Genomic DNA, 144,179 nt, shown 5'->3' with positions numbered 1-144,179 from the left:
AGGGACCCAGATCCATTGGGGTCTGGGTCAATGATCGGATCTGACCCGGTTGGATCGAAGCCGGACCCATTTGGTTTTGGGTCTGGTTTGATTCAGTTGAACTGGATCAAGATCTAAAATATTTTTGACCGGTTTGTGATCCAGACACATCAGGTATTCAGGTCTGGGTCTTATTAGGAAGCCCGTATTCAGTTTTCAATCGGGTTATTATCCAGACCCATTTAGTTCTGAGTCTAGTCCAATCCAATTGAACCGGGTTTTGAGATACAGATCTATTCAAATTGGATTATGATCCGGACCCATCAAGCTGAATTCGGTTAGTACCGGGTTAGACCCAGATCCAGTTCATACCGGGTCTGACTCAGATCCAGTTAAAGCTGAGTCTGACCTGGATCCAGTTTGAATTGGTTCTGACCTAGATCCAGCAGGGTCCAGGCACTATTTGGCATGAACCAGATCTGGGACTAATTCGGCCCCTTTCAAAACCGGTTCTAAGCTATTTTTGACCGGTTCTTTCTAATTTCTCTTCGGTTCCGAGATGCTAAGACTCTGTTTTCATAAATATAAGAAAATACAAGGATTTTGGCATACGATTATAGGGTTTTATGATTTTTTATTCATAATTGGTACCGGTTCATAAGGTTCAGAACTTGTTCAGACCCTTGGATGACCAGTTCGGGGATGTTTTAGACCGGCTCAGAGTGTTTTCAGACCGGTTCGGGGTAGTATAAGATCAGTTTCTGCTTAAGGACTTTGGGTTTTACCCATATGGATTTATTTTAGTTATTTTTCATGCTTTATAAAGTGTTTATTGTATAGAAAGCATGACTTATGCATATTAATTTGTGTTCCATGTTGGTTAAGTCATGCATGATGGTTTTAAGCATTAAGCATAAATTATGACTAAATTCATGACATTTTATCATCAAAATTAGTTTATGCATATAAGTAAAAGCATAAACTTATATTTTTTGACAATATAAAGTATATCTTGTCATGAATATACAAACATTAATATGTGTGCATGGGCATGATCCATAATATGAATATATTTTTCGGTAAAAGATCTTGATTGAACGATTTATGTTATCACCAAAGTGATCTAAGTCGTGTTGATTAAGGATTCTTTGGGCCGTATTAAGATTCGTTATTATGATTGTGTGTGAGTTTATGAAACATCGATTCTACCCAAAGGTAGGTCGTTGTGTTCCAAATTCACACAGGGTGTTATAGTAGATGTGTATTTTAACCCATGAAGCATGTTCGTACCTAAAGGTACAGTATTGAATTACCTCTGGTTACATGATCTGCTAGTTTCACTAACTGAAATCAATTCCTTAAGAATTGAAGAGACAAAGCAACTATCAGTATTGTCATTTTCACCAAAGTAAAATGATAATGACTCAACTATGCTTCTTTCAGAAAAGGTGAATAATCAGGGGTCTCATATTTACCTTTTCAATATAAATCTCGTATAGAGCGATTTATCTCTTACTCATACGAAGAATAGAACAACCATTTTGAAAGTTGTCTATGAGAAGTGGGAGCACTCAAAATAATGTCCATGAGAAGTGGGAGTATTCGAATAATCTTAGCTTGTTGCGTTTGCAATCTTGAGTGGCTCAGAATATTTGAAGTGTTATCTCTCACTGCAGGACACTGAAGGAATTTCTGAAATTCATTGGAACAAAAATTATTGATTTATACAAGATTTTATCTCAGGCCATTTGGATAAGAAGCTTCATTATGGATCTTGGGATTGTGGACTCTATTTAGAGACCACTAAAGATCTTTTTGTGATAATGAAGTAGTCATGTCCTTTTCAAATAACAAGAGCTCAATCTCGTGTTGACACATAGAGTTAAAATACTTTGTTGTTAATGAAAGGATCGATAATCATCTGGTATATATTGATACAATTGAGTCAAAGAAAATGACTCTGGATTCTCTTACTAAAGGGCTAGCACTGAGATTGTATTCCCAACATGTAAAGGGGATAAGTCCTTTTGATTCCTTCTTATGTATGACAATACATTATGTGATCACATTTGATTCTCTATGACTTTATAAATTGTTGATTTTGCATAAAGAATCTCTCATATGGGTTAAAGAGAATAGCAAAATAACAATATTAAAGGACCAATAAAGGAATAGGTAAGAGACCAACCTATTCATAAAGGTAATTTCAACATACTTAAGCATTGAAGATGAATTATAGTATAATACATGAGAATATGATATTTTATAAAGAAGTGTTCATCTCTATGACTCATATGATTCATCCTTGTGATAAAGAGTAGCATGTGAACCCCTATGAAGAATTAAATCGAGATAATGGTAAAAACCTTGATTTGGTACACTTTTGGTGTCAATGGGTCAAGTGACAGAATGTTGAACATAATGGATTTGTGTCCAACCCATTTGGTTGACCGAGTTTGACACCATTAGTGGGCCACATTAGTGGACCACATAATGGGGAGATAGTGGGTGGGAGTTACGTACGTAACTGCCTCTTTTCCCATTATATAAGAGTGTTGGCTGCTACGAAGATTATGAGAGATTCGTGGCAATGGCCTACCCAAATTCCACATTCGGGTTTACGTGGTATAGGGTCCTGCTCACGGTCGACCTAAGGCCTGGGCTCATCGTGGGCGTCGACCGGATGAGAAGAACGCTAGATACCCGCATGCACATTCTGTGGCATCAGCGGATACGTATTCAAGTATGTTTTTTGTGTATGTTGATGCAAGCAAACTCCAACAAAGGTCTCCACCCCCCCGCCCCTTCTCAAAATCCATCCCCCAATCCCTGCAGGGGTTTTGATTTTAACCTCCATCCCCGTTTTATGTCCTCCATCCCCGGTCCAAACGGGGTGAGGCGGGGTAGGGCCCCGTTTTCCCTCGGTCTATTGCCATCCTTAAAGAAGGATGGGGGGGGGGGGGGGGGGGCAAGGCAGGGATCGGGACTAGGATGGGGCGCGGTGAGAGAAAGCGTAAGCCCATCCCCGCCCCCATCTTCGCACTGGTTTTGATTTTGTCCTCCATCCCCATTTTATGTCCTCCATCACCGATCCAAACTGGCCGAGGCTGAGCATGGCCCCATTTTCCTCCGGTCCACTGCCATCCCTTAGCTGACAGCATGGCGGTTAAGTGCACTGGAGAGGCACCGGACTTTATTTACAAAGTCCAGCATTAAGGTGTCCGTCGCGGCATCATCCAATCTGACCCCCAAAGCCATCTGGACCTCCTCCACAGCCCCTACAAGGGCCATGGGCAGACCCAGTCCAGCGTACCCATCGTTATCAATAGGGCCCAGCTGAGTACCGTTACCGTTCCGGACCCACTGAACAGGCCCCAGGTCGACCCATAGTGCTGTTGCGTGACCCAGAATCAACATCAACCAGACACACACCCCTCCACATCAGCTGGATACACAGCCCCCCTCCTCCTCAACGTCAACCCAGGAGTTATCTACGTCCCCCAACGAACTATATTGGATAAAAAACAAACTCTTTGGTCATCGTAATTATGCGCTACGACCTAATTAATTGCACCTCACGCCACCTTGTTAGGACTCTAAATACCTTCTCCGGTCAACCCGAAAATTTCTTTTCTTGGAATTGCCAACCTACAAGTTTCTCAAAAACCAAGAGTTCCAACTACCTACACTTCCCTCCTTTTGCTTCTTAGTTTCGCCTTTCTTTGCTCGTCTAAAATGCTAACTTTATGCGTTCAACAGCAACGTTTTCATATGCGCCTTGCTCACATGAACACATCATCTCTACCGTCAACCTCAAGAACCAACGGTCCCCATCTTGGAGACTTGGACGTTATTTCACACGCAACCACATATTTTTCATCATGCATCTAATAGTAATCGACTGCCTAAAGTGCATGATTGGTGTTCTTATAGGTCATAATTAATTTGAAATTAATATGGTCGTTTACTTTATTCACAGTATTAATGACAACGTTTTTGTTTTTTTGTCCTTTTTTTTGGATAATTAAGCTGGAGGGAACGTTTTTTTTATATGATAAATTCTCTAATATACTTTTGAAACCATTTGTATGTGATACATATTTATCTTGGCTAATATTGTTTTTTTTTTCTTTATTTATGCTCATCCTTTCATGGTATAAATAAAATAAGACACTGCATCCGACCACGCATAAATGGTGTTTTGTACCAAGCAACCCAGTTCCTCACGAGTAGAATTATGCATAGTTCTAACCCCAGCTTGCCAATCAAAGGAAAAAAAAAACCGTGTCACTCAAAACACTATAGTCAGCTCAGCCGAACTTGATCATCTCCAACTGAAAGACAAAAAGTAGGATCATTTTCATGTCACCTTGAACACAATTTGTTTGTTACCAGTCAAACATGGGCACCATATTCTTGTTTTGAATTTTACCATTTTCTAACAGTTAGGTAAGAATCCATAATCCCATGGCTCTATAAAACCCCTCAAGAGCATCAAAGGATTTGTCTTTCTTCGAAGCTCTTCAGCTTAACTTTTTGTTCCTTTTCAAGCATAGAAACACTTGCCAGTCCTCAGTAGATAATCTTCCAACTTCTCTTGTCAGTGAAAATGAAGCATTTCACTCTGTTGTTCATCACAATAGTGTTCATTGACATATGTCATATGACATTTGGAAATGGCCTTCTTCCTAGTGATGATAATCTTTCAGCAAGAACTCCAATTGATCCATTGTCTCCTAGAAGTGATAACACAAGTAGTTTCCTTGCTCAAGCTTCGACCAAAAGCACCAGTTGCAAGACTTACCCATGCATTTGCCATCTGCGTGGCAGCGCCGGACCCGATTGTTGCAAGAACTCTTGTGTCAATGTCTTCAGTGATCCAAGCAATTGTGGTCGATGTGGGAAGAAAATGCAGACAGTGAGAGACATGCTGCGGGGGGCAGTGCGTCAATCTCTCCTTTAACAGTAGTCATTGTGGTCGCTGCTATAACAAATGCAAGAATGGAGATTCTTGTTCATATGGGATATGTGGTTATGCATGAAGCATGCTAGATTCAAGAGGCCTATTATAAGTTTATAATGTTAGATCAAAGTTCAGATCACATCGTTTCACAATCAACATCATGACATAAATCAAGTATGAATCAACACGGTAATCAAGATAAACAGTTGATTGAAATATGAATAGGGAGCAAACATGTTGATTTCCACATAATACCAGAATCCAGACAAAAGAAAATGACCAAACAAATGCATAAAACATAATAGAAACAACATAAACATGTTAATATTATGTAATAGGCTAAGGCTTACAAAAGTACTTCCCATAGAGAAGATTTGCCCCCACATACGATGCAAATAGGGTCCGGCGTCCTTCCCGCATGATACAATAGTCTCGACGATCCGGATCGGTGCACTCTGACAGTAGATCGTCCTTTAAAGACAACCTCTCTGAACCACTGTTGCAGAAAACCCCTTTCTCAAAAAACTCAAGAGAACGAGAGAGAAAGATAGCAGCAAGGAGAGAGAAAAATGAACACTCAAGCGGCTTCCTCTGTCTTCGTAACCCCAGCCCTAACCACATTTTTATAACACACGAACGATTACAAAAACATGGAAGAGACCCGTTACGAAATACGAGGGGTCGTGACCCGATAACGGATCTATCTGTTATTCATTCTCTTAACCCATTATCTAATCCAAATAAAAACATAAAACTGGGGCAAAAAGATCATTGGACTCTAATTGGATATGGCCCTAAAGGGCCAATTACCCGACCCCGAACCTGGCCTGGCCTGGCCCAGCTCGATACGACACGGCACGGTGGGCGGGCGCGCTCGTGTGTGTGGTAGTCATCTCACTCCCTTGTTCTTTGAAACAAGTGTAAGAGCTTCCATGTAGGTTATAAAGCCCACAACATACTTGAAACTCTTCAATATGGGACTATTCAACATCATCAAGTCCAAACATACTCCAAAAAGGAGTGGTCCCCATTGTTTTCCATTATTTGAATTCCCTCTTCTCCTCTTCTTACACCCAATATTCCCCCACAAATTTAAAGAATGAAAACAGGAGGAAACCAAGATGCAAGATGGAATAATCTGCAGCATGACATATCATGATTTTAGTAATGGTACCTTCATGTTTGAACCACTACCTTAGTTGACTAACTTTACCCTCACAGGAACGAAGTGAACTGAAGTCTTGAACTTGAACATTTGGTGTAGGAGTGTCCATTAGCAACAACACGATAAAGGTTCTGGTTGTAATCTTTAGGAGCAGCACGATAAAGGCCATGTGCCCGAATCCTGTTTCATGAGTGACTTCAGGAATAACTCAATTCCTTAAACTGCGGCCACAAAGTCACACTCACATAGGTGGGCTTCTCCAGAGATGCACTGCTAACATCTTATCTAGAAGGCTTTAAACTCATTCAGAGTTTTAACTCTTTCTTTACTTGCAGCTACAGCACCTTTCCAGAGTAATCATGGGAAAAGACACAGATACATAGTATCACATTAAGAATGTGTTATCCAGTTCACCCTACAGCTTGTTATTACCATATTGAACCTACTTTGTGGGATCTCCACTTAGATAGGTTGGGTTGCTACTGTAGATGAACTACTGATGGGTTTCAGTCCCATCCCCTCTCTAGATTTCAAGACTAATGACTTATCTATTCTTTTCGTTAATGGATCAGTTGTGTTCTCTTTGGATCCAACATAGTCCACATGAACCACTAACTGAGACATCAGTTTCCTTACAGATTTTATTCTGACTTGGATGTGTCTTCTCTACTTTTGATTATATTTTGTGCTTTTTATTTTTGCAATTATGGTCATATTGTCACAATGCATAGATATTGCAAGAATTGGTTTGCTCATTAAAGGAAGTTCCTCAAGAAGTTTATTTAACCACTCACCATCCATTTCTGTGATATCTAAAGTACAGAACTCAGCCTCAAAAGTAGACTGTGACAAGATGGTCTGTTTTACTGATCTCCAAGCAATTGCGCCACCACCCAAGGTAAATACATAGCTTGTTACGCCATAACTCTCAGAGTTCATGGCTATCCAGCTTGCATCACTGTATCCCTCAAGTACGGCAGAGAATCTTTTGTAATGCAAACTCAAGAAAATAGTTCATTTCAGGTACCCAAGCGCCCCGTTTAATGCCTTCCAATGAGTGCAATTTGGACAACTTGTGTATCTACTTAATTTTTTCACTGAAAACGAAATATCCGGTCTCATGCAATTTGCAAGATACATCAAACTTTCAATAATCTGGGAATATCTTAATTGAGACACAGGAACACCAATTGTATTCTTATAAAGAGGAATAAAATGGTCATATGGAGTTGCTACAGATCTCCCTTTGTTATAACCAAATTTCTCAAGTACTTTTTCAACATAATGAGATTGAGAAATACCTATACCATCAGCTGAACGAGTCAGCTTTAAGTCTAAGATCACATTTGCAACACCCATATCCTTCATATCAAATTTACTACTAAGAAACGATTTTGTCTCATTTATAATTCTCATATTGGAACCAAACAATAGAATATCTACATACAGACATAAAATGATACATGCATCACTTTTAACTTTGCAATAAACACATTTATCAGATTCATTGACAACAAAGCCAAATGATAAAATAACATTATCAAACTTCTTATGTCATTGTTTAGGGGCTTGTTTTAGTCCATATAATGACTTAACAAGTCTACAAACTTTATTTTCATTACCAGGAGCCACATAACCCGCAGGTTGATCCATATAGATCTCTTCTTCAAGATCACCATGTAAAAATGCAGTCTTCATGTTCATTTGATGGACCGAGAGATCATAAATGAAAGTCAGTGCAAGAAGCACCCTAATTATGGTCATCCGGGTAACTGAAGAATAGGTGTCAAAATAATTTATTCCCTCCTTTTTTTTTAACCCCTTAGCAACCAGTCTCGCCTTGTATTTATCAATAGATTCATCTGGTTTCAACTTCTTTTTAAATATCTATTTACACCCAATAGTGAAACTACCACGAGGGAGGTCAATCGGTTCTCAAGTGTCATTAGAGACAATAGAGTTCATTTCACTCTTTATGGCTTTTTTCCAATGCCTTACTTCAGGTGAAGCCATTATATCTCAGAAAGTGGGAGGATCATCCTCGATAAGGTAAGTGATATAATCACTTCCCAAATCCTTGGTAATCCGTGGTCACTTGCGCTTTCTTGGTTCAACCACTTCCTCAGACTCAATTGGTCTAGAGTGGGAACAAGATGGCTCAACCCCTACATTTGTCATCCTTTTCACATGTTCGAGAATGAAACCAAAAGTTGAAGGTATATCTAAAGAAAAAATATTCTGAGGTACATCAACTTTCATGGAAAATACATTCTCAAAGAATGTAGCTTCTCGAAGCTCAATAATAGAGTTTACATGTATGCTAGATATCTCAGACTTAATTACTAGGAACTTATAGGCATAATTGTTCTCTACATAACCCAAAAAGATAGCATCTATGGTTTTAGGACCTAGCTTCTCCTGTTGTGCTCTAGGACAAGTACCTTTGCAAGGCACTCCCACACTTTAAGGTATTTCACGCTAGATTTTCTATTTTTTCAGAGTTTAAAAGGCCTATTTCCCTTACGCTTCTGATAAATTCTATTCAGAATATGGTAAGTCGTATTCAGAGCATCCCCTATATATAGGTAGGTAATCCAAAATTCCCTAGTAGAGCATTTATCATGTCAGTTAGGGTTCTATTCTTCCTTTCTGTAATCCCATTAGATTAAGGAGAATATGGAACAGTAAACTCATGAACTATGCCAACAGATTTGCAATATTCATCAAGTTTGTTAGAGGTATATTATTTCCCTCTATCAGACCTCAATCTTTTAAGTTTTTTACAAGTTTGTGTTTCTGCTTCATTTTTAAAAATAAAAAATTTATCAAAAGCTACATCTTTTGATTTTAGCAGATACACATATTAGTGTCATCATCTATAAAAGTGATAAAGTATTTTTTATGATTTCTAGTTAACACTCCATTAAACTCACAGATATCTGTGTGCACCAGATCCAATATTTCAGAATCTCTAACAATCGTATGGAATGACTTTCTATATTGTTTTGCTTGCACATAAATTTCACATTTTTTAGTTTTATCTATAGAGTGCTCAAGAATCATCTTCAAGTTCATCATGAGTTTTACAGAATTAAAATTCACATGACTCAATCTATTATGCCACAAATCAAATGATTCTATATTATAAGCAACATTAGACAATGAATCAGAAGAAATATCATTCTCTAATTTATTACTACAAACATTTTCAACACGAAGTTTAAATAAACCATCATCTAAATACCTCTTTCCAATAAAGGTTTCAGAATGTAAAACAACAACTTTATTATATTTAAAATTGAATTCATAACCCTCTCTAGCTAGACATGAACCACTTAAAATGTTCCTTCTAACTACAGGCACATGGTGCACTCTGTCTAGAGATAGAACTCGTCCTGAAGAAAACTTCAGATCCACGTGTCCAATCCCTAACACATTTGCAGCCGTTGAGTTGCCCATAGTCACGGATCTGCCTACAGCAGCCTGGTATGAGACAAATATAGACTTATCAGCACAAACGTGCATAATATCCCTAGTGTCAACCAGTCACTCAGTCGGCTCATAAACATGATAGATTTGCGGGTTAATAGAAACATACTCAGTACTGGTTCCAACGACCTCAGTCGCCATATTGACTTAAGGCGCTTCATCTGTGGTCCCATGAGCCTTGGCTTTCTTAAAAGGACATTCCTTAGCCCAGTGCCCAACCTGTCCACAGTTCCAGCACGGTTTGTTTCTTGCCTTCTTCTGGATTTTGGCCTTAGGTTTGAATTGGTTTTTCATTGCAGATTTCAATTTTTGTCCCTTGCCTTTAAAAGATCCGGCTATCATATTGATTGTAGGTTGTTCAGTTGGCATCACAACCTGTTTTTTACTCCTATGCTCTTCCTTAATGGCTATGGCTACCATAAGATCATCTAGGGAAATCTTTCCTCTACGGTGCTTGAGAGACATACTGAAGTCTACCCAAGACTTAAAAAAAAAATCCACGATGGTCATAACTTGAAACTTTCTAGGAAGTTTCATATCAGTCTCAGTCAAACTGTGAAGCAACATCAGAAACTCGTGTGCATGTTTAGTGACCGACTTGCCCTCTACCATCTAATATTAGAGAAACTTGGCAACCGAGTACTTTTCAAGACCTTGGTCTTCGGTATTGTACTTTTTGTCAAGTTGATCTCATAAGGCTTTAGCCGTGGTAGACGAGAAACAGTATACATCGAACAAAGCGTTGGACAAAGCCAATAGAATACAACCACGACATATATCGTCCTTCTGTTTCCACTCTACAACCACATTAACCACAGTAGGATCAGGGTCAATCTCAGAAACCAAAAGGCATTCGAGTTCTAGAACAGATAACAGACCTACAGTCGTGAACCAGATTTTCATGTGTTGTTGCCAACGCTTGAAATTTTGATCGGCAAATTTTTCAGGCATACCGAACATGTTCACTTTTGGTACAAAACTAGACGAAGTTGACATGTTTAGAATCTTCTCTAAGACTGTTGGATCAGAGTTCAGATCACATCGTTTCACAATCAACATCATGACATAAATTAGGATATGAATCAACACGGTAATCAAGATAAATAGTTGATTGAAACATGAACAGAGAGCAAACATGTCAATTTTCACATAATACTAGAATCCAGACAAAAGCAAATGACCAAACTGATGCATAGAACATAATAGAAACAACAGAAACATGTTAATATTATATAATAGGCTAAGGCGTATGAAACCAACCTATTCATAAAGGTAATTTCTATATGCCTAAGCACTGAAGGTGAATTATAGTGTAGTACATGAGAATATGATATTTCATAAAGGAGTGTTCATCTCCATGACTCATATGATTCATCCTTGTGATAAAGGGTGGCATGTGAACCCACATGAAGGATTAAATCAAGATAATGGTATACACCTTGATTTAGTACACTTTTGGTGTCAATGGGTCAAGTGGAAGAATGTTGGACATAATAAGTTTGGGTCCAACCCACAGGGTGACCTGGTTTGACAGCCATTAGTGGGCCACATAATGGGGTTAGTGGGTGGGAGTTACGTGAATGTAGAGAGACCACATTCATGTAACTGCCTATTTCTCCCATTATATAAGGGGGTAGGCTGCTAAAAAGATTATGTGAGATTTGTAGTTGTAAGCATAGTAACAAACGTTTTTATCGGCAATTTCTCGTTTTTAAAAAACTTGCAAGAAATAAAAAAAATTCATAAATTTTGCATTTTTTCGCAAAATCTCGGCAATAAAAAATTTAATTTAAAAATATAAAAAAATTTATAAGAAAATATTAATAAAATTTATTTAAAAATAAAAATAAATAGCCGTTTAAAACGTAAATATCGCGTTTAAATCACAACATTTATGTTTTTTCATAAATCTCGCGATATTTTGTAAATCTCGTGAGAAATTATCGTTTTAAACTTTCAGGCAATTTCTCGTGATGTTATCGCAAGATTTTCATAAATCTTGCGATATTTGTCACACTGGTTGTAAGCCTACCCAAATTTCACATCCAGTTTACGTGGTACAGGGTTCTGCTCACCATCGACTTAAGGCTTGGGCTCATCATGGGCGTCGAGCGGTTGAGGAGAACGCTGAATACCCTGCACGCGCTCTATGGTGAATACAGGTATGCTTTCTGTGTTTGTTTTACAGAAATCGCCAACATGTATGTCATACGACACTTGGAAATGATCTTCTTGCTAGTGACAGTGTTTTAGCAGGCACTCCAATTGATCCATTATACGACCCCGCAAGTCGTTTCCTTGCTCAAGCTTTGACCAAAAGCAACAGTTACAAGACTTACCCATACATTTGCCGTCTGCGCGGTAGCGCCGGTCCCGATTGTTGCAAAAACTCGTGTCAATGTCTTCACTGATCTAAGAAATTGTGGTCGATGTGGGAGGAAGTGCAGAGAGGGAGAGACATGCTATGTGGGGAAGTGTGTCAATCTCTCCTTTAACGGAAGTCATTGTGGTCGTTGCTATAACAAGTGCAAGAATGGAAATTCGTGTTCATATGGGCTATGTGGTTATGCATGATGCTTGATTCAATAAGGCACAGTATAATAGTTGCATTGCCATCGTTTGATGTCTATAAGCGCATGAAAATTGTGATCGCATCAATTGAAGATTAGACTCTTGCTTACATAGGCTTAGGCTAGCCTACATTCATAATTTATTGTTTGGCACTGAGACTACTTACGTTTATAATAGTTTGATCACTTTCAAGATAAATGGCCCACCCATAACCCATCAAAAAGATTGATCCCCACCTAGATGGCCCCCACAAGAATCTGGGATGCCATTCAGTTTGTAGATGGACAGTATCAGTGCCTGAGGAATGGATGGCAATGATTCATTTAGAACATGAAACTTTTGGTATTTGGTATCATCTATTTCAATGATCAACAACATCCAAGGCATCTTGGATAGTTTTCTGTCCAAGGTTCCTTTGGATCTGATCCTTTCTCACTATGGTCCTACTAAAGCCCTTGGCATAAGATATCAATCTCAAAATACTATTAAAGCCTATATCCTAGCTGAGCACAGATCACATCATATGATATATGATGGGATCCATCCTACGTCGATCCTAGCCATCCAATCAATGGATAGGACTAGTCTACATTCTCAACCAAAATATGGACTAATCCTAGCTGCCTAGATGCATCGGTTAGATAGTTAATATCAACGTACATAGGATAGGACCTTTTCTCACCCTAGCTTGCCTATCAAAAATATGAACAATAATAAATACGGCTAAGAAACAATATTGATTTCTTGAGGTTGTTGTGGGCCTGCGGCTTAGGAAAAATAGATCTTAACAAAAGCTGGTGCTACGTCCATTTTACCCAAAAAACATCCTTAGTTGGTATTGAAAATTATCATTATACTCTCATCAATTACAAAAAGGTTTCCAACCTGACATTACCATGCTCTCCCAAATCTTAGTCCTCTCTCACATGGAAGCAATTTCAACACTGAGCGACACTCCCTTGCAGTGAACTTCCTTGGCTTCGGTAAGAGCTGCACTCATTCTTCTCTTGGAGTTTCTTTTAAGGGATAATTCTTTGTTAGTGTTTTGATGGTAGTTCGTATTTGAGAGTTTTAGATTTGGGGTATTTTTCTTTCTAATTGTTCTGTGGATTATGTGAATGATTGTTGCAGAAGTGTTTGTTAGGTATATTTGGATTTGGGGTTCTTTGGCGTGCATGATTTTCCTTCAACACTTTTGTTGGGCAGTCAGATTTCAGATTTTTTCTGTTTGTTTCCACTTGTTTCTCTTTAGATCCTATTTTGTTGAGCATTCTATTGATTTTCTAAGTTCTGTAACTTCTGACTTCAAAGCTTTGTTTTCAATTTGTTTTGGGTTTCTCTGGGATCACTTTTGTGGGAGTTGCAGAAGAGAGGTTGTCTTTAAAGTGTTGTGCATTATTTTTCTTGTCTTTTCTTTTAGGAAGACCACTCGTTTATTGCCTATCGGAAAAGTGACCACTTGTTTATTTCTTGATTCTCATGAAAAGTGTAGTGTTGCTCCCTGGATTTTCTCATGCCTCGTGTTTCTATTCCCATAGCAGGTTGTGAAGAAAAAATAAAATGGATTGAATAAAAATAAAATAAAAAACTAAGAGAAAGGAAGAAAAATGTGGTTCCGCCAAATGCCTACATTCAAGAGAAAAAGCTCCTAATCTCTCTTATTCATTTCATTCAATCTCTCAAATCATACATTTATATAGATTCTTGATCTAGATAAATAAACTCTTATCTACTACAAATATATGACATAATCAAGATTGGATAAAAATTCCTTCTAATCCTTTAAATTTGCAGATCTTGCTTCATATTTGAGTAAAATCATTTTCATATTGTCATAGATTCTAACACAGGTCGATCATGTTCATTGCTATGGAAAAGAACCAAAAGGGGCGCCACTTGTCTCGTAGGAGCAGATAGTGCACATCACCTTGTGCTGGGATGTTGCAGGTTCAAAACTCAATGGTATAGTTTGCAAAACAACGATAAGGCAGGGACAAATTTGCAAAAAACCCATATTCTAATTACCTGATACCAAGGAGTCGCCTAAATAGTCCAAAGCACATGGATAGGGAGGTGTCCCACTTCTTGAAGTTCGGGTGCACCATTTTAGGGTTGAAAACAGTTTAGATTTGGGATTAGAAAATACACTGAGTCGATTGCGGGGTTTTTTCGACATAGAAAGTTGGGGTTAGGCAGACTCCTACCAGTTTATTATCAAAATATGAACAAAATTACAAATTTACAAAGAAGGAACCTAGTCCGGGTTCATATTGTACCAATGTTTATCATGCTCTGATACAACCATGGTTGTGAGGGTTTTCACTAACACATTGGATGCAGTTGGGACGTAATGGATCAAACTTCTTTCAAAACTCCATAGTCTATGAGTCAATGATATCAAAGAGCCATCAGGTTCAAAACCCTAGCTAAATTGGCTAAGAATGGGGATGACAAAATCATGGAAGGATCATTCCCTGGCTCACGTCCACTTGTAGAACAATCTGATTTTCTGTAAATCCGTATAGTGACTGAAATAATCTGCTAGGGGGCCTGCCAAACCCAGCTTGCATACTGAAAAAAAGAACAAGAATGAGTCAAAATATCCCCGAGGCAATGCCCAACAAACAAATTATTTGGTATTTAATGTCTCTCATTTGAATAATTCAATAACTCTTCGCAAGTTTGGTGCTATCATACCAGCACTAGTACTAACACACTAGATCCCATCGGAACAACTCTTCACAAGTTGGTGGCCAAGGTCTAATTCAATAACTCTTCACAAGTTGGGTGCTATCATACCAGCACCAACCCATCGGATCCCATTAGAACAACTCTTCACAAGTTGGTGGCAAAGATCCTTGGTTTTGTACTAAAGTATGCCTGAACAAGGCTATTGGGGTTCAACTCTCCCTCATGTGCTTGGACAATTTCACTTTAGTGAACCTAGTAAACTCTAGTTTACTCTTAGCCAGTGGAAAGGTTAGGCTGCAAGTATGGCTTAGATTCGGATACAGATGCAAAATACAGTTGAATCGAACATGACAAATATGGGTGATGATCCTTCTGACCTGTGATTATTGATGTGTTAAAAGGAGTATTACCAGCAAAGCATCAACTCATGCTACCAATTGGATGAAACAATAAGCATATCTGTAGTTATGACACAAATGTTGCCTATGAAGTGAAATTTATTATGACTTTGAGAGACTCAAAGAAAGGTTGAAGTGAGAACAGAATCCTGAAATTTTGAATTTAGGGCACTTCATATAAGGAGTCTAACATATGGCAAATTTACCTTTAGTTGTAACAGCTTTCAAGTATATTTAAGATGAAAGCTTACCAAGAAATTACTTAAATGACAGCTTCTGTTACTTTTTTTATATCACCTAACCCTAGCTAAGTCTCTAAATTGATATTTTTAACCTTTCCTTTTCTTCAAATTATTGAATGTCACTTTTGCAACTTTTCATTTTTGTAGCTACAATTAATAAATATATAGGACAAAAGTAGCAATATAGTTCATAGGACATTGGGGGTAGGTTAGAGGGACCTTAGGGTATGTTTGATGGCTTGTCTAGGGTTGGACGAAATGAACAAAAAGAATGGAACAGAACATTGGTTCTATTCATTTTGTAACAATTGTTCCAAGTCCAACATTTGTTTGGACCGTACTCAAATGCTATGTTCCAAATGTTTATTTTTTGATGACGATGTGCGGACTACTTGGATAGATCGAAGGTGGTCGGCAACCAAATTGGCGTCAGATCACTCTACATCTATACATTGTCGGCGCTTTAAACTTGTTTTCTTTTTCACATTCTTTGCTGATTTCCCTTTTTTCCTGATTTTCTATTTCACTATACCTCTAGAAAAATCCAAAGTTCTTTCGAACCTTATGTAAGTCGGTATTTACAACCCTAAATGACACACCAAAACACATTAATACTTGAAAACCATTCATGCAGCAGTACTGAAATATATCCAAATCAAAAGCAGCAAACGACTAGAAGGCTTTTATTCTAGGTCCGTGGTTACTATAAAATCTAAAGATATTGAGGGAAACAAGTTATGGTTAAAATCCTCTAATTTTTCTATGATAATTCCTTACTGCTACCAACACAAAACATAGTAGATATCTTTTTTAGAGTGTGAAATAAGAATTTGTCTTCCGCAAAGCAAAATAAGAAAAATTAAAGCAAATTAAAGAACAAAATAGAAACGATTACGCTACCATTCATTCGCAGAAAGCCAACCCATCACCCGAAATTCAATCCTATGCATGTATACTCAATTTTGCCAAGACCAACCATATCATTTCCTTGTCTCTCAAAAAATCCCATCCAACAAGATAAAACCAAAATCCAAGAATACTAACAATCCAAATCAACAATCAAACAAAGACCCATCACTCAAGATTCCCCATTATAATCCAATTACCAACAATGACAAAGCTCCATCCTCCAGAAGATGTAAGAAAGCGAAAGAAGACATACCGTTGTCTTCTTGAGATAAGGTGACAACTCCTTCGACCTTAGAGCTCCCATTGAGCACGGAGACCGTCTTCTTGGTGGTTGCGATGACGGTGAGAGGTCGAGCAGGAGCGAAGGCGGCGAGCTTCACCAAGCCAATGATGGGCATAAAAGTGAACCACTAAAAGAGGAAACGAGAGACGACAGAGGAGATGAAGGAAGATGCATCAGAGCAGAAACCGATGAAGTGACTGTGAAGGTGGAGGCAATGGTCGATCACTCTATCTCTTTCAGCAGAGACCCATCGGCCAACATAAATGATGCTTGAAGGAAACCGTTGCAGTTGTGCGAGGAGGTCGGCAACCAGATTGGAGTCGAATTCTGGCAAAATTTCAGAGAGGAGGATCAAAATTAGGGAAACGAAGAATAGGAGGATGATGGGTCAGACCATTTTCCAGAGAAAGAGACGCATCGACGGGCATGGCGCGCCCGTCAATGCATTTTTTTTTTTCGTTCCCTATGTTCTTGTTCATTTTGTAACAGGGGGAGGTGGATCAAAAATTATATATTATTATGGATGCAGCAGACGTGCAGAACGCCACGCCTCGCCCTGTTTGAACTAGGGATGGAGGACATGAAACAAAGAATGGACCGAGGATGGAGGTTAAAATCAAAACCTATGCAGAGCTGGAGGCAGAGATGAACTTACTCTTGCCCCTGCCCTGCCTCGCCCTGTCCCCTATTTCTATTAAAAAATTACTATTATACTTTTATACATATTATAAAATTATATATATTTCTAACCCTAACATAAAACCCTTTCTTGAATCTCATATCTCTTCTTCCTCTAATGAGTTGCGCAAACTTCTATTTTTCTCTAATTCCTCTCCTTGCTTTAACGATGGAAGACGACAAAGGTAGAAGGATTGAGAAAATGGGGTCTCATCTCGCCTCACCCCATTTAAACCGAAGAGGGAGGACATGAAACAGGGAATGGATCGGGAATGAAAGACAAAAATGGAGAATGGACCGAGGATGGAGGTTATAATCAAAACTCGTTCTGGGATGAAGGCAGGGATGGAGTGTGAAATGTTGAGACAGAGCGAGGGTAGATACCTTGTCCTCAGCACCAGTCACTGACTATGTCTTCCCTACAGAGGATAGGCCCAAAAGTAATAGGTAGCTACCCACTATGATATGTATACATATATAAATAACGGGCCTAGCCTCCAGTGAGGTAAACCTAGGGTGGAGTTTATTTATGATACAATAGTTGATATTAAACTTAGAAATTTGATGGGTTTTCATTATTAATGATTTTCAGAATAATAAGTGAGGGAGAAGGAGGCTTGGCTATTTCCAAAAAAGGAATCTCTCTGTGTCTCACACATAACCATAACCATAATGGATGATGAACATGGAGGTGTGACATGCATCCAAGTCCATCAACTCACCTTTTTTTCTAAAATTCAAAAAAATAAAATGTCCTTTCTTGTCTCTCCCCTACTTCCGCATTCATACATTATTGCATGGTTGGATGACAACATGGAAGCCTCTCTCTCGTACACATGCTGATGGTCATGTATCTATATGGCCATCATCCATAATACATAATACTATATATATAAGACAACTATAATCAATTTTTAACTTTAGAATTGGCCCAACTGCCATTCGTGCCTCCCTTATTTACTTTTTGGAAGAAATTAATGTCTCCAATGTTGGATCGAAGTGAAGAAGAGAACAGAGGATTTGAGGTTGGATATCGTAAACGGCCTACTTCAAAGGGGGTTTATACTCACACATCGCATACGCAGTGAGTAATACCTTCTCCAATAAAAAGAGAAGGGTTGCTGGGAAATTTACCTCCCTCTAGGTAGCCGTTTACCCCAGCAATTGCTTTCTGTTTCACCTAGAGCTTATCTAGAATGAGAGGATCATTCTAGATAAGGCTACAGTCTCAAACGTTAGAAAAAGAGTGGGCCCTCCTCTCTCTTTAATGGTTGAAACAACTCCATGAAACATGGTCACAGTTACTTACATCTCCCACTTGGCCATGTGAAACAAAACTAGATGCAGGTTTTGGCCTCCCACTATTGGAGTATTTTCCTTGCATCAATATCCTGGAATGAGTTATATATTTGAGTTTCTCATCCAGTCATATGTCTATATAAGACATATCTTAATCCGATATTGGATACATGTTTTGAAAACATTTCCTCTGATATACCCTTGGTTAAAGGATCAGCAATCATATCAGATGTAGGCAAGTAGCTGACTTTGATTTCATTCCTTTCAATCATATCATGAATATAATGGTATTTTACCATTATATGTTTACTTTTTGAATTATCAGCTTCACTCTTCATAAGAGAGATGTCAGCCTGATTATCACAATAAATCCGGACTGGCCCGTTGGTTATTTCCTGCTTCAAATCACTAATGAAGCGGCTTATCCAAATGGCAAATGTGGCAGCTGCATTACATGTAATATATTCTGCTTCCTGAGTATGCTGTGCTACACAGCCTTGTTTTTTACAAGACCAGGAAACTGCACCTCCTCCCAGGAGGAAAACATATCCAGAGGTGGATTTACTATCATCCCTGTTGCCTGCAAAGTCAGCATCAGAATATCCAGTTAATTCTAAAGTATCACCTTAAAAACATAATTTCAGGTTTATAGTCCCTTTCAAATATTGAAATATTCTCTTTATTGCTTGCCAGTGTGGCCAACCAGGATTACTCTGGTAGCAACTAATGAGGCCAACAGCAAAGCTGATATCTGGCCTAGTGCAAAGCATAGCATACATCAAGCTTCTGACAGCTTGAGCATAAGGAACATTTAGCCTTTCCTGTCCATTACCTAGACTATCATTTTTAATCAACTTAACATCTTTTACCACAGGTGTTCTTACTGGCTTACAATCACTCATTTTGAATTTCTTGAGTATATGATTTAAATATCTTTCTTGACTCAAGCTTAAAAGTTTGGAGCTTCTCTCTCGAGTGATTTTAATTTCAAGAACATAGGATGCTTCTCCCATGTCTTTCATTTCGAATTGTGAATTTAACCATGACTTAGTTTTAACAATCATATCATTGTCATTTCCAGTCAGAAGAATATCATCCACATATAATGAGAGAATAACAAATTTACTCTCACTTTTCCAGACATAAACACAGTGGTCAAACTTATTTGCCACAAATCCTAATAATGTAATAGCCTTATGAAACTTTAAGTACGACTGACGTGGTGATTGCTTGAGTCCGTATAGGGATTTTTTTAACCTATATACTTTATTTTCTTTTCCTTTTATTGTATAGCCTTCAGGTTGCTCCATAAAAATGGTTTCCTTAAGCTCACCATTAAAAAACATTTTTTTAACATCCATTTGATGTAGATCTATGTCGTAGTGAGCTACTATTGCAAGAATTATCCTTATTGAGGCGAACTTTGCAATCAGCGAGTATGTATCAACATAATCCAATCCTTCTTTCTAAGAGAAACCCTTAGCAACTAATCTTGCTTTAAATTTGTCAATGCTGCCATCAAATTTGAATTTCTTCTTTAATACCCATTTACAACCAATGACTTTTTTTTCCTTAGGTAAATCAACTAATTCCCAGACTTGATTTTTCTCAATGGACTCAATTTTCTCGTCCATAGCTTTTACCCAGTCTGTTGACTCACGTGAGTTTATTGCCTCACTATATGACAGGTTATCTTCCATGTCATCCATGTCTAAAACATAACACAGTTCCTCCGATAGATAGACATAATAGTCATCCAAGTAAGACGGAGGAGCTCTAGATCTTTTTTGTCCAACCTGAGACTATTGCGAAGAAGGAGTGATTTCAGCAGGTTCGCCATTACTTATAGGTTCTTGTATGTCATCTGAATCATATTGTAGATCAAGAGGATCATCGTTATTTATTTCTGAAATAACTTCTTCCATGTTTTGATCTTCCAAGAAGATAACATCTCTACTTTCAATTAATCCCTTATCTGGGTGATAGAATCTATATCCTTTGGATCCTTTAGGATATCCGATAAAAATACATCTTATAGATCTGGTATCCAGTTTATCCCTTGATCGTTCTATAACTTTTATATGAGCTACAGAACCCCATCTACGAAGGTGGCAGAGAGTAGGTTTTCTTCCTGTCCATGATTCATAAGGGGTTGTGACAATAGTTTTACATGGAAATCTATTTAATACATATGTTGTTGTATGTAAGGCTTCTCCCCAAAATACTTTAGGTAAATAAGCGTTAGATAGCATACATCTAACCATATCAAGAAGAGTTCTATTAAACCTTTCAGCCACACCATTTTGTTGAGGTGTGCCCGGAGTAGTAGTTTGTGGTCTGATCCCATTGGCTTTGCAATATTCAACAAATTCAATTAAGCTATATCCTCCCCCCTCCCCCCCTCCCCCCCGATCAGACTGTAAAACTCTAATCTTCCTACCAAGTTGTGTTTCAACTTCTTGACGATATTCTTTAAATTTATCTAATGCTTCAGATTTGTAGGTTATAAGATAATCATAATTGTACCGAGAGAAATTGTCAATAAAAGAGATAAAGTATTGCATTTCTTTATGTGTTGGAGTCCTGAAGGGACCACATATGTCTGTGTGTATGATTTCTAATAATTGAGATGCTCTAGTGACATTTTGGGGAAAAGGTTTTCTTGTCATTTTTCTGTAAATACAAGGTTCACATCTATGGAATGATGATTTATCAAAGTCTGGTATTAATTATAGTTCAGCAAGTTTTTTCATCTTTTTTAAGTTAATGTATCCAAGTCATTGATGCCATACATTTACATCCACATTAAGGACAATATCAATATAAGCAGAAGTCAAAGTAATTTTATTCATGTCTGAGTCACAAATTTTAAACAATCCTTGGTTCTGATCAAAGACCCCATCAAACAAGACTCGACCACGTTTTCCTATAGTGACTTTCTCGGGTAAAAAGCGAACTTCAAAGCCCTTGGCAACTAAAACTGGGACAGACACTAGATTACGTCTCATTGACGGTACAAATAGGACATTGGACAATAAAACATTGTTTTTGGTGGTTTCAATCCGATATGTCCCAACACCCATAACATCAGAGTAGGTGTTGTTGCTCATGTACACTCGATGTTCACCAGGTTTGTAATCGATCATGTCCACCATTCCCTCTTTTGTCATAGCAATATGTCGTGTTGCCCCAGAGTCCACCCACCAACCTGAAAGAGCTTGGTCCGCATAAGTGTAATACCCAAAATTTTTAATGATTTATAAATTCTGAAGAAAATTCAAGTTTTAATTTTTATTTATTCTGAATGTGAATTATAGTGTTAAAACCCTTATTTTTATGGTTAGTATTGTTCAAAGTAAAGATCTGAATATATATTTAAAATCCTGATAAAATTTTGTTGAGGCTTGTTCAAAAATCAGAATTCAGGGACATTCTAGTCATTAATCAAATTGTCAAAGGGTAGCTTAGTAATTCGCCAATTCAGTGGCATTTTTCGGTAAAATACCCAACTATATAAGGTCAAAATAGTAATCTTTCTTTTAGGATATTTTCAGGGAATTAATAAAATTGTCAGGGACGAAAATGGTAATTTACCATTTTCAATGGCAGGCTATGTAATTTATTGAACCACAGAAGGACACTCAAGTAATTCTAACTCTCCTATGGCATTTCTGAAAGATGGAATTGAGCCAAGGTTAACTTGGGTATTAAAAAGTAGCAAATTGAATAAAATATATTAATTTATAATATTTTAATCTCAGACCATGGTTTTAGAAAAACCACTGGCCCAAAACCATGGACAGGCCATGGTTTTCCAAAACCATGGGAGGACAAGTGTCACTCCTCAGTGAGGAGGTGACACTAAGCCTCTCTCTCTCTTTGACACTTGTCAGAAGAATGACAAGTGTCATTCAAAAATTAATTTTTTAATTACTTTGGTGACAAATGTCACCAAAGTGGGCCCCACAAGGGGGGGGCGACCTCCCTTCTCTCTCCTATAAATACCCCTCACCCCCTCTCTCTCTACTCAAGTTCAAAACCCTCCCTTCTCTCTCTAAGCTCTCTCTCTCCTACTTTCTCTCTCTACCTTTGATTTTCTCTCTCTAACTTTTAAACCAAAACCTCCGTAGAATCTCAGATTTTTTCTGAGAAACCTCTTCTAGCCCTTTTCCTCTTTCTTTTAGCAAAGTCCGTTCTTCTGCAAGAAGCTCCGTCAGATCAGAAACAGCCTCAGAAGCACTACCTGCAGGAGTTCTGCTAAACTTAGCAGAAAAGTCAGATTTGGATAGCGGAAGCGCTGCTCAAATCAACTAAACAAGGTTAGTATTCAAGAACCATCTTCTGAATTCAAATTCTCCTTCTAAACCCCAATTCTACTTTGTGTGGATTTAAATTTTGACAATTTTGTCAAAATTTAATCCAACCCAGCCTCTACGCAAGGGAAGTTCTGTTCAAATTTTTCTAAATATTTTTAAGTATTCCAAACTACTTTAGCAGTAGTTCTGGCAAAATTTTATAAAAGACTTTTGAAAAATTAAGTTTTTATAGCAGGAGTTCTGTCAAAATGATTTAAAGATTTTTGAAAAAAGTAGAATTAGTATAGCAGTAATTCTGACCAAATTTTTAAATAATTTCTAAAGATTAATTATTTTAATCAGAATTTTGGCAAAAGCTTTTCAGATAGTTTAGAAATTTTTAGTAGAAGATATATCAAAATTTTTATAATTATTTCAGAAAAAAATTGATTTTTATAAAAGAAATTTTGTTAAAATTTTTCAAAAATCCTTTTAAATATTTAAATCAAAATTTTTGAAAAACCTTTATAAAAATATTTGTGACGCAAAGTCATGTTCGAATTCTTACAACTCGAATTCAAGTTCAAACTTTTTTTCGAACATTTGAGTTATTACAGAGGAAACTCTGTGAAAATTCTTATAAAAGTTTTAAAGTCAATTACAAATAAATTTTTTTAGATTTTTAATAATTTCTTCAAAAGATACTTCTTTAAATCATAGGGCAAATACTACTCAAAATTTGATATAAAAATATTAACTAATATAATGAATTCTATCAGATTAAATCAAAGCACGAGCGCTTTATCCTATCGAAATCCAAGTAAGTTATTCTATCAAAATCTTATAATTTTATATTAGACATGCTTTTGATTCATGTTTTTAATTCATGCATGATTATCTAAATTTGATTCTTGATCAAATGCATATTTTAATATCCGCATGAATAAATATTTGTTTTGAATGACAAGATTTTCAATTTTATGATTTGAATAAGATTTTGATGGATACTATGATCAAAACTTTGATTTCGATAAAAGAATTTGTATAGCATGTTGATTTTCGAAAGATTTTATTGTTACAGGAGTCATGTCTATACAAACTTAATTCTCGCCTTCATAGGCGAATGCTCGTTGTGATAGAGCAAAATTCTGGATGGGCTGGATACATATGAACTGTGTTTATTTGAAAGGAATGATTTGGCTATTGAGCCTAGTTTTTGAAAAGATGAAAAGTCCTATAAAAGAATCCTTCAAGCCCATCTAGGTTTAGCCTACCCTGGAAGGGGTAGTGGTACAACCAGGAGTGACATTGTGAAGATGATGATTGTTGGGAGCGATAGATTCCCTGGACCTCCTGTCACTCGGGTTGAGGAGGTCGAGACATCGGGTCTCAAGGCTGCCGCATGCCAGTGGATGCATCCAACTCTCCTTGTTTGCTCGCCATTGCTGAGAATCTTCCTGGTCGTTGACCGCTCGCATGGGAGCCCGTTTCACTCAGGTATCCGGGTAATCCACAATAGAATAATATACCCCCGGAATACTTAGTTTGAGATCGGAGTACTCTCCACCGTACCAGGAGGGCGTTAATATCGAAACAATGACCTCTTTCTTTCACAGAATTTGATCTGAGATTATGCATTATTTTAAATTATTTTTAATTGCCTTATTTTGCATAATTGTTCTTGAATAAATGCATTTTGATTTGTAAATTATTGAAATCATGCTTAATATTTGAATTGTATGGTTTTGATTAATGACTTACTTGGCTATCATAAGTCTAACCCTGTTTTATGGGGATTTCAGGTTCAAATATGGAATAGGAAATCTTACAATGGATGTTGGACAAGTGTGGCATCGAAGAATCCAGATTCCCAAGATCCTGAGATTAATTTAGGATTTATTTTAAATTTAATCCTAAATGTTTTCATTTTTGAACCTTGTGAAAAGACTATGTATATAATGTTGATATAAATTATTGTTGTTTTTGTTGTTAATTGGAATGTGACGTGCCTGAGGTTTAGGAAACCGAAAATCAAAAATTATTTCCGCTGTTTAAAAAAAAAAAAAAAATCTGCATTTTTAAAGGTTTTAAAACCCCGGGGCGTTACAATAAGAGCATTCTGATATCACACAGATAATATCTCGTCTCGCTTTTTGTTGATTGCTTTCATTGTTTCTACAATTGTCAGGTCTTTGACCATAACTAGCATTTTGTTGACATGGTCAACAAAATTGTCATTCTCTTGCATACGGCATGAATTGTATTATTCTAAAAAAAGTTGAATGTGTGTTTCTGAGGTTGTGTCATATTTCTTGGAAATAGCATCAAACATAGATTTGGCTGTAGGGTAATCCTCAAAAACCCTAATGAGATCGTCATCCATATATGTTAACATGATGGTTCTGGACAACATGTTGTCCCTTTTGTATTTGGTGTATGAGGTTTTAACCTCGTCAGAAGCAATAGCACTAGGGTCACTCATTTCAGTAGTAAGGGCATTTTCGATGCCCTCCAGTGTCAGAACAAGCGAAATCCTCCTCTTCCAAATATGAAAATTTGTACCATTGAGTTTATCAGTTTTAGCTAATTCAGTAGCACAAACTCTACTTGTCATTTTTCTGTTGATTTTTGAAATATGGCATAACATGATAAGTTTAAGTCCAACAATCAACAAGTAGAATAATAAGACAATATCAGTCATGAATGCATAAAAGAACATGTTCATAATCAAAGAAAAATTCATGATCAATAGCTCGATTTCATGCAATAAAATAAAATGTATGATAATCATGTTCCTGATTGTAATTGTAATTGAAATTGAGCTAATTTGCACACTTTGACCACTTTTCCAGAAAAGTCAGAAAAAAATTTGTCAAGAATAATCCTAAAATAGGAACTAAAAAGAAACAGGGGTTTTCTGCAAAAAAAATAGAAAGCTAACCCTGTTTAGAAAATGTTCCGAAACTGAGTCCTTTTCTGAGATTACTAACAAAACAAGGACTTTTGCTGTAATTAAGAGATACATAAGTAATAAATTATAAAGATTATAAGTCTAATGTAATTTAATAGTAGAAGGATATACCCGATAATTAATCTAAAAGCAAGGGTATGTATGTAAATTACTTGTCAAAGGGATATGATCGACCTTTCTGAAAAAGATCGGGGACAGAAATGTAATGTACCCTAAAAATCAGTATATAGCTGATCCCCTTTGTTTGAAAATTGACAGAAGCTTCGCGATGAAGCTTTTGTTTTTTTTTTTGGGTTTTCTGCAGGGGAGAACTATGCCGGATCAATTCGTCGGAAAGAAAAAGGAAACCGACGATGGAGTCGGATCTGCCCAGAGGTCGCTGGAGAAGGCGTTGCCAGAGTCGCAGCGATGAGAAAGAAACAAAACAACGAAAAAAAATTGTAATCCCTGTTTACTGGTTTTGGGTTTTTCTTTTTCGTTTCTTAGAGGTGAGAAAACCCACAGGCAGATCTCCGAAACAGCGTTGCTGTTGTTGCAACAGTGAAGAAAAAAAGGATCATTATCGGTCTTTCACCGGAAATAGGCAGCTACGGCGGACAGAGGGAAAGCCTTCGATCATACGCCGAAAAAGGGCAGCAGTGGCGAACAAAAGGTAGATCGGTGTTTCTTTTTTTTTATGTTGTGACAGTCGATGATCGTCGTTGGCTAGTTCACCAGAAACAAAAAATGATGGAACTCGGGCGACGAAGCAGCCCAGAGATCACCAAAGAGTTATCGACGGTGTGGGAACGAAAGAAAAAAAAGGTAATCCCCTTTCATGTCGGATCTCCGAAAAAAAATGGTACGATCGCCGGATATCGGCGACCTTTTAAACGAAACCAAAGATCGTCGGTGAATGGCGACCCTGTGAAAAAAAATTGTTCCCCTTATGATTTTTTTTTACTTGTTTTGCTTTCTGAGGTCGCCCGATGCCGGCGACCTCTTAAGATTTTTTTTTTTGTTGGGGTCGCCTGCTGCAGGCGATCCTCTTGTATTAATTTTTTTTTTTTAAGAAACGACCCTGATCTCTTCTGTTTTGATACAGAGGTCAGGGAATCAAACTTTAAAAAAAATTTATTTAATTATTTGCTGCGGTCGTCGGATGCCGGTGTGTGAACACCCCAAATTTTTCAAAATCTTTTAAATATTCTCTTTCTGCCCCTAAATTCATTTTCTGAGCAAATGGGTCATTTCAAATCTAAATTCCAGTTCATTTTCTCAAGTCTTATTGAAATCAAATTCATTTCATATGTTTAAATTGATTTCGAATCTGGATCCATTGTCCAGATCCAAGTCTGAGTCTCCTTGTTCAAATTTTAAATTAAAATTTCAGAAAATACCAAAAATAGTCTTTAAATAGCTCAGACAGTCCATCCGACATCCGTTTGGATCCATCACGTTCTATTTCTTGATTCGAGTGTCAAAACTCGAACATTTTCTCAAAACCTGGGCCCAAACCCATTCTTCTGAAGAAATTTCCCCGAAATGGTCGGAAATTCTCAGAAAAATACTTTTGTAAATATTTCTTAGAAAAATACAAAAAAAAATTAGGGTTTAATCTTTGTTTTTTCGTAAAATTTTAGGATTTTTACAAAAAATTGGAAAATGCAAAATAGAGAAGAAACAAAAAATTAGTTTTTGAAGAAAACCTCTTTTGGAAAACCATTCTTTTGCAAAATAATCTTTTTGAAAACACCCTTTTTGAAAAATCGGGTTTTTGAGAAAACTTCTTTTTGCAAAAATTTATTAGGGAGCCCTCTCTTTGCAAAATTTTGAAAACAAAGGGGTTCTCCTTTGAATTCTTTTCTTTAGGGTTTCGGTAAAAAAAAAAATTTCTTTCGCAAGAGGAGGACCTTCTTCTTCTCGCGAGTTTGCTCTTTCAGCCGCTCTCGTCCAAACCCTCTCTGAGAACCCTCCATCGCACAACCCTTTTTTTTTTCCTCCATCGATCTCTAACCAACCCTTTCCCGAATCTTCTTTTCCCCATTAAAAGGGCACAAGAAGCCCCATGAGGGCACCCGTTTTCACCCCTCCACCTTCGGTGCATCAAATCTCCTCCCTTCCCCTTTTTTTCAAGAAGTTTTTCTCTCTTCCTCTCTAATGAAGCTCCTGCATTTTAGATTCTAAAGGAAAACCCACAGCAAAGCGTCATCCTTCTTCCTCCTATTTAAAGAACCCCTATAGCTACAGGGAGCTCGACAAGAGAGAATAGAGAAGAATTTCCTTTTTTCTCTTTGATCAAACGCAGCTTCCTCCTTCAGAATCTCTGCAACGACCAGGTGAGTAGCCGTCCTTCTCTCCTCTTTCAGATTCTTTACAAAATGTTATCTCCCTGCTTGTCATCTGAACCTTTTTTTTTCTGCTTTCAAATCTTCTTTTTATTTATTAAAGCACGAAGGATGGAATCGTCCCGCGTATAGCAGGGGGTCGGTCCATTCAGTGCAATATCAATAGGAATTTTCGGATTCCTACATTTTTTGTTTTTTTTTCTTTGTTTTTTTTTTTTTGTTTTTCTTCGAGCTCTCTCTGGCTTCTCGTTGCAATATGTGACTCTGCCTCGACGCATCAATGTTACAATCCCCTATGTTAACCATCATTTCTCCTCCATTGCTTAGTTCTTGGGACCATAACGAACTCTCCATTCGATGAATCTCTGTCTAAATCAGCTGAAAAGTAAGTAACCAGGAGGCATGAGCCTATGAAAAGCCCACGGCAGATTGAATCTTAGGAATCTGCAAAGATTTTAACAGCAACCAGTGGTGAAACTAATTTAAATTTCCGAAATTGTGGTTTCGTGGTCTGGATGGGAGTATTTCGAATTCATAACTGGAATTCATGTTCTGGTATTGTCATTAGCAATTTTGACAGTGAACTAAAAACTGACATTGAAAGAATTTCTCCGCATTAACGGAATGTGAACAGGGTTTATAATCCCTTGCAAAGACTGAACAATCGGCTTCTTAGATGGATCATGATAAAACTCAAGGTAATAAGAGGGATTCACGTCAAATTTGGTCTATTACTATGTTCATTCGTATCCTATGTATGTTTTATATCATTCTGAACTTGTTTGTGTTTTCTTGTTTCATATTGACATTCCCTTGTTGCAAGCCTGCTACACGTTCCAATTATATTTGTTCCCTGCAAAATTAAGATGGGGTTTCATTGTGGCTGTTCATGTCATCGTGACTTTGGTTCCCAAAGTATTTAGCAGTATTGATGGGTATTGATTTGAAGGGCCTGGGTTCACGCCATCAGAGGGATTGATGAATAGACTTATTGGTGCATAAGTCGAATGGTTTGTTGAAGACTGATAAGTATAAGTCAGATCGCTGATTCAACCTTGGTTGGAATGGAGTTGATCCCCACAATCACTGCTTCCCAGATAGATGGGCGAAGGGATGCAAGGAAACACAGTTTTTGAAGGCTCGGCAGCTATGTATACGTCACTCAATTCTTCTTTTTATTTTTGCCCACCAGCCATAGAAATGCAAGGTTATGCCAGGTATAGTCTCTTGTAATCTTGTTTATAGCCTATCGTGAATTAGATGCAATTGCATAAATGCGATCCCTAGTCCCTAGTTCTCCTGTTGTATTGACCATCTCATAGCATAGTTTTATTTAACTGTTATGGCCAAAGAAGACGTTGACATATCCCTGTTTTTTTTTTCCTTTTGCAGATAAACAGATACTTGTTTATTACATTGTTTTACTTGTTCCTCTTTTCCCTGTTTGTTTTACTTGTTCACTATGTTTTATTCATTTTAGCCAACAATACTCCTCTAACCCTTACAATCACCCCTTTCGTAACACAGCACCAGCTCTGCAGTAGTTTTTTTTTTCTTTTACATCCTATGAGAATATGTAGCATTCCCTTATCTCTCTGTGTGATATCTTCTGCTCATGCCAAAATTTTATTTTTTTTTAACCCATATAGTTAAATTGTATTTTTCTGATGAACAAAATCCTGAGCAGAGGCTCCAGTCCTATTATCAAATATGACAAGATTCGAGTCTTCAGAAGAAATCTAGTGCCCGCAAGGGAAACTTCCAAGCTGGCTGTAGATTTAGCATTACTCAAGCTCCTCTCTTATCTTTTTTTTTTCTTTCTTTTTTTGCTGCAAAATTGGGTCCCAACTTATCAGATTACGAAAGGGGCAGAATGGAAATGATTAAATGGGTTAAAGGTAAAGGAGATATTGCATTTATACATCATTATGACTCACCTATTGAATGATCTGACAGCCATTCTACAGAATGATCTATACAGAATGCCAGTTTCCAAAAGGTTAGTCGGTTTGCTCAATATTTGCTGGTGATTTTATCAAAAGGATGATGCAACAGTTCTGGTGTTTGGAAACTTAATGGCTCTATTAAGGCCATGGTACAAGATGGATCCCCCTTTGTAATGTCTAAATCAGAATGGGTAGTTAGATTTATAATCACGATACGTGGTCCATTCTGACCATGTTTCCACCCTTCATATGCCTATTACATTGTTACCCGAATTTACCTGTTGTCATCCCTCACCACTGGACCACTGTACACAGGAGTCTCGCCATGAGACCTTTTGATGTTTAATCTACAGGTGTGGTTTCAGCATCACATCAGAACCCAGACCCTCTTATTCAGTGCTATCTTCAGCAGTGACATTTCGCTGTTTGCCAAATTGGCATTTGTGCACCTTCTCTTCGTCACATCCATCATTCCTTTACTTTGCCTCCAGCCACTTGCTGCCTTCAACTCTTACAACAGCAGGTCCACCCTACTGTAAGTCATACCCTATATGCTGCTACAGCCATATATCACAATATTTTCATCCCCCTGCTGACAATGAGTGTATTCCCATGGCACATTCATAACACTCTTCAGCACACACCACCTCCAAATTTCTGCCATATCATTTGTAGCATCTTTATATCATGTTTTTCATTTATGTATTACATTACTGTTCGTTGTCCTGCTTTTATACCTATCATAATATGTTAGTTTCTGCTCAGCTAGCTTTCAATTCCATCATCTGTCGTGATGGCACATGCCTGTTAATTACTTGTATTTCTGCAACCCTGCCCTATCATTTATCTATGAACCATTGAACATCATCATGCATTCCCATGGCATCTTCATATACATTTAGATGGCTAGATTCATGTGTGCATCTTTCATATAACATAACCATGATATTTTAATTTCACTTGGTATTTTCTATCATTACCTATATTCAGGCAATTTGGCTTTGTGGCTAACTCCATCTTTTGCAGGGAGTGTGTAGAAAATATTATTTCTTTTCTTAAAATTAGAAGTTGTAACTCAGATTATGATGAAAAGGGTACATTTTCAGTCCTAAATTAAAATGTGTGAGCATGCAAACTGCATAAGTTGTCATCTCATTTCATCTTTAAATTCTCAAATTCTCACGATGGTGAAACACGAATGGCACGTGCACCATTTCGTAAGAGGTAATTGATATTAAGTTGATGATCCACATCAATGGCCATAGTCAGGGTGTGGACAAAACTTAGTATTTTTATCTTTTACGAAATAACACTGGATCCACATTGGATCTGTTTTCAAAATTCATCATATTTTCCTTAAATATCTTCTTCTTTTATCAGAATTTAACTTAAAATTAATTCAAAATATATACCAATGGTCATAGTCAGGGTATATTGAGAGTCAATTTCATTTTAAATTCTATAAAAGCACCAAATGTGTTTTATTCTTCTCCTGAATTTAAATATAGATTATTATATAATACATTTAATGACCATAGTCAGGGATGTATTATATCTTCAATCTTATTTTAATTCATTTCAAGAATAAGATAGTTTTTCAAAATTCAATTTCAAAATTCAAATTCATTCATCATTTAGGATAGAACTGCATCATATTTTCAAAATTCCTTTTTCAAAAACTCCAAGTAAATGTAAATATCTTCCTCAATCTATCTTCAACCCTTATAAAAAAACCAATTCATCCTTTTCATTTTCAAATTCAATTTCATTTTTTAAATCTCAAAGTTCAATCTAACTTTGAGATTTCAAAGTCATTTTTATTCAAATTCAAATGAGATTTCAAAGTTCAAATTGAATTTGAAATTCCAAATTCATTTTATATTCGAAACTCCAATCAAAATCAAAGTTCAATTTAACTTTGAGATTCTTGATTCATCTTCTGAATTTAACTCCAAATCCATTTTAGGATCCAGGATTCAACACCCACATTGGATCTCAGACTTCAGATCCAATTCCTCTTTAGGATCCAAACTCCAATTCCACTTTTGGATCTCAGACTTCAGATCCAATTTCCTTATAGGATCCAGAACCAATTTCACTTTGGATCTTAGACTTTAGATCCAATTTCCTTATAGGATCCAGAACCAATTTTACCTTGGATCTCAAACTTCAGATCCAATTTCCTTCTTAGGATCCGGAACCCAATTCTACTTCGGATCTTAGACTTCAGATCCAGTTCCATTTTAGGATCCAGAATTCAATCACATGTTGGATCTTAGACTTCTGATCCAAATCCATCTTAGGATTCAGAACCCAATTTTATCTCGGATCTCAGATCTCAGATCTTAAATCCATCTTTAGACCCAACTCCATTCCCAATTCTAGATTTCAAATCCAATTCCATTTTCAGATCTCATCTGAACTCCCTAAATCCATTTCTATTCTTAAATACCATTTGATTATCTCAGATCCATTCCAAACTTAAAAATCCAAATTCAATTACATCTCAAGTATTCATTTTCTTTTCTAAATTCAAATCCAAATTCAAAGTCGATTTTGACTTTGAAACTTCATTTCCTTTCATTTTTAAAAGCTTCAAGTCATTCTTTCTCATTTTATTCTTCCAAAATCCTAATTTACTTCAAGAACTTAGAATTTCTCTGATCTATCTCAAGCTCTAAGTTAAATTCAATCATTTCTTCATTCCTTTACCAAGTTCATCTCAGAATACTTGGAAATTTTCAAAACATCTTTCAAAAGGAGCATACATTCTTGCATTGCACAAGCATGATTCTTTGTGCATTTAGAGTTAGAATAAATTCTTAGATTATATTTAGGCAAAGCAAAAGGCATAGATTCGATCCTTGGTTCGATTACCCCTGGTAAAGGCGTCAGGAACGGTCGAACCTCGTACCGACGAGCGAATTCTGTCTCTCCATTTTCCCGCAATATTTTCAAAAACGGAGGCGAGTTAAATTTCTAAATGTTTTCAAATTAAGGTCAAGTGAGACCGCACAAAATAGTTCATCTTCTCTCTTTCTTTCTTTCTTTTCTCTTCTCTTTCTCTTTTCTTTCTTTTATTCTTCTCCCTTCAAAAATGAGGAAAATAGAGGTTAGAAAAGGAAAAGAGAAGGAAGAGAGAGAAACCACAAGAGAGGAAAAATTTTGCGATGATCACAGATTTGACGACCGTGATGGGACTCGTCTTCGTCCGGTTGGATTTATGCCTTTGCTTTGCTTTTATATAATCTAAGTCTTTATTCTAACATATGTCAGCTTCATTTTCATGCACACTTTAGGAAGCCTAGATTCTGTCCTAAGCTGACATTATTTTCATATAGGATCTAAGTATGGTTTGGTAAGACCATATTGAGGAGATTATTCCATGTTCACATTAGACTTAGGTCTTAAATACAACTCTCCTCAATTTTTAGGGATTGAATGCAAAACAATGTATGCAAGTGTATGCTTCTCTTTATTTTAAATCTATCTCTTTAGGACTTGCATTAGAGCCTTCTGATTTTATTGCATGTTGATCATATTTTGAAAACATCCCTACCTGTATTGTCCCAGTCTTCACGTTGCTGGGCTGTCTCACTGAACCATAGTTCGGGAGAGAGCCTCACAACTGAACCACTTATTTGGGTTCGCGCCCCCCTACCACGTACCTAAGGGCCATAGTCCGAGGTATATCGGTAGGTGCTCAAGGATGTTGGGAAGCCATTACCTTAGAACCGAAGAGATATCTTATATGCCACGTACTTCGAGCTTCGGCTTGAGTATATCGGCATACCTTGATTAGAATCAGATGATATAAATCTTAGAGTTAGGATTAAGATCCTATTTGCCATTTCAAATATTGCATATAGAGTCAGCTTTAGGGAGTACTGTTTGTACATCCTTGTTTGTATATCTGTGATTGTATGATATTTTATATCTTTCCTATATTCTTCAAAACCCTGGGTATATATTATTCAAAATTTTCTCCTTTTAAACCCAGGAGTACTTTCCCTTTATTCTTCTGATTTCTTCAAATTCTTTGATCCTGCCTGCAATTCTTCAAATTTTTCTTTAAATATCCTCTTTCAAATTCTTTTGTGATAAAATAAGTTTTTTTCAGGATATGTCTCTTTTCAAAATTAAGTATTTGTTTATCCTTTTTCAGAAAAACAATGTGGTTGTCACAAATTTTTGGGTGACAACCCAATCCCTCGTAATGGGATATTTTCATCATCAGACTTTGATTTCTTCCTTCATCATAATTTCCTTCAAAAAATTTCTAAATATCCCATTCTTACCTTCAGAGAGGACATTGATATTTCATCATGGTTCGGACGAGGACTGGAAAGGAAACAGTGCCCCAGCAAAGTGACAGCGAAGGAGAAAAAATGAGCTCCATCAGGTCATCCAAGCAACAAGGCCAAGAAGCGGACAGCAATGTTGACTCAGCTACATACAAGTTGTTTCAGAAAGTGATGGCCAAAATGATGTCTGAACAGGCTGAGGAAAACCCTGAGAAAATATCTTCTAAAAGCAAAGCCAAGGGAAAAGTCAGCAAGAAGCAAGTTCAGTATGACAGCACTTCAGAGTCAGCAGAGGAGGACTTAGAGGAAGAGTAGCCGACATATTTTCACAATCCCTTGTATCGGCCCAAGAAAGTCAATGAGGGGCACGAGTCAGCAAGCAAAGCCAAAGGTCAGATCCCAGCAGGAGATCCGATGCAGGAGAAAATGAGAGAAATGACTCGTGCGATCAAAGACTTACAAGCCCAGGACAAAGGCAAAAAGAGCTACACCGGTGCAGATTTTTATGATGGCCTAGAAGGGGATGACAACTGGGAAGATCTTCCTCGTAAATTCATAAAGTTTGATGGGACCGGCAACCCCAAGGCTCATCTGGCTACATTTTTCGCCGAATGCAACCTATTCAGAAAGAACAATAGGGCTTTATTCCTATGCTTTCCTCGCAGTCTGGAGGGAGTTGCAGCAAGATGGTATGCCGACCACATCAACCCGATGAACTGCGAGAATTCGACAAAGTCATCAACTTGTTCATTGAAAGGTTTCTCTTCAATACCAAGGCTCCGCCTACCCTCAACCATCTTTTCAACCTAAAGCAAAATGACAATGAGAGGGCAAAAGATTTCATTCATAGATGGAGATCCACCTGCAACCGGATGAAAGATCCGATATCAGAGGGGCATGCACTCTTAATAATTTTGAACAATTTTTCTCAACCTCTGAAGAATCTGATCTCTACTTCTCCATCTAAATCTTTCATCAAGTTAATAGAGCGAGTCGAATGGCTCGAAATGGGATTAGAGAATGGAACCTATCATGGCATCACCTTGACAGGAGGCAGTCAGGATGTGAAAAAGAAAACCAACTTTACCTTTTCCACCAGTTCCTCCAACAATAATGGCAAAAACAAAAGAGGTGGCAGAAAGAACCACACTGGCGGGTCAGGCAGAGATGACTGTTCCAGTCAAAAGAGTGGGATCAGCAGGCAGAATGGCAGCCCTCCCTCGAGCATCCAGTTAGAGTCTAAGCCTCAAGGGAAGTCGAAGCATGACGGTTGGGGATATGACCGCGAGTTTACCCCCTTAGAGCAAACACTTGAGGAAGTTCTTGAGTATATGACAACAAAAGAGATGGTTAAACTTCCCAAGGTAGCAGATCCACCTGTGACTATGGGAAGGTTCAAGGATCAGTTCTGCAAATTCCATCGGGCGATGGGGCATGACATCGAGCACTGCTTTGTTTTCAAAAACATCGTCCAAGACTGCATTGACAAAAAGCTGCTGGTAGAAGATTAAGAAGAAGAGTAGCTACCCGTCCTGGCCTAGCTTCCCGAACCATGTCAATATTTTTTCTGCTTTCTTTCTTTTTCAGTCACCTAATAGGGACAACTCAGTCCCAGTCTTTTGTGACCTTTGGTCAACAAACTTGTAAATATTCCACTCGTTGTTATCAAATATTTTCTATCAATGAAATTTCAATTTTCTTCATATCCGTTGATATCAAATACTTTATTTTGAAAATTTTGTATTTTTCCTATTCTTTTTAAATTAAGGGACAATCCAAAACATCATCATGAGAGAAATGATATTACCTATGAGGGATTTTCAAAATCATAAAAATCTTGAGAATTTGTTCAAAATCTTCGTCATGTTCATCAAAAATTCAATATTTTGATCTAATCTTCTTCAAAATAAACTATCACAATGATTTTTCTTAAAATGGGTTTTTAAACCATTATCTTCAAAATTAACCCTCTTGATGATCTCTCATGATGATTCCTTTTAAAAAAAGGATCAGATCTCACACTGATCATTCTCCTTACAGTGGACTTTCTTCTCAAAAATGATTTTCACCTATCTTTTAAATAAACATTTTTCTTTCCAGATCCCATATGCAGGCAGGATCAGAAAAACTCCTTTTCCTTTTAAATCTTATAAATTTTCAGATAATTTGGATATCTTTACCAGTTTCATTTATTTTATCCATATTTTTGTCAAAGATTACATCAATTTTATCATGTTTTATCAAGTTTATCAATATTTCTTCAAAATTCTATTAAAATTTTATCAAATTTTACCCTTTCAGGTTAAGGGATAAACCTGATGCCTCTTTCCCATGAGGTATTTCTTTTATTCTTTTCCCCTCAGGTTAAGGGATAAACCTGAACCTCGACATTTGAGGTATTCTTTCTCAGGATAAGGGATAATCCTGAGATCGCTCATAGGAGCAACAAATGCTACTTGTGAGAATTCTTTTACAAAGTAAATAAATTTCCTCAAAATTTTCTCCATTTTTTCATCAGATTTTATTTTCCTTCTATCTGCTTAAATTTTATTCTTTTTCCCGTTCAGGACAAGGGGTTAATCCTGAAAATTGGACCGCATACAGCCAAATGTGCCGGTCCATCTAAATCTTAAATCATAAATCATAAATCTTGTCATATCTCTTCTAAATTCAAGTCTCAAGTATATCCTCAAAAATCTCTCTCCTCCCTTTCAGGTTAAGGGATAAACCTGAATCATTGTCTATTATATCCTAAATTCTCATCAAATGTCTATCAATTCATCAAATGTCTTCCATTATCAAGCCCTCGGGTTACCATTTTATCAATGTCTATCATCTTCAAGCCTTCGGGTCACAATTTTATCTATATCTCTCAAAATTTCAAGCCTTCGGGTTACAAATTCATCCACGTATATCCTTCTCAAGCCTTCGGGTTACAATTTCATCAAATATCCATCATACTCAAACCTTCGGGTCACAACTCTATCAATGTCAATCATACTTCCATCCAAAAATCCTGCTTTCGAGCTGGTCGGGCAAACAAATCCTGCTTTCGAGCTGGTCGGTCAATAAAATCCTGCTTTCGAGCTGGTCGGGCAAACAAATCCTGCTTTCGAGTTGGTCGGTCAAACAAATCCTGCTTTCGAGCTGGTCGATCAATAAAATCCTGCTTTCGAGCTGGTCGGTCAATCAAAATCCTTCTTTCGAGCTGGTCGGGCAAACAAATCCTGCTTTCGAGCTGGTCGGTCAAACAAATCCTGCTTTCGATTTGGTCGGTCAATAAAATCCTGCTTTCGAGCTGGTCGGGCAAACAAATCCTGCTTTCGAGCTGGTCGGGCAATCAAATCCTGCTTTCGAGCTGGTCGGTCAATCAAAATCCTGCTTTCGAGCTGGTCGGGCAAACAAATCCTGCTTTCGAGCTGGTCGGTCAAACAAATCCTGCTTTCGAGCTGGTCGGTCAATCAAAATCCTTCTTTCGAGCTGGTCGGGCAAACAAATCCTGCTTTCGAGCTGGTCGGGCAAACAAATCCTGCTTTCGAGCTGGTCGGTCAAACAAATCCTGCTTCCGAGCTGGTCGGTCAATAAAATCCCGCTTTCGAGCTGGTCGGGCAAACAAATCCTGCTTTCGAGCTGGTCGGGCTATCAAATCCTGCTTTCGAGCTGGTCGGTCAATCAAAATCCTGCTTTCGAGCTGGTCGGGCAAACAAATTCTGCTTTCGAGCTGGTCGGTCAAACAAATTCTGCTTTCGAGCTGGTCGGTCAATAAAATCCTGCTTTCGAGCTGGTCGGTCAAATCAAATCCTACTTTCGAGCTGGTACTTCCAACAAATCCTGCTTTCGAGCTGGTCGGGCAATCAAATCCTGCTTTCAAGCTGGTGGGTCAAATCAAAACCTGCTTTCAAGCTGGTACTTCCAACAAATCCTGCTTTCGAGCTGGTCGGGCAATCAAATCCTGCTTTCGAGCTGGTCGGTCAAATCAAATCCTGCTTTTGAGCTGGTACTTCCAACAAATCCTGCTTTCGAGCTAGTCGGGCAATCAAATCCTGCTTTCGAGCTGGTCGGTCAAATCAAATCCTGCTTTCGAGCTGGTACTTCCAAAAATCCTGCTTTCGAGCTGGTACTTCCAAAAAATCCCGCTTTTGAGCTGGTCGGTCAAAACAAAATTCTAAATATTTCTTCCCAAGTTTCAACTTAAGGTCGCATCAAAATCTATATTGAGTGATTATTTCACAAAGGATGCTCGAAAACCTTGCCAATTTGATAAAAATACTTGTTGATTCCAATCTTCTTACTGCACAAAAGAATCACCTCTAATTACCTCAAGTATTTCTTTCCAACAGGGGAAAACCTTTTGTGGAAAAAAGGTAAAATTCAAATCTTTTTTCTGTTGATCAACCAAAAGGATGAGAGAAATATCCTCGATATGATTGGCAAAGGAAATATTCGATGACATTGAAAAGCCAGAAACGAATTGATATTGATCATAGCTTTGGCGCGTGTTAAAGATGATTTTCTAGCAATCAGACAGTGGAAATATCCTGAGCTATAAAAGAACCCACTTAATCCATATTTTCTCATTTTAAAGTTGCAATCAAATATCTGCAAAAGGGATCTCTCAATTGTCTTCAAGATGAAGACGAATAGGCGAGCAGACCCCCGGGGCCAAAGAAGATTTGGATCATCTACCGAGATGAAGGAGTTTGTGAAGAATCCTTCGAGGGAAAGTTCAGATCATCGTCAAGATGAAGGCGAGTATGATGAGCCTACCGACAAACCCTAAATGATATTTGATTTCTGCTATCACCTAAAGACCTTTTTGAGCCACCATCATATATAATCCTTGAGAAAATGAAGGATCGGAACATCTCCAAGATGAAGGAGTTTGTAACGTACCCTTTCCTGAAAAAGAGAGAAAAGTCAGGAACATCCAAAATGAAGGATGATATAAAAGCCCGAAAAAGCTCAATGACTCAAAAAGAGCGCAAGAAGATCATCATGGAAAAAAAACACTCAGATATCAAACTGCCTAAATTGCCAGAAGTCATCTTTTCTTATGCGAAATTCTTTTATCAATATCTTTTCACTACTTGCTTTTATGAAATTGAGAATATTTCTTCTCTTCTCATATCAGGGAAATGGATAACGTCCTTGAAGAAAATCATCAGCGCTAAAATTTTTGAATTTGACTTTTATGACCGAGAAGTTAACCTCGTTGGAGGAAATACTCTAGGTAAAAGAGGGAATATCTTTGCACACATGTGCACATTTTCAAGCATTGAAGTCAACTATAAATTTATCCTATTGGCAAAATTTTTTAGATATTCTAAGAATGAAATAAATATTCAATATCAATTTTGGTGCAACCTAGCGTTGTTTATATCTTCCAGAAGAGTTACCCCATTCAGTTGAAGTATCTCTCCTGTCCCATCACGGTTTCTTCATTCAAAGATTTTGTATGGTCGTCCCCTTCAGGTTAAGAGTTAAGCCTGAACCTCGTGCATCGAGGTACCTTTCTTTTTCAGGTTTCGGTTAAACCTGAATCTCGTTCCAACGAGTTTCCCTCGTTTTCGACGAGGTGTTTTCCTCCAAGTCCCATCATGGTTCTTCCCATCGAGGAATCTGTGCTTTGTATATTCATCCAGGATAGGACCCTACTTGAGCTTTATCTCACGAGGCATTTGCCAAAAATATCCCATCAAGGTCATCATATATTCTTTTCCCCATTCAGGTTATCTTGAGATATCTTCGTCCCATCCAAGTTAAGGGCAAACCTGAGTCATTCCAAAAGATTGATCTTGTCTCGCCCATGAGACTTGATCAAAATTCTTATCTTTCACCATTTTGGGATCTTCACCCAAAGTCCCATCACGATTTCCTCATTCTTTACTCAATCATATCATTTTTGAGGATTTTGTCTTCCCAAAACCATTCAGGATAAGGTTTTAAGCCTGAAAAACTATCTTTTCAAAATAATTCTTCCACACCAAGTTCAGATCTGCTGACTGTGGCATTTTTCAAAATTTGGAGTGTTTTCTTTGCCACTAAGCTCGGCTTTCAACTGGCTTAGTAGCAAAGAGGGGCATCTGTGAACACCCCAAATTTTTCAAAATCTTTTAAATATTCCCTTTCTGCCCCTAAATTCATTTTCTGAGCAAATGGGTCATTTCAAATCTAAAATCCAGTTCATTTTCTCAAGTCTTATTGAAATCAAATTCATTTCATATGTTTAAATTGATTTCGGATCTGGATCCATTGTCCAGATCCAAGTCTGAGTCTCCTTGTTCAAATTTTAAATTAAAATTTCAGAAAATACCAAAAATAGTCTTTAAATAGCTCGGACAGTCCATCCGACATCAGTTTGGATCCATCACGTTGTATTTCTTGATTCGAGTGTCAAAACTCGAACATTTTCTCAAAACCTGGGCCCAAACCCATTCTTCTGAAGAAATTTCCCCGAAATGGTCAGAAATTCTCAGAAAAATACTTTTGTAAATATTTCTCAGAAAAATACAAAAAAAATTTAGGGTTTAATCTTTGTTTTTTCGTAAAATTTTAGGATTTTTACAAAAAATTGGAAAATGCAAAATAGAGAAGAAACAAAAAATTAGTTTTTGAAGAAAACCTCTTTTGGAAAACCATTCTATTGCAAAATAATCTTTTTGAAAACACCCTTTTTGAAAAATCGGGTTTTTGAGAAAACTTCTTTTTGCAAAAATTTATTAGGGAGCCCCCTCTTTGCAAAATTTTGAAAACAAAGGGATTTCCCTTTGAATTCTTTTCTTTAGGGTTTCGGTAAAAAAAAAAAAAATCTTTCGCAAGAGGAGGACCTTCTCCTTCTCGCGAGTTTGCTCTTTCAGCCGCTCTCGTCCAAACCCTCTCTGAGAACCCTCCATCGCACAACCCTTTTTTTTTCCTCCATCGATCTCTAACCAACCCTTTCCCGGATCTTCTTTTCCCCATTAAAAGGGCACGCAAAAAGCCCCATGAGGGCACCCGTTTTCACCCCTCCACCTTCGGTGCATCAAATCTCCTCCCTTCTCCTTTTTTTCACGAAGTTTTTGTCTCTTCCTCTCTAATGAAGCTCCTGCATTTTAGATTCTGAAGGAAAACCCACAGCAAAGCGTCATCTTTCATCCTCCTATTTAAAGAACCCCTATAGCTACAGGGAGCTCGACAAGAGAGAATAGAGGAGAATTTCCTTTTTCCTCTTTGATCAAATGCAGCTTCCTCCTTCAGAATCTCTGCAACGACCAGGTGAGTAGCCGTCCTTCTCTCCCCTTTCAGATTCTTTACAAAATGTTATCTCCCTGCTTGTCATCTGAACCTTTTTTTTTTCTGCTTTCAAATCTTCTTTTTATTTATTAAAGCACGAAGGATGGAATCGTCCCGCGTATAGCAGGGGGTCGGTCCATTCAGTGCAATATCAATAAGAATTTTCGGATTCCTACATTTTTTTGTTTTTTTTTCTTTGTTTTTTTTTTGTTTGTTTTTCTTCGAGCTCTCTCTGGCTTCTTGTTGCAATATGTGACTCTGCCTCGACGCATCAATGTTACAATCCCCTATGTTAACCATCATTTCTCCTCCATTGCTTAGTTCTTGGGACCATAACGAACTCTCCATTCGATGAATCCCTGTCTAAATCAGCTGAAAAGTAAGTAACCAGGAGGCATGAGCCTATGAAAAGCCCACGGCAGATTGAATCTTAGGAATCTGCAAAGATTTTAACAACAACCAGTGGTGAAACTAATTTAAATTTCCGAAATTGTGGTTTCGTGGTCTGGATGGGAGTATTTCGAATTCATAACTGGAATTCATGTTCTGGTATTATCATTAGCAATTTTGACAGTGAACTAAAAACTGACATTGAAAGAACTTCTCCGCATTAACGGAATGTGAACAGGGTTTATAAGCCCTTGCAAAGACTGAACAATCGGCTTCTTAGATGGATCATGATAAAACTCAAGGTAATAAGAGGGATTCACGTCAAATTTGGTCTATTACTATGTTCATTCGTATCCCCTGTATGTTTTATATCATTCTGAACTTGTTTGTGTTTTCTTGTTTCATATTGACATTCCCTTGTTGCAAGCCTGCTACACGTTCCAATTATATTTGTTCCCTGCAAAATTAAGATGGGGTTTCATTGTGGCTGTTCATGTCATCGTGACTTTGGTTCCCAAAGTATTTAGCAGTATTGATGGGTATTGATTTGAAGGGCCTGGGTTCACGCCATCAGAGGGATTGATGAATAGACTTATTGGTGCATAAGTCGAATGGTTTGTTGAAGACTGATAAGTATAAGTCAGATCGCTGATTCAACCTTGGTTGGAATGGAGTTGATCCCCACAATCACTGCTTCCCAGGTAGATGGGTGAAGGGATGCAAGGAAACCCAGTTTTTGAAGGCTCGACAGCTATGTATACGTCACTCAATTCTTCTTTTTATTTTTGCCCACCAGCCATAGAAATGCAAGGTTATGCCAGGTATAGTCTCTTGTAATCTTGTTTATAGCCTATCGTGAATTAGATGCAATTGCATAAATGCGATCCCTAGTCCCTAGTTCTCCTGTTGTATTGACCATCTCATAGCATAGTTTTATTTAACTGTTATGGCCAAAGAAGACGTTGACATATTCCTGTTTTTTTTTTTCCTTTTGCAGATAAACAGATACTTGTTTATTACGTTGTTTTACTTGTTCCTCTTTTCCCTGTTTGTTTTACTTGTTCACTATGTTTTATTCATTTTAGCCAACAATACTCCTCTGACCCTTACAATCACCCCTTTCGTAACATAGCACCAGCTCTGCAGTAGTTTTTTTTTTTCTTTTACATCCTATGAGAATATGTAGCATTCCCTTATCTCTCTGTGTGATATCTTCTGCTCATGCCAAAAATTTTTTTTTTTTAACCCATATAGTTAAATTGTATTTTTCTGATGAACAAAATCCTAAGCAGACGCTCCAGTCCTATTATCAAATATGACAAGATTCGAGTGTTCAGAAGAAATCTAGTGCCCTCAAGCTGGCTGTAGATTTAGCATTACTCAAGCTCCTCTCTTATCTTTTTTTTTTTCTTTCTTTTTTTGCTGCAGGATTGGGTCCCAACTTATCAGACTACGAAAGGGGCAGAATGGAAATGATTAAATGGGTTAAAGGTAAAGGAGATACTGCATTTATACATCATTATGACTCACCTATTGAATGATCTGACAGCCATTCTACAGAATGATCTATACAGAATGCCAGTTTCCAAAAGGTTAGTCGGTTTGCTCAATATTTGCTGGTGATTTTATCAAAAGGATGATGCAGCAGTTCTGGTGTTTGGAAACTTAATGGCTCTATTAAGGCCATGGTACAAGATGGATCCCCCTTTGTAATGTCTAAATCAGAATGGGTAGTTAGATTTATAATCACGATACGTGGTTCATTCTGACCATGTTTCCACCCTTCATATGCCTATTACATTGTTACCCGAATTTACCTGTTGTCATCCCTCACCACTGGACCACTGTACACAGGAGTCTCACCATGAGACCTTTTGATGTTTAATCTACAGGTGTGGTTTCAGCATCACATCAGAACCCAGACCCTCTTATTCAGTGCTATCTTCAGCAGTGACATTTCGTTGTTTGCCAAATTGGCATTTGTGCACCTTCTCTTCGTCACATCCATCATTCCTTTACTTTGCCTCCAGCCACTTGCTGCCTTCAACTCTTACAACAGCAGGTCCACCCTACTGTAAGTCATACCCTATATGCTGCTACAGCCATATATCACAATATTTTCATCCCCCTGCTGACAATGAGTGTATTCCCATGGCACATTCATAACACTCTTCAGCACACACCACCTCCAAATTTCTGCCATATCATTTGTAGCATCTTTATATCATGTTTTTCATTTATGTATTACATTACTGTTCGCTGTCCTGCTTTTATACCTATCATAATATGTTAGTTTCTGCTCAGCTAGCTTTCAATTCCATCATCTGTCGTGATGGCACATGCTTGTTAATTACTTGTATTTCTGCAACCCTGCCCTATCATTTATCTATGAACCATTGAACATCATCATGCATTCCCATGGCATCTTCATATACATTTAGATGGCTAGATTCATGTGTGCATCTTTCATATAACATAACCATGATATTTTAATTTCACTTGGTATTTTCTATCATTACCTATATTCAGGCAATTTGGCTTTGTGGCTAACTCCATCTTTTGCAGGGAGTGTGTAGAAAATATTATTTCTTTTCTTAAAATTAGAAGTTGTAACTCAGATTATGATGAAAAGGGTACATTTTCAGTCCTAAATTAAAATGTGTGAGCATGCAAACTGCATAAGTTGTCATCTCATTTCATCTTTAAATTCTCAAATTCTCACGATGGTGAAACACAAATGGCACGTGCACCATTTCGTAAGAGGTAATTGATATTAAGTTGATGATCCACATCAATGGCCATAGTCAGGGTGTGGACAAAACTTAGTATTTTTATCTTTTACGAAATAACACTGGATCCACATTGGATCTGTTTTCAAAATTCATCATATTTTCCTTAAATATCTTCTTCTTTTATCAGAATTTAACTTAAAATTAATTCAAAATATATACCAATGGCCATAGTCAGGGTATATTGAGAGTCAATTTCATTTTAAATTCTATAAAAGCACCAAATGTGTTTTATTCTTCTCCTGAATTTAAATATAGATTATTATATAATACATTCAATGACCATAGTCAGGGATGTATTATATCTTCAATCTTATTTTAATTCATTTCAAGAATAAGATAGTTTTTCAAAATTCAATTTCAAAATTCAAATTCATTCATCATTTAGGATAGAACTGCATCATATTTTCAAAATTCCTTTTTCAAAAACTCCAAGTAAATGTAAATATCTTCCTCAATCTATCTTCAACCCTTATAAAAAAAACCAAATCATCCTTTTCATTTTCAAATTCAATTTCATTTTTTAAATCTCAAAGTTCAATCTAACTTTGAGATTTCAAAGTCATTTTTATTCAAATTCAAATGAGATTTCAAAGTTCAAATTGACTTTGAAATTCCAAATTCATTTTATATTCGAAACTCCAATCAAAATCAAAGTTCAATTTAACTTTGAGATTCTTGATTCATCTTCTGAATTTAACTCCAAATCCATTTTAGGATCCAGGATTCAACACCCACATTGGATCTCAGACTTCAGATCCAATTCCTCTTTAGGATCCAAACTCCAATTCCACTTTTGGATCTCAGACTTCAGATCCAATTTTCTTATAGGATCCAGAACCAATTTCACTTTGGATCTTAGACTTTAGATCCAATTTCCTTATAGGATCCAGAACCAATTTTACCTTGGATCTCAGACTTCAGATCCAATTTCCTTCTTAGGATCCGGAACACAATTCTACTTCGGATCTTAGACTTCAGATCCAGTTCTATTTTAGGATCCAGAATTCAATCACATGTTGGATCTTAGACTTCTGATCCAAATCCATCTTAGGATCCAGAACCCAATTTTATCTCGGATCTCAGATCTCAGATCTTAAATCCATCTTTAGACCCAACTCCATTCCCAATTCTAGATTTCAAATCCAATTCCATTTTCAGATCTCATCTGAACTCCCTAAATCCATTTCTATTCTTAAATACCATTTGATTATCTCAGATCCATTCCAAACTTAAAAATCCAAATTCAATTCCATCTCAAGTATTCATTTCCTTTTCTAAATTCAAATCCAAATTCAAAGTCGATTTTGACTTTGAAACTTCATTTCCTTTTATTTTTAAAAGCTTCAAGTCATTCTTTCTCATTTATTCTTCCAAAATCCTAATTTACTTCAAAAACTTAGAATTTCTCTGATCTATCTCAAGCTCTAAGTTAAATTCAATCATTTCTTCATTCCTTTACCAAGTTCATCTCAGAATACTTGGAAATTTTCAAAACATCTTTCAAAAGGAGCATACATTCTTACATTGCACAAGCATGATTCTTTGTGCATTTAGAGTTAGAATAAATTCTTAGATTATATTTAGGCAAAGCAAAAGGCATAAATTCGATCCTTGGTTCGATTACCCCTAGTAAAGGCGTCAGGAACGGTCGAACCTCGTACCGACGAGCGAATCCCGTCTCTCCATTTTCCCGCAATATTTTCAAAAACGGAGGCGAGTTAAATTTCTAAATGTTTTCAAATTAAGGTCAAGTGAGACCGCGCAAAATAGTTCCTCTTCTCTCTTTCTTTTTTTCTTTTCTCTTCTCTTTCTCTTTTCTTTCTTTTATTCTTCTCCCTTCAAAAAGGAGGAAAATAGAGGTTAGAAAAGAAAAAGAGAAGGAAGAGAGAGAAACCACAAGAGAGGAAAAATTTTGCGATGATCACACGGTGACTTTTTTTTTTTGAATTGGAGACTCTCTTCTCCCTGAAACCTGATGCAAATCCCTGATGGAATCTGTGGGTTTTTTTTTTTTGCAAAAGAAAAAAAATGCAGATCTCTCCTCAGAGATTTGCCTGATATCGAACCAAAACAAAACTGACCCCCCTTTTTTTGTGATGTTTGCTCAGTGATCTAGAGTCGATCGTAAAAATTTTCTTTCAAAAAAAATGGCAGAAGCTTCTCGATGAGGCTTCTGATTGGCTACAACAACTAATACAGACGCCTGATGGGATATGTGTTTTTTTTATATATAGAAAAAAAAATGCAAACGCAGATCTCTTCTTGAGAGATTCGCCAGATAAAAAAACTGACAATGACTCTGACCTTTTTGTCTTTCGATCTATTTTTTTTTCTTTGATGACGTCTGGAGTCGATCGCGTGCACACCACTGAACCTGGCGCACCACCAAACCTGGCTCTGATACCACTGTTTGATCGAAGTGAAGAAGAGAACAGAGGATTTGAGGTTGGATATCGTAAATGGCCTGTTTCAAAGGGGGGTTTCTAATCACACATCGCATACGCAGTGAGTAATCCCTTCTCCAATAAAAAGATAAAGGTTGTTGGGAGATTTACCTCCCTTTGGGTAGCCGTTTACCCCAGCAACTGCTTTCTGTTTCACTTGGAGCTTATCCAGAATGAGAGGATCATTCTGGATAAGGCTACAGTCTCAAAACGTTAGAGAAAGAGTGGGCCCTCCTCTCTCTTTAATGGTTGAAACAACTCTGTGAAACATGGCCACGGTTACTTACATCCAACGCTGCCATGAGTTACTTTTTTGAAGAAATTAAAAATAAAAAGTCATCTAAGATTCAACCTTATAAATTGTTAGATTGGTGGCTTAGACGAGTGTTTGGGAGCATATATATATATATATATATATATATATATATATATATAGTTAATATATCGTTAACCCAGTTAACTTTAATATTAGATGAATTCAACCTTATAAAAATGATTAAAACACATTAAAATATAATATTTTTTTAAATACAAAGTTAGTTTTTAAGGTTACAAATATAATTTTGATAATTTTATGAGTTTTCAATATCATTCAAGTTCAAAAGACCCATAATGCCTAAAAAAGTATCATTGCATTTTAAAAATATATTATTATTTTTAAAGATATTTTAATCATTTTCATAAGGTTGAAACAGGACAAAACCTCACTAAAAAAGGGTTAAAAATGTGAATTTATGTATTTTTGCCCCTTTGGCAACAGTTTTAGCAGCCACTAAATACAATTTTAGTAATAACCCGAGTCCTTACTCGAGCGTTTAGCTGCCGTTGAAAACTGACACTAAAGTGCAAATTCACATTTTTTCCCTTTTTTGTATTTTTTGGGTGTTGGCCGTTCAACATGCCCGGTGATGGACGACCAGCATCATTCCACTAAGAATTGTGCAACTATCACTTTGTGTGTGTATATATATATATATATATATATATATATATATATATATATATATATATATATATATATATATATATATATATATATGTGTGATTGAAAACATGCTAAATCTACCTGCTAAAACCTGAACCCACCTGTGATCAAATGCATTACTTCATGTGCTTTTGTCAGATATTTTTTCGGTTGACTAGACGAGTGCCTAGAGGTTCTGGGCTCAAGGTTTCATAGGGTTGTCGATGATAGTCGGTGCATCACCAAAGGTTGCCGACCAATTTTAAAAAAACAATGACAAATTATGCTAAAAACCAGATCTTTGTAACTATGCAAGGCTCAAGTACAATAAAACAGGTTGCTTCGCGAAGTATCTCCGATCATCAATATGAGACCACCGTTGGAAAGAACTTAAAGTGGAGAATGCCAACGGTGGTCTCATATTATAATTTATAGTGGGAAGGTTTTCATTGAAAGTTGCAACTGCCCCATTATAGTAGATAGGTTTGACATGTATTTCAGTGGGAAGGTTTTTATTCATATATATATATATATTGCAAATTTAACTTTGTAAATGTGTTCAGCTTGGTGAATTTGCTAAGAAATGAAACTTAAATCATGTTTTTTATAAAAAAAAAACGATTTATACTCATTAGTTTCATACCTTCATTAGTAACCAATATTTATCCTATATATACATATATAGTAACAGTGATATTTTAAATTTATCATGATAAATTCAATCATCAAAATTAAATTAAATAAACATGATATTTTTTAACATATCACTCAAAATTTAATATTTCGTATATTTTTGCGATATTTAAAAAACGCAGGCTAAAGAAAACCAAATCTTTTAACAGGCAGAAGACACCTGTGAATAAAGGTAAAGGCAACAATGCTGCCTCACCCCTTACCTTTCAACAACATGAAGCATTAAATGCTACCTGATTGCTCCCACGTGATGAGACTTGGCAGATGCCTTGAGACCTGGGCAAAGAAAGAGCCTGATCAGGTGCCATCACATGGCATACTTTGAGTGTGCCTCAGCACCTGGCTGCCCTCCATCTTTGGCTGACAGAGTGTGCCATGTGACGCACCTCCTGATCGTGGCTCGCAAAGAAAGGATGAGGCCTTACATATATAGCGTTGGGAAAGGCCGTCCCTCTCCACTCGCTTGAATTTGGGACTAAAATCCCTTGAGCTCTTTTTCATTAATCTTCACTTTTACGTCTGCCTCCCAGCTGACTGTTTATTTTTAAAAGCAAAACCATATATATATATATATATATATATATATATATGAACTGTTAGATGTGTTTAACAAGATTGATTTAGTGGAAATCGATTCTTAGATCATGTTTTTTCGATGAAAAAACATGTTTTTTTATAAAAAAAAAATATGATTTTATGATCCGAAAAAAATTGGTACCTTCATAGTCGTTTATTTTGGATCACCAAAAAAAATGGGTACCTCCATAGCCATTTATTTTGGATCACCGGAAAAACCTGAATATAAGTCAAATTTCGGCAATTCAAAAGATGGTTCCCACTAAACAAAACCTACAGATCACATGTAAGAAGAAATACTTAAAACTATGGTTTTTGAAGGGGCCTAAGAAGACTTAACGAAAAAGGGGGCCTAAGGAACGCATTACTCTATATATATAGGAAAACTAAAATATGTAAACAAGCAAAATATATAATCTAGTAGGAATTGAGATTTTCATAAGGCTTTTGCAAATCTAACCCAGAAGATGCATTCTGCATGATCCATTTGCTTGGAATCAACTATTGGATCATAGTAATCAGATCAAAAAATTTGATTTTTTATGCTTGAATATTTACAAAAAATCTGAGCTGCTGATTTTCAAGCCTTAAAAGATTCTTCTTATACATGGTAATCGGATGATCTAAGAATCTTTTTTTAAACTAAACATCTAGATCACATTTGTACGGTGATATTTTAGAAAAAAATTAAAAAAAAAACTATGAAATTCTGAATGCATACCGGTTTACATATTTCAGTTATATATATATATATATATATATGAACTGTTAGATGTGTTTAACAAGATTGATTTAGTGGAAATCGATTCTTAGATCATGTTTTTTTGATGAAAAAACATGTTTTTTTATAAAAAAAAAACATGATTTTATGAGCCGAAAAAAATTGATACCTTCATAGCCGTTTATTTTGGATCACCGAAAAAAATTGGTACCTTCATAGCCGTTTATTTTGGATCACCGAAAAAAATTGGTACCTTCATAGCCATTTATTTTGGATCACCGGAAAAACCTGAATATAAGTCAAATTCCGGCAATTCAAAAGATGGTTCCCACTAAACAAAACCTCCAGATCACATCACATGTAAGAAGAAATACTTAAAACTATGATTTTTGAAGGTGCTTAAGAAGACTTAACGAAAAAGGGGGCCTAAGGAATGCATTACTCTATATATATATAGGAAAACTAAAATATGTAAACGAGCAAAATATATAATCTAGTAGGAATTGAGATTTTCATAAGGCTTTTGCAAATCTAACCCAAGATGCATTCTGCATGATCACAGATCAAAAAAATTGATTTTTTATTTTTGAATATTTAAAAAAAATCTGAGTTGAAAGATTCTTTTTATACATGGTAATTGGATGGTCTAAGAATCTTTTTTAAACTAAACATCTAGATCACATTTGTATAGATCACATTTGTATGGTGATATTTTAGAAAAAATTTAAAAAAAAAAACTATGAAATTCTGAATGCATACCAGTTTACATATTTTGCTGGTTTACATATTTCAGTTATATATATATATATATATATATATATATATATATATATATATATATAGAGAGAGAGAGAGAGAGAGAGAGAAAGAGAGAGAGAGAGAGATGGGTAGGTGCTAAATGAGTTTTTAAGGGTTCTTTATTTTATTTTAAAATTCCGACCACATAGATGTGATCTATGTACTTGATTTTATAGGGATCAGCTCTTGAAGGGTTCGATTCTGACAGTGGGTTTTTATAAGGCTCAACCAAAATCTTTATAAATTTTCAAAGCTTCAAGTATCATTTTTTTCAGGCGTGGAATCCTAGTAAATCGATCATGCCCAACACATTTATGGGGTCATATGGAAGGGCATAAAAATTCATTTAGCACATACCAGTTTAGCACCTACTCTCTCTCTCATTCTTGCTCGTCGCCTAATTGTATTTGTTTCTTGTTTATTTCTTCATTTTCTCCTTGCTTCGCTACTTTTCTTTTTTCCTTTTTGGGCTACTTGGCATGTCTTGGGCCCGTGTCTGGTTACCCGGTTGGTTCAATGTTGGTTGAACCTGTTTTTCGTTTCGTAATGTTGATGGTTGATAGTTCGGCTCTCTCTCAGAGAGAGAGAGATGTTACTGTACTCTAGGAGTACCTAGAAATCATGCTTGTAGGAGGTTGTATCTTATCAATTAAACTTTATTGATGTACTCAACATAGTTTATTTGACAGGAAGAATCATGTTTTTTAGACATAAAAAGTAGGATTTTTTAAGTCATAAAAATTGATACATTGATTTTTAAAGGTCTTAAAAAACATACATGTATACTATAATCATATGATCCAAAACTTGTTTTCCCCTAAATAATGTTTGTACAGCATATCTATAGGTATTAACTAAAAAAGTTTAAAAAATTGGAAAATCTAAAGCTTCTATTAGGTAGCGCCTTATCACTACCAATATATATATATATGGCGAGATTTTTTTATCTTTCTCAAAATTATTCATTTTTTGAAAATCTCTCAAGGTTTTTTCTTGCCAAGAATATCCCAAAAACAAGATTTATGATTTTATATATATATATATATATATATATATATATATATATATATATATATATATATATATATATATAATGTGTTCCTTAGGCCCCCTTTTTCATTAGGTCTCGTCAGGCTCCTTTAAAAATCATAGTTTTGAGTATTTTTTGCATGTTTAACACCGTAGATGTGATCTATAGGTTTTGTTTAGTGGGAATCGACTTTTGGATCTCTAGAATTGGACTTGTATATAGGTTTTTCCGGTGATCCAAAATCAATGGCTATGAAAGTACCAGTTTTGTTTGGCTCATAAAAACATGTATTTTCATCGAAAAACATGATCCAAGAGTCGATTCTCACTAAATCAATCATGCTAAACACATCTAACGGTTCAGTTCTATCATAAAATACTTAAAACCTACGATAAATGGGGCCTAATATATATATATATATATATATATATATATATATATATATATATATATATATATATATATATATATATATATATAGAGAGAGAGAGAGAGAGAGAGAGAGAGAGAGAGAGAGAGATCCAAGTTCTCCTTACCCACTAAAGAATGCAGTCACGTTAATTAGACCTTGTAGTCGTGGCAAAGGGTGTGCACCCTTTGGTTCGGAACCCTTTTTTTGGTTTATTTGATTCAAGAACTGGGGTGATTAAGGCCTCCCTCCTTTCTGTGGTTACATCATATCAATATTTACCTCCCAATCCGGGGGTTTATCTTTTCACATGATACATTCTTCATCCTGAACTGAACAAAATAGCATATTAGCTATCAAAATGTCAGCTCTAAAGGGGTTTGGCTTAGTGGGATGGGGTCTAGTTTCGCTATGCAAGTGGTTTAGGTTTAAATTTCATGCTCTTGTGTAAGCTGAAGGGTGGTGACTCCCTGAGGGAAGGAGTAAGGCATGGAGTTTTACTCTTCTAAGACAATCATCGAAAGTAGCAGGCAAAGCACGGTTAGGTCTCTAATCCTGATGGATAGTTTCTCCATGTAAATATTGAAAAAAAAACTATCAAAATGTCAGGATATTTGCACCAAAATTTACACCCAGGTACAACCTGTACAACTCATGAACAATTCATGGCCAATGAAGATCTTGTAGGATCGAATCAGACTGAGCGATTGAGGAAGGTATTTACGGCCTTCTTCAGGAGGGGTTTACTCTCACATGATCTTCAGTGTCTCCGGTGAGTAAGCCCTCTCTTAAATAAGAGAGTTGATAAGCTGAAATTTTACTCCCTCCTAAGTAGCCAATAACCCAGCTAAAAAAAAAGTATTACCGTCTCATATTTGAGCTTATCCAAAATGAAGCACGCTTCATTTTGGAAAAGGCCCTCATCTGGGCGGTTTCACCCGTTAGGGAGAGAGTGGGCTCACCTCTCTCTTCAACAAGTGAGACTTTCTATGAAACATGGTCACGGAGATGTTATAAGATCAACATCTCCTACTTGGTCGCCGAAAAACAGAAAAAAAAATATGTTAATAAACCGGCGACTGCAAAATGTTAACCCCTTTTTTGTTGTTAACTTTTTTATGTATCGAGGTCGCCTTGCAAAGATTTTCAGTGAACTTTTTTCATTTTTTTTCGTGGCCTTATAGTTTCTGACGCATTGACGCAGACTCTGATTCGGGGTCTACGTTCTTCTTCCTCTTTTTTTTTTTTTAAAAAAAAACTCCGGTGACCCTCTGATGTCTGTCGCAGACCCCAGATTAGGTCCGTGTTTTTTTTTTGTTTCACTCTCTACCTTCTAGAGAATGGCCGCAGACCCCGATCCGGGTTTTTTTATTTATATAAAAATAAAGTCAAAAAATGAATGAGATGTTTTTCCTTGCAAGGGTTTTCCCAAAATTGACAAAAAAAATCCGGTGTTTTTTTTTCACTGTCACGGGTAGACCTGATTCAAAGGTTTGTTCCCCTTTCTGTTTTTGTGTAAATGTAGAGATAGGGGCCGTCTGGCGACCCTTCGGATAAGCTTTATAAACAGAAACATTGAACTCTCTGATGATTCCTAATTTTGATTTCTAGTGTTCGCCTGAACTACAAACAATGATTGATGGCCTCGAGCACTCAGAGAGGTAAAGAAGATGTGTTTCTCGCAGATGAGTCTCTGCATGCAGCAAGAGCTTGCGCTCTGATACCACTGTATGATTGAATCAGATGGAAGGATTGAGGGAGGTATTTACGGCCTTCTTCAGGAGGGGTTTACTCTCACACGATCTTCAGTGTCTCGGGTGAGTAAGCCCTCTCTTACTTAAATAAGAGAGTTGATAAGCTGAGATTTTACTCCCTTCTGGGTAGCTGATAAAAAAGTATAACCGTTTCACATTTGAGCCTATCCAAAATGAAGCATGCTTCATTTTAGACAAGGCCTTCATTTGAATGGTTTCACTGGTTAGGGAGACAGTTGAGACTCTCCATGAAACATGGCCACGGAGATCTCACGAGATCAACAGATCTACCTTCAGGCAGCAGCACACATTCTGTTATTGTTCCACTACCTATGAGGAGATTAGTTACCATTCATGCCAACTTCGTGAGTGCTTCCCTGCCAGATGAGGGCCACCATCAATAATGATGAACCATTTGCCTAGGGAAATTTAAATCTGGGTAAGATCTGCTTCCTCTCCCTGTAATTTACATGTTTGATGGTAAATTCCTGACAACAAGTGGGACAAGGTTCATACGAAAGAATACCAATGGAGACGAAGAAAGAACAGGTGGGGACATACGTCACTATTTTGAAAATAAAAATTGTGATTCAAAGGAAGATGGGTACCACAGAAGATGCAATAGTTTCAAAATAACAACTAAAAATTCCACAGATGTGAAAATATCACATTTTTTAGTGCAAATGATAAAAACACTTTTGCAGTATTTTTAGATTAATTATATTTATTAATACGTTATATAGTTAAGATTTGTCACATGAGTGCAGACAGGAAAGAGGTAGGAAAGACTGATAAAAAAGAAAACATGAAGGCAAACATCAATTTACCAGGGAAATTAAACTAAGGGTAGTTCACCATTTTACGGGGTTAAGCTTGAGCTGACCAAGGTTAATTTAACTAAGGCAAATGGCAATTTAATGGAAGGGGCCTATACCCCACCCCTAGCAATTCCTCATGGAAAAAAATTGAAATTTATGGCATGTTCCGTTGGATCACATGAGATTCACTTTCTCATTCGAATGAGAAAGTGAATCTCATTTGTATAAGCAGCCTAAACAAAAAAAGGTAAGCTGTGAGAAAGTGAATCTCATTTGCCTTTGCAAATGAGAGTCGCTTGAGATTCAAAATCACGTGAGACCTCATATGATTATGAATCACGTGATTCTGAATCATGTTTTAAAAAGAGCAGCAAACGTTAGATGAAAAGATAAGATCGTTTTCGAGATTGTTAAAAGCTGGTGTCTGATCTGCAATTACAAATAAATGAGACAGGATCCTGTTAGAGGCACCTCTGACAGATTTGGTTGCCGTTCATCCATGCGATGAACAGCAATCAAAGCACCGTTAAATAGTGTACCTCTCCCATGGGTCCCACAAAATTTTTTAAGTCATCTATGTTGGAGATGAATGGCATCTAAAGCACAAAAAATGAACTGCTAAAAACAAGGAAAAATCATTGTGTTTGGGTCAGAGTTACTAGAAACGTCATAAGAGATTAGAGAATGGAAAAAGTGTTTCTCGGGAAACTGTTTATGAAACGGGTTTCTTGGGAAACCGTTTCAGAAACAGGAAACAGTGTGTTAAGGAAATGTTTGGGAAACACGTTTTTCATGATATGAGAAACCATTTTTCATGTGTTTCCCAAGTGTTTTCCTTTTGTGGGATACATATTTTTTTTACTTTTTGTTTCATTAATTTATTGTATTACTTTTCCTTAAATGTTTCTCATGATTTTTCCAATTCTTTCCCGGTTCGTTTTCCAAAACATTTTTTGTGTGTGTGAGCATGTGTACACGTACGTGCATACACACACACTCACACACACGTGTCATGCTCTTAGTTGAGGGATGTGTAAGGATAATATATGAAAGACATGAATTTTCAATGATCAAAGAGAACCCATTAAGACAAGTGTGATTTTGTTTTCTTCTGTTATGAAAATGTTTGGCTGGAAAAAGCAAGCTTGGATGCTCCCAACATCCTTTTCCCATCATTTTCAGGTTTCGTGCTATTTCCAACAATTTCATGTTACACAATAATACTGGGGAAACATAATATCCAGAATATTCTAGATTTTTAGCAGCACTGATGGAACATTTTCATGACACCAACATATTGGAATGCTGGGTGGAGCTACAATCAGCAGCAGGAACTTCAGAGATAGAACAAAGTTTTGGATTTTTAGTGCACTTATTAGGGCACCAAGCAACAAATTCTTGTAAGCTTCAAGGAAAAGCAATCTATTAATTGCAACACATGACTGAAAACTACCAAAAGGGAGGCATCAAATGGAGCATCTATGGACATGTGACCCTAGATTCCATTCCAAAAAGTAAAGGGCTGTGTGATGTTACTGTCCAAGGGTTAGAGGGTGGGGCCCAATTACCCTTTTTCGTGTGGTACATAAGGCTGAGCCAATAATGCCATGAAAACATGATGCAACCCTTCACACTTGGGTCGGTGTAGTGGTGTTATGGTCCTCATTGAAACAACATATTATGCATGTCAACCACTCCTTTCATGTGGCCTAGATGATCTCTCTCTCTCTCTATATATATATATATAGGGTAAATATATATTGACTACTAACTAAAGTAAGGAACTAATGATCTAGAAATCATAGTGTAAGTTGTATCGAGTCAATTTAACCACATAGATGTGTTTAGCGTGGTTTGTTTTCTAAGGATTAAGCATTGGATAGTGGTTTTTTGATGTAAAAATATGATCTTTTGAGTTATTTATAAAATTTTGGCATATTGTGAGTTGTTGATTTTTTGACCCATTAAAAACCTAATTACTTGTTATAATCACATGATTCAAAACAAGTTTTCTGCTAAACAAATCATGTATATCACATCGTAACATTTGATCTACAAAAAAAAATGAAGAAAATAGTGATTTCTACTCAATAGTTTTGTACTTTCATTGGTAGCCAATATTAACCCATATATATATATATATATATATATATATATATATATATATATATATATATATATATATATATATATATATATATATATATATATATATATATATATAGTTTTATACCATGATACCATATGGTGGTACGTACTCGTGTTTGCAAAGGTCTAGCCACCAAATGGTAAATCTGTAGGTACATATGTGTTTATTATTTATTATACTAGAAACTTTTATCATGTTTATTATACTATAAGATTCAAAACCAATGGTTCATAATTCATGAAATTAAGGCATCATCTTTTGCATGAAAATAATAAATAGAATATGTTAAACATGGTCAAATGGTTAGATAATATGTTAAACATGGTCAAAATGGTTAGATTTTGCTTTTTGGAGCTTAGACCTATGTAAATCAAGTGCCAATATGGTTGTAGAGTGACCTCATAAGCTATTTTGTCCTTAGAGTAAAATTAGTCTAGGCACTTCTTTAACTGTCAAATTCTTGCAGTTTTAAGGTAAGTTTGGAAGCTAAAAAGATGTAGGAAAAGTGATGCAAAATAAAAAACGTACAAAGTTTTTGACCCTTCCAAACGAAAGAGACTTTTTTGTTGAGAGTTTTTCTTAAAAAGTGCACTTTTTCGTATGAAAACTTTTTTTTGAAAAACTTATCATATCAAAAACTCTGATAGGCAAAGCTTTCTTTTCCTATGAGAGTTTTCCTCTCTTCCAAACGTGATGTTAAGGTTATAGTTTGTTGTTCCTTGGGAAAGCTTTAAGTAGGTCCGTTCATAACGGGATATATCCATATAACAGTGGTATTTATATAACTAGTGGTTGGAACTTGGCTATGCAACCGACCTTTTCAGTTCATTCTTACAATAGTAAACAATAAAAACACCAATAATCTTTATGCTTCTTAAATACTATTTCCCTGCAATGTTTATGATCACGAGGCTCAAACCAGTCATAGATCTAACTCTAGTGATTTTTTGAGCAACGCATAAACTCACAATATTTTACAAAAAATTTGTTTTGATTCTTCTCAAAAATATTGTTGTATTTAAATTTTAAAAATATATAGAAATAAAATGATGACATTAAAACTATAAAAATATATTTAAAAACTTTAATATTGTGTCAGTACCATAATAATATCGTGATATTTTGAAAATATCATGATTTTTTAGATTATATTCATTGATATTTGTTATTACGGCTCATATCTGCCATCTCATATATTTGCACTTGATCAAATGGGAAGCCTGACGGTTTCTCCAAACACTAAAAAAGTGCAAGAACAGGAAGTCCCCAATAAGTGGAAAACATGAAAGTTAGCATTAAGTGCAAATATATTCTTTTATGATATAATAATAAAAGTTACTCTCTTCTTGCCTAACTGAGGCCAACTACAGGGCCTCTCTTTGACAATCTGATGAAAACATGAGCCTGCATGAGGAATTTCAGGAAACATGAATTTTGCATGAGGAATTTCAAATGCCCTGAATTTCACCTAAATATTGGAATCTTGGTGAAAAAAGGTAAGTCCCTATAGAGAATTTCACCTAAATAGAAAAGCATTAATTTTTCTTGCTATTTCAAGATAATGTGGTAACTTTGTAAAATGTCCCCTCAAAAAAAACTTCGTAAAACGTAAATGGGGAAATAACTTCATCTGGTGGGATTGGACTTTTCCACTAATGTGTTCACATGTCCAACAACCAAGCTTCGGTAACGTAAGCCTTTCTATAACTTGCCCCACAGCCACAAATTTCCTTCCACCACAGAGAAAATCTCAGAAAACAAAACGTGGTACTTAAAAAAATTATACCTACCTACTTAAATATATATATAGTACTAAAATTTGCAAGATACCTTTTAAAATTATGTCAATGCATTAAAAGTGTGATATTTTCAAAATAAGTATTTTTTGACATTTTTAAATTATCATGATATTTGCGACTATGACTCTCTCTCTCTCTCTCTCTCTCTCTCTATATATATATATATATAGAGAGAGAGAGAGAGAGAGAGATGGGTCCAGGATAAACCCATTTGGTGCTAAACCGCGTGCTAAATAGGTTTTTTGAGCTTTTTTCATTTTATTTTTAAATTTTGATCATACAGATGTGATCTATGTACTTGATTTTAGAGAGATCAGCTCTTGAAGTGTTTGATTCCAACATGGCTGGGTTTTTATAAAGTTCGGTCGAAAATCTTTGTAAATTTTTTTACAAACGTTATTTTTTTCATTGAAAACACATGATCCAGGTGTGGATTCTTAGTAAATTGATCATGCCCAGCACATTTATGGGGCTAGAACCCCATAAAAAGCACCGGAGAAGCCCAAAAAAACCCATTTATCACAAGGTTTAGCACCAAATGGGTTTAGCACGAACCCATTTTCATATATATATATATATATAGGACTTGTGAACGCTTGGTTCATGTACCCCCCACGAAGTCACTCCCTAGATTCCCCTACCCATTAAAATATACGCGTTTCCCGATTTGAATACGTCTCCTTCCCATGACTTGTGATGCACAACGTAACGCATCCCATCTCATTGGGCCCCATCCATTGCATATTTCCCTATATAACTACTTGGCCCTCTATTCATGTCCACATACCAAATTTGTGGCGCTTTGAGCCATCAAGGCCTCTTGTGATTGTGAGGCTTCCACCTTTTATCCATTGCCTCTGCAATCGGCACTTTCCTCTCTGTTTTGCATCCCCTTCTGCATTGTAGGCTCTCTTTCCCCACCAACCCACCAATTCTCGGATGAAAAAAGGCCGTCGAATATTTTTCCAGTGATCGACACAGTGAGGCATCACGGCTATACGCAAGGCGATCCGGCTGCATCTCCGTGATGGTTGTTGGCAACCGGAGATTTGCTTAACATCGAGAACGAATCGGTTGCCTCACGGTGGTAGGGGTGCTTTGCCCTCGGAAGGCGGGAGCCCCTCTGATCTTCTCTTCCTTGCTGGTGGTGGTGGTTTCTTTTTCCTTTTTTCGGGTTAGGCTTTCGAAGACGTGAGATTGGATAAAAAGAAACTTTGTGATCTGTGAGTATCTTTATCGGTTTTCTCCAACAAGAAAAAAAAAAAGAAAAAGAAAGAAAATCAAAAAATCATGTTGACCATCAAGAGGGTGCCTACTGTTGTTTCCAATTACCAAGAAGATTCGGAGGACGTCGCCGGATGTGGCCGGAAGTGCCTGGGAAAGTGCTGCCTACCTGGTAACCTTTTTTTTTTCCTTTTCCAAGATTCTTGTGAATTTTGTTTTCTGCTTTGAAATCATTTTTTGTTACAGTTCTGCATCCGATAGAGCTATAATGAGAAATCCATCTCAATATGAATAAACATGGTACCACAAAGTAGGACTGGTCCTTTCCATTTTCACTGCTATAAAGCTGTGTATGGTATTAGTCATACCAACACAAGCTGTTTTGTTCCTTACACAAGGGCCATCGCAACTTTTAGTTATTTTCTTTATCCTCATTTATCTATGGTTCTCATCATTTTTTATTGCATACTGTTCGTCTGTATGGATGTGGATTTGTTATTGGTCTATTTGTTCTAAATAGTGTCTGTGAATTTCTTATTGGTCTGTTTGTTGTAAACAGTGTCAAAGCTCCCTTTATATACTTTCAAGCCAAAGGCGGACACATTAGCAGGGGACAAAAATGAGAAAACATCTGATCCTGAATTTTCATTCAACTCCTTGCTGCTTGGACAGGTTAGATACTGGCATCTTTATTCAAATTTTTTTTTTTTTTAGTCTTCTGTTATCTTATTTCTCTGTGTTTTCATATATAGTGGGAGGACAGAATGAACCGTGGCCTTTTCCGCTATGATGTTACTGCGTGTGAAACAAAGGTAAAATTCAAATACAAGAAAATTAAAAATCATGCTTAGCGTTCTGAATACGCTTGTAGTCATTCATGTAGTTGTTAATTCAACCGCAGGTCATTCCTGGGCAGTATGGTTTTGTAGCCCAATTGAATGAGGGTCGTCACCTTAAGAAACGGCCGACCGAATACCGGGTTGACAAGGTCCTGCAACCATTCGATCCAAACAAATTCAATTTTACAAAAGTAGGACAAGAAGAGGTGCTCTTTCGATTCGAAGAGAACCAGGATGAGGATGAGGATGAAGGCAATGAACAGAAAACATCATTCTTTCCCAAATCCAGTGTGCTGCCTTCTGCAATTCCGAGTGTCGTAGCAATCAATGTAAGAAACAATTTCACCATAATCTATTCGCTCTTCTCTTGATTTAGCAGCTGTTATCGTTCACCTATCTGTACTTCTATTTTGAGTCCTAATAATATAATTACTGGAATTGAGTTTGTGCACAACAGATAAAATTGGTATGCAAGAGAACCACGCATTGTAGGATCCAAGTTGATCAATATGGCACTGAAATGTAAACCAACGCTACCTTTCACTTGCATAGCGAATTTATAATTTTCTAGAGCCTGAGTGGTGCAAACTAGATCTTAGAACAAACTGCAATTTTACTTACTCAGCATGAACTCATTCATAATCTTTATGAATTTTGAAATTCAACCTATGAACTAGAATGTCAGAGATGGTATCAATTCTGTTCTGATGCAGCATGCGTTAAAGATGTCCTTACAGGCATTTAGTTTTCATTTGGCTAGATGTGAAGCCATAGATAAAAGCTAGAACTGAGTAGGCTATCGAGCTACTTGAGCTGACACCATGCCAGTAACTTTGAGATTTTCACCATAGGATTAAAAAAGAAATACTAATAAGGACGTACTGCAACTTAAATTTTTGGAATGGCATATGTATCATGCCTGGGATGACTCCCAGGACGGCTACTATAATTCCTAGCAAATATTACTGAATCCACTATGCTTAAGAAACTAGCTCTCAAATGCCTGTTAGTACAACTAATCAGATCGATAAATATTATAGACAAGAACTGATGTTTGACTTTCAAAACTTAAGAACTATGATGCCATGTGGTCTTGGATATAACTTGTAAGTTTTTTTTCTTTTCCATTAGTAGGCACAATCAGAAAATTTGTGTATACATTTGCTTTAAAGCTTATACCCACATGAGGCTCCTTCCCTTGTTATTACAGGTAAGCCCAATAGAGTATGGCCATGTTCTATTGATCCCTCATGTTCTTGATTGCTTGCCTCAAAGGATGGATGGTAAAAGCCTCTTGCTTGCACTGCACATGGCTGCAGAAGCTGCTAATCCCTTCTTCAGAGTTGGTTACAATAGCTTGGGTGCTTTCGCTACCATAAATCATCTTCACTTCCAGGTCTCTCTCTCTCTCTCTCTCTCTCTCTCTCTCTCTCTCTCTCTCTCTCTCTCTCTCTCTCTCTCTCACACACACACACACACACACACACACACACACACGTATATACCATTGTTAGTGAGAGGCTATAGGTGATCCTCTGAACAAGCATTGCAAAGACAGAGCACCTTCTACAGTATCTAAATGGAAATGCAGCTACGGGCCATAATTAGCTTTCAATCACAGTCTGCTATATCATTCAGCTACATGTGAATCTTATGTCCACTATAATGTAAAGCACTACTACTTGTCTCTAGCATACATCCCTCAATCCTACATTAACATAGGTGCATAATATGTATGCAGCTAGCAGCCAGAACTTTTTCATCTTAAAGCAAGGTGCATGTGTGTGCCTGCACACACACACACATATCACTGTCAGTGGGCAAGCCTATACGTCCTCTGAACAAGCATTGCAAAGACATAGCACCTTGTACAGTATCTAAATGGAAATGCAGCTAGGGGGCATAATTAGCTCACTCACAGGCTGCTATATGGTAGCATTCAGCTACATGTGAATCTTATGTCCGCTATAATGTAAAGTGCTACTAGTTTCTAACATACATCCCTCAAGCCTACATTAACATAGGTGCAATGTGTGCAGGCTTACTACTTGAATGTTCCCTTTCCTGTGGAGAAAGCACCTACTAAAAGAGTTGCTGGAAAACCCAAAAACGAGGTGAAGATCTATGAGCTCTGTAATTATCCTGTGAGGGGTCTGGTTTTCGAAGGAGGAAGGAGCCTTCAGGATCTTTCTGATGAGATCTCTACTTGTTGCATATGGCTTCAAAACAACAACATACCTTACAATCTACTCATCTCAGACTCTGGCAAGCGTATTTTCCTCTTTCCTCAGGTAAAGATAAAAAGTTTACTGACTGCATCATTGTTTTCTTTATTTTGAGTGCATTTAGTACAATATATTACACATTAATTAATATTTTTGACATCTGCACATAAAACAGTGTTATGCTGAGAAACAAGCACTGGGAGAGGTGAGCCAAGAGTTGCTAGACACCCAAGTGAACCCAGCTGTCTGGGAGATTGGTGGACACATAGTGCTCAAGAGGAAGAAAGATTATGAGGATCCATCCGAGGATTATGCATGGAAGTTGCTCGCTGTGGTCTCGTTGTCAGAAGAGAGATTTGAAGAGGTGAAGGTCTATCTTTTGGAGGTAGTTGATGGTTTTGTACTTGCAGAGGAGCCAAAGAATGGAGAGACAAGCTTTGATCTTGCTGTTGCTATGGACGCTGCTGCTCCTGATGAGAAAAGATATATTTCATGTGCATGGCACTCATGCACATGTTAGTGAAGGATGTTTGGTTCTGCACTGATGTTTTTGCTTAAATTGGTAGACTTTTTACTTCATAGGCATGAAGTCTTCTAGGTTTATTGCTGTTATTGTCCTAAGCATTTTAAGGTCTCATAGTGTTAAGTATCAGTAGTATCCAGCTTGTCTGATGATGGCTTGGCTGATCAGGCAACTCTCGAATGGTAGTTATAATGGTACTTGAATTATTAGTATCCTCTTGCAGCCTTTGCTTGATGTCCGGATCTCCTTGATATATAAATAAAATATTTGTTGCACGTATCATTTCAGTTCACTGATTTGAGAAATGCATTGGCTCTATGCATCATAAAGCTTATCCTTTCTGCTGATTTTGAGTAAGATTTTCTTATCTTGTCCTAGCAACTGAGAGAACTGAGAACACTAGATTTTCTTCTCGTCCACGCAACTGATAGAGAACTGAAAACACTCTAGACTTTACTAGCACAAAATGATGGGTATTTCAATAGGATTTGAAAATTGTTACAGTTTCATGCTTTTCATCTGTTGTTTTAGTCCTCTCTTCTCCTCTGACTGTATATGTCCTTGGTATTCACGAATCTCTGTTTTTTCTTTTTGAAAGGTTTTCAAGAATCTCTGTTGAGACAAAACCAGTGTCTTTTGAATGTTGAATGGATACGTCAAGTGCCTGCATTAAAAGTGATTGTTTTTTTTTCTTTATATTCATCTTATGAGGAATCCTGTCTTGCCCATGTCTCATTTAATAATAAGAAAATCCTGCATCTTTTAATCTATTGATGTGGATATTTCATGGGGCAAATGCGCATAAAAGGGCTCGGTCTTTTTCTTTACGCTCATTCCTTGAGAAGACCTTTCTTGTTCATGTCAGAGTTGGGAATTCTTGCAATGTTTGCTCAGCTGGCCTTTAGGTAGACAATAAGAGTTAACCCAGCCGGCTTATGAACAAAGTCCGTTGTAACCGGAGATTTAACTATTCCATGGGTCTGCTAACTATATATCATGCATCCACACTGGTAACATGTCCCTTCATTTGAGCATCCATTAGGGCTTCCTGCTCAACAAGTTCATTGGTCTAAAACCAGGTATCTCCATTGCCCATCAGAGACTACACCTAGCTTCAGTCTTGCAGTAAAAACAATATGCACCCATCATCATCATCATCAAGCTTTATTTCAACTACATCTCCGTTCCTGTCCATCAAGCAAAGGATCTGTGATGAGTCAACCAAGTTGACATTCACAAGTGGGCCCTACTAGAGGTGGGTGCGGAGCGGAGCCGAGCCCTCGTGAGCCCCATCAGGACAATCCAATCAAATGGAAGGAGACTTGCCGCGTTCATACCTGAATTGAATTTGTGCCCAAAATGTTGAGGTTTTCAAGGAAAGAGGAACGCGTGGAACGTACCACGTTACCTGTAATATTCTTGGCCACAAGGCCTGAATGACCCAAATTTTTCTGAGCAAAAATGGACACCAAAACCGTGTATTAGCATCTTTAGACACTTTCCAATAATCTCCTTCCACCGTAGAACCTGCACTACTTGGAGAGTTCTTTTAAACTCGGAATGAATGATCAGGACCCTCACAGATATACAAGAATGCCCGAACAAGCATTGCTTCCCCAAAGAAGCTCTTCCAAAAATCGATTTGCAACCAACTGATTTGGCTTATTATTTTAATATTTTACTGACATGTGTCATCTGCTGGTTAAAAATTGGCCGAGTCAGCTCCATTCGGCTCAGAATCTGAATCATTTAGAAAATTGATTCACGCCGGATACCATTTCCGACAACATTGCAGTAAACCTCCATGACCGTTGTACAGGGTGATCTGAACATAGTAAGCTGAAATATATATATATATATATATATATATATATATATATATATATATATATATATATATGTGTGTGTGTGTGTGTGTGTGTGTGTGTGTGTGTGTGTGTGCGCTTTTGCATTATGTACATAAAATTGTTGCTACATTGTGACTTTCATCAGGTAAACGAAAATATGTGAATTTAAATATTTATGCAGTTGATAAATATAAGTTTTTTTTTCAAAAATCATCCATACATTTCAAAATGTTGGGACAAATGCTCTTTCATGTGACATCCAGCTACCTTAAGGATGGTTGGCAGAAGACGAATGTAACATTGGGTTGCCAGCTCTTTTGGGTATGCCTCACAAGGGAGGAACGATTGTAGAAAAAAACTCTAAAATATATAGATGCACGAGGCTTCATATTGAGATATTGGCAAGGCAATGTTATGTGGGCGCACAATGCAGCCATCTCATCATGGACCATTCACACGCATACTAGAACCAGTGATGGTAAACAAGGCATAGTGCAGAAAGTTCAAGTGCTCAAGCTTGGTCCATTCTTGTAGCAAACCGAATCAAGTTCAAGCTCATAGTGAGGTCGACCCAAAGAATTTGAGCTTGAGCTGGCTTGTTCACAAAAAAAAGACATTTCAAAGCTGAAAGTAAAAGGATTACAAAAAAAACGTCACAGAGGCAATAATGTTTTATCTCTAACAATATTGCTGGCAAGCCAATTACTTCAATTATTTATTCCACTGCATTATTATGTAGTGTAAAAGGCGTTTATCACTACTTCAAGAGCCTATACAAGATGAGCCTAGCGAAACACCAGTAGTCTGCTTGACGACCCAATTTTACATGTCTGAACAAACTCATTATGAGACAAACATGAGCCGAACCACCATGGCACTCATCTAGCTTCCCAGCCCTTAAATAGAACATGTTCAGATCTGAATCTACATCTAACAAAATATGTTGGTAACGATATCACTCTTGAAGGATCTCATAGTTCGATTGGAAGCCCACAGCCAATGGACCAAAGTTATCAGGCTTATGATCAATATCTAAAGGAAACAAATGGCAACTCACAGTATACAAATTATCTTCTGATGCAAGAACAAGAATCAAAACCCACATGTAGCATCTTAAGGGGACGTTTGTTTAAATCCAGTGAGAATCGCACTCTCACCTAAAATGAGAGAATGAGAAAACGTGAGTGACTCTTTTTGGGACATGAGGGTGTTTTATCATTCGCTCATGATTTGGAATCGCAAGGGACCCCTTGCACAGGATTCCAAATCTCATTTTATTTGGAATCATTTCCCCGCTTAGTGGGACATCCCAAAAATACATATATCATTGTCCTCTGACGTCGATTAATCAAACTATGTTCTCAAGTATAACCCATTGCTATTGCTAGTCCACATTCAGGTCCAAGAAACTAGCGCCTAAATGGTTATGCTGCGTCCAGCATACTTCCATCATGCTCGTGTTAGCAGTGGGTTGGGTCCAGAACACAATGCATAGAAACCTACTTCTGTCTGAAGTTTGGTTCATGCTTCCACTCCCTCTTGAGCATAAAAAGCCACAAAATGAAGACTCTTAAGCAAATGTGAATATAATAATCAAATCACCTACGCAGCAAGATCGTGACACTTTGAAATCAGCGCCTACAGCCAAGAGCTCTTGGCAAAAGAACCCACGAGCCAACTACGCAGAACCTACACCAAGATGCTTATGGCCTTTCTATGTAAACCATACATAGGCTCTAATGCTGCGATGTTGCATGAATTGACAAAAAAGCAGATGCTATCTTTGCTTCAATCATATTTCAAACCAATCATCGTAGGCAGAAAATATTAAAGACCAGCAAGGAATAAGTAATTATAACAAATTCATGGTTAATGATGTATGCATGTACGCAGACATCAACCCCTCAACAATCCATTAAGGAAAGCAATAAAGATATTCGATTACAAGCAATCCCATTAACAATTAATGACAAGAAGTTCTCATACGAATTTAAAATAACCAAGTAAAAGAAATAGACAAAATGCTGAAGCCAATGAAACAGCCTCAACCACAATTTCAAAAAACATGGAATGTTCTCTACTAATCCAAGAACAAAAACAAAATCGACTCATACCTAATACTATTGTTTCTGCTAATAACGGCCTACTCCCCAAACTCTAATCGCACCATCAGTGTATCCACTAAACAGTGTGCTACCATCCGAACTCCAACTCAAACTGGTGCAGTACAGCATCTGAAAGAGAGAACGGGTATCACATTTTAAAAGGAAACTTACACTTCATAGTCTATAACCAATAAAAATGATATGGTGCAAAATAAATTAGAACAGTGCAGTTTATATTTGAAAAATATATATACATCCATACACGCTATTGTGTCAATAAAATTAACCATACCAAGGACAAGAAAATATCAACCCCCAATGCATTTGATGAATTAAGGTAAACCACAATACAATTGTTTAACAAACCAAATATGAACTGAGATGAACCCCAATAAAATTGTTTATCGAGAGTCTATGTCAAGTTATAGATTGGACCGAAGTGATAAATGTAAAAAACCAAAAGAAAGCTAGTTGTATGATTTTTTCAGAAAACCTTTTATGTTTGACATTTAGACACAAAAGGCAGGACATGTTAAAGTGAAGATCATAGTTGGGACTGCTAAACAAGCTGAACAAACCGAACTTAGGTGATCAAGCTCGTGCTCATGTAAAGCCAAGTTAAATGAGCCAAGCTCGTGCTGGTTTTTATACATCTTTTAATTGAAAATAATAGAAATTGGACTCTCGACCTACTGAACCAAAACCAAAACTAACTTATTTGCAAAATAAACACATTGTTTCAAAGCTGTAAGTAATAGGGGATTTGAACTCTAAACTTGTTGCTTGCAAGCCAAACACTTCAACTTGAAAAATGATGGCACTTCCCTTTTGAAAGTTCTTTCCAACATTAAGTATGATGTCAATATCATCATCATCCCACAACCAAATTATTTTGCACTTAAATTTCCATCCATCAATAAAAAAACAAAGGTAAGCCTCAGAGATCTTGGTGGATAACATTCATCAAAAGAGTAGCAAATATCAAGGTTGTTAAATGTGATAACGCAAAGCGAGGCATTGAGCATGTTATGAAGCGAGGCGTAAGCCTCAAGGCGTTGAAGCGTAAGCTTCATGATCAAAATAATAAAATATATAATAATAATAAAATAATGAAAATTTAAAATAAGAACTACTAATAAACGACAATATAAAATAAATACTATTTTCCTATAATTAACTCGTATTATTCATTTTCTTATATGCATGCACATGTAAACCACAATTAAGTTAGACCCATAGTGCAAGATAAAACAAGTTATATCTACAATCATGAAATCATATTGAATACATGTAGGGCCATTTCCAAATCGACATGTTCTAGAAATACCTTCTATGAACAAAATTTTTGTTGTAATAATAGAGTTCAAATGCACAATTAATATAAAATAAGTTAATTCCTCAACTATTGTACAAAACTAGACCATGATAGAAATCAGTGTTTGGATCTTGTTATTCCAACATGTATGTAAGTTTTTACAAGGGTTAAAGCAACATCTTATAATGTAACAAAGTTTCAACCCTTATAAAATCGTATTTTACTTTCAAAAATCATAATTCAATAGTCAATTAGTTGATTCTTACTATTTTGACCATGCTATGGGTTGGGTATAACCAGATTTGGACCCGTACCGAATTTGATAGGGTCAAGGTTTGGTAACAAAGAAAGGAGTCCGATTAACTATTCGGGTCAGACCCATGAAGTCCAATATGGTTTATGAAATTTTATACCAAAATCAGATCCATCCCGAGTTCCATCCACAATTTTCAATGTAAAAATTATTATTTTATCTGGTTATGTAATCCTTATCAGATCCAAGTATCAGATCGGATCCGAATTTGAATATGATATTGACACTTCCTACTCGGATCCGAGTACGGACTCACCAGTAGAATGTGCATATTTTAAGTATTATATTTGCTGAAAGTAGCTTTTGTTGGATCTGATATCTGATTTGGATCTGACCCACTTACACCCCACTTGGGAAAGTGATCGGGCGAGGCGGTGTCACCCAACAGTACAAAGGAAAACTTAACGGTAATGAGGGAGAGCACAAGAAAATGAAAGAATGGCATGCCCGCTGCTCTCTCTCTCTCTCTCTCTCTCTCTCTCTCTCTCTCTCTCTCTCTCTCTCTCTCTCTCTCTCTCTCTCTCTCTCTGAGCCGAAGCCACCATCGTCGAAGAGAGACCTCTGTCAGGGATCGTCCCTCACCAGAGAGAGAGATCCACTCTTGGAGGCTCACGCCAGACTTCCTCCATGGACCACCATTACCGGAGACACCCACCAGAGAGAGAGAGAAAGAGAAACCCCTTTTTCCCATGTTCCTCTCTACCCACTATTGCTCGTCCATCACCAGACCACTGTCACCCTTATCAAACCTAGTTGCATGCAAACCATCTTTCTCAAATCCCTCTTACCTTCCCCTATATCCACCTGATATCTTTACCACCTTCCTCAAAACCCTCAATCATGGAGAAGGACGACTCCCATACCTGAAGGCAGATTGTCAGGCCGTAGGATTCCATAGGTTTTGGCCGCCAAGGGTTTGAGCGATGGGGTTTGATCAACAAGTTTCGATAGTTCTTGATCGTTGGGCAACAAGGTTTTGATGGACAGGAGTTTGAGCGACAGGGGTTTGAGCACATACGCCTTAGAAGCGAAGCGCGCCTCAACGCGAGGCATGCGCTTCACCCATGTGAAGTGTGCGCTTCGAGCCTGCAAACACTTCCCTACAGTGCCTCAATTCCTTGAGCTTGTGCTTCGCCTCTGAGGCGTACGCTTCAGGTACTGAGGTGTTTGCCTCTAACAACACTGGCAAATATCATGAGCCCCAAATAGAAATTGAGAATGACTAAAAACTTTTAAACAGAGAATAATATAAAATAACACTAGGACAAGAGACACAAATAACCGTGTAGACAAACTTTACACATACAACTAGTGGTAGTGGGTCGTAGTTAAAAGGAGTAAATCAAGAATCTAAAAAAAGAAAATGGGCTATAAGCTCTCATGCATTTCATTCCACTATAAATATATATATAGGCCTCAGAGATCTTGGTGGATAATATTCATCAAATGGTTTTTCACATCAAGAGTAGCAAATAGCATCATCACATCATGGGCCCCAAAAAGAAAATGAGAATGACTAACAAACTTTTAAACAGAAAGCAATATAAAATAACACTAGGACATGAGTCACATGAGCCACAATTAACTATGTAGACAGACTTTACACATACAACTAGTGGTAGTGGGTTGTAGTTAAAAGGAGCAAATCAAGAATGTAAAAAAAGAAAATGGCCTATAAGCTCTCATGCATTTCCTTCCATTATAAAAAATATATAAATAGACCTCAGAGATCTTGGTGGATAATATTCATCAGTTGGGTTTCTCCATCAAGAGTAGCAAATACTATGATCACATCACAGGCCAGAAAATAAAAACCCAAAAAGGTCTAAAAAATCAAGTAAACATTTTAATATAAAACAAAAAAATGAAAATAGAGTAACACACAATTGCATACAGATAACTATCCTAATAGTCCACTTGGTCAAAGTGTAAATAGAACATCTATAGATTCAAGAAATCAAACAATTTAGCAGCCTATACAAAAATACAGTTAAAGAGCAAAGTTGTTCCGAAAGCATGACATTTTGGAACCAAGAAGAGATAATAATGTTAGTGGAACTGCAGAAAAAAACTATGATTCTTATTGTTCAATTTTAATCTTCTGTTTCAACATGTCATTTGAAGAACTAGGAAGACCAAATGGTGAGGACACCAGAGTTAAAATCCTTCACAAAAATGGAGGTTGGGACTCACATGAAATAGTGTTAACTGAAAAAAACACCTTTCTTGCCGAATTTCAAGTCCTAATTTTCCGACATTAACAATAGGCATTGATATATTGAGCAGTGACAAACAAAGAAAATCTAATAAAAAAATAGCACATGAATTTCCACTTTCCATCCATTAGTAACTAGCATAAGTCTCATTGATTAAAAGACATGGACGTCACTTAAGAAGGAATGAGACAGTGATATACAATTGGACAGGAACATATGACAGAAATCACCAACATCAATGAAGAGAAAGCATTGTTAGTTCGTTGCATATCATCGGCCAAAACTAGTTTAAAGTTTATCCGGGAAGAATAGGGAGAGCCAGCACAGCTATTATCCCGACTACAATCCACTTTCAGCAGGTTGGATGAGACACTTCAAGAGTTTTAGAATGCTAACCAAATGATCGAACTCGTGTTCAAAACCAAAAAATTTCAATTAAAAACAAAGATGGTTATCAAGTATCCTAGAATTGAGGACAACCAACATAAAAAAAGTTCAAGAATGATTACCATACAGTTCAATTAGAAACCCCAAAAAGAAAAAAAAATCCACAGAAACAGAGTTATAATCGTGGAAGCTTAACAATGCAAGAATCAAACAAATTCAAGAAATGCACCACCAACAAATCACAAGCGTGTAAGTATGCCCACAAAAGAAACAAATTTTGTGGGAGAAAAATAAAAGGAAGGCTAAACAAAACGAGATCTGAGATAAATTATAGGGAGAGAATTTCTTTACCTGGTTCTTTCCGGCAGTGATTTCGGGCTTGAGCTCCTGGACGACGCTCTTGCTCTCGAGGTCCCAGATCTTCACGCTGTCCTCGGTGGCAGCGCAGAGCCAGTACCTGTTGGGGCTGAAGCAGAGGGCATGGATGATGCTGCCAGCGTCGAGCGAGTAGAGCCGCTTCCCCTCGGCGAGGTCCCAGAGGAGGGTGACCCCGTCCTTGCCGCCGCTGGCGCAGAGCGATCCGTCGGGGGAGACAGCGACGGTGTTGACGTAACCGGTGTGTCCGGCGAGGGTGCACCTGAGCTTGCAGTTGGTGAGATTCCAGACCTTGACAGTCTTGTCCCAGGAGCCGGAGACGATGGTGGGGGTGAATGTGTTGGGGGAGAAACGGACGCAGCTGACCCAGTTGGTGTGGCTGTCAGCGTCCTGGATGGTGTACTTGCACTCACCGAGTGTGTTCCAGAGCCTAATGGTGCGGTCGCGGGAGGCGGAGACTATCTGGCGATTGTCGAGGGAGAAGGCGACGGAGAGGACGTCCTTGGAGTGGCCGACGAAGCGTCGGGTGGTGGCGCCGGTGTTGAGGTCCCAGAGGCGGAGCTCTCCGTCCCACGAACCGGAGAGGGCGAACTGGCTGTCGGAGGACATGACCACGTCCTCGACGAAGTGAGAGTGGCCGGTGAGCCGGCGGCGGGGGACGCCGTAGTTGGCGCCCTCCTCCTTCGTGAGGTGCCACAGCAGGACGGACTTGTCCCGGGAGGAGGAGACGATCACGTCCGAGTTGTCGATCGGCGTAGCGATCGCCGTCACCATGTCCGAGTGGCCCTTGATCGTCCCCCTCAGCACCAATGTCTCCGCCATCTCGGTCCCTCTTTCCTTTTCTTTCTCTGCTGCTACCGTTCTGCTCTGAGATGGGATGGGAGACTTAAGATGGGGAACGGGGTTAGGGTTTACTTGGCGTTTATATATACAAAAATGAAGGTGGTGAATGGATGGATGAGATCGTGTGAGGGGAGAAAATGAGGAGATGGTTAGGGTTTGGGGTGGGGAGCGGAACGGGCAGATATGGATCGGGTTTATGATGGATATGAATTTAGGGGTGTCGATGGATCGGGTTTGAACCGGACCCCACTCGTACCAAACCCTGTAGGGTCAGGGTTTGGTAATAAAGAAGGAGAGGTTCGATTAGAAATAGGTTTTATTTTACTGGGTGTGGACCAGGTCTGGTTCATGTAATCCTTATATAAACCCGGGTATGGATTTTTACTCCATTGAAACTTGGTTCATATCTAGTGTCAGTACTTCAAATTCAAATCCGGATTTGGACTTAACTAGATCCAACTTGTTGACACCCCTAAATATAATCAGTGTTTTATTTATTTTATAAATAAAATATGGTTCCGGGTATTAGTATGATGTCGGTCTCAAAATGTCTTTTTTTTTCTATGGAAAAGGGTAAAATGAAACTACTTAGGCTTGATATTGGCCTATGCACAACCATGTATGGATATAAAAGTTCCGATTTTACACGTTTTGGATCCGGCTGAATTCGTGTGTGAATTACCAAAATCAAAATATAGGTTAATCTGAGTTGAACCCAAGTAAAACCAAGATGAAAATCCGACCCATTTTGCATCCCCTGGTTTTTTTTTATGGTTTCCTGTATAGAGAAATTGTCTTTTCAGCTGCACTTTTGAATTAGAGTTTGCTCTTTGGTGGCTGGAATTGCAAGCTGGAGCAATGCATTGGCACAATAAAGTCTTGAATCCTATAGTGTGCCAACTTGCTACTTGTACAAGGGGGCATTTTTAGAGTTCACAAAAAATAAAGATTTTTTTGGAGTCCAATGAAATAGCTGATGGTTAGGTCCGACCAGGAGTGTCAATGGGTCTAGTTTACCCGGACCCATCTCAGACCAAACCCTATACGGTCGGCGTATGGTGACAAATAAGAAGACCCGATTAAGACCCCAATCCGGACCCGAACCGAGTTCCGATTAAGATTGCAAATTTTCAATGTAAAAATAATAAAAAAACATTACTTTACCAGGTATAGTGGGGGCCTGGTTCTTATAGTTTTTATCTAGTCCAGGTATGATTTCTCTTATAATAGACCCGATGAGACCCAGGTCCGGACCATACCCAAAATCTGGTTCAAGTCTGGTTCTTTCTACCTGGGTCCAAATCAAACCCGACCCCCGACCCGTTGACACCCCTAGGTCCCACCATGCCGATGTGTTCAGCATGGTGAACACATCTAGGAATCGACTATTAGATCGTGTAATTTGGATTGAGTGATTAATTTTCAAGCCTTAAAAAATCCCGCTTATGCATCACAACATGATTCACGAAGAAAGAAGATCACATCCCTTCAATCAGATTTCAAGGCCCCGTTTGGATCTATTTTCATTTATTGGTTACACACATACATTTAAGTGTATTTTATAAAGTAGAATCATACCTTTATTTTTAATTAAATGAATGTTTGGATCACCAACTGTTTTAATTATAATGATAAAAAATCAATGGGTAATGGTGATGACGATGACAGTGAATGGTGGTGGTAATGGTGATAGTGGATGGAGGTAGTGCCAACGGTGGTGATAACAATAGTGATGGTACTGGTGGTGGTGGTAATATTGGTGATGGATGTGGTGGTGATGATACTAACGAGAGGTGGAGAAATGGTGATGGTGGTCATGGAAACGATAAAAGGTGGAATGAAAGAAAATAAGCAGTTGTAAAAAAAATAAAAGTAAAAGATTCAAACACCAAAACTTACTATTTAATATAAGCACAAGAGCAACTTATAAAGTGATCCAAACAGGGGTTGAGTGAAAAAAAAAAAAAAACAATAAAAATCTCGGTTCAAAGGTAGCTCTCATATTTTCAGTTCTCATATTCTAGTGGCCCAGCAAATTAGTGTCCAACTTAGGTAAATACAAGATATAAGGAGTTGGCAGCCTTAACAACACATTTCAACACCACTCCCAAGATGTTTTTGGCAACTCATCTTCAAATACAACATTTTGGCTAAACAATATTTTGACAACACATGGAAATGGTGTTTCCATCTCAATGCAAGGCTCCCAAACAGAGCCCAAAATGAATTGTTTCAACCAAGTTTTTTGCACAACAGTGAAAAGGGGGGCCACCTTTGCATGATCAAATTTTCCAAAAGCAAATGGAGACATCGCCGTTTATAACTTAAAAGATTTAATTTATCATGGAAGACAAACTACATGACCATATCCAACCATCTCCCAACAAAGATGGATGTAACGGGATGACAATGCTCATCCAAGTTACAAACATCAATCCATGTTTGTGGAAAACATCTAGACATAATAATATACATTGATAAAATAACAAGTAAAAATAGTCCTAAAAGTCCGTACTTGAATAAAATCAAACTTGCCTATCACAAATTGAAGGGCACCAAAAATAGTGCATGGGGGCAAGGAGTAAGCCCACGGAGTTTTCCGCTGCCAGGACAGTGATCGTAAGTATGGAAGGCAGATCCAGTGCAGCTAGATCGTGATCCAGAGGGGAGGTTTGTCCGTGTAAATATCAAAACAGGTATTCCTTAACCAGAAATGAAATGGTCAATAGGCCCGGGCACCATTGTTGGTGCCCGGAGAATGTTGTTAACGTTTCCAGCATTGTTCACATTGTGCAGGAGCTGAGTGAGCCACCGCCGTGTGGTTACATCATCCTGGAGTATATCAAAAACAAGTTTTAGGGCCCAAGCAGGTTAAGTACATTCAAGAATAATAATTCCTAAATGAAAAAACATTGAAATTTTCAGAAGCTGATGCATCTTCACATGTCCATCAATCATGATCTCTCAGTTCCAACAGAAACAAACTGGCCCACAAGAGGCTGACTCAGGTTAGTGACAATGCATATACAAGCAAACTGGTGGTGCACAATGATCCATAATCTTCTTCAAGCTACGTTAGTCTTACACTAATTTCATGCCATATATGCTTCTATTGTGCTCACATGCATTAATGTGTGCATGTGTGTATGGGTGAAAGAGAGAGATTGATGTGTGGAGGCATTGTGATTTCTGACCGAAATCTCAATTTAGGAAATGAATTGACTAAGCTCTGAATAAACAGACCCATATAGAACGGATGTTATAAATATACCAAAATAGGCTATACCAACTGCATAAAATGCATTCGTCACAAATTTATACCAACCATCAGTTGAATTCTGATGTAAAAGATGGTGTTAACCATTTCAACAATATGTCAACCTCCATTACTAACTAGTTTGGAACCTTCTTGCCCCCAACTTTGGATGAATATATATATATATATATATATATATATATATATATATATATATATATATATATATATATATATATATATATATATCCTGACCATAAGAGAAATATATATAGGGGGATAGCCTACAAGGCAAATGAAAAGTGGACGCAGATGGGTGAACCACATGGTGCACGTGTGTGCCAGCATGTTCTTTATGTCACAAAAAAACGTCTTTAGCAGCAGTTTCGCCCGCTGCCAAAAATCGTTTTTTGCACACCTTGTGCATGTGACGCCCATCACACACGCCTGCATGAAGTCAAAAGTTTCCAACCATAGATGAGGTACTAATACATGGATCCATGAAGTGATCAGAATGACACGTTCAGGTAATGAAAAAAAAATGGGATGAGAAAGGTGAGCATATATTACACCAACTTGATTCATGAATCAATGATTGATAACAGAATGATGGAATTTTCCCACAAAACTTACTGCCCTTGAATCTGTAGTCATTTTTTCCCTCTATTTATCACTGGAAATTCCAGCTTTTGGAATATATATGTATATCTGTGTGTGTGTGTGTGGTGGTGGTGGTGGGGGGGGGGGGGGGGGGCGCATGTGGTGCATGTGTGAGCCCGCATGTTCTTTGTGGCACAAAGATGTCTTTAGCGGTGGTTTCACCCGCTGCTAAAACTCATTTTACACCTTGCTGATGCGATATCCATCGCATGCACCTGCATAAAGTCAAATGTTTCCAACCATAGATGGGGTACTAATACACCGGGGTACTAATACACCGATACATGCAGTGATCAGAATTACACATTCAGCTAATGTAAAAAAATGGAAAAGAAAATTTGTTTGCAGGAGACACTCAAGAACAATTGGAGAAAGGTGAGCATCAGTGTTGTGAAAAGCGTTGAGGCGTAGCGAGGCGCTCCACCAAAAACCGAGGTGAGGCGTAAGCCTCAAAAAAAATTGAAAACTTTAAAAAAAATTATAAAAAGATATCTAAAAATACAAATAAATAAATAAATACTTTATTGATGAAATAACAACCAATAAAAAATAGAAAATCTCAAATAAGTACTAAAAAATATGATATTAACATATAAAAGTAACTAAAAACTGATCACATAACTGAAAAATATATGAGATTAACCAAAAAAAGTTAAAATATACTAAAAAACTGATTACATAATTGAAATAACTAGAAAATATATGAGATTAACCTACAAAAGTTAAAATATATGAGATTATTCTAAAAAATATGAGATTAACTTATAAAAGTAACTAAAAAACTGATTACATAACTGAAAAATATATGAGATTAACCAACAAAAGTTAAAATCTGTCACATGGGTGCGGGTGCAGGTGCGACATGGGTGCGGAGCAATTTCAAAAATTTTGGACACGGGGACACAACTATATATATATATATATATATATATATATATATATATATATATATATATATATATATATATATATATATATATATATATATATATTGTAAATTTTAAAGCAAAAATAAAAAAGTACTTTTATTGAAGTAATGACACAAACTTACCAAAATATAACGCATAAAGAAGCTTGTGAGTGTGATAACAACAAAACTTATCATAAATCTTCCTCATCGTCTGAATTAGAGGGAAGAACAGGATCGAGGTAGTTCATGTTGAGAGTATGCAAATCATGTTCTCCCTCCAAGTCAAAATCTTCTGAATTTACATCCCAATACTTGGATGGTCCACAACTACGTCAAAATATGATTAACTTAGTATCTAACTTCAAACTTTGAATACAAATATTTAAATACGAAGTTTCAATACAAAAGAAAAAAAGTACATATACTCATCTTTGGTGCGGCGAGAAATCAATCGTAGATTAGAGTGAACATAAGTCAAATCCTTTGTTCTTTTACTAGTGAGTTTGTTTCTTTTAATGTTGTGAATTTAAGCATATGTACTCTAATTTCTTTCACAACACGATGATGTAGGAGGTTGGGATAACAACTTCATTGCAAGACGTTGCAGATTTGGTGTTTCTGATCTATATGTTGCCCACCAATTAAGGAGATCTTCCTCGTCCCTTACCATAAGTGCTGCTAAAGAATCAAATCTCTCAGTAGAGAACTTTTTAAACTCACTATTTACAACGTTAAACATGTGAGGATCATTAAAAAGTCTTCCCAAACATATCATTTTATTTTTTGATATCTCAGGCAGTAACTTGAGATCAAAATGCCTATTAAATATAGAAAGGGCATGATGATGGTTTACAACAAAATTTCTAATATTTTGATCATATTCTATTTTCTCAATCCATAAACACATTTCACGTGCATGTGCATCATCTTTTGATGGATTGCATATACTCTTAAGTGTCAAATTTAAACAGTGTGTTATACAAGGAGTCCAAAAAATATGTGAATATGTATATTCACTTGCCAAATTCATTCATGCACGACTGCACATTGGAGCATTGTCAGTAATGATCTGTACCACACTTTTTTCACTCACTTCTTTTATCACTTCGACAAATAATTTTTTTAAATATTCAGCATCTTTATACTCCCTGAATGCATCAACAATCTTCAAAAATATTGGCTCATTAAGTGAGTAAGCAATGAAGTTTATCAGTGGTTGCCTTTGTATATCAGTCCACCATGAAACAATAGACACTCCATGTCGTTTCCATGCAAATTTTTTGGTCTCTAATAAATCTTCAATTCTATTTTTTTCCTCTGCAAGAATGATTGTCCTTAGTTTTTCTGAACTATAAGGCACATAACCACTCAAATTACAATTAACCAAATATGTAATCATATCTTTCTAGTATGAACTTCTAGCTACATTGAAAGGAATTGAGCTTGAGTAAAAGAATCGACCAATCTTTTTATCAATTTCTGCTCTTGCCATATTTTTGAATAACCCTTGTATTGTTTTATTGCCTTTTATCTTTCTTTTCTTCAAAAGCTCTTCTTGTTCATCACTAGCAATAGCAAAAGGCAGATTAATCGAATCGCTTCTCATCTTTGCAATTTTCTTCTTTTCAGCTTCCTCTTGTTCTTTCTTTAATTGCTTTAACAAGTCTTTGTCAACCCTAGAACATGGCCTAATTCCTTAACTACGAATATGCAAAAAGATGTGTTTTCACACGCGTATAAGAACCCGTGAAAGCAGTCTTACATAGATTACAAATAAACTGTACATTCTCATCACCACCACTAGCTTTTATCTCTTTTGTCACAAACCTCCAAAGTGGTTGAGAAACTTCTAATTCAGAGTTAAAACTTGAACAGACTTTATTGACACTGCAACTAAAACTCGCCATTATATCTGAAAATTGAAAAGAAAAGTGGAAGTGAAAACTGAACACAAAATCGTATGCAGTACGCACCAAAATATGTAAATAAAGTTAATAAACACTTCAAAAAATAGTAACAGGAGCTCCACCCCTCTCATTGTGTGCCTGACAGAAAATAACAAAGGAGCCCCCTGCCGCAAAAACTGCGACTAAGGCAGGGGGCAGAGCCCCCTGCTGGAAAACCAAATGGAGGTAGGGGGCTCTGCCCCCTGTCGAAAAAACAAATTGAGGCAAGGGGTGGAGCCCCCTACCGGAAAACAGATCCGAGGCAGGGGCCTCCACCCCCTGCTGAAAAGTTGCGACTAAGGCAGGGGGCTCCGCCCCCTACCGGAAAACCGAACTGAGGCAGGCGGTGGAGCCCCTTGCCGAAAAACCAAACGAAGGTAGGGGGCTCCGCTCCTTGCCGAAAAAAAAATTGAGGCAGAGGGCAGACCCCCCACTGGAAAACAGATCTGAGGCAGGAGCCTTCACCCCCTGCTGAAAAACTGGGGCAGGGGCAGAGCCCCCTGCCGGAAAACCAAACGGATGTAGGAGGCTCCGCCCCCTACCGAAGGAAGAGGAAGAAGAACGAAAGAGGGAGGAGGGATATACCTGAGAGGACCGGTGGCTGGGGTCGTCGGGGTCTGGGTCGCCAGCGATCCAGAAGGGGACGAGGAGCGAGGGACGGGTGGGGGAGAGGGAGCGATCGGCGGGGAGGGGTCTGTCGTCTGCCCCTCCCCCTGCGTAGCCTCTTAAGGGTCGAGCCTCGACCCTATATTGTCTTGGATCCGGGTCAGGTCTGGATCTGGACCCAACCCAAGTCCAAATTAATTTTCATAAATGGACAAAAATGGACTCTATCAAAGTTGACTGAGTCCAAAATGTGGACGGACTCTGCCCCGGTGCGTTGACCGAGTCCGACATTTAGTTGACCGTGTGCCCCATGTATGAAGCCGCACCCGTGTCGGGGCGTGTCGACGCAGGTGCGTCGATCTTTTAACCGAGTCCGTGTGACTTAGGTTAAAATATACTAAAAATTGATTACATAACTGAAATAACTAGAAAATATATGAGATTAAGCTACAAAAGTTAAAATATATGAGATTATTCTAAAAAATATGAGATTAACATATAAAAGTAAGTTACTTTTATATGTTAACATATAAAAACTAATCACATAACTGGAAAATATATGAGATTAACCAACAAAAGTTAAAATATACTAAGAAATTGATTACATAACTGAAATAACTAGAAAATATATGAGATAAACCTACAAAAATCTTATTGATTATGTCTTAGAAATCTTTAAAAAAAGATTTTTTTTTGCGCCATGAGGAACAGAAGGTCGCGCCTCAAGGCAAGTTGTGCCTTTTGCGCCTCAAGGTGCATTTTTTATAACACTGGTGAGCATATATTACACCGACTCAATTCATGAATCAATGATTGATAATAGAATGATGGAATCTAGTGTGTGTGTGTGTATATATATATGGGAAGTGTTACAATGCACAAAAATTCATGCATTTTAATATCCTGCACAGTTTATTTTGGGACAGAAAATGCCCCTCAAAATGGCATCTTTGCAATTTCTTTATTGGATATTTTTGTCATTGTATAAAATTACATTATTTAGTGTAAGAACCTAATGACCAACTTACCCTTCTTAAATTTCTCCTGCTCTTTCGCTGAACTCACCACTCATTCACCCAATTGGCCACCAATCACTGGAGAATCACTAGAGGATCACCCTCGTGAAATCAGGGACTGGCGTTCAACATCTGCAAAACTCTCTCTCTCTCTCTCTCTCTCTCTCTCTCTCTCTCTCTCTCTCTCTCTCTCTCTCTCTCTCTCTCTCTCGTCATCTCTTTTCCTAAGGATTTGTGGTGAAGCCAAAGAGGCAACCAGATGGTGCCATAAAATTGATGGTGTGGCACTTCACCATACCCGGAAAAGCTAAGTAAATATTTTATGGTTGCTCTTCTGATTGCTGGTAGTATTTTGCCCTAATTTTTATTATCGATGGAGAGATAATAATGATGGTTGTGGAGTTAGGGCATACTTCTTCTCTGTTTCTGCAGTGGCATTTTACCAACTGTTGCAAGCTGGGTATCGGGAATAAGATCTGAATCACTCGGCTGCAATTGCAACAAGCGATTAATTGTTGCAGTTGGGAATTACCAAGGTGTGGTATGTCACAACTTTTGGGTTTCACACATTTTAAGGGGACTGCAGCTTCCTGAACAGAGCCATGACAAATGCTCTTTATCGTCTTTCTTTTGTTTAGAATTTTTCTATTTCTATTTTGAGGCAGGATGATTACTGGCCACATGATTAAGTTTTTATTTCAGCTCAAGAAAAAGGCGTCTCCCATGCTTGTTTATATCTATGAACATCTATAGATAGAGAATCACTGGTGAACCTTACTTTCAGTACTTGTGAATTCAAGGGCCATGGATTCTACAGCGGTGACTTTCCAGTGGAGAGAGAGAGAGAGAGAAAAAGTCCCAGGTGCCGATTTCGGGCTGGTGATTTTTCCAGTGATGGGTGAATGTGTGAAGGAGTAGAAAGTTTTGGGAAAGAACAAGAGGAATTTAAGGGTAAGTTGGTCATTAGGTTCTTATATTAAATAATATAATTTAAGACAATGACAAGAATATCCAATGCATAAATGACAAAAAAACCATTTAAGGGGTATTTTCTGTCCTAAATTTAATTGTGTAGGATATTAAAATGCATGAATGGTTGTGCATTGTAACACTTCCCTATATATATATATATATGTGTGTGTGTGTGTGTGTGTGTGTGTGTGTGTGTGTGTGTGAGTAGGGGATATCCTACAGGGCAAACGCCCAGAGGTCACGTAGTGCACATGCCAGCCCACATGCTCTTTGTGTCACAAAAAATGTCTTTAGCAGCGGTTTCACCCGCCACTAAAAGTAGTCTTTGCATGCCTTGAGCATGCAAGGCCCATAGCACACGCTTGCATGACCGTCAAAAGTTTCCAATGATGGATGAGGAAATAATACATGTATCCATGCAGTTGTGTCCATGCAGTGATCAGAATGACACGTTCAAGCGATATCCAAAAATGAAAAAAAAAAATTTATGTTCGCAGGAGACGCTCAAGAACAGTTGGAGAAAGGTGAGCATATGTTACACCAACTCAATTCATGAAGTAATGATTGATAATATAAAATGAAGGAATCTAGCAATATTTCCTAGAAAAACATACTCTCCTCAAATCAGATATAAAAATAAACAAATTCCAAAAGCTGAAATCTTGGTGATAGAGGGAGAAAAGGACTACAGAAGTTTTTCTTTTAAACGAAAGCCTAGAACCTATGTAACAAAGACACGTTGATGCACCTGCTGTACCCATGTCAACACGGGTACGGGTACTGGACACAGTATGGGTACGTGTTGGGTCAGGTCAACATGACCCAAATAACACTTTTTTTGTGTGACCTGGATCAAAGAGAGGCCATTTTGGTCCCCACCTTGACCTTGATAAACCCTATTCCCCCTCCCTCTCGTTTTCCCCCATTCTCCAGTCTATCCTCTTCCCTCCTCCACAATCAAGTGCAGCCCTCCCTCCTCCTGCCGACCTCTGTCCCACCTCTGGTGACGTTCGGGCAGCCTTCGGCGAGCAGTGATAAGGTAGGATTTGAACCATCTTTCCTATTTTTTTTTTAAAGATGTTTTCATGAAATGTGGGAAACCCCATGATTTTTCATTTCAGTGGTTATTTTTCCCGAAAATCATGGGTTTTACCTATTTTTGTGAGAAACTCCTTGTTTTTTGGGTATTCTCATTAATCTTGTTTGTTGTTAGTTTGTTGTTAAATGTTAAATTAATTTATTGTTGTTGAAATTTGATTCTTTGAAATTTGTATTTATGTGAAATATCTTGCAATATGTGTATTTAATATATATATATATAGTCGTGTTCCTGTATCCACATTTTTTTAAATTGCCGTGCCCCACCTGCACCCATACCCATGTGACATAGCCTAGAACTGAAGTTCTAACTTTTCCCCTTCCTTCAAAAGTGTCTATCATAGTGAGAAGTAAACTACGGAAATCATGGAAAATGACAAACATTAGTAGCCGTGGACATGCCCACATTACAAAGACAAAAACTTGTGTGTGTCCCAAATCTCTTCTTGTTCAGAAAGATTAAATCAAGAAATTGCTCCTTATTTTTAAAAGGTAAAGCAGCTAAAGATGCATGTTTACTAATGATGAGAGAACTGGTCAAGAGAAAAAAGTCCAATACTAAGAAATTCGACTATAATTTACTGGCACAATTGCATGGCCCCCAATGTGTTGTGAGATACCAATTCACACAAGGCCATTTATACACCTCTAAGAAAATTTGTGTTGGCGAGTGAATCATGTGTTCATTTACAGACAAGGTGTGATCCCAATTCATATAGGCAACCCCATGAATTTGAGGTCTCTTTGACAATGAGTAGCTGGGATGGGATTCTGTGCATTTGGTAAAGGCATGGTTGGACTACCTTGGTGGTGAGCATTTGGGAACTGGATGGGAGTTTATGCATTTGGGAGAAGTAAAATTGTCTCCCCTTTGTATTTGCACCAAATCCAGGATTTGGTAGTGACGCCTTTTCTAAATTCATAAACTCCATCTGACTATAAGTTTCCAAACAGAGCCTGAATCATATTGACATTTGCATCATGTACATATTTCAGAAGGGCAAGCAAATGCGTCCTTAGAGACTTGCACGTGTTTGGTTTTGTTGACAACTATCATACAACTATCTTCGCATCTCCATCTTTTTGCCAAAAAAAGCTAGAATATGTTCTCTGTGCTAGTGAGAAAGGGAATAGCATCATAAAAAAGATCAGAAATCAAAAGGTGAGAATTTTTTCAGTTCAGGAGGATAAGACACAACAAAAGAGACACCCAGCTATATTGCCAGACAAAATTTGTCAAACTTGCCAATTCAGGATGACTAAGAAAGAGATCGTAAAAAGAATTTAATAAAAATCTTACCCGTAGGCAATTTAGAAATGTCATATCCCTTAAAATATCAGGAAGGCAATTCTTCAAAGCTTCACAAGCCCTGCACAAATGGGAAGTAAATGCCTAACCACCACATAGCAAACAACAAAAACTTATTGTGAAACTAGAATATCAGGTAAGGTCAGCCGCATACCTTGGATTGTCTGAAAGTCTAAGATAACAGCGAATTATATGTTTCAAAAGTCTCACCGAGGGCTGTTCAGTTAGTGAAGCAACCATGGTACCCAGAACACGACCTACAGCAAAAAAACGTTCTGCAGTAGCACAAATGTAGGCCAGCCCAACATCATCCAGCAAAATTTTTTGGACTATGAAGGTAGCCACCTAAAGAGCCAATTCCACAATCAAATACATGAGTTACCACTCAAACATTATAATTCTTTTCTTATGGAGAATCAAATCCAGGAGAGAGAGAGAGAGAGGGAAGATGCAATGAACTTTGTGCAACATCTACTACAAAATCTAGACTGTTGGGATAGATTTAATCCAATTGCTCAAACTTAATTTTAAAAGTCAAACCCTCATAAATGTTAATCTCATTAACTACCATTTATGACCATTAAATGGAAAATCATTTAAAGCCATCAGTTATGAGGATTTTACCTTTAAAGTTAAATCTGATTCATTAGATTGAGTATAGTCTAATGAATACAACATATAGTTGGTTGTCATCTCTCTCTCTCTCTCTCTCTCTCTCTCTCTCTCTCTCTCTCTCTCTCTCTCTCTCTCTCTCTCTCTCTCTATATATATATATATATATATATATATATATATATATATATATATATATATATATCAAACATAGTTTTAAGAGAGAGGAATAAGAAAGGAAAGAAAGAAAAACCACATAAAAACTTCTATTTTGTGGCCCAAAATCATGACACTTTTTAGTACAGGATCTAACTAAATAATAAAAAAGAATAATAAGATGAGCAGACTGCACAAATAAGTGTTGTACTTAAGACATGTAAATAATGACTCTCATTTCTCTCGGACATTTTCATATGAAACTTAAAGGTTTTGAATACTCACCGTCTTTGAGAGTTCACTTCCCATTTCCATCGTGCGCAAGCAGAGGGGAATTATTTCTGTTGAAAGAAGAAAATTAATAACATCCGTGTCATCCACCTGTACAAGAGTATAGTCACATTAGAGGCATAGTCATGAAAAGTTCTAATTAAAAGGTTCCCCTTATTTGAGGACGGAAAAAAATTAAGATAATAGATTTACAAATGCAGCCACTGATTTACGAGTCAAATACTTATTACAACATTTGCTATCTATTTTGCAGACTACGAGACTCATGAGAGATCATTGACATGAAGCAAGGACTCAGGATTAGAGAGATTTTCAGCTATGTAGTCAAAATAAATGATTAGGTACCTAATCACCCTAGGTGCCAAGTCAGCACCTAGTCCAGGGAACCTAGGTACTCTGAACTTAAAAGGTCTGGAGTCTGGACTAGTCCACTAAGCTGCCTAGGCGTCTACTAGTCCCGCCAAGCCCAACTAGGTGCTGACTAGTCCCCACCTAGGCACAGACTTCTCCCTTTTTTAACCATATATTATACAAATGTTAATATATATACAATCTTTTTTCATATATGTATGTTTGTAACTTTGTATATGTTTTATTAAGTTTTATATAATAATAAACTATTACAAATCTTGTGTTTAGTTTAACCTTTTTTTGTTGGTGCCGACCATAGTCACAGATATCGGTGATATTTTTAAAATATTGTGATATTATTGTTGTAAATTCAGCAAATGATAAAATAGGTAAAATATTGTGATATTCTCATGATATTATCAATTAGTTTCACTGTTTTTATTTATTTTTTACATTTTAAATATGTTTTTCTTCTTTCTTTTACATTTTTTACTTATTTTTTATTATTATGTATTTTTTGTCTAAACATGATATTTTCTTCTTTTTTATATTTTTTAAACCCTGGGATTTTTCAAAGAATCATCACCAAACCTATAATATTGCAAGAATTAGCCTCACGGAGATATAGCGGATACCGATATTTGTGACTATGGTGCTGACTAGGCCAACTAGTCCAGAGTCCAGACTAGGCCCCAGCTAAGCCTTTTAGACAACTACCGACTAGCGCTTTTGATTACATAAATTTTCAGATCTCTTTCTTCCAAAATTGGGTATAAAAGACACTGTCAATGTCTTGAAAGAGTTTATTCCAAACAATCTTAAGTGAAAGGAACCACAGAAAGCAATGCTAGGACTTACATGTGATCAGAAAGGAGTAACAGGTATTTGCAGAAATCATTGGGTTTTCATTTCAGAAGCAATTACAACTTACAAGATCTTGACAAGGGTCTTCCATTAGAGATTAAAATCTGCCCACCCATCTTTAGTTCCATAGAATGAGCGTGCTTATTAAAAGAACAACAATTATGGACCACAACACGAGATGCTCTGATCAGTAGGAAGAGAACTTTTCTCCCACAGTTAGGATTATGTGATATGTTGATTAGGGGCTTCTCCTACATGTGCTTGGATAGATGGCTTAAATGTGTCTTTTGTGATGTATAATATGGAGGAACACTTTTCTTCAACCATAGATATGTCTTGCATTGCAAGTATTTGGCAAATTCTCCAAACACGGCCAGAGACTGACAGGGTGATTTCTGTGTCCTTTCCTACTCAACCTAGATGTGACATCATGTTCTATCCATGAGTGGCAATATGTTAAGCTTCCTAAGCAGGCAAAGAATTTTCCTATCATTACATCTCTCATCCAAATAAGATATATTGTTGTGCTAAGTGCTAGGTCGTTCAACCCAGACACAGAGGCACTCTCTCACAGGTCAGCCCCAGCCGGGCCTGATGGGCAGGCCATGGGCTGAGATCCAGCAACATGCTGGCCCGGTCAATGGCCTGTGAGGCTGTCAAATTTATGGGCTAAGCTGAGCAGTTGGCCATCCCTATGCAATTGTAGAAGAATCAACAGGTCAATGCTAACACATTTATAAAGTGGGCCATTCACTAACACATACTGATTTTTTGGTGAAGAAAATGGGATTGCAATGATGGATCTTCATGAGTTACATTCCTTCATGCTATCAACAAAAAGAATGGCAAGAAGTAACTTGGTGCCATGCTCAGATACAGCCAAGGATGTAATGAAATGGTGATATTCAAATATCACCACCAAAGTCCACCAAATGAATACACAAGTGGATAATCTAGAAAGGAAAACTCACAAAGGAGTCCACACACAAAACCCACAAAGGGGTATTCTCACAAAACCCACACAAGGGTCACACAAGAGATAAAATAATAATAATTTATTGGTAAGGGAATGCAAGAATGCATGGAGAACAAATAGGGGAGTCATCCCCTTTTATATACATCATGGGAGGCTCGTAGAGTCGTTTGAGCTAGTCCAACGTTTATAATTATAGTCGTTGGACTAGCTCCAATGGCTCTAAGCCCTCTAGTCAACTTGAGTTGACTATACCAAAAAAGAAGAAAAATAAAAAATAAAAAGAAAGGATTATTTACAATAAATATATATATACATAATATATATGTATTCCTACGTACACACACACACACACACACACACACATATATATATATACACATATGTTAAATATATATACATTTTAACACTCATTCAAACTTATGGTATGATATCTGAAAGTTTGACTAAGAGAAAGTGAAAACGAGAAGATGCAAGAGGTTTGGTGAAGAAGTCTGCCAACTGGTATTCAGATGTAACATATGGTAGATCAATAGTGTCCTTTAGATACTCCTCTCGAACATAGTAACAGTTCATCTCAATGTGTTTGGTGTGCTTGTGAAAGATCTGATTGTTGGCAATGTAGATGGAACTTTTGTTGTCACAGCACAATCGTAAAGCTCTTGATATTTGAACTCTCATGTCGACTAGCAATCTTCTAAGCCACACTACCTCCATCGTTTTTGTAGTCATGGTCTGGTATTCAGCTTCAGTTGAACAAAGAGAAACCTTTTGTTACTTATTACATCATCATAAAATTAGAGAATCAACTATGAAAACACAAAAACTTATGGTTGAGTGTGTTATTAGGATCACTTCCCCAGTCAGCATCAATATAGGCAGTTAAATCTAAGATAGATGAAGCAGACAAGATAAGGCCTTGATGAATAGAATGCTTAATATATCTAATAATACTACTAAACTCCATATACACTTTTTCAACTAGGATTTTATTAAGTAGTGCATTTTTGACATCCATCTAGTATATAAGCAACTTTTTGATAGAGGCTAATACTACTAAAGTCCTAACAATGGTCGTCCTAGCAAATGGGAAAAAGGTTTTTTCATAATCTATGTCAAATTCTTGGGAATAGTCTTTGGTAACTAATTTAGCTTTGCATCATTCAAGAGTTTCATCACTCTCTGTCTTTACCTTAAATACTCATCTACAACCAATGGGCTTCTTTCCATGTGGGATGTCTTGAATAGTCTAAGTCTTGGCTCTTTTTATGGCTTCTAGTTCTACTATCATAGCTCCTACCCACTGAGGATGTTCTCTGACTTGAGCTCAGTAGAAAGTTTTACATATAAATGAATTAAAGCAATGTATGCTTTATACTTTGATGAGGAGTCATAGGACACAAATTTCTCAGCTGGTTTTGAGATTCTAGACGACCTTCTAGTTGATACTTTCGACTAACTTTTAGTGTTGGAATATTTTTTCAATGCACATGATAGCCTTTTTGGCTATCTGCATAACCCAGAAAGACATAAGGAATGGCACAAGCTAAAAGTTTATCATTTTTGTTGGTAAAAACAAAACATTTATAACCAAAAACTCTTAATCTAGAATAATCTTGAGATAATTTGAAAAGTTTTTCAACTGGTGATGCATTTTGTAAAACAGAAGATGGCATTCTACTGATAAAATACACAACAGTTAAAGTAGATTTAGCCCAAAATTATTTTGACAATTGATTTGCTATAAGGTCCTTGTGGTTTCTATAATGTGATTATGCTTCCTTTCAGCCAAACCATTTTGGTGTGGTGTATGAGGACATAATCTTTGATGTGTAATGCCATGAAGATTTAGATAATTCTTAAACTCTTTTGATAAAAATTCTCCCCCCTAATCAGTGCAAAAAAAAGAAATATCATTTTTAAATTTATTTTGAATAAGTTATGAAATATTTGAAATTGAGAAAAAACTTCAAATTTATGTTTAAGAAAATAGATCCAAATATGCCTAGAAAAATCATCTACAAAAATTACATAGTAAACATATCTACCTTTAGATATAACCGGTGTCGGGCCTCAAACATTTGAATGTATTAACTCAAGTGATCTAGAAGAGAAAAAAGTTATTTCTTGAAAAAAGGTAATCTTTTCGTTTTGCAAAAAATATAATCTTCACAAGTAAAGCTTTCAAAATTACATTTTTTTTCAAATTTAGAATGTATTGAACTTTGGATACATTAGGTTGGCCAAGTCTTTTATGCCATAAATCTAAATCTATTTTTTTAACATTACAACACAAAGTATTCTTAAGAATTTCCAAAAAATCCTAGTATAGGTCTTTTTCCCTATGGCTTTCTCCAATCAGCTTCCCCAAATGGTGATTTTGCACCCAACAACCATCAGAGGAGAATGAGACATTACACGGTCAGATATTTGTGAATCAAATAGAAGATTGAAGTTCAATTTAGGAATAAATTTAACTTTTAGAATAAAAAATTTTGAATTTTGAGAAAAAAAATTAAATTCCATATCCTTTTTATCTCAAGAAATATACCATGAGCAGTAAACACATTAGACACACTTGAGTTATCGTGACATTCAGATAAACTATCACCATTAGGTATCATATGAAATGAGACACCGGAGTCAAGAAGCCCAGGATTTTTATCAGCCTTCTTCTCATGGATTTTTATCAGCCTTCTTCTCATAAGTCCTAAGTTTGGGACATTGGGGTTTTATGTGTCCCGGTTCATGGCATAAGTGACGAATAAACTTTTTCTTATCATGCTCATTTCCTTGTCTTCCATAATGTGGTAGTTTATAAGTACGTATGTAATTTTTTGGTCTAGATACGGCAAGAACTTAGTCGTCTTCATTTTTGGTAGAACATTTTTTTAACCTATTCTCCTTCGTACTTAACTCTTTTATAGTGTCTTCAATAGAGGGAATTTTTCCTTTATGGAGAAGAACTGATTTGGTGGATTCAAATTTTGACCTCAATCCATTGATGAATTGATAGAAATGCTCTGCATCTATTTGTCTTTGGTGGAGTTCTATTTCTTCAGGACAATGTCATTTTGTCTCTACAATAGCCAAGTCTTCCCAAAGCTCGGACAATTCATTATAATATTCTCTAATACTCTTGTCCTCTTCAATCATATTCTGGATTTTGTCTTGCAAATTGCACACATGTGCAATATCCTTAAAAGAATACATTCTCTTGAGATAATCCCATGACTTGTTGGTATGTTCAAATTTGGCAAGGCTAGAGCACATTTTGATATCAATATTACTAATAAGTCAATACATGATCAACACTACTAATAAGTCAAGACATGATCTTGACATGCCCCATCCTTCATTTCTTCTATTTCTTCTCATAGGTAGTCATAGCTTAGTTTTTTCAACTTCCGTAAGAGGCACTTCTTTTTTTTCATGTACTTTGGTAACTAGTTTAAGTTCTGAATCAGACCCATCAACTAGACCCCATAACCTTTTTCCTTATATGAGGTACTTCATGATTGAAGCCAATGTCACATAATTGAAATCATTGAGTTTGATGGGTTTCATGGTGATATCATCATTGTTATACCAAAGGTACAAATCCATCCAACCGAATCCAATGTGCACTCTACATGCACATGGCAAACGCCATGCTCCACCTGCGAGCCTGACACATAACTGGTAGGAATCCTGGCTTATCCATGTTACCTTAGCCAACTGAACAACAACCTTGCGCTTCTGCTTACTATCGACAAGATATCTCATACCACCCTGCCAACAACTTGCTTCTAAACTCAATTAACCACACTTCAACTGTACAAATTCACATATACGAGACAAACCAACTTTCTTGGTGGATTCTTATTAGGAACGCATACCAAGCAAACACCACCATTTTCAGTGTCCCACTGACCCTTAGGATACTTTTGCTTAATGCACATCTCATATGCTGGTGCGTCTCGCCAAAATTTTGAAGGCGTGTAGCAGTGTTATTAAAAATGTGCCTTGAGGTGCAAAAGACGTGTCTCGCCTTGAGGCGAGACCCTCTGCGCCTCAAGGAGCCAGCCTAAGCTGTGAAGAAGAAGAAAATATATTTAATTAGTTTATTAGTTACTTTTTATATGTTAATCTCATATTTTCTAACTTTTATAGGTTAATCTCATATTTTTTAGTAATTATTTGAGATTTTCTAAGTTTTTTGGTTACTTTTTATATGTTAATCTAATATATTTTTTGTTAACTTTTATAGGTTAATCTCATATTTTTTAGTACTTATTTGAGATTTTCTATTGCTTATTGGTTGTTGCTTTATAGGATATTATATTTTTCAATTATATAATTAGTTTTCTAGTTATGTAATCAGTTTCTTAGTTACTTTTATATGTTAATCTCATATTTTTTAGTACTTATTTGAGATTTTCTATTTCTTATTGGTTGTTCCTTCGTCAATAAAGCATTTCTTTATTTATTTGTCTTTTTAAATATTTTTTTATAATTTTTTTAAAGTTTTAAAAAAAAATTGAGGCTTACGCTTTACGCCTCACCTCAATTTTTGGTGGAGTGCCTCACTATGCCTCAACGCTTTTCACAACATTGGCATGTAAAGAAACAACATTGCATTTTACACGTACAGGAAACAAAGCACAACATTGTTTCATGCAAGCTATGTAGTTGGTCATCTACATAGCCCAACGCAACACAAGCGAACCCGCCTTCGCACCAACTCATTGGCCTTGAAGTTGCGCACTACGGCTTCGGTGGTTCAAAGATACCGATTCTGGTAAACTGAAGAGAAACTCGGCCAAAGGCTCTCCAACATTTCAACCAACTTAAGCACTAGCAACGTTCCAGCTCAAACCAAACTCAACGACCAACTTGCTCAACGACCAACTTGATGTGGATGCACAAGTCTACTCTGATACCAACTTGTCACGGGCATAGCCCGAGTGAGGCAAACAACAATTTTTCGTGCTTGGCATGCCTCAAACTCCCGTGATTCCGCTAGGCAATTGAACCTAGCATCTATGCGTTCCTTCAAACACATGTAAACACACACTGCATATACTTTCCTTTTCCAACACTCATTTCCAAGGATCCTTGAACCTTGTCATCGCATAGCTGATCATAAGTTACTTGCATCGTCGTCCCATACCGACAAGCACTTCCTACCAAAAAGTCAAGCATACATTGCCACTCCCGCAAGCAAGTGCATGCTGCCACCAAGGCCCAAACATGCTTTTGCAGCACTACGAACATCTAAACGTTCGCACAAGTCAAAAAGAGCATAACGCATCACTTAAGTGTTGTCGATGCACAGATTGCTCCCATGTTCCATTCTGAGTAATCATTCTAAAGATGGTCGTCCGAAGGCAAAATGCACACGGACATCTTAGCCTCACGTGCCATGGAGCGTATAGCGACTCCATGGGCACTGCTCTCACGGAACCTCGCCCACCAAAGGGAAAGGTCTTTCGACCCCCAGTCCGAAGACCAGTTGATAGTTGATATGTCATAGTCTACGTCACAGGGACTATTCAACTAGGTGTTGCACCCGCGTCGCACCCGCACCCGATGCGGTCAACCTGACCCTGGGTGCAGTCAACGCACCCAAAGTCATTTATGTCCAACTTTTGGACTTTATATATATATATATATATATTTTTTTATATTTTTGCCGCACCCCCGCACCCCCACCTGCACCCATGTGACATAGGTCATAGTAAGCAATGCTACCCAAACTGTTCATCGATACCTAGGCATTCACTCGCCTAGCCCCGAGTCACCATACTCGGTTGGAACCACCTAATGTGATCTTTGGGAGAATTAACCCACACGCACCCCCATGTGACCAACGCTACGTGTGGGATTCTCATCCAAGTCGAGAAGTCATTAACCAAGTCTCCAAAGGCAACATCCTTTGAGTCGTTGGCATACTGTTTAATCAAACTACTCTACGTTAGTGCCGCCATACACCATCGCATCAACGATGATATCGTTGCCTATCGCATGCCATGTTACCACCGCACGTCACCGATCAGCCCAACGCATATTGCATGTTCCTACACTCGATGCATATTTCACTCAGTAGAGATTCACACTGCACATGCCCCATTCCAAAGACTATGTTCGTTACAGGTATATTCCTAAATTAAATTTGGATCTTTTTTCAGTTTTTCAAATATCTAACCATGGATGTAGTGTATCCTTTGATGGTTGTTGGGTGCAGAATCGCCAACCAGGGAAACTAATTGGGGAAGGTCATAAATAAGGAGGCCTCTACTACATGGGTTTTTTGGAAATACCCAAGGATACCTTTTGTTGCAATGTTCAAAAAATTAACTTCGATTTATGGCATAAACGACTTGGCCATCTTGATGTATCCAAAATGTAATACTTTTCAAATCTGAAAAAAAATTGTAGCTCTGAGAATTTCAAGTGTAAAGACTGTATCCTTGGTAAAATGAAGAGATTACCATTCCATAAAAGAACTTTTATTTCCTCTAGATCGCTTGAGTTTAATACATTCGGATGTCTGGGGCCCAGTACCAGTTATGTCAGAAGTGGATATGCGTACTGTGTGATTTTTGTTGATGACTTCTCTAGGCATACTTGGATCTACTTCCTCCAACATAAGTCTAAAGTTTTTTTATATTTTCAAATATTTCATAACCTAGTCAAAAATAAATTTAAAATGGCATTTCTATTTTTTTCACTGATTCAGGAGGAGAATTCTTATCAAAAGAATTTAAAGATTATTTGAATCTACATGGCATCACAAACAAAAATTCGTGTCCTCACACACTATAACAAAATGGTTCCAAACGAAAACACAGACACATTATAAAAACAACTATAACTTTACTAATAGCAAACCAAGTACCAAAGGATTTTTGGGCCGGAGCCGCTATTATCTTATTAATATTAGAAATCATGGATTCTGTCATTCAATCACAAGAACGAATAAAGAATAGAGAGAGAGAACGTGGTGGCTGCAGAAAACCCCCAAAATTAGGGTATGTGGTATATGGCTTATCATTATATATAGACTGGTACAAATATTAGGGTACGAAAATATTCATTTACACAACAAGAATTACAATAGGCCATTAATGAACATGAGACTAAATAAACTCGAGTTGGGTCTCTGATCCGAGATCCAAACCCAGTCATGAATCAACTCCTTTTCATCCTCCCTAAGTTGTATATGGTTTTGAACCATGAACAACTTGCCTTTTAACATCCAAAATTGATCCTTGATAGGCCCTTTTGTAAACAAGTCAGCAACTTGATCAATAGACCGAACAAATTTGGGTTCAATTTCTTTCTCTTCGACCTTCTGTCTTACAAAATGTTGATCAATTTCAATATGATTGGCACGACTGTGGTAGATAGGATTAAATGACATATTGATGGCACTTTGATTGTCACATAAGAGAATACATCTAGATATGGATTCTCCTACTTCTCTCAACAGGTGTCTAATCCATGTTACTTTGGCTGTAGCAGCTGCCATTGATCTATATTCAGCTTCTGTGTTAGACCTGGCAATGGCCCTTTGTTTCTTACTGCTCCATGAGACAAAACTTAGGCTAATGAAAACATAGTATCCTGAGACTGACCTGCGCTCATCTGGATCTCTTGTCCAGTCTTCATCTGTGTAAACAAGAAGTTCATGCATGTGATAATCATTCATACACTTTTTGTACTGAAGACCATCCCCAATAGTTCCCTTCAAGTATCGAAGAATGCGCTTAACAGCTTCCATATGCCCAATATGTGGTTCATGCATAAACTGAGATACCTAATTGACTAAATAGACAATATCAGGGCAAGTGAAGGTAAGATATTGAAGCATCCCTACGATACCCTGTAAGGTCCTCATACAAATCTCCATCTTGGGAGCAGAGTTTCTGATGAAGTACACTGGGTGTGCTTAGAGGCTCGCAATCTTTCATACCTGCTTTGTTGAGAACATCAATGGTATACTTATGTTGAGTGAGTGTCATGCCTTCAGTAGTCATGTCGACTTCTACTCTAAAAAAAATATTGCAATTTACCAAGATCCTTCATCTTGAACCAGTGATTCAGGAGTTCTTTGACCTGTTCAATATGTTCATTAGAGTTACCTGTAATGAAAATGTCATCTACATATATCAATAACACGGTAACGGTATCTTTGCATTTGAATATGAAAAGAGAATGATCAAGAAGAGACCGATCAAAGCCATATTTCTGTTTTTCAAGAGAAAAACTGTCAAACCAAGATCGAGATGCCTACTTCAAACCATATATAGCTCTCTTTAACCTGCACACATATCCTTTGGAATTCCTTTCTGCGTACCCCGTGGGTTGCTCCATGTACACTTCTTCCTTCAGAGTTTTATGAAGAAATGCATTTTTCACATCCAGCTGACTGATAGTCCGTTGATGCTCAATAGCCAATGATAGTATGATGCGGATAGTTCCCATTTTCACAACCGGACTGAAAGTCTCATCGTAATCTTGTCCTTGCTTTGTGTGAAGCCCTTGGCAACCAGTCTAGCCTTATATCGCTCAATAGTACCATCCAGCTTATACTTTATTTTATACACCCACTTTGACCCAACCACATTCTGATCATGTGGTTTGAGAACAATATCCCAAGTTCCACATTCATGAAGGGCCTCCATTTCTTCATTCATAGCTTCAATCCATCTCTTAGAATTGACTGCTTGATAAGATGTTGTGGGTTGATCTTCCTTACCTAAAAAGGTTAAGAAGAGTTGGAAATCCATCAATAAATTCTCATAATTAACCCACCTATCAATAGGATGTCGAGAGCGAGTAGATCTTCTGGGAGCAGAGGAATTAACCGAAGAAGAATTCATCTCCTGATCAGAATTGTGGAGGATCTCTTTCTCACGTCGTGAGTAAATAATGCCTTTATACCTTTCGGGAGCCAAGAGTGGTTCTAAAATCACACTGTCCTGAGTCTTTTGACCAGCTTCGATATTATCTCATCTTTATTGATAACTACTCTCGGTATACATGGATCTTCTTTATGAAATGTAAATATGAAACTTTCAAGTTATTTCAGAATTTTCATTCTTTTGTTCAAAATCAATTCTATGATAATATCCTTTGTTTCCAATGTGATGGAGGGGGTGAATTCTCTTTCAATGACTTTATTAATTTTTTCCAAACTAATGGAATAAGTAGGCGGGTGTCTTGCCCTCATACACCTCAATAGAATGAGATTGCTGAACGGAAGCATCGCCATATTGTCGGGAGTGCAATGAGCATGATGTATGATAGTAACCTTCTAGTTACTTTCTGAGCAGAGGCTTTTCATTCATCGGTCCATATCATTAACCGATTGCCCATGAATTTCTTGGAAAACAAATCACCCTATTTTTCTTTGCATGGTGTTCATCCAAGTTATCATAATTTGCGTGTATTCAGGTGTGTATATTATGTTCACGTTGACAGTTTAATGTGACACAAGTTTTAGGATAAGGCCTTGAAGTGCAAATTTGTGGGGTACGCTGATGATTATAAAGGATACAGTTGTTATGATCCCGTGAGTAAGCGTATCAAAATATCAAGGAATGTTGTATTTGATAAATCAAATTTTGACTACAATGCTATCACTTCTCCTAAAATTGAAGTTTATCACCCGTGGTTGAATTCTGATATCTTTTCTAGTGTTGATGATGTTTGTCCTTCAGAATGTCATCAAAGAGAGACATGGAAGGAACTGGATCCGGACCCCAAATATCAGATCAGATAATTTCAAACAGTCTTGAAGCTTTTTTATTAATAGAATAAAAGAGAACATGACTCTTACACTGAAGACAACTAGAACATTTTTTACCATTGACACTTAAACTTAGACTTGACTTAAGAATGAGACTGCTTGAAACAAGCTTTTCAATAAAACGTCTACTACAATGACCTAGACGACCATGTCAAAGATTCGACTCAATACATTCAGAAAGATTAAAAACACACTTAGTAGAAACTGAAGGAGATGTGAGCTTCAAGGTGGGAGCAACATGCTGAACACGAGTAGAAGGATTCTCTTGGAACACGTACATATTTCCTTGACGTTTTCCTTCGGCGAACGTTTCCCTCGTGTGAAGATCCTTGACATGAACAAAAAAGGGAGTAAACTCAACTGAAGCATTAATATCATCTACAAGCTTAGAGACAGAAACAATATTTTTCTTGATATTAAGAGCATGAATGACATCTGAAAGAGCGAGTGAAGAGTTGGACATAGAGATGACAGAGTTTCCAATGTGAGAAATATAGTGATGAGATCCATCTCCAGTAACTATACTATTTCTACCAACATAAGGAATAAGATTTAGAAGCTTACCAGCATCACCAGTAACATGAGTAGCTGCTCCGAAATCAACATACTAAGTGCCTTGATCATTCTGTTTCAGATTCAAGTCAGCCAAGGCAGATAATAACAACTCTTTGACTTCTTCACTATTCTTCAATTTATCTATGCCCTTTCTTGTCTCTAATTGCTTTCCTCTATTTTGAGGATTAAACCAACAGTTAGCTTTGATGTGCCCATTTTTGTTACATAGAAAGCAAGTGAGAATTGCCCTTTACCTCTGCAAATTAGGAGGAATATTGGGTGTAGGCAATATTCCACGAGCTCCTTGTTCGTTCCTCTCTTGACTGCCTTTTTCCCGAGATTCATACCTGCCACGTCCTCGACCATAAGTAACTCATGCGGCAAGAATGTCTTGTGCTCCAATGTGAGTGTGAGTATCTTCAGATAATCCCTTCAAAGTCATCTCATACTGTAAGAGTTTAGCACGAAGATCTTCAAAAGCAGGTAAGTTTGGTAAACACAATAAGGAAGTAACCATCATATGATAATTGGGTCCCAGCCCGCTCAAAATTTGTTGAACCATATCTTTGTCACTAACTGCACAACCCACAATGGCCAACTGGTTTGTGATAGTCTTCATTTTGTTGAAGTACTCCATGATAGTCGTAGAATCCTTTCTCAGCATTTGAAACTTTCTTTAAAAATAGAACTCTGGCCTAAGAAAGTTGAGAATACGTTTGAACAAGTTGGTGTCATAACTGCAGGGTTGAGCAGTCATCTGGGATTGCCACGAGTACCTCCTGAGACAAAGTGAAAGTGATGTAGGCAACCAACGCCTGATCATGTTTCATCCAAGATATGTACTCTAGATTTCGAACAAAGGTAATAGAAGTGTCACCCTCCCCATTCTTTCCTTGTAATATGAACTCTGAGGAACAGGAACAAAGCCATCCAGATGTTGACTAAGAAAGTTGGAAGAAATACCAGATTGAGAAGAGAAAAAGGAATTCATAGTCGATTGAAGATGAAAACAAGAAACAAGAGAAAACTAAGGAAGAAAGTCAAAACCGCGTAGCGATTTGCTGAAGAACACAGTAAATCGCGTAGCGATTTGTGAATAACACCGCAAATCACGTAGCGATTTGCTGAAGGACACTGCAAATCGCATAGCGATTTGCTGAAGAACACCTTAAATCAGGTAGCAATTTGCCCTTTTTCCCATATTTGAGGCAGAAAATCAGGTGATGCAGTAAAATCTGTTCTAAATGAAGTTAACCAATAAGAGGCATGTTATTGAAAGTAACGTGCTTTCATTTTTGGAATGGTAAGGAAAGAGACAGAAGTTCCAAAGGGTGAATCTAAACTGAAAAAGATTCACAGATAATATCAGGCAATTAAAAAACAAATATGAGTTCACGTTCAAATCTGAAGGAAGAACAGAAAAGCAGAGAAAAGAAATAGACGAAAAGAAAAGTCAACGTGAACAAATCCAAAACTCGGATTTTAGAAGAAAGGAAACACGTTAACTTGATTTTAGAAGAAAGAAAACACGTTAACTTGAATAGATTTAAGATTGGGTTTAAGAACAAGAGAATAAAATGGAGAATAGATGAAATCGGATTGAGAGATACCTTAAAAAGAGACAGAGAAACTCAGCTTGAGGCTCATAAGGACATGATCTTCAAGATTGAATCTTCCGCTTCTGATACCATGTTAGAAATCATGGATTTTGTCATTCAATCACAAAATATGAATAAAGAATAGAGAGAGAGAGTGATGGCTGCATAAAACCCCCAAAATTAGGGTCTGCAATATTTGGCTTATCATTATATATAGACTGGTAAAAATATTAGGGTACGAAAATATCCATTTACACAACAAGAATTATAATAGGCCATTAATGAACATGAGACTAAATAAACTCAAGTTGGGTCTATGATCCGAGATCCAAACCCAGTCATGAATGACGACTCCTTTTCAATTAATAGAATGTCATCTTCTCTGAAAAACATAACACCAGTTGAAAAACCTTTTTAATTAGTTTCTGATTACTCTAGGTTGAAAGGTTTTTTATGCAAATGTTTTTTTTTTACTAACAGAAATGATAAATTCTCCCCATGGGTTATTCCATGTGCATATAACCAAAAAACCTATCGGTACTTTGATCCTAAAAGTAAAAAGTTCTATGTTTTAAGAAATGTGTCAGTTTTAGAAAAGGAAAGTATCTTTGACTTTGAAAAGCTGAGGAAGTAGATGAGTATTTGTTTTTATTTGATTTGATTCCAAATTATGAAAAACATGATCATGAATGTGATCTTGACGATGGTATCGATATAATGGATGAGTGTAACCATGATAATGGTCCTACAATTAACGAAGGGCATTCTCATAGGAACCAAAACTATTTGCAGTATTCCAAGCGTACAGACCCTAATCACCCATGTGCACTAGAAAAATATGTTAAACAATCTGAAGTTCAAACCAAGTCATATAGGATCTCTAAACCACCTGGGAAGTTCGTATTCTATGACTCTTTTTCCCCAAAAATACAAAGCATTCATTGCATTAATTTACTCGTATGTAAAACCTTCAACCTATGCTCAAGCCAAAGAACATTTTGAGTGGGTACAAGCCATGAAATAAAGTTGGAAGCTTTGAAAAAGGTTAATACTTGGATCATTCAAGATGTCCCACAAGAGAAGAAACCTATAGGTTGCAGGTGGGTATATAAGTGTTAAAATATGTGTATGAGTACAGATATATGTATGTTGAAATATAATCCTTAAATGTACATATATATATATTTATATATATATATATATATAAAGATACGTATACATATATATGTATATGTATCTCTATTTATATATATATATATATATATATATTTTTTCTTCCTAAAATACCCTCAAGGGTATTTCTGTAATTTGTCATTTTACGCATATTCCAATTGGAATATGCATTGTAATATTTTTCTTTTTTTCTTTTTTATTTTTTCTTTTTCGTACCATATTGGGGGCCTCCCAATAGAGACGTTGGGAGCCTCCAACGGTCACAAATGTGACCGTTGGGGGCTCTCCAACGTCTCCTTTGGGAGCCCCCAAGGTGGTCCCTTTAAGGCTTATAAATAGGGGTCTTTCCCCCTTGTGTAGGATACTCCTTGTAGGAGCATTTGCTCCATTGTATAGGGTTTTTACCCTCTTCTTCCTTTTTCTTCAATAATATTCAACTTATGACTTTAAGTCATATTTACCCCTTTTATGGGTTTATGTATTAGCACATGATGTGCTTGTGTTGTTCCATTGAGTGGGTTTATTCGCACTTCATGTGCATGTGTATGGGTTCATTATTGAACCTAATATATTCAAAGTCACTTTGTAACATGGTATCAGAGCAAAGTTGAGATCGAGTTGCTCTTTGGTGCATCGGGAAGCGTGGTATTCAAGAAATTTTTAAAGAAAAATGGTGAAGTATTCATTTCTCTCTCTTTTCTTTCTTAAAGTTATTCGGTATGCATTCTATTTCTTTAAGTATTGTATGAAGAATTTAATATGTTACTTTTTTATGTGTACTCTTTGTCATTATGTCTTTTTATAAAAATTTGAGTTACTTGATACTTTATTGAATCTTTTTCGTATACATACTTTTTCGTATGTTTTTCTTTGAAAATTTTTAAAATGATAACTTGTTTGGCGAAAAATTAGATATATGATTGCTCAAAACTTAATGGGTCGGTAAAAATTTATGACCATTGGAGCCTTGAATTTATATTTTAAACCTAACTTTGTTTATAAGAATACCTTTTATAGATGGTAAGTCTTTAAAGAAAGATATGTTAAGATTAAAATGTTTGTGAGATGTAGTTTTTCGAAAAATGCTTGACATATATGAAAAATTCCTAAATAAGTTTTGATTCACTCACCTAATGTGTCCTTTTTATATGAGCAACATTTAATTAAGAAAGTTTTTTTATATAATCCCGGTTGAATTAAGTTTTATGGAATATGGTGATTTTCTTTGCATCTTTATACTCTTAAAAGATTTTTTAATTTGATTTAAAGAGCTTGTCTCATTATAAAATTTATGGTCTTCACTAATGTTTGTTGCGTACTTATTACATTAGGAGTTGGTAATAATCTATTAAGTCATGTTTTTTGATAAAACTTAAGAGCGTTTGAATTTTTCCTTAATAAATGTTTAATTTTATAGATTTATGTCATAGTACAATTTTACTTTATCATAAGGTTTTTTAATAAATCTATTATTCTTCTTTGTTGGGATTTCTCTCACTTTAGTGGAGTTTCCCCCTTCTTTGGGAATTTTGTGTGTTTTTTGAGCTCTCTTTAAGGAGACTTTCGGTCCTTATAATCTTCTTGTGAGTATATACTCTTTTATGAAGATTTCATGGTGGTTGTGAGCATCATTTTTTAAGTTACAATAGTGGATTTTTTGTTATTTGCTCATTCAAGATTATTGTCATTTAAAAATCTTGCATTGCATAAAAGTGCATCTATTATCATTTGGTGTGCATTTAATTGCACTTTATATCTATCATAGTTGAGGCTTGTTTTTGACTTTTTGATTATTCCAAATCGGTTCTTACGCATGATGTTGCTTAATATTTCATAATTGTGTTAGTTGCATAATAAGTCTTTTTTGTATAAATGACTTCTTTTAAATATTAAGCATAATTCGTGTTTATGCAAAATTGTTGTTATAAAGCATATTATTGTGATTGATTATATTGGACCCTTGATTCAATTTTTAATCGGTCCTCTTTTCTTTGAAAAATGATTCCTAAAGTGTTTATTGCCTTTTTATGGCATTTATATTTGTCCATCACATGTTTTTTAATGCATCATTGTTTTGGCCTTATTATTATTGTTATATTAGAGATGCTTGTTGAGGTGAGTTATGGGCACCTCGTGTTATATCATTCTAGATTGTCCACTTGCCATATTATAGATGGTTGTTGAGGTGAGTTATAGGCACCTTGGGACTCTAAAATGATTTGTTATATGATCTCTAATTATGAGTGTGTCACTCATTTTTTCTCTTTTGGCCATTGATCTAATGGATGCTCTCATTTACATGTAAATATGATGGATATATGGTGTTTGAAACCTTAAATGTTTTAAGATATATTAAAATCAAGGTTTGGGGGATTATTGTTCAACCTTTTATTGTTTATGAATCATATGAGTGCATTTGCACATTTATGTTTTGTGCTTTTGTGCACAAGTGTTCTTGGTGTCTGTATATTCACACATTTATTCCAAAATGATATTGTTATGGGTATTCTTTTTTGAAGAATATTATTTCAAGGTTTTATTTATATGTTTTTCATTACAAGTTTTATTGCATCAAAAGTCTTCTCCTTTTATGCCCCTTATCTAAGTGTCATCATATGTAGACAAGAATTTTATTACACATTCGTGTGTTGGTAGCTCTTTGTTGGCTTTTGCTCTCTTGGTCTAGTAGCTGAACACACTTGTCTTGAGTGTTATTATATGTAGACAAGGCACGTTGATTCACACCATGGTGTGTGATTTTAGCCTATGTTGGCATTTGTGTCCTTGTTCTAGTCGCTGAGATATACCATGGTTGGCTTATTTCACTCATTTCAAGTGTCATCTTATATAGACAAGAGATGTATTGTGTTTTAACCCATGGTTGGCTTGTTACTCTTCTTCTAGTAGCTGAACATACTTGGTTTTGAGTGTATTTTTACGTAGACAAGAGATGTTTTTGGTCCATGTTGGCGTATATTCTCTTGTTCTTGTCGTAGATGCACTCATTTCAAGTATTATTATATGTAGACAAGACGTTCTTTTACACACCTTTATGTGTGTCTTGGGCCTTTAATGGCATTATATTTATATTCTTGATCTAGTAGCTTATACACTTGATTTATGGGTTTTGGAGGACTAATGAGGTAGTTGCTTCTAATGGATGAACTATTGTTGAAATTTCCAAAATTTCATTCATGACTTGTGTTTTAAGATATTCAAGTGAATCATATCTTTGATATGCATATTTTAAAATCAAATTGATTTTTTGGTATTTAATCTATATATTAAGTAACTCCGCCTGTGTATAACTGTTTAGTTATACACTGCCGGTCCCAAGCCCGGATAAAGGAGGAAGGTTGCGGTAGGCCTGTGACAGCCAGCATAAAAACTTTGTCATATCCTATGAAAATGAACCAATATGAGAATTTCGTTGGGGCGTTCCCTACTGAGCGACGCGCTGTACTCTCTAGGCCCGGAGGCAGTGATAAATGGGCAAGGGTTGCTAGGTCGTCGCCCAGAAGCGACGCGTCACACCGGCACCCGGGTGTGGTGTCAAATAGGCAAGGGTTCCCTCACTTTATTGGACGGGTGGGGGTAAAGAAGTTGGTCCAAGACCATAAAATTAGGTTAGCCACTTGGAACATAGGGTCTTTAACTGGTAAGTTGGTAGAGTTAGTAGATGTTATGTGTAGGAGAAAGATTAATATTTTATGTCTTCAAGAGACCAAATGGGTAGGTGAGAAAGCTAAAGTGATAGAACCTTGGGGATATAAGATTTGGTATACAGGAATAAATAGGAATAGGAATGGAGTAGGGATTGTTATGAGTCGTCAGTTTATAGATAATGTAGTTGAGGTTCGTAGGAAGGGTGATAGAATTTTACTTATTAAATTAGTATTAGGTACGGATATTATTAATATTATTAGTGTTTATGCACCTCAAGTAGGTTTAGATGATTCCATTAAGCATCAATTTTGGGAAGATTTAGATGGAGTAGTACAAGGGATATCTTATGGAGAAAAGCTTTTCATCGGCGGTGACCTTAATGGACATGTAGGCATTAGTAGGGATGGATTTGAGAGTATACATGGAGGCTATGGTATAGGAGAAAGAAATGAAAGTGGAGAAAGGATTTTAGATTTTTGTTTGTCCTATGATATGATCTTAGCAAACACTTGGTTTAGGAAGAGGGAGTCTCACCTAGTAACATTTAAAAGTGGGGTTAATACGAGTCAGATAGATTTTTTCCTACTTAGAAAGAGAGATAGGGGTTGTTGCATCGATTGTAAGGTTATACCGTGAGAAAGTGTAGCTACACAACATAGAGTCTTAATTTTAGATCTTAGAATTAGACAATGCCTCAAAAGGGATAGACATAAGATAGATCCTAGAATTAAGTGGTGGGCACTGAAAGGAGCTAAACAAGGAATGTTTGTAGAACAGGTAGTTAAGGAAGTTGATTGGTGTCTCGAGGAGGATTCAGAATCAATGTGGAATAAGATAGCGGGTGGCATGAGAAAAGTGGCTAAGGAGGTATTGGGTGAGTCTAAAGGCGGTGCACCACTAGGTAAGGATACATCATGGTGGAACGAGGATGTCAAAGTAGCTATTAAGGTTAAAAGAGAGTTATAGAAATCTAAGAGTCGTGATAATGAGAATTTGGAGAAGTATATGATAGCAAAGAAGGAAGCTAAAAAAGTTAATCGAAACGCGAGGGCTAAGGTATATAAGCAGGTTTATGACAAGTTGGATACCAAAGAAGGCGAGAAGGATATTTATAGGCTTGCAAAGATGAGAGATAGGAAATCGAAGGATTTGGGTATGGTTAGATGTATCAAAGATGAAACGCAAAGGGTTTTAGTCAAAGATGAGGAGATTAAGGAGAGATGGAAAGATTATTTTGATAAGCTATTTAATGATAGTCATGCTCAAGATCTTGGAGACATCTCCATTCCTTTTCATGAGATAAATCGTGACTTCATGCGCAAGATTCAAAAGAAAGAAATTGCAGAGGCTTTGAAGAAAATGAAATCAAGAAGGGCAGTTGGCCCAGATGGTATACCTATCGAGGCTTGTAAATGCTTGGGAGAGAAAGGTTTAGAATGGTTGACAAATCTTTTTAACTTGATTTGGCGAACAAATAAGATGCCTAATGAGTGGAGGAAGAGTACTTTGGTGCCTTTATATAAGAATAAGGGTGATATACAAGATTGCACAAACTATCGTGGTATAAAACTCATGAGTCATACTATGAAACTTTGGGAGAGGGTGATTGAGTCTAGGTTGAGGAAGGTTGTCATGATATCGGAGAATCAGTTTGGTTTTATGCCTGGAAGATCAACTATGGAAGCTATACATCTTCTTAGACAACTTATTGAAAGATATAGAGAGAGGAACAAAGATTTGCATATGGTTTTTATTGATTTAGAAAAGGCATACGATAGAGTACCTAGGGACGTTCTTTGGTGGACAATGATGAAGAAAGGTGTTTCTCTCAAGTACATTAGTATAATTAAAGATATGTATGAAGGAGTAGTAACCAATGTCCGCACTTGTGGAGGGGTGACAACCAATTTTCCGATAACGGTTGGGTTACATCAAGGATCTGCTTTAAGCCCTTTCCTATTTGCGATAGTGATGGATGAGCTTACGAGATCAATTCAAGAAAATGTACCGTGGTGTATGTTGTTTGCTGATGATATTGTTTTGATTGATGAGTCTAGAGCTGGGGTTAATGCTAAGTTAGAATTATGGAGACAAACATTGGAAGCTAGAGGTTTTAAGTTGAGTAAGAGTAAGACGGAATATATGGAATGTCGGTTTAGTAAGCAACGAAGTAGTGATGGGAGTGTAGTGAAGCTCGGTGAGCAAGAAATACCGGTGAATGATTATTTCAAATATTTGGGATCCATCATTCAAAAGTATGGAGAAATTGATGGGGATGTAAATCATAGGATAAAGGTTGGGTGGATGAAATGGAAAAGTGCAACTGGAGTGTTGTGCGATCGTAGAATGCCATTGCGGTTGAAGGGAAAGTTTTATAGGACGACTATTAGACCCGCTTTACTATATGGTTCGGAATGTTGGGCTGCCAAGAGACATCATATTCAAAAAATGAGTGTAGCTAAGATGCGGATGCTTAGATGGATGTGTGGAAATACAATAAAAGATAAGATTCGGAACGAGGAGATACGTAAGAAGGTAGGTGTTGCACCCATTGAAAATAAGATGCGAGAGAATCGTTTACGGTGGTTTGGACATATTCGGCGAAGGCCTAATGATGCTCCAGTTAGAAGGTTGGAGAAATGGGAAAATATATTAGTTAAAAGAGGTCGGGGTAGGCCTAGGAAGACTTGGATGGAGATGATAGGAAAAGATATGAATGCTTTGAACCTCACCGAGGACATGGCATTGGATAGAAATGATTGGAGGAAAAGGATTCATGTGGAAGACCCCAAATGAATTTCTTTTTTGGTTCATATCGCTGACCCCAATGGTTTTGGGATGAAGGCGTAGTAGTTGTTGTTGTTGTTGTTGTTGTTGTTGTAATCTATATATTAAGTGTTTATGGTTTTTTGGCCACTTCTGTATGCAAAATGTGTTTTTTGTCAATTGAGTGAGATTTTCCTAAATGAGTAAGATTCTCTACTCAAATAACATTCTTCGTTTTGCCTCGTAAATGGATTTAAAACCTTGTGAACTCTTGTGTTTATTTTGTCTAAAGTATGCTTGGAGACTTCGTTTCTCTTGTTTGGCACTTCATTACATGTTTGGAGCATGTTCATTAATGATTCTTTTTTTAAGTATTAATTCATTTCATGATAATATATGCATATGCTCTTTATGCCTTTTAGGCTCTCATTCAATAAATCATATGTAACTTATGCCTCTTCGTAGGCTTACTGTGGTGACCCTTAGGGGACCATTGTGTTATTCCCCATTATGGGGTTATGTTTGTCCAATGTTAGACCTTATGAATGCATTATGCATTCTTGCAATTCATTTCCGCATAATTTGTTTGCGCTCACTCTTTAACATGATATATGATTTTGAAACTTTGGTTTTCTAAATTTACTTTTCACGCTAAAATAATTATCCTATCATGAGCTTCAAATTTCTATGCATAAGTTATATTTTTCCACCATTGTTTTGCGGATGTGTCATCCGATATGGTTTCAATTAATCTTGTTAGAAATGTTCCGAGTAAAGTGCAAAGATATGTTTTACTTGTTTCTTTGTTATTATTCTACAGGATCTTGGAGATAGGATAAAAGGAAGTACCCCGGATGGATCGGGACATATGTTCACCATTAGAAGGCAATTGAAGAAAGGTATTTACAAGTTTCAATAGCATCCTTACCGAAGCCTCTTGAAGTCTTGCGCCTTTTTCAACCTTTTTGTTTCCCCGCAAAGTTTGAGGGGGGGTGTTAAAATATGTGTATGAGTACACATATATGTATGTTTAAATATAATCCTTAAATGTACATATATATATTTATATATATATATAAATATACGTATACATATATATATATGTATACATATCTCTATTTATATATATATATATATAAATATATATATATATATGTTTTCTTCCTAAAATACCCTCAAGGGTATTTCTGTAATTTGTCATTTTACACATATTCCAATTGGAATATGCATTGTAATATTTTTTTTTCTTTTTTATTTTTTCTTTTTCGTACCAGATTGGGGGCCTCCCAATAGAGACGTTGGGAGCCCCCAACGGTCACAAATGTGACCGTTGGGGGCTCTCCAACATCTCCTTTGGGAGCCCCCAAGGTGGTCCCTTTAAGGCTTATAAATAGGGGTCTTTCCCCCTTGTGTAGGATACTCCTTGTAGGAGCATTTGCTCCATTGTATAGGGTTTTTACCATCTTCTTTCTTTTTCTTCAATAATATTCAACTTATGACTTTAAGTCATATTTACCCCTTTTATGGGTTTATGTATTAGCACATGATGTGCTTGTGTTGTTCCATTGAGTGGGTTTATTCGCACTTCATGTGCATGTGTATGGGTTTATTATTGAACCTAATATATTCAAAGTCACTTTCTAACAATAAGATCAAAACCAAGAGTGATGGAACTCTTGAAAGATATAAAGTCAGATTGGTTGCCAAAGGCTATTTCCATAAATATGGCATAGATTACGAAGAAACTTTTGCATCAATTGCTAAAATGACTATTGTTAGGACTCTAGTAGCTTTAGCTTCAGTTAGAAAAAAATGATATTTCAAATGGATGTCAAAAATGTTTTTATTAATAGAAACTTAATTGAAGAAGTCTATATGAAGGCACCTCCTGGTATAAACATTCATGAGGGTAAATCGTTTAGTCTAAAAAAGGCTTTTTATGATCCTTTTTATGGTCTTAAGGAAGACCCAAAAGCTTAGTATGACATGTTTAATCGTGTTATGATTGATATTGGATTCAGATCTTGTTTGACTGACATTGCCTTATTTGTTGAGATTTCTAATGCAGATATTATTTTCTCTATTAGAACGACATGATCATCACCAGAGGAGACAAATAGGGAATTGAAAATATTTAAAAACTTCTCAAAAAATATTTTGAAATGATTGATTTAGGCTTTTGAAAATATTTTGTAGGAATTGAAGTTGCTTAGTTTTCTAAAGGATATTTATTATCTTAGTATAAGTTTGCATTTGATATAGTTTTCAGGTCTGGAATCACGGATAATAAGAAAGTTTATACTACTGAGATTATGAACACCAAAATGTGAATTGATGACAAAGAACCTCTTGAAGATCCTACTCCTTATAAACAACTCATTGGAGCACTCTCTTATCTTTCAATTACTAGGCCTGATATAGCACATGTTGCACACACAGCTAGTCAATTTCAGCATGCTCCTACTTTTGTTTACATGGGAGCAATCCTGCATATTATTAGATATATTAAACATTTGAAGATCTTTTTTGCCTGCTTTATCTTTATTAGATATAATTGCTTAAACTGATGCTAACCGGGGAGGTGATCCCAATAACAGACACTCAACCATGGGTTTTTGTGTATTTTTAGGTGAATCTCTGATTTTGCAGAGTTGCAAGAAGCATCAGAAGGTTTTGCTTTCTTCAACTGAAGTTGAATATCGAGCTATAGCAACTAAAACGCTGGAGGTGGTCTGGCTCAGAAGGCTCTTGGCTGACATGGGAATTCAAGTAATTGGCGCCTTGCACATGTGTTGTGACAACCAGAGTGTGATTTACATTGTCAACAATCGTACTTTTCATGAACGGACTAAACATATTGAAATGGATTGTCATTATGTTTGAAAGAAGTATCTTCGTGGGACTATAGATCTGCCTTATGTGACATCAGAATATCAGTTAGCAGATTTCTTCATCAAACCTCTCGCCACTCCCCACATTTCATTTTCTTTTAGACAAACTTTCGGTTATTATACAGTAAGTTTGAGGGGGAGTGTTAAAATGTACATACATGTATATTTTATATATAATTATTTTTTCTTTTTTTTATTCTTTTAATTATTTTATTTTTGTTTTTCTCTCTAGTTCAAAATGAACTAGAGTTCTAACTAGTCAACAAAATGTTGACTAGTCTAAGAGTCATTGGAGCTAGTCCAACGGCTACAACGACTCTATTGAGTCCTCTTATCTCCCTCTTCTCTCATGTATATAAATAAGGGTTGATCCCCTCTTCAATGTATGCTTCTTGCATTTGGTAATGAATAAAATAATATTTATTTTTAAGTCTTCGTGGGAATACCCCTTGTGTGGGTTGTTTCTTTACACATAACACCCTATATAGCACAGCTTAGCACCCACTACCCTTAGTGGAACTGTGATAGCTCACATTAGTTTTTGTTGCAATAGATCTTTTAGTAATTTCATAGAAAGTACACATTTACCGGTTGTACTATAACTTCTATTTTCTCTTAAATTATGAGTGTCATTGGTGGTGGCCATTAATGCAAGGTACCAACATGGCGTTCCGAAAAGGAGGGCAAAGCAAAGTGAACTTGGTAATGAAGACAAAGGAATTTGATCAGAGAAAAAAAATGCATATGTGAGGATGTTGGCTTTCCTCTTCTTTTTTCTTTTTTTCTTTTTTTGGGTGGGGTGGGTGGGTAGGATGCTTTTATAACCATGAGTCCTATATTTATAAAATTTCTGCATTTTTTTCCATGCATCATTTCCATTCCAGGTCCATGTCTGCATATGTATTACAAAATTACAATTTACAGCTAAGATCTGTATAGGATTCAGGATTTCAAAGACACTGGGTGAGTCCTGTAAGATACACTGGCACACTGCAAATTGTTTAATACCAAATAAAAAGTATCCCTATCCATTAGCTAAATGAGAGTCATCTCAATGAGCAAAAACTATTGGCCCTTGAGACGGTTCATCATACAACATGATCTGCTTCCTTCATGATTGAAGAGCCAAAATGGAAACAGAACAATGTGAAAATTAGGAAGCAACAAATACCTTAACTAGTGCTCCAATTACTCCCAAGCTTGTAAGTCTCAAATACTCAAATGGACGTGTCTTGCTTGTCGTATTCAGAAATGGGTACAGATACAATGGTATGTGTGCTAAAGGAAATGACATCAGAACTTTCATCAGCACATTCTGAAGGTACAAACATCAAATAGATAAACAACTAGAAATAAGGGGGATGCATATGCATTATGCAAGACAGTGGATAAATCAAAATCAGATAGCTCCAGTTGCAGCAAAAACTAATTAACAAATGCTTGAAAATGGATATTAACTAATGCTTTTGGACTGGAAAAAAAAAACAGCATATGTTAACCCATTATTGATGTTTAAGTTTTAATAAAAACCAACAGCAATACATGATATCCGAGACAAAAAATTATCAAGCGACAGGATCATAACACCAAACAAAAGTGATACTCTAGCATGCTAAACCATGTGACCCAAACAGCAGGTGAATAAATAAGATAATGAAACAGAATATACCAACAAAAAAGATAAACCAAATGGGCCCCAAGAGTTCAGAACCAAAAGCATGCTAGACTTCCACACTCTAAACAACTAATCAATATAAAGACACAATTATTAAAACAAAATCATCCTTAAACACATAGAGGCTAGCTATCTGTCATGAAGTCAATTAACATTAGAAGTTGTATGTCCCAGTATTTAGTAAGAACAACCTTCTTCAAAGAACAACATATGAGGAACAAAAATTACTCTTTAAGCAGCAGGATCTACCTTTAAAAGCATAACATTAGTATATCAAGGTATAGAGGCAGTGTTGTTAAAAACGAGCCTCAAGGCGCGAAAGGAGTGCCTTGCCTCGAGGCACAGCCCTCTATGCCTTGAGGCGCACTAAAATAGCGCATGGAGGATATGGCACAAGCATCATGCGCTATGAGGCGTACACCTCAGGGCGAGGCGCACCTTACCCTGAGGCGTGCACCTCATATGATTTAGGTCAAATGGCTCTCTCTCGTCTCTCCCTTCTCTCTCACTGCTCCATCCTCCCTCACTGCTCGTCTCTCACTCTCTCGTCTCTTGTGTACACAACAGAAAAAAGGAAGGAACAAAAGAAAGAGAAGAAGAAGGTACTTATCTCCCTCTCTCGTCGCTTCTTCCTCTCTTCTTTCTTCCCCTCTTCATTTTTTTTTTCTCCTTCCTCAGCTTCTTCTTCCTCCCTTCCCTCTTGCCTCTTCTTCCCCCACTGTTTTTCCTCCCTCTCATTGTTTCTTCTTCTGCCTCTTCTCCCCTGTTCTTCATCTTCTTCTTCTCCCCTGTTCTTCCTTTATTTTTCTTCTTCTTCCTCTTTTTATTTTTCTGTTTTTTTATTAGTTGAATTTTTATTTTTCTGTGAAAGCATGTATAGTTAATTTTGTTGATTAATTTTTTCTGTAAAAGTCTGAAATCTTGTTGATTTTGTCGATATATGCATAGTTATTAATTTCTGAATTTTATTTGTTTCTGTGAAGTTTTACATAAAAAATCCGAAAACATGTTTAATATTACTTATTATGTAATACATTATATATATATATATATATGTGTGTGTGTGTGTGTTACTGTGCTTCTGTGATTTTTTCTGTGAAATGCTGAATTCATACTTTATACTGATATGTTATGAGTAATTGTATATATAGTTATATATATATTTAATTATGTATATTCTGCAATATAATCAGAATTTTTATTAGTTGATCTTTCATAGATATTTTTAAAGGCTTTTTTTAAGTTTTAAAAAAAATGAGGCTTACTCTTCATGCCTCTCTTTAGTTTTTGGTGGAGCGCAAAGCTACGCCTCAATGCTTTTCAGAACATTGGATAGAGGAGAATCCACTTATCGCCTTGAGATGAAAGTCAAATACAGAAGAGGGTAAAACATGTTTGAACTTCAAACTACTAAGAAAGAAGGTAAACCGTGCTTGAACATCAAACTGGGGGGAGAGAGAGAGAGAGAGACAGAGATGTTAAACATTTAACTACAAAAAAATGGATGTGAAATGGTCAACATAATGCAGAGGACAAGAAGCCAATGAAGATATAGCCAATAAGAATTCACCAAAGCATTTGCAGTTCTGTAAAAATTTGTTAAATTACATTAAAAATAAGTTTAAATGAAAAAAAGAGCCTACAGCTAGATTTACAAAGAAGAGTTGAACACTCATTGAACTAAAAACTAGAGTAACTAAACTGTTAGCATCACCAAGTGTTGAACACGGACATATATGCAGCCAGGAATACCAAGAAAATGTGATGATAAGGCTTATGGTGGAGCCAAATATCTTCACCATGCTTACATATAGCATGCTAAGGTCAAGCCTCTTATGCGCAACTGCTAGCTTTTAATCAAATTGGACTTCTCAGCTCCCACAGTGATTGCTTTTAATATTATCACAATTAGTTCCAAGCCATGAGCTTAACTGCTGAAGACCAGCTTGGGCTCAGATTGTACAAGGGCACCCCCGAGCTTATCAGATGACCTTGGTGGCCAAAGTTTGTTTAGCAAACAAGCCCGCCAGAACTTAGAGCTGTTTAACTAGTTTAGCATGGCAGCCTTGCTAAGGCAACAACATACTATGTATCTATGTACTACCTGTATGCAACATATTATAAAAATAAGGCAGTTTAAGCCCCAAAGTAAACCACTGATTTCTTATTTGTGAGCTCATGGCTTAACATAATGCTTAATTCACCATTTAAAACATTGAAAATAAATTTTCTAAACTAAAGAAGTACATCTGTCATTGTGGCTTACACTGAACAACCCAAGATTGAGCTTTACTTAGCTTGAACTAAGCGAAGATCAAATGGACTAGTCAAGCTCTACTCAAGCTTTAGCAAATCTCAGATAATGACCATGATTGAAAAGATTAGGTTATAGCTTGGCTTGAAAATGACTTATGTATAAGGGCAATTTGTTGCAATATTCACTAGCATCTAAAACCACATTTTTTTCTCATATAATGAAAATGGAGAAATGTAACCAAGTCCCTGCTGAAAAAGGGCAACAGAAACATACCCTTTAAAATAAACAATAAAAGAATATTTATTTCTAAAACCTCATTAAGTAAAAGGAAAAGAAAATGTTACAAGTTAATATTAGAATTGTTAACACCATAAACATGTGACTAAGAAAGTCATGAGTAATATCAATGAGTTGCTCAAAAAGTTAAATCCATGTCACTAAGCAACCTCAAGGCTAAGAAGATATAAAACTAATCAGCAGATTCAGCACTGAAGCATCAAAATTCAAATTGTCCAAGAAGCAACTTCAGTTTTCCTGAAAAGACTAATAAAAAAAAGAACCTCTAGACTCCAATAGTATGCTTAACAAAGAGCAACCGAAAGTATACTGATGCACAAGAAACTACACTGTATCATGAAATATTACTTGTAAGTTATCAATCTAATTTCTATGGCACAATTTCATTAATAAATAGTTGAAAGAGCACAGAGCACAAAGAACTTGCAAGAATAGATCAGAGAGAATTACCATTGAGGAAAAGTGTCCTGGTATCTGGATGTGATGCTACACACTGTATCACAAATAAAACAGAACAGAATATTAAAATAATGAACCGTTAAAAAGAAATAAAGGAACCTATTAGTCATACTACTGCCTCCAACAACCATGCACTTTTCCAGGTTAACCACTAAATACATTATACAATAAAAATGCTACAAACTGCATCCAACAACGATGCACTTTTCCAGGTTAACCGCTAAATATATCATACAATAAAAATGCTACAAGCTTCCTCCAACAACCATGCACTTTTTCAGGTAAACCACTAAATAGATCATATAATAAAAATGGTACGAGCAATAAGAAGCATGCTCTTGTTCCAGAGTAAAGATTTTTCATACATGACTTCAAACATCAATGTTTGGGATAATAAACAAACCAAGAAGCCAAACAAAAAGCAACCATCTATATTGCATATTACTAAAAAAAATCTACATTGCCCAAAAAAATTAACAGAAGCCCCTTCAAAATTTCACAAAATGGTTAAAACCAAATGTACATACCTAAGTGAAAAGCTGAAATGTTATTTTTGAAACCACAAAAAACAAAAAGAAGTCGGCAATAGGAGTAATAATCAGTTCAAGAAATTGCTAGTGTAATGTCATCAAGAATAAAGACAAAACTGGAAAAAAATTACCTGTAGAAGAGCAAGTGCATTGCACACTCTGTTTGATGCACTAGGAGTAAGATTTGGTGGTGAAAGCACAGGGTATATGGAAACTATCTCCTGAAAAAATATTCAGAAAATTGTCAGAGTACCATGACAACAAAGAAGAGCTGGGTTTTATTTTAGGTAGCAGGCTAATAAAGCAACCAGTAATCACTTGCCTTCCCTAGTTCCAGATTCAAGAGCCAATCGTTTTGAGATATCAAACTGGAACTAAGATGGCTAGATTTCACAGGTTCATCAAGATATGGGTGGAAAGCTATTGCAAATCCATTGGTGACTACCGAAAAATTGAAAACGCAATGCATTGGCCAAATATATATATATATATATATATATATATATATATATATATATATATATATATATATATATATATATATATATATGGGTTAATCTACCATTAAACCAGTTAGGTTTAACATTAGATGGATTCGACCTTATGAAAATGACAAACACCCTTAAAATAATGGCATTTTTTAAAATGCACGGTTACCCTTTTGGGCATTATAGGTCTTTCGAACTTGGAGGGACTTGAAAAGTCAAACACCTTTTCCAAATAAGTAACTTTATGAAGTTATCAAAGTTACCTTTTTTACCTCAAAAAGTAACCTTGCATTTTTCAAAAATGCCATTTTTTAGTGTATTTTAGTCATTTTCATAAGATTAAATCCATCTAATAATAAACCAAACTAGTTAAATGGCAGCTTAACCCATATATATATATACATATATATGGGTTAAATTAAATAATAAATTTACATGTATTTTTTATAAAATATGGGTTTGGATTAAAGTTTAAATCCAAACCCATATGAGTTTGGATCAGTGTTAACAAAAACGCGCCTTGAGGCACAAAAGGCGTGCCTTGCCTTGAGGCGCGGCCCTCTGTGCCTCAAGGCGCAAGCCTGAGAGGCAAAAAAAAAAAAAATTTTACAACAAGACTTCTAAGACATAATCAAAAAGATTTTTGTAGGTTAATCTCATATATTTTCCAGTTATTTCAGTTATGTAATAAGTTTCTTAGTATATTACTATATTTTAACTTTTGTTGGTTAATCTCGTATATTTTTCAGTTATTTCAGTCATGTAATTAGTTTCTTAATATATTTTAACTTTTGTTGGTTAATCTCATATATTTTCCAGTTATGTAATCAGTTTTTTAGTTACTTTTATACGTTAATCTCATATTTTTTAGAATAATCTCATATATTTCAACTTTTGTAGGTTAATCTCATATATTTTTCAGTTATTTCAGTTATGTAATCAGTCTTTTAGTATATTTTAACTTTTGTTGGTTAAGCTCGTATATTTTCCAGTTATGTAATCAGTTTTTAGTTACTTTTATATGTTAATCTCATATTTTTTAGAATAATCTCATATATTTTAACTTTTGTAGGTTAATCTCATATATTTTCCAGTTTTTTCAATTATGTAATCAGTTTCTTAGTATATTTTAACTTTTTTTGGTTAATCTCATATATTTTCCAGTTATGTAATCAGGTTTTTAGTTACTTTTATATGTTAATCTCATATTTTTTAGAATAATCTCATATATTTTAACTTTTGTTGGTTAATATCATATATTTTCCAGTTATGTAAATGGTTTCTTAGTATATTTTTTCTTTTATTGGTTAATCTCATATATTTTCCAGTTATGTAATCATTTTTTTAGTTACTTTTATATGTTAATCTCATATTTTGTAGAATAATCTCATATGTTTTAACTTTTGTAGGTTAATCTCATATATTTTCCAATTATTTCAGTTATGTAATAAGTTTCTTAGTATATTTTAACTTTTTTTGGTTAATCTCATATATTTTTCAATTATATAATCAGTTTTTAGTTACTTTTATATGTTAATCTCATCTTTTTTAGTACTTAGTTGAGATTTTCTATTTCTTATTGGTTGTTATTTCATCAATAAAGCATTTTTTATTTATTTGTATTTTTAGATATTTTTTTATAATTTTTTTAAAGTTTTCAAAAAAAATTGAGGCTTACGCTTTAAGAGTGCCTCGCTATGCCTCAACACTTTTCACAACACTGGTTTGGATTGAATAATCCAAACCCATATCTTTTGGGTAAAAAAGAGCGGGGATGTGGTGAAAGGCTCTCTCTCTCTCTCTCTCTCTCTCTCTCTCTCTCTCTCTCTCTCTCTCTCTCTCTCTCTCTCTCTCTCTCTCCACTTCTTCTTTTCCTTCTCTCTTTTTCTCCTCCCTCTTCTCCTCTCTTTTTCCTTCTTTCTCTTCTCTTCTCTCTTTTTCCCTCTTTCTCTTCCTCATCCTCCTCCCCCTCTGCTGCCACTGGCAGTCGATGGTGGGGAGATCGGAGGAAAAAAAATGATTTTTTCGGTGGGCTAGTCCTTGTCCGGACCCGACCTGGCCCATGCCGCACCTAATATGGGGGGAGGTATCCGCACCTGACTCGGGTGCATCGTCCTCCTCGACACACACACACACACACACACACACACACACACACACACACACACACATATATATATAGAAAAATTCGTAGTTGCGCAACCCTTAGTTGCGCAGCTACAGTGGAACAACGCTGGCCGTCCATCATCATGCGTGGATGGCCAACACCCGAAAACAGCGCAAAAAACTCTAAAAAGTGCATTTTGCACCGTTTTGAGCTTTAGTGGCGGTTATGGACCGCCGCTTAAGGTTCAAGTTCTGCAGGGACCTTTAGCGGCGGTTGAAACTATCACTAACGCTCCTAGGGGATGTGCCCGACATTAAAAAAATTGTTTTTAGTGGCGGTCAACCACCGCTAAATCTTTTTTTGCATGATTGTGACATTGTTTCAGCGTTTTTGCGGTGGGGGTGCAACGCTCAACATCCATCACACGCGCGATGGATGCTCAGCAAGGCTCCACTGGTAGCTGCGCTCCTATGGATGGGGCAGCTACACATCACTATATATATATATATGGTAGTTCTGTATCATGATACCTTATGGTAGTACACACTCTTGTTCGTATGGATCTAGCCACCAAATGGTAGATCTAAGTGCATCGATGTGTCTAGCAAGGTTTATTTACTATGTTAGAAGGTTTTATCATGTTTAACACACCACAAGATTCATTTTTGAAATGGTGAAAAATCAATAGCTTACAATTTATGAAAATAAAGGTGGTTTAAAAATGGTATAAAATACCATATTTGAGTCAACTTTAACACATGAAAATAGTAAATAGAATATGTGAAATATTATCCAAAGGTTAGAGTTTGCTTTTGGAAGGTTTTATGATGTTTAATACACCACAAGATTCTTTTTTGAAATGGTGGAAATCAATGGCTCACAATTTATGTAAATAAGGGTCATTTAGAAGTGGTAATCAAGACATCATATCTGAGTCAACTTTAACACATGAAAATAGTAAATAAAACATGCTAAATATCATCCAAAGGTTAGGTTTTGCTTTTGGAACTTAGATCTACCATATGCTATGGTGGTACAGTACCACCATAGAAGCACCCCGTATATATATATATATATATATATATATATATATAGTCCAAAGGAACGACCCCCCCCTGCTGGCCTCCGGTTGGTAAAACCCTTGAGGTCCACCCTGCCCACCGGAGAGTACACATAGCTTCAACCTTGCAGCAAGAGATGCCACCCCTGGGTTTAAACTTATGACATCCCATAAACTTCATGACATTGACAAGTCATTCTACGAGATGAGCGGAGCCCTTGTGGGCTACACACAGGTGCACGCACACAGTGGATCTTCAGCTCTATCACATGACACGAAGAAGATTCTATAGCTGATTCACTTGCTAAGGATCTCCTGCTAAGTGAGGCCATCTGGCATGATTGTGAGTCTTCTTAGATGTCCACTGTTAATTCTTCACTGATGCAGTGCTCCAATAAGCAGAAGATATGACAATGTCTAAATCTTTGGTGAATTACTTACCCTTTCCCAAAACATACGTGTATACACTACCTACTTATTTCTTTTAATAGCATTGCCCATATCATCAGATTCTGTCCTTGTAATATCTGTGTCCTTGTCTCAATAGATCCCATGTGTTGCATAGATAAAAATCAAATATTCATGCACTAATATAATTTAAAATATTATAAGATTCCTACAGTAAGGAATACTTCAATTCAGAATGTAGCACCATTGACTCCATGACATTGAAAAGGATAACTGAGTAAGCACAAATATGTGTGCAACAAGTTCAGGAGATAAAACTGACCTGCAACAGTGCCGCAATTGTTCCAAAAGAATGCCACAACATTGGAGCCAAATCTTGAAATAGCTCTCTTTTCTACAATGAGAAAGAAATCAAAGAATAAGCTGACAGCAAAATAACCTATCTCTCTATAATGCAATTAAGAATTAGTCATTATAGATGTGTCTTAAAGAGTGAATACCGCTTGTTCATAGTACTAACTATTTTACACATGCCATGGAACGGATGGGCTTAAGTTAACATACGTCATCTCATGTGCTGCTGTACTTCAAGGAACTAGTTTCAGAATTTCTTAAGTCTTGTTTACACGAAACAGCTACATTTAATCTGGTTTGCATAACTCTGTTATCAAAATGCATTTTGTACATATCATTATAAAAGCTTAAAATTAAAATTCTTAAATCTCTCTCTTTAGCTATGTGACTATGTAAGTTGCATATCAATACAGGTTTGTAGTACAACACTGCTAAAAATGGTGCAACATAGGAACTTTTCAAAAGGTTATGGGTTATGCAGGTGGATCTGTATAGGTAGGTGTATCCTTGTTTTGATACATGAATACATGGGACATGATACACCATCTCTTATATGAAGCAGTATAACAAAAAACAACTATTTGACTATTGAAATTGTCATGTAAAGTATTTAAAAATTGCCTTCTTGAAAAGATGAAAGGGTTGTCTTGTTTACAGGAATTTTCATCTATGTGACTATGTAAGTCACGTATCAACACAGGTTTGTAGTACAACACTGCTAAAAATGGTGCAACATAGGAACTTTTCAAAAGGTTATGGGTTATGCAGGTGGATCTGCATAGGTAGGTGTATCCTCGTTTTGATACATGAATACATGGGACATGATACACGATCTCTTATATGAAGCAGTATAATAAAAAGCAACTATTTGACTATTGAAATTGTCATGTAAAGTATTTAGAAATTGCCTTCTTGAAAAGATGAAAGGGTTGTCTTGTTTACAGGAATTTTCATTTTTTTAATAAAGATAAAGGGCAACCATCTCCACTCCTTTCTTCTCTTGCCAAGGATGTCATGCAAAAGTAGCCATGTCAATCAAACAGTAGAAGGATTAATCATCCTTTTATAGCAAAGGAGCCCATCAGAAGATAATTTCTCTTGGTTGGAAAGGACAAGAATGGCCATGTCCTGTATAGGCAAAGAACCACAAAAGAAATGATTCTTCACCTTAAGAAGTAATACAATAGCCTTGATTAATTATCAAGTCCATTTTTGCCCTGTTTCCACACTAACATACACATGATACAACATCATGCACCTGCTTTGGGTTTGGAAAGATCCAACCATAAGAAGCTATATCATTACATACCAGAGTTTAGTATGGTCTGATCATTATCTTACTAATTCCCATCAAAGTGAATAGATATAAGATTCAATATCTGAAGGATGATAAAATAACTACTAAGGCACAATCCATACTACAGAATACTTCCCAACTATCTATCTGTTTCATTCTTAGAATACTTAAATAATAAATGAATTACACAGGACATTTTGTAATTGCTATATTCATGCTTTTGGTGATTGAATAAACATAAACAACAACAATGTGCAACGGCGTTCATGCTCTTTAACCCAAATAAACACAAACATACATATAAAATACATGCACACCTGCATGCGTGCATGTACACAAGCACATGGATACATACGTACATATACAGAGATGCAATGTAATCGCAGCCTGCTAGAGCACATGCAGCACCCAGGTGGTTGTGAAACATGGAAATTATCCATGAGTTTTCCAGTTTGCATGCATAAAGATATCCTTAATTTTTATCACAATCACTTGTCTCAGAATCAGTCATAGCTTGCAAGCAAATTCTTGGATCTTATAGGTTTTTGGGTGAATCTTGGAGAAATCACAGGAAAATCTTAGAATTTAAGCATAATCACAAAAAATAATAACAAATAACACATTATGTTTTAGAAATTTCTTTTGCAACAATCTAAAGAAAACATAGAAAAGTTTCTATAAAAATAAAAAGATCAATAACAATATAAAAAATAAGAAAACAGAAAGGTTTACAATTACACTGACAATATGTGATACTATAATAATAGTATCACAATATTTTTAAATTGTTGATATGAAAATGTCATGCTATTTTTTCGTTTTCAAATTTTTTTCTCATTATATAGTGATAATATCACTATATTTTCAAAATATTACCCACAACTGTGATAATGACACTTATATGCACATAGACTCATAGATACATGCATGCATTTCCTTATTTACTGATTTATTTATATGTAGAACTGAACTTAATCTCATAGCAAACTATGGAAAGCTTCAACAGGCATTGATCCTTAATGAGCCAGAGCAAGAACCGCTGATGCTCAACTTAAGCTACAGGTCTCAATGCATGTGGTTGGTGTACATGCAACACACGGCAGCAAACACCATTATTTAGAGATGTAAACACAACCTTTAGCAAGATGAGATTTTTTATTTGAGATTATGAATCACCATCTGCAGCTGAACATCAAAGCACAAAAGAATGTCATCGGGAGAATGTGCAGTCCTTAACACTGATCCACCATTACATGAAATTAACAATTAGTTGTCATATTTATTACTTTTTTATTCACAAACTATATGTTTTCCCATAACAGAGCTGGGGGAATTATGACCCCTCCTTTTACAATAGTTATTCAACCACCTATATGCCCATGGGTTTCAAACTTGCTACTCCACATGACATGGTGATGTGCACAAACTGCTCCTACCAGAAGAGCAGAGCCCCAGTTGGTAATTAATATGGGATTCATCCATGCCAAACTCACTAGTAAAGGCATTGGCTGCATGTGCCAGGAAAGCAACATAAAACAGTGAGGATGGCATATAAATATCAAACTGTTCAAGATACATGTTGAACTCATTTTCAGCTCATAGAACGTGCTAGCCGACTTCAGCAGGCATTGATCATTAATGAGCAAAAGCAAGACCAACCAATTCTCAGCTAAGTTACAGTCATTCATGCATGCCAGAGTGCATGCCAATAGCAGAAACCACTATGTCAAGCTAAGCTAGATACCCTTTCTTTCGGAAGACAAAAATCATCTGAGTTCCCATAGCTAAACATCCACAAAGCAATGCCATAAAATGGAAGGCGTAACCTGTAAGAGATCCACTATTACGTAAATTTAATGCTCGGAGTATTTATACTTTCTTCCTCACAAAACGCTCATGCTTACCAGTAAAGGGGTTGGTGTGAGAATGTGTCATACATGCAAGGAAAAGAGTGATACGGTATGTAAATATTCCCAATTATTCAAAGTTTGGCCGTAATACTCATCTATGAAAACAACGATAAGAAAACACGAAATTCATAACAAAAGCACTTAATAGCCCGCATCAAATACAAATTTACCAGCTGATGATCAGCATATAGTCACATATCATTTTTGAAAGATCGTTATCCATGATTCAGCAAATTTAACCAACACAAAGCCAATGGATGAGATACCACAATCTTCAAAGACAACACCAGAGAGGGGGAGAGAGAGAGAGAGAGCTAAAACCTGATCGAAATGTTCGCTGAAATCAAAAAGAAGAAAAGGGGCAAAAACAAAACCTTTAAGAATACGGAAGAAAAGAGAGAACCGTCTACTTGAAACCCATAAATGATTCAAAACCAACACGAAAATCCAACACCGGCTGAACAAAATCGACGACAATACTTTAAAAAGGGGGGAAAACGGTTCCCGTACCAAACCCATCTGCTCTACACCGCATGCACAGCAAAAAATAAAACCACTGACAACAAAAAGCAAAGTACAAAAAAAAAAAAGACGACGCAACAAAACCAACCAAAAGAACCCCAAAATTCACAAAAACCAAGAGAAAACGAAGATGGGTAGAGAGGAAAACCACCTTAGAGAGATCCAGAAGCGCGTTTTCCCTCGTGTCAGGGTTGCTGAGCTCGAGAACGAGCTGCTCGGCGGGCGCCATCTTCCGATCCTTGGTTGCCTGAGCAGAGGGGGCGTTACCGGAGGAAGGGGCATTGGTGGCGAAGGGGGTGTTGAGGCTCAACGGTTGCGGAAGGCTGGCCATCGGGAAAAAAACGCTATGGGCACCAGCAGAAGGGAAGAAAGGGGTGGGTGGGTGGTCTCTGCGAGAACCCAAATTTAGAGCTCAGAGTAACGCATAAGGCAGGACATCCACCGCCTTCTCTCAAGGCTTGACTTTAACGGCAGCATTCACTTTACAGGACAGGGGGCGTGGGCGTGCGTGCGTGCCTGGGGAGATTACTTTCCATTTGGGACTGCGTGAGGGTTTCCCTCTTTGGGCCATGCTTTTGGGGGCGTTTGTGTGTCACGGAAACGGGTGAGTTTCCGAGGAAACGCAAGAAGCGTTTCGCGGGCCCCACCGCAACTACGCAAACACTGCTTTCTTTTTCTCAAGCAAAAAGAATGGACCATTTTCAACGTGATACCCTTCTTTTCGGCAGAGAACTTAACTGTTTCAGCAGGAGAAGACTGCTTAAAAACTCTTGAGCCGAATCTTATTTCAATGCACACGAACACCCTCTTTAGATTGGCAATGAAAACTCGCCTGTCACACATAGATACTCACACAATTCGCTGGGGAGAGGTATGACTGTGGTGGGAGTTTGCAAATTTCTTTTAAACAAGACACGAGGGCGTAGATTTTTATGATTGTATTGATTAAAACATAACTCAAGCGGATTGTTTCGTTTGTTTATATATATATATATATATAGAGAGAGAGAGAGAGAGAGAGAGAAATCGGTAGGTGTTAAATGAAATATGCTAAATGATAGGTGATAAATAGGTTTTTCTGCATTTTTGGTATTTTTTCACAGTTCTGTCCCCATAAATGTGTTGGGCATGATCCAAGGAATCCACACTCGGATCATGTATTTTTGATAAAAAAAATGATGTTTAGCCTTAAAAATTTACAAAGTTTTTGATCGTTGAACCTTATAAAAACTCACCCATGTGTCGGAATCAAACCCTTCAAGGGTTGATCCCTATAAAATCAAGTCCATAGATCACATCTGTACACTCAGAATTTAAAAATAAAATAAAATAAACCTGAAAAACTCATTTAGCACTTAACTCTCTCTCTCTCTCTCTTTCTCTCTCTCTCTTTCTCTCTCTCTCTCTCTCTCTCTCTCTCTCTATATATATATATATATATAGTAATGGGTCGATGCTAAACAATGTGCTAAATAGGTTTTTTGGGTTTTTTATTTTATTTTTAAATTATAACCGTATAAATATGATCTATGTACTTGATTTTATAGGGATCATAAGCCTTTGATTCCAACACATTGGTGGGTTTTTATAAAGTTTGAAAAATCAGTGGTCCAAAATCTTTGTAAATTTTTTAGGCTCCAAACATCATTTTTTTCATCTCAAACACATGATCCCGGTGTAGATTCTTAGTAAATCAACCATGGCCAACACATTTATAGGGCCGGAACTGCATAAAAAGCACCGAAGAAACTCAAAACCCCATTTAGCAAGTGGTTTAGCACCAAATGGGTTTAGCACGAACCCATTACTATATATATATTCTTTTTTTTTTGAAAGGAAAGCTGGGGTTCGGCTGACCCCTACCAGTTATAGAACTATACCATTGGGTTTTGATCCTGCAACGTCCCAACACAAGGTGATGTGCACTAGCTGCTGACAAGGGGAGCCCCTGTTGGTTGTTTTTATATTTTTATTTTGTTTTTACTCAATTGTTATTTTGACTCAATCTAACCTCATAAATCTGTTCGGCATGGTTGATTTACTGGGAATCTGCCCTTCGATTGTGCTTTTCTAACAAAAAAAATGATTTTGTCAGTAAAAATTAGTACATTTGTAACAAATTTTGCATTGCTAGAAAAAACTATATACATGTCAGATTATGATGATTTAAAAGTCGGTTCTCATTAAAAACAACATGTAGATCTCATTCATGGGGTCAATTGGACAAAAAAAAAACGACAGTTGCTATGTTTTGTATGTAGCAACTTTTTACTCTTATCAGAGCTATCAAAAGTTATGAAAAAAATATATAAAAGATTGTTCACATGTATCATGGGTGTCTATTGTCATGTCAGCACGTAGTGTTACTAAACATGGAGCCACAAATAGTGTGTCCATATGACACATATGACAGATTCTAAAAGAGATTTTGACAACAACAATAATCTCAGCTTATGGGCTCTTTCTAAGATGAACTAACCCTTCTAGGTTTGGTCCATTGGCATTTGATAAGTGCAATTAGATAAAGTGAAAGGATTGTAATTATGTGGGGTTTGTATCTTGACTTAGCTTGGGAATGGGGAGAACCTTTTTGCATTAATTTGGTCCCTTTATTAGCTTAATTAAATTTGGTTATGATAATAACTTACTGTTTCATGGATTTTAACCCTGATATGATTGCAAGATAGGTAGTCTAATGATAATTAAGAGGTCTCCAGCAAGTCAAAGTTGGGGTGTAATTTTCTGACTTGTCATTAGAAGTGTCTAACAAGGGTCAAATTTCCATACTTGTGATTAGAAAAAAAATGACTCAATTGCATCAACATGTTAACTTGTTTTGGCCATGACTCTCTGAATGAATGTCCTTTTGAGGTGATTTTTGATGTGTTGAAAATTTAACACCCTCTATATTAATGCTTATTTTAAATACTAATCAAAATTTGATCATTTTGATGGTCAAAATTGCACTCAAAGTGGGCCTTTCCTTTTTTTTTAAGGCAAGCTAGGGTAAGGAAGACCCCTACCAGTTCTACAATGATACCATTGGGATTTGAACTTGCAATGTCCCAACACAAGGTGAAGTGCATTAGCAGCTCCTACCAAACAAGCAAAGGGCTCATTGGTAAAGTGGGTCTTACCTGAAAAGACAAGTTTTTGACCAAACAAATCAACTTGTTTTGATTATAACTTTCTAATCTGATATCGTATTGACCTGATTTTCATCATGTTTAAAATTTAGGACTCTCCAGTTTCAACTTTCTTTTGTGCAAAAATATTAAAGATGTCATTTTGAAGGTCAAGAATATATTTGAACCAATACATGCATTGTGAAGAGCCGAAAGACCTACCTTTTAAAAGGGATTCTTGCTAGAAAACTATTTGGTCAAAATTGGGGTGTATAGTTATATATAAAATAAACTATAAATCAAGTAATAAAAGTTATATATTTAAAATGTGAAGGTAGTATTTTCATATGTTAACCATATAAACAATATACTTATTATATTTCTTTAAGCTATTAATGAATATTATGCATAATGTGTTATTGACTTTACATGTGTGGACTTCCACTATATAAAGTGTGATGTGATTTTTGCAATGGTTTTGATTTTTATGTTTATTAATAATATTTTAAGTAAAATATAATGATTATTATGCAATTGTTTAAAAAAAAATCATTACACAAGAAAACTGACATCAAGTTGGAAGACCTGCATTGCTGGAAACTTGACATGGCTAAGGCTTATGATCGGGTGGATTGAGGATTTTTAGAAAATGACTTTGTTCATTTAGGGTTCAATCATGATTGGATTAAAAAAACTATGTTGTGTGTTTCTACTATGAATTTTGTGGTTTTGCTTATTGATTCCTCGAGAGATTCATTTTTTAGTTCTTGTGGGTTTTAGCAAGGAGACCTTCTATCCCTTTACTTGTTCCTTGTGGTTATGGAATGTCTTAAACAGAGCATACAAGTGTTATTATTGCAAATTTTTACTTTTGCAATTCAAGTTGACCTTTATAAAAGATTTTGAAAATAATTTGCCTCTATTTTTAAATGTGAAAAAATTCTATAGAATGGAGCTCGTCTGTCGGTACGAGGTTCAATCATTCCTGGCACCATAACCAGGGGTAATCAAACCAAGGATCAATCATGTGCTTTTCTTTGAACAACTGTCTAAATCATTATTCTACTCCTAAATGCACAAAGAAGCAGGCATGCGTTATGACTTAGAAAAATGCAGATTTGAAAACATGATGTATGCTTTGGATGTTTGAAAATATATAAAAAAAGGAGATGATTGGAAAATTGTTTTTCAAACTTGAAAAATACTTTTGAAGAAAGGAAACTTGGAAAATCGTGATTTGGATTTAGAAGATTGAAAATCTCTTAAAAAATAAAGATTTTTTAGAAAATCGATTTTGAGAAAAAAGACTTAGAAAATGATGTTGACTAACTTATATGATGAATGAAATATGGTTTTTGAAAAATCATATTTGAGAGAAGGAAACTCGAAACATCTTTGAGAAATCCTCTTTTTTTTCCGAATTTGATTTTGTATAAAAGGGTTTTTATATGCCTTATAGAATTTAGATAAGATAAATTCGCTATGTATCCCTGACTATGGTCATGAATAAGTATTGAATATATCTCATTTGATTCTAAAAGAAAAAATACTTGAAAAAGCTTCTGAAAGTATACAATATTTTCTGAAGATAGCCTAAGAGTGTAGGTTGTTTGTAACTTAAAAGAAGATGATAAATCTGAGTATCATTCGTATTTTGACTATGACCACAAAAATGAACTCCACCGAGTTTATTAACTCCTTAGAAGCAGATGCACATGTATTCGTGTTGACCATTATGAATTTGAAACATATGCATGAATGATAAGCAATAACAATTATATATCAAACTCAAACTGTATACAAATGCAGCATAAGCTAAGTAGAAAAGTAAAATGTTCTTATTTCAATATTACAATTATAATTTACATCAATAAAAGAATAATAAACTAAAGAAAGGAAAAAAAATACAATCTTGAGCTTTCTTGCAAAATTAGTAAACTTGTTAGTAAAAATATATCATTTTTTCTAAATTTTTCCAACAATATCTAGAAATTGAGTGATTTATCCAGATATAAGCCTTTTCTCATGCTTTTCTAGAATAAAATCAACTGAATAACATAATGAATAATGCATAACTAAATGAAAAATAAAAGTAGACAACTTAAATTTTTGGAATTAAGAGAAAAAATGACCAAAATACCCTTAAAATTGACATTTAATGCAAAACAGGGTTTTTCAGAAAAAAATATTATAATATGCTTAATTTGGGGATCAAATAGATTCAAAATGATGCCAAATCAGGTGGAGAGCACCCTGATATGATTATGAACATGATCAAATCCTAAAAATACAAAAATAATATATTAAAATAATAAAATATACAAAAAAGATAAAATTTGCCCGTGTTTCGGTTGAATCATAACTTTGTAGGCATTATATTTTTATGAAATAACTAAATAACACATCAAACGAATTTTAAAATTCATAAAAATCTATATGGATACTTTTAATAACTCTTAAAATAATATGCAATCACAAAATAAATTTTTAGAATTAATTTGAATATTAATATTAAATAAAAAATAAAAATATGTTATTTTACCTATTATTCTGTATCTATCACGATGATAGAGCAGAACAACATATCAAACTGCAATAAAAATTTATGAAATTTAACAAAGAGAAACTAGACATTTCAATAAAAATAACTCTTTTTACATATCAAGAATATGATCTCCGGTTAGGGAAAAATCATTTCAGCAAGTTGTGCTTGATTTTGGCCAACATATAACATTTCAAGAAAGACAGACCCCGGTTTTGGTTTCAAGAAAAATAGAAAATAGCTATGAAAACTCATAAATCTTGTCAAAGATAAACTAGAGATAACGATAAGAAAAACCCTGTTTACGGATCAGAAATACGATCTTCAGTGAAGAAGAAATCACTTCGGCAAGATGACTGAGGGTTCGAATCATGCCTTGTGATTCAAGAAACACAGACTCTGATTTCGAGTTTCAAGAAAATAGAAAATGATAATAAAAATTTATAAGAATCACATCAAAGAAAGTAGACATTCTGACAAATTGGTCACTTTTTACAGATTGTTGATATGATCTTCGGTTAGGGAGAAATCACTCTGGCAAAATAAACATGGTTATAAACGATGCCTATCGGTTCAAGAAGAACATATTCTGATGTTCGGTTAAAGAAAAATAGTAATTGATCGTATAAGATTATAGAAATTTCATATAACAGACTAGACACACTGACAAGCATGCCGCTTTTTACGGATCTGAAAAACAATCTCTGATGAGAGAGATATGACCTCAGAAAGATACTCCTGGATTTGCACATCGTTTTTTCAGATCTGAAAACAGATTCTGACTTTGATTTTTGAAAATAGGGTTGCAAATCTTTAAAAAATCTGATTTTTTATTGAAAACTGCAGACAGATACATGATTGTACCATAGAAAATTCAGATTTAAACAATGAATATAAACTGGTAAAATAATAGCATGAATAGACAACCAAAATTGAAAGCTGTAAAATTAAAACCCTAGAATGAAAAGAAATCTAACTAAGCATGCTAAAAACTATAAAACGTGTAAATAAGGCTATGAATCATGATTAAATGCATAAAAAACTGAAAATAAACATGAACAAAAAATAAAAACACAGGGAAGCATGATCAAGAACTTGATTTAGCCATTTAAAGAGGGATTTGATCCATAAAGGTGTCAGATCTCGATTTTTTTTAGGCATTAACAAAATAAACAAAATATAAGCATTATTCATGGATCAAAAACATGTAAAACACATTAAATAATCAGTAGATCATCATCTTGAATCGTGAACATGGTTCTTGAGTGGAAAAGAAAGGAAAAGATCCAAACAAGAGGGGCGACAATGGTGGATTTGATGAAAAATCACATAAAAAAAACAAGAGGAAGAAGGAGCTCACCTTGGATCTTTAATGAAGGAGGCTGCTGGAGGAGAAGGAGAGTTAAGGAGAGAAAGAGAAAGAGATCAATGAGAGAACATGAGGGTGACCTCCCTATGGGTCCCCTTTTATAGATTTTTTTGCTTTAGGTTTAGAGAGTTCTGATCTAGCTGGAACTCTCTTAATTAATTAAGAGATAAGCAAAAAAAAGGGGGGGGTGTGGGGGTGGAAGAGGATTTCTCTTGGAGAGTTTCAACCTAAAAATACTTTAACTAATTAGACCAAATTGACTCCTAAAATAAATTCTGGAAATTCTCAAATGTGGCACCACCTATATGGGCCCACATTTGGTTTTTAAAACCCTAAATAAAAGTTAAAAACAAGGCTAAAATGCTAAAACAAAAATATAGTTTTTAAATCAATTAAATTTTGACTTTTCAAATTTCAACTTGGTTAAAATACTAACTAAACATAAACTAACTTAAATACCTTCAAATATGGTGCCACCTAATGTGGGCCCCATTTGGTTTTTTAAAAATGATTTTAAAATGGCGAAAATAAAGGGGTTAAGAATAAGATTTTTAAAAGCTTTAAAAGACAACTACACTTGTAATTTTTTTTGTATTTTTTCAAATAAGTAAAACATGAAAATGAGATGAAATTGAATAAATATGGAAAAATTAGGGTTGTCACCCTTGCAGGGTGGCCCCACTTAAAGAAAATTGGTAAAATTGGAAATCGATTTAGGAATCAAATTTGAAATGAATCTAAATCATTTTTCTAGGGAAAACGCTTTGAAATAAGGAATATAAAGCCTTGGGAGTTGGCCAAATGGAAAATATCGATTCAAAACCCAAGTTTTTAAAATTGATTTCGAAAGAAAAGTTTAAAAATCGAGTCTGGATTTGATTTTTTAAAAATAAGAGTGTTGGATCTCAAAAATGATATGCAATGCTATGAAATGCAATGAAATGACATGCGAAATGCAAACCCTAGATGAGGGATTTGAAAAACCAAACCCCTGGTAGAGACAAATAATTAAAAATTCTTGTCTGAAGACGAAAATTGAGTGTTGGATATCAGATTCGATATTGGATTAAATCCAAATATGAATTGGATCTCGGATATAGCTAAAATTTTTGAAAAAAAATTTGTTTCAAGCCCATATTGGCAATTATACCAGCTTGAAAAATGTTAGAATTGATGTTTTGGATAAAATGATCGAGAAATGATTTTGCCCCTGCAGGGCGAAGAGTGACACTTGAAAAATAAGGTTTGAACTGGTTTAAACAGAATCAAACAGGATCCTAGGGTTTCTAAACTCAGATGAACTAAAAAGACACTAACGCAACTAAACTTCTAGACTGGATGATCGAGAAATGACATTATTTTCAGAGAAATGATGAGACATGAACATTGGTATGAAGTGGGTGGCGAAAATATACTGGGTTTGAGCTGGAAGAAGGTCAGTTATACTGGGATGAACTAAATCTGGAGCTCAAATACTAGCTAAACTGACTGAGATTAGCTTAATTTCAGCTGAAATGAACTAAAATGGACTAAAGTGAACTCCCACTGTATGAGAAACGAATTTAAACTCGAACCGAGCCAATTAAACTCCTAGTGAGCTCAAGTTAGACTCAAAGAAATAGGATTGACTGGATTTGACTGATTTGAGAACAATTGACTAGGATTTGAGGTAGAATTGAGCTCATTCTTCGAGAAATAAACCAGATTCAGCTGAAATAAACAGAAATGAATAGGATTTGCTCATTGTGTGCTCAAGAGGGCTAGAAATGACTGACATTTTGACTTTTCTGAACTTAAAAGGAGCTTGACTAGGTCTAACTGACAAGGATCGAGGCTGGCCTAGGGGTAAAATGATAATTTTACTAACAAAAGGGGCAAAATGATACCTAAACTGGGATGGACTTAGGGGTAGACTGACCTAAGGGGTTGGCATCTGTTGAAAATGGGGGTGTCTAAAATGAACGAGGAAAATTTGGGGTGTTTACAACAAGTTGATTTTATTGCTAACCACATTCATTGACTTCCTATTCCCCAACGTTGTGATTCTATGACATCCCTCATGTTCGCTGATGATGCATTATTTTTCTATAAGGCTAACATTTTCCTTTCTTAGCCATTTCAAAGATATTTTGGTGAAGTTTGAGCATCATGCAGAGATGAAAATCAACCTAGCAAAATCCCTTTTTATTCCACTTAATGTGGAATAAAGCACTGGAAAAATTCTTCGGTCTGTTATGAGATGGAGTCATGGTACCCTTTCATTCAAATACCTTGGACTACCTATGTTTTATGGAAGTCTTCAAATAGAATGGTGTGCCAAGCTATTGTTTAGGGCAAGGAACAAATTAGATAGGTGGCAATCATGTAAGTTATCATATGTAGGAAGGGTGTGCCTTATAAAGCATGTGTTGTCTAGTGTTCCACTCCATTGGATTTTATCATTCAAGTGTCCCACTCTTGTCATAAAAGGGTTGAAAAGAATCTTTAGTCACTTTCTTTGGTTGGGAGTGAGCCCTATTTCAAAGTTGTATCTCATTAAATGGAGTCAAATCTATCTGCCCAAAATAGAAGGAGGCACTGGGATTTGAAGGATCAATGAGCTCAATAAGTTAATCTTGCTTATTTTGGGATCTAATGTATTTCCTCTAAGTCACGTTGAGCATGATTCATGCGATGCAAATATCTCAAGAAAAAGAGTACATGGTACTACAAGACCCCAGCTAAGGGTTGAAAGTAATTCACTGGGGGGTAGAGCAGCATTGTCTCAAATGTGTGATGGAAGGTTAGTAATGGGGCTCATGCAAAATTTTGGACTGAGCCATGTAAATCAGGAACACATCACTAGAGATTGAGCGAGAAAGAATAGAGATAGGAAAAGAAGAGAGTTGCAACAATGTCTCCACACACCCTTTGTGGGTCATGGGTTCCTTTTAATATCAAAACATGTAATACAATAATGCCCCTAAGTGGGCAATACGAGACCTCTTACATGAGAGGGGAAGAACAAGAAAAACAAGTATACACATTACATAATCATGTCAGTCTGGATTTGGATCCAGATCCAAAGTCATGTCTCAATAGCCTCCCTTAAGTTGTGCATGGTGAGCATCATAGACAACTTGCTCTTCAAGTACCAAAATCTCAGCCTACTTAACCCCTTTGTGAACAAATCAGCCACTTGATCTTGGATCCTAACAAACTTAGTTATAATCTCACCACTTTCTACCTTGCTTCTAATGAAATGTTGATCTATTTCAATATGTTTGGTTCTTCCATGCTGGATTGGATTAAGTAATATCTTAATCATGCTTTGATTATCACAAAACAATATATAAGATGGCATCTTTTGATTTAAATCAAATAATAGGTACCTTATTAAAGTCACCTCTGAGGAAGCTGTAGCCATTGACTAATATTCAGCTTTAGTGCTAGAACAAGCCACTGCCTTTTATTTCTTGCTACTCTACGAAACTATATTTTTGTCAATAAAAACACAATACCCAGAGACTGATCTTCTTTCATCAGTGTCCCCTGCCCGGTCTGCATATGAAAAGATCATCATTGTTATCATGTCCTCACCATTATCCTTTTACTGATAATGAAGCCCATCTCCGAGTGTACCCTGCAGATATCGAAGTATCCTCTTGACTGCTTCAACATGACTGGTTTGTGGACAATGCATGAATTATGAAACTCGATTAACTACATAGACAACATTAGGGTGGGCAAAGGTGACATATTGGAGCATACCCATTATGCTTCTATATCTTATGGGATCATCATAAATTTTTCTTTTATCACAACCAAGTTTTTACTCCAATACACTTGGAGTTAACAACGACTTACAATCTTTCATTCATGCTTTATAGAGTAAATTAATGGCATACTTGTATTGAGTCAGTGTTAATGCATTTTTCTCCTATCAACTTCCACACCTAGGAAGTATTTGAGATCTCCTAGGTCCTTTATTTTAAATCTTTGACTCAACACTTCCTTGATCTCATTAATATACTCTTCAGAGCCACCTACAACTATGATGTCATCAACATAGATTACCAATACAATTATCCATCCCTGACCTTTATAAATAAAAAGAGAGTGATCTAGATGGGATTTGTGGAAGCCATATTTTTTAATTTTGTGTGAAAAGCTTTCAAACCAAGATCTGGATGCTTGTTTTAGACCATATATGGCCCAGTTTAGCTTACACACATGATTGATGAGATCCCCTTCATTGTACCCTTGTGGTTGTTTTACTTCTTCCTTGAGGTCTCTATGCAAGAAGGCATTTTTGGCATCTAACTGACTCAAGAATCAACCATGATCAACAACTACAGAGAATAGCTCGAATAGTCCTCATTTTTACCACCAGACTAAAATTTTTTCATAGTCTAGTCCATGTTCTTAATGTTGTCATCTAGTTTGTATTTGATTTTAAGCACCCACTTTGATCCAACAACATTCTTTTCTACAATCCTTTCTACAATATCCCAAGTCATGCATGCATGTAATACTTGCATTTCTTTATTCATGGCTTTAACCATTTATTGGATTTCGCAGCTTGATTGTAAGTTGGGAGTTCTTCTTGTCTAGAAATGGTAGTAAAAAAATGCTTGATGCTGAGCACTAAAACTCTCATAGCTTACCCATCAATCAATACGATGTCTCATTCTTTCAGATCTTTTCTTTGTTTCGACAGTTTTATCATTTTGTAATTCAATGGTTCCTTGCTCTATGACATTGTTACACTATTTTTGTCCCTGTGACTGTATATGATACATTTGAATTTACCACCCACTGAATCTGATCTGTCAATTTGTTGCTCGATAATAAGCTGCTTATCTACTCTATCTCTTGAATCGACAAACTCACTACTAGCTTGACCAACTTCATCAGACTCCATGATCAGTTCCATGGGAAACAAACTGTCACTCATCCAAGGCTGGTGTAACTGATTTGACTATGATTGCGCATATTCAAACTTGTTATCCTTGTAATCAAAATTCAGTTCATCAAAGGTAACATTCCTTGAAATGTGAATACACCTATGCTCAACATCATAACATTTATACCCTTTGTAATCGTCAACATATCCAACAAATTTACAAATGTATGCTTTCTTATTAAACTTATTTCTTAATGATGCATTGATATGAACACAACAAGTGCATTTGTATGCTTTTAGGTGGTCATAATCTGAATGTTGTCCAGACAACTCATAATATGGTGAGCTATCCTGAAGCACTTTCATTGGCAGCATATTAATTATATAAACTATGTATGAAATGCTTTAATCTAGAGGGACAAAGAAACTTGCCCTTCATGCATCATGGCAAGAGCACTCTCCACTATATGCCTATGTTTTCTCTTAGCAAGTCTATTTTGCTAAGATGTTTGAGGACAAGACACTCTTCAATTGACTCCATTCTCTTTAAGAGATTTAATAAAGTCATTTAAAGAGTACTCACCCCCACCATCACATTGGAAATTAAGGACAAATGAGGAAAACTTATTACAAATCAAAGCATGAAAGTTTTTAAAGATTTTAAAAACTTCATATTTGTGCTTCATAAAATATATCTAAGTGTACAAAAAATAATTGTCAATAAAAGTAACATAATATCGAATCCTAGAGAAAAAAGAGTTAGGAGTTGATTCCCATACATTAGAATGGACAATTTCAAATAATTTAGAAGCGTTTTTATTGATGAAAGTAAACGGTAATACATGACCTTTTGACACTTGATAGCTTGAACAAATTTTATTGCTTGACTATTGACTCAGAATTGACTTCGAAACCAGACCATTAGAAACAAGTTTTTCAATAAAATCTTTATTACAATGTACTAGGCGACTATTCCAAACTCTAGACTTCACGAAATAAGAAAAAAATGAGCTTCTAGATTTTTTAGTGGGCTTGTTCTGAATACTGACAGACAATTTTTTCTTGAAGAGATACATATTCTTTCGCCTTTCTCCTCCAACAAACGTCCTCTTCATATGAAAATCCTTCACATAAACATGAGTACAAATGATGCAAGAGTTGGTATCATCAATAAGTTTAGAAACAGAAATAAGGTTCTTTTTTATATTAGGAACGAGATAAATATTAGACAATTAAATATTGCAATTAGACATAAGAATGTGAACTTTTTCAGTGTGTGTGATGGGGTGACGAGTGTCATCTTCAGTGATAACTCTATCTCTACTAAAGTAAGGAGTCAAATTTTTAAACTTACCTTCATCCTCAGTAATATGGTTTGCTACCCTTGAATCCACATACCAGACTCCCTAATCTTTTTGTTTCAGATTTAACCTTGCAAGGGTGGCCAATAAAATTTGCTTACCATCGGTAGCTGTTGTTATGTCCTTGATCCCTTTGATTTGCTTGCAGCATTCTTCACCAATGAATTGGATTCGCTAACATACATTGAGTCATCATTAAACCAACAATTGGCTTTAACGTGATTCGGTTTCTTGCAAATAAAACATGTAAAAAAAATCTGCCTTGATAGGGGATACGAGGAGTACAAGGAAGAGGAAGCAACCCATGACCTCCCTGGTTTCCTCCAAGTCCCCATCTTTGTCCTCCTCGGTTTCCTCATCTTCCTCTCCCATAATGTGTTCTTGGCATGAGTACATTATGGCTATTTATTGCGGTTGATGAACTTTCTGATATATTTGTCAAATTCATTTCAAACTAAAGGAATTTGGGATACAAGGCTTCAAACATGGGCAGCTCATCAAAACAAGACAAAGTGGTATATAGTATATTATATTCACACCCGAGTCACTCCATGATTGACAAAGACCTTTTTAAGATTTAAAAACTCTTTATTTAAGAACATGATTATAGCCTCTAAAACCTATGAGTATGTGTGCACAAACCTATATCATAGCTCTATGGTTGTGTAATCATCAAGAATACTCACTAAGACCTCATGTGACAGGGTAGACGTGATATAAGCAACAAGTGCTTTAGCACGTTTCATCCAAGACACATACTCTGAATTATGAACATGAATTGTATCAATAACAACTCTCTTTTCATCATTTTCCTCATGCAACACAAATTTTGGTAGAATTTTAACTGACCCATCTAGGTGTCTTGAAAGATCTTGGCTTCGAATAAATGAAATTATTTGGCTCTTTCAGGTAAGAAAGTTGGAAGTAGTCAATTTTTTTGAAGCCAAGCAGTTAAAAAATCTGGCAGATATGATCGAAGAAGAAGAAGAAGAAGAAAATCTTATAGAAGATAGAGTAATGAGCAAAAGGAAAATGGCTCGAATGCTGCTGTTGTAAAAGTTAGACTGAAAAGTTCAATCATAAACAAAATGTTGATCTGCCTTTTTTTTGCAGGACAAACACAATCATGAAAAAGTAAAGATCTGATCAACATCAGTAAATCAATATATTAATTTCTAAGTAGGAACAATTTGTATGTCTCATTTTTTATAGAAAAGAATAACGAAGACTTTGAGAAAAATAGAGGTTTGTGAGTTTGGGTTCACGAGTTCCATATCTAAAAGAAGAGAAAACGAGCTTAAATAAGGAAGCTTGAAACTAGATTCACCTTTTAAGAGAGAAAACAACTTTAATATGGATTCAGATTCAGATCTGAAATAAAAAGAATGATAAATTCTCATATTGAGAGATTAGGGTTTGAAAACAAGTTTAGATCTAGATTCAAATTCTGATCTAAAATAAAATAGGATAGATTTTTAGATCAAGAGATTTGGGTTTGAATACAGGTTCATAACTAGATTCAGATTCAAATCTGAAACAAAATAGGACACATTTTTAGATCAAGAGATTAGGATTTTGAAACCAACGTGAAAAACAAATTCACGTTCTTAAGAAAAGGAGTCTGATAAATCAAAAAATATCTTGAGAAAAAAAGTAAGACCCAAAACCAAAAATCAAGGTATAAGGTTTTAGATAGAAGAAGGGGAAGGAAACACCAAGGGATAGAAACACTAAGATCTTTCAGAACTTACTGCAATGTGGAGATCAAAACCCAACCCCGCTCTGATACCATGTAAATCATAAATGTGTCACTGGAGATTGAGAGATGAAGAATAGAGATAGGCAAAGAAGAGAGTTGCAACAATGTTTCCACACCCTTTTGTGGGTTGTGGGTTCCTTTTAATATCAAAACATGTAATACAATAATGCCCCTAAGTGGGCAGTACAAGACCTCTTACATGAGAGGGGCAAAACAGGAAAAACAAGTATACATGTTGCATAATCATGTCAGTCTGAATCCAGATATGTATTCAAATCCAAAGTCATGTCTCAATAAGCCATGACTACCTACTCACATTATTGATTCAATCACCTCATAACAATATGGTTAGATATACTTTGATTTACAACTAGCAATGTTTGAGGCTACTTCAATATCTAGATCTTGTGATGATGTTCGGTAGTGGCTTCCAAATTGGGTGTCCTTAAATCCCCCATTGATTTTTAATCCAGCTGACTCATTACTTTGGCAGAACATGGAGGTTTCATATATCACTCGCAAACAATTATGGGAAACTCTGCGTTTTAAATTTCATATGGACGAATGGAGACAACACATTTGGCCTAAACACTATATTTCAAGAGCATCCTGGACCATGTTTCTTGCCTGTGAAAATAGATGCCTAACTCATGACTGCCTCCAAAAAATTGGTCGCCCTTTGGCCAATAGATGCCCTCTTTGCTGCGATGGTGTGGAAAGTAACTCGCATTTTCTTCTTTTTTATCATGTTTCCTACAGATTATGGAACAACATTTTGAAAAAAAAATGGTAGATCTAAAAGGTTTCAACACTCAATTAGCAATGAGTTAAAATGTTGGTCTAAAGTTAAATTTAAACAGGACTGGTTGCAAACCTGTTGGAGGCTTACATTTCACTTAGGAACCGTCTCTTTTATACCAATGATTCTTTGAATGAGGCATCAGAAGTACATGTCTTATGGCCATCTTGCATGGAAATTTTTATAAAAATCAAGTGGACTCCTGATAAACGTTCTGCCATTACCTGTAAGGGTTAATATAATATTGTTTCCAGTCGCTGGACTCCTCCTCCAGATGATGGAATTGATATCCAATTTCTCTCTCAGACAACTAGCATTAGGGTTCAAATCACATATGTGATGCGATTAGGTTCAGACCATTTTTTGTGTTATATCAGCATTTGGAGGAGACCATGATCTCAAAAATCCCTCTTATTGTGGATCTGTTCAGCTGATGCACTCTGCAGGGCGCAAGATCTGGATACACTTCACCAACAGAATTTGGCTTGCTCATATGAAAGTGATTCAGGAAGGTCAAACCAGATTTTTGGGCATTGCATCTCTCTTGAATTCCATAATAGAACATTGCATGTTTAGATTCAGGGATCCTGATATGTTGGTGTGTTTACTTTTGAATTTTATTTTGAAAGATGGGGACTATGTTTTGTGGAAAGATAAACCGCCTGATTGACATTTTTATTTTCAACCATAGTAGGTCATGTCTACTGTAGGTATAGGTGGGGAGCCTTAATCTCCCAGCTTGATTATCTAAAAAACCTTATGATAAGAGACTATAATTCATGTATCAAACTCTTAACATTCTTCATCATCAACAACTTAAACTGATCTACCTAGTTAGGCATGTGTAACTTATTGCAACTTGTAATCATCGCACACTTACATATATTTCAAAGTGAATCACTAAAATATAATAAACCATAACACTAATACATATTATAATTATTGTATATTTTTTAGAATTTGTATACAACACATGTTGCTAACATGTCATAATAATTATTTAACATATAATGCATATCACAGTAGTTTTCATTTAAATTCATTTGTTCTACATGAACTTCATATAAACAATGCTAATTATGATACAATAAACTTTAGAAGTTCAAAAATTTATTTTAAAAATATTTGAAATATTTGGAATATATGAAATATGAAGCAATTAATGTTTTTGCTAATAGCCGCCTACTCCCCCAAAACTAATTGCATTATTTGTATATACACTAAACAATGTGCTTTCATTTAAACTCTCATTCAAATTTGTATAATATAACATTTAAAAAAGTAGAACATATAGCATATTTTAAAATTAAACTTATACTTCATGGTCTACAACCCATGAAAATGACATGAAGCAAATCAAATTATACCAATATAAACCTACATTTATTAAAAAATGTGCACCATATAAACTATTATTAAGTAAAAAAACATTTAGATAAAGAACAAGAAAATACCAATCAACTAAAATCCAATGTATTTAATGAATAAAGGTTAATCAAAGTGCATCAAAGTTACCATTTAGAGAAAAATTGTTAACTCCAAGTCCATTAACATGTTTATGGATTGTTCTTTTCACAAGACAAGGATTGGATATGAAGAATATGAAACCCGATGCGATTGTCATGAAACCAAACATGAGTTAAGCTTAACCAAATGACTAGTTTTACTTTTTTATTTAAAATGTACATCAAAGTTATACATTTGACCAAAGTAATAAATGCGAAAGTTTAAAAGAAAGAACATTGTATGACTTTTCTAAAAAATCTATTTTGGTATTTTCATAATTCAACACTTTGTTTATGTTTAATATTAAACATAAGCAATAGACATGTTTAAGCGGGTTTCATAATGCACACAATTAATGCCATTGTTCATATGTTATTCTATAAATTAATTATTCTAGTTTTAGTAATTAAACTTTTTCTTTAACATGAATATGATGTCAACCTTATATAAACTCCTCTTTCTATTTTTATAGTGGGTCGTCTAAAATAAAACCATATATATCTCATTATTGTGCTTTTATAAAAGGAAAATGAGCATGCATTTAGACGAGAAAATGCTTTGTAGTTAGTTCATAGACAATGCTTGATGTGAGGGCACTGACCTTGACATGACCAAAATGTGGGTTGCTTCACCATGGCTTTCAAGCCTTGAAGTTGACTTCCTATTCTTTGCAACCCATGAAGGTGTGAACGAGTTGGGTATCATATGAGTCCCACCACCATTATGCATACTATTAGGGTGTGTCCCTATACATTTTCTTTTTAAAGAAAAAAATTTGAAACTAATTGAGAAAGAGAGAGAGATGATGCTGAAAGGTATGCCTCTACACATGAATATACAACAAAAACTTTAAGTTACAATATGTAACTTATCAAAAAATTGTAATATGTAAGTCAATTGATACTAGCTAGTGTTACATGGATGGCTATATAGGATAATGAAATATATGTTCTTATCTGTCAATGGGAGTCATCCTGATTGACTTGTAAAATATCATGCTTATACATGTAAAATCATTCAAGTGACAAATGTATCTCAACTGAATTAAAAAAAATTGCATTCTAAAGAAGTGATTAGTCATTAAAAATGAATATGGAGTAAAGGATAATTATGTGCTAGTCCAATTCCATGTAAGATGCTACAATGAATTTATTGTCAAACAAGATAAGGAATCAGAAGGAATTGAAGGCCGAAAGACTTGAGTGAATTAGTGGTGTTTAAAAAAAATATCAGATTTCCTCCCAAAACACTTTCAATGAATTACAATAACTTGATTTTCTCTAATTTCTTTCAAGTTCAATCACTTTATTGTTGCATGGAAAGGATGATGATCCAAATACTAATATACATTTTAAGGATACTTCAAAAACCATAAAATCAAAAAAATTAAAGGAGGAATATACACCCAGTCCATAATCCTCACATGCATGTTAACATATAAGATCAATTGTTGGATAGTAAAATGATAATATTTTTATACTAAACCAATATAGTATTCAATTATGATAATATAAAAATTACCATAACATTTATAAAAATTCATATTAAACACAATTTATGTTGGATATTTTACATGATCTTGCATAACTTTTGTTGAAATCCATGGATATTCAAATATAACTATGATTATGTTCAACTGTTGTTCTGGTATTGCATGCAACTATGACTTATGCAAGATCTTATCATGGTTTTACCAATTTTGGATACATGTATCTAAAAACTTATGTAAGTTGCATCAATTTGGATACAAGAAAAAACCCGAGCCTTAGAACTTTGGATAGCACTTGACATAGTCAACTTACAAAAGGCATAACTTTGTAAACATATATTAGAATTCTATGTTTTTTTATGCGTTGAAAAACTTATTCAATTTCTTGAATTTTGCCTTTGTAAGCTAAGAACAAACTCCGCCTCTTTTATATAATAAATTATATGACAATTAAATGATTTCTTTAGTTGCTTATTTAAATATACATGATCTTATTTTTATCTTAACTAAAATTATATTTATGATTATTGATTATAATTATACATTTTTTGCTAATTGCAAGTGTCTATTGTTTGAATTTTGATCCATCTAGACAGACTTAGATCTTTTAATTGATTATTTATGATAATATATACTAATTTAGAACATTGATTTGGTCATGGAGATTTAATTTGCGTGTTTAAATTGATGTCATATGGATAATGTATAAAAGTGTATAGTTTATCTCATTACTGTAATTATTTCAAATAAATACAAATAAAAAAATGTGATTGTTTACCTTAAAACAAAGTAATAAAATTTTGTATTTAATTACAATCATATGTGGATATGTCATAATCGACTGATAATATTTCTTATAGTATTTAAATTATATAAAGTTTATATATTACTTTTTAGATCTTGAACTTTCATGTTTTCTAATAATTTATTTTACATCAATTGATTTTGATCCTTCAATAATCAGCTAATGGATATCAAACTTATTTGATCTTAATTATCATGCACCATAAAAAAAATACAAATATAAACAATGATGACAACAAGAACACATTTTTCTATATAGACAAAAGACAAGGGTTAAGCATTTTTTATCATCACTCTCACATAAAATGATTTGTAGAAACAAAACATTCTTTCTTATCTAAATAAAAAATATAATGCATATAATTTTGCATGAAAATTTG

General features: G+C 36.1%; 3 protein-coding genes and 2 non-coding genes across 6 annotated transcripts; 1 reads left to right on the top strand and 4 right to left on the bottom strand.

The window, feature by feature from the left end:
- The first annotated feature begins 59,900 nt into the window (after positions 1-59,900).
- On the top strand, positions 59,901-64,209 carry LOC149832035 (GDP-L-galactose phosphorylase 2-like). Of its 2 annotated transcripts, XM_090014272.1 has the most exons (7): positions 59,901-60,515; positions 60,903-61,015; positions 61,096-61,155; positions 61,245-61,511; positions 62,393-62,578; positions 63,222-63,473; positions 63,583-64,209. In XM_090014272.1, exons 1-7 carry the CDS (start codon positions 60,410-60,412, stop codon positions 63,925-63,927), a joined length of 1,329 nt encoding a protein of 442 aa, XP_089870398.1. In that variant the 5' UTR covers positions 59,901-60,409; the 3' UTR covers positions 63,928-64,209. The 2 variants fall into 2 exon arrangements, with proteins under 2 accessions (XP_089870398.1, XP_089870399.1); XM_090014273.1 differs by lacking the exon at positions 62,393-62,578.
- Positions 64,210-67,629: 3,420 nt separating this feature from the next.
- Positions 67,630-73,398, bottom strand: LOC149832032 (small ribosomal subunit protein RACK1-like). Its single transcript, XM_090014271.1, has 2 exons — positions 72,465-73,398; positions 67,630-68,011 (listed from the first exon to the last, which is right to left on the bottom strand). Exons 1-2 carry the CDS (start codon positions 73,308-73,310, stop codon positions 67,910-67,912), a joined length of 948 nt encoding a protein of 315 aa, XP_089870397.1. The 5' UTR covers positions 73,311-73,398; the 3' UTR covers positions 67,630-67,909.
- LOC149832034 (small nucleolar RNA SNORD24) lies at positions 70,923-71,005 on the bottom strand. The gene has a single exon (XR_016433512.1). It is a non-coding gene; the product is annotated as a small nucleolar RNA SNORD24 (small nucleolar RNA).
- LOC149832033 (small nucleolar RNA SNORD24) lies at positions 71,230-71,312 on the bottom strand. Its single transcript, XR_016433514.1, has one exon. It is a non-coding gene; the product is annotated as a small nucleolar RNA SNORD24 (small nucleolar RNA).
- Positions 73,399-75,647: 2,249 nt separating the features above from the next.
- On the bottom strand, positions 75,648-124,614 carry LOC149832031 (Cell differentiation, Rcd1-like protein). Its single transcript, XM_090014274.1, has 9 exons — positions 124,312-124,614; positions 120,400-120,471; positions 116,146-116,235; positions 115,476-115,518; positions 111,968-112,074; positions 86,158-86,253; positions 85,259-85,449; positions 85,096-85,165; positions 75,648-76,163 (listed from the first exon to the last, which is right to left on the bottom strand). The coding sequence occupies exons 1-9, from the start codon at positions 124,489-124,491 to the stop codon at positions 76,035-76,037; spliced, it is 978 nt and encodes a 325-aa protein (XP_089870400.1). The 5' UTR covers positions 124,492-124,614; the 3' UTR covers positions 75,648-76,034.
- Positions 124,615-144,179: the final 19,565 nt, after the last annotated feature.

The sequence above is a fragment of the Nuphar pumila genome, chromosome 7 (genome assembly GCF_984573655.1).
Source record: "Nuphar pumila chromosome 7, dmNupPumi1.hap1.1, whole genome shotgun sequence".
Taxonomy (NCBI): Eukaryota; Viridiplantae; Streptophyta; class Magnoliopsida; order Nymphaeales; family Nymphaeaceae; genus Nuphar; species Nuphar pumila.
Note: the sequence above shows the minus strand (reverse complement) of the source record. Positions and strands in the feature narration are given on the sequence as shown.

What these genes read in the sequence shown, in the direction of transcription:
- LOC149832031 (XM_090014274.1), bottom strand. Translation starts at nt 124,491, where the DNA reads ATGGCCAGCCTTCCGCAACCGTTGAGCCTCAACACCCCCTTCGCCACC. An exon ending in CGCTTCTGGATCTCTCTAAG is followed by an intron (nt 120,472 to 124,311) that starts GTGGTTTTCCTC and finishes TTCTCATTGTAG; the next exon opens with AAAAGAGAGCTATTTCAAGA. An exon ending in CAGGACACTTTTCCTCAATG is followed by an intron (nt 112,075 to 115,475) that starts GTAATTCTCTCT and finishes CATTTCCTTTAG; the next exon opens with CACACATACCATTGTATCTG.
- LOC149832032 (XM_090014271.1), bottom strand. Translation starts at nt 73,310, where the DNA reads ATGGCGGAGACATTGGTGCTGAGGGGGACGATCAAGGGCCACTCGGAC. An exon ending in TCACTGCCGGAAAGAACCAG is followed by an intron (nt 68,012 to 72,464) that starts GTAAAGAAATTC and finishes TCTCTCTTTCAG; the next exon opens with ATGCTGTACTGCACCAGTTT.
- LOC149832035 (XM_090014272.1), top strand. Translation starts at nt 60,410, where the DNA reads ATGTTGACCATCAAGAGGGTGCCTACTGTTGTTTCCAATTACCAAGAA. An exon ending in TTACTGCGTGTGAAACAAAG is followed by an intron (nt 61,156 to 61,244) that starts GTAAAATTCAAA and finishes ATTCAACCGCAG; the next exon opens with GTCATTCCTGGGCAGTATGG. An exon ending in GTATTTTCCTCTTTCCTCAG is followed by an intron (nt 63,474 to 63,582) that starts GTAAAGATAAAA and finishes CACATAAAACAG; the next exon opens with TGTTATGCTGAGAAACAAGC.